Here is a 144,179-nt window from a genome sequence, read left to right on the forward strand (position 1 = left end):
TAGCAATAGTGACGGTGGCTAAGCGCATACAAGAAGTAGAACATATAACAAACGAAGCTATAAAACAGGTGAAAGAATGGTTGGAGCAAGTGGGGCTGAAATTTGTAGCGCACAAAACGAAGAGTAACAAGATACCGCAAAAAAGTTGAAGATATGAGAATCAGAGTGAGAGAGTAAACTATATGTTCTCAATCCGCACTGAAATAGCTAGGCGTCATGAACGACGGCAGACTAAATTTTAGAGCCCATATTGACTACGAGATAGAGAAAACGGCGAGCATCCAAGCGGCACTCTTAGGGATGCTACCTAACATAGGTGGCCCAAAGCCAACTAGGCGACAATTGCTGGCGAACGTAGCTACTTCAGTCCTCGTGTATGCAGCGCCAGTCTGGGAAAATGCGGCGAAACTGAAGGGAAACACAAGAAAGTTATTCTTTGTATATAGGCTAAGTGCCCTAAGAGCATGTTGCGGCTACAGAATCATATCGAATGATGCGGCGTTTGTCATAGCTGGCATGATACCAGCGGACATACACGAGAGCGAGATGAAAGGAGTCTATGACAGATGTGCAGCTGATGCCGAAATAAATAACAAAACGGTGAGAGAAGAGGGAAGACTTGTTTCACTAACAAAGAGGCATGATCGATGGAACACCTCCAGTAAAGGATGATCGACCTTTAAACTGGTTCGTGATTTAGGACCATGGCTCAATCGTAGTTTTGGGTGATACAACCTATCATGTGACACATTTCCTTTCTGGACACAGAAACTATAGAAAATACCTGTATAGGTTTGGGCACGGCGTTAACTCTTACGGCCCTGTGTACACCAACGTTGAAGAAGATGCGGAACTTCTCAGTGTCCACTGTCCACAGTTTACGCCAGAAAGTAAACTTCCAAATGCAACCGACTTAGTTGGCTATGGGATGGAATCGGAAGAAAAGTGGGAGGAAGCAGCTATAATCGTTACAAGAACTCAAAGAGAGCTAAGATACATTGAGCAGGCGAGAGGCCACAGCGGATAGATATTGACGAAGTTATGTAGCTAACCAGCCCTGCGAAGTACTACCAGAGAATGTTAATGCAATGAGAAGGTGCAAATGTTACTGTGAGCTTTTTTTAGTACAATTGAGATTTGAAAGATTTGTAGTAAGGAAATTTAGCACACCGAGTTTATGGACACCTCACTGACTTTTCCTCACACAAAAATTAGAAACACCACAAATCTTTCACCTCAACACACAACACACTTCTCACCTCGACATTAAACCAATTAAATTTTTACTATTTTCGTATTTTTCGAATACGTAAAATTTATTACATAATTTTTTTCAATTACATAAAAAAACGAATTAAAAAAAAACAAATTAATAAAAAAAGTTTGCGCCGGGAATTGAAATCGAGTCTAACATGTGGCGAGGAAAAATAGGCGGTGCGTTTATTTCTTCGACTGCTTATTTTTTTACCATTTTGTTACTTTTGAAATGATAAGCGGATACATAAAATTTATTACAAATTTTTTTACGATTACATTAAAAAAAAAAAATTTAAAAACGAAAAAAAAAAAAAATTGCGCCGAGAATTGATGGCGAGTCACGTGGGGAGGATAAATACGCAGAGCGTTTATTTCTGAGCCTGCGTTGTGAACAAAAGGTTTGTGATGTCTACGTACATACATAGATATGTATGCGCGCGACGCGATTAAGTTTTAATAAATTCTGAAAGTAATTCATGAAGTTTTTCATTACATACATTCATACTCTATATGTACATAAATGATGGTATATGACAATATACATAATATGTATGTACATATGTATGTACATGTCAATAGAAGATATGTCAAGACAGATATGTTTATTATTTTTAATTTTTTGTTTTTTAATTTTTTTTAATTAATCATTTTTTTATATATTATTTTTTTAATGTTTTTTTAATTTTTCAATTTTTTTTTTATTTAAAAATAAAAATTTTTTTAATTTTTATTAAATTTTGTTTTAAAGTTTTTTTTATTATATTTTATCTTTTTTTAATTTTGTTTTTAACTTTTTTATTTTTTTATTACTTTTTCAATTTTTTTTCTAAATTATATTTTTTGTTTTTGCTGTTTGTCGAGACAACTGGCCACACTTATACTGGTACATAACACATGCACTGAAAAGTCTCGAGCCTAACACATAGACGCCACTAGTTTTATTGCGTCCACCCCTTTTTTAAGTTATTAAGTAAGCTTAGAACGACAGCTGTTAAAATTTCCTTTTCAATTTCTATTCATTATTTCGTGAGTTATCGTGCTAAGAGGGACGATACTTTTGTTATTTTCAAAACAATGGATCAAACAGAATTTCGTGTTTTAATTCTAAACTGTTTCTTGATGAAGAAAAATACCGTTCAAGCGAAGCAATGGCTTGAAAAGTGTTATGGGAACGTCGTTCCATCAGAAACATCAATAAAACGATGGTTTGGTGACTTCAAACGTGGTCGTAGGGACACCGATGATGCATAACACAGTAGACGTCCACATGAGGTGTTAACACCAGAGAATATCCAAAAATCCACAAAATCGTTTTGAATGATCGGAAAGTGAAGTTGCGTGAGTTGGCGCTGACATCGTAAAGATATCAAAAGAAAGTATTGGCTCTATATTGCATGAGCATTTGACTATGAGCGAGCTTTGTTCAAAGTGGGTGCCACGTTTTTGCTGACTGTTGACCAAAAACAAGAACGTGTTGATGATTTTGAGCAGTGTTTGGCCATGTATAAACGTAATAAACCGCAATTTTTGCGTCGGTATACGACAATGGATGGAACATGTACCCATCACTTTACTGGTGCACCTCGTCCAAAGCGCCGAAAGCACAACAATCGGCTGGAAAGGTTATGACCTCGATATTTTGGAATGTGCGTGTTGTAGTATTCATCGACTATCTTGAGAAGGGAAATACCATCAAAAGTGAGCAAATTTAGTTTCATCAAGACGAGGCACCGTGTCACAAGTCAATAAAAACAAGGCACAACTATATGAATTGAACCTCGAATTGCCCCCACATCCACCGTATTCGCCAGATTTGGCGCTCCCAGCGACTACTGGCTGTTCACAGACCAGTTCTCGCCGGTAAGTAATTTCACTCGAATGAAGAGGTTATCGCTGAAACTAAGGCCTATTTTGAGGCAAAATCGTTCCACAAAAGTGTTAAAGTGGTATTGAAATGTTAGAGCCGCGCTGGATAGATGGCGTTGTTCTTGATGGAAATCATTTTTTTATTAATATTCCACTTAAAGCTAAAAAAAGGAACAAGCAGCGGCTTACGTTAATGAGTAAATCTAATTTTTAACAACAAAAAAAGACGTGTATTCTTTGTTAGGCCCGGGACTTTTCAGCCCATGTGTTATGTATTGTAGTTTTTAAGTGGTTTTTTCTCAGGTAGTTTCCTTGCTGCTTAGTAGACAATCTTTGTTCATGTATAATAGTTTTTTTTTTTTGTTTGTTTGTCATGTGAGCGAATTTCCTGTTCTTTGCGAATTTACCAGGAGCTAAGCGCATAATTTCAGTTGTCTATTTGTACCGCTTTGCAGTTTTTGCAAAGAAATCCCATTTAAGGGGTTAGGGGTAGTCAGAATTTTAAAAAAATTGGATTTTTTCGCATTTTCTTAAAGTATATTAAATTCAAATTAAAAAAAAATTTAGGAAAATTTGAAGTGAATCCGACAAATACTTTCCGACGAGTTATTCACAAATTAACAAAGGGCGCTCGGGCTCTAGCAAAACTCTAAATGCGTTTTTTTTTCAAAAGTATGTAGCTTAAAACCGCTTGGAGATTTCAATAAAATTTATACTGCTTTTGAAAAATATAAAGAACTCGTGCCTGATCGAACAATTTTTTTTTCAAAAATTTCAATTTTTTTTTAACAATTAATTGTCGGTTTTTTTCTCGAAAATCTGAGAAATATTGAAATATTTGAAAAAAAGCGTCGATCAGGCACAAGATTATCTATTAATAAAACTAATTTCTCTTGTCCGATGGACTTCCGGAGAAACGGGGTCCACACAAACAGCGATAACTTTTACAATTATTAATAGCGTTCAATTGTTCATAATGATTTGTTAAATCCTATGAACAGAAATGTCAAGACCGTTTGTCATTCTCAGCTGTCAAACCATAGTTAACCGATATCAATAGTTCTCATGCAGCTAAAAAAAACACCCGATGAAATAAAAGAAAAGTGTTGCTGTTTTGTTACTACTTAAATTTAAAAAATACTTTTGCAAGCAATATTTCTTTTGATTAGTTGTAAAAGAATAGTAAACGCATACTACTTAATACTGAGCGCTCGATTGCAATATTCGCGCCCGTTATCGGATTGTAACGCCTTTTCTTTTTTGCCTGTAAATGTCTCTGCCGCATTTTTGAAATTTTTAAAAGCTTCTAGAACATCGGATTTTTGTTTAATAAAGTAAATTTCACACCAGCGCGATTTATCGTCAATAAATGTTACAAAATAGTTTTTACCAACTTTCGAGGTACACCGCATTGGACCACACACGTCACTGTGCACTATTTCAAGTAATTGTTCAGTACGATTGCCGGTACTTTTCGGAAAAGTCGTACGTGTTTGCTTTTCACTCGTACATACTTCACAAGCCAATAACTTATATTTCGTATTTATTTTCAGTCCATGCACATCACTGTTTTTTGCCATTTCCTTTAAGTCACGTTCATTCAGATGGCCCAATCGACAGTGCCATAGATCTATTTCACTTTTGGTTTGAGATATAAATGCACTATTCTTAAGATTTTTCATAAAGTATAAATTGCCACTTCGTTCTGCAGTGAATATCACGTTTTCGTTTTCATCAATAACAATTGCATTGTTTTTGCGAAAATGTACTTCATACCCCTTATTTGTCATTTTCGATACCGATAGCAAATTAGTGCGCAAATCTTATACATAGAGTACGTCTTTTAAGGTTATATTCCTTTCGCCACCTTGTTAGCTAAATTTAACACTTGATTTAGTTCTACCATCTCAACAAAATTGTTTTTGTCAGCACTCATATGGGAAGTACGCCCACTGTCCAAACACCAGCTGTCATTTCCATTTGGACACAAAAAAACAGTTTCTTTTGCTCTTAAGGAGGAATTTGTCTCTTCGATTTTGTTGGCTCTTTGATTGTTTTGATTTTTTGAACGACACTCTTTTGCATAATGTCCGCTTTTGCCACACTTGTAACAACAAAAATTTCGTTTAGTTTCTGCGTCTTTTGCGCCGTTACACCGATCGTTATTATTTCTGTTCTTGTCATACACATTTGTTCTTTGCTTATTTTTTACGTGTAAAGCATCATGCTGAAAACAGTGAAGCCCGTAAACGCAATTCCGACTCAGCTGTTTCGATCAAACTAATGAGAACCCCATGTAAACGAAAAGTTCCTTCCTTCCGTATCGTAGTACCGCAGATTTTATTTCACGATTATTAAAAAAATTCCGTAATTCCGACTCAGCTGATTGCTCTCTCACCACATAGTGTTGCCAAGCAGTACATTTCGAAATCATTTACAAAATAAACTTAGAAAAATGATAATTTTTGTTAAAATAGCTTAAAAATACTGTTGAATAATGTTAATTAAGAAACTCAAATAACTTTTTTTAGTGTATGGAATTCATTTATTTTTTTTTCAAGTTGAAGGTCAATAAATTTTATTAAATGTAGCTTAACCAGTTTTAAAAATAATTGAATTTAAATGCCCCCCATGATCGTTGACACAAGTGCGGCATCTTAGTAAAAAGTTGTTCATTGCTGCTTTGAGAGTTGCGACAGGAATAGCCGCAATTGTTGCCCGAATGGATTGTTTTAGTTCATCCAAATTTGTTGGCTTTGTTTTATAAACTTCTTGTTTACATAAACCCCACAAGAAAAAGTCAGGTGCAGTAAGGTAAGGCGACCTGGGGGGCCAACGAAATTCGGAGTTTCTTGAAATCAGTTTATTGGGAAATTTTCGTCGCAACTCTGTCATAACAGTCTGGGCTATGTGAGACGTTGCCCCATCTTGTTGAAACCACACAGAGTTGAAAGGAATTCTCTTTCGGCGTAGTTCTGGATAGAAAAATTCTTTCAGCATTTTCAAATAACGGTCTCCAGTAACCGTAACGGTGTGACCATTTTTTTCAAAAAAATAAGGCCCGACAATACAGCGTGAAGAAACCGCACACCACACTGTCACGCGAAGAGGATGCAATTCCGTCTCGTGGAGTATCTGTGGGTTAGAAGTACTCCATATTCGACAATTTTGTTTGTCCACATTGCCGTTTAAATCGAAATGGGCCTCATCAGACATGAAAAGGCAGTTTAACATGTTTTGGTCTTCTTCCACCATTTGCAGGATCTTCTGGCAAAATTCCAAGCGAATCGGCAAGTCTGCTGCATTCAGTTTGTTAACCATTTGAATTTTGTAGGGAAATAAGTCTAAATCTTTGTGCATTATTGTTTGCAAAGACTATCGGCTGACACCAAGTTGAGCAGATAAGCTTCTTGTTGAAACCCTTGGATTGCTTTGTATAGCTGCAGCTACAGCAGCGATCGTTTCCTCCATCCGAACTGGTGGGTTTCGATGATAAGGCCTTCTTGCGACTGTTCCTTGCTCAGCAAAACTATTCACCAGTCTCATTATGGTCCATCTGCTCGGGGGATCGCCGCCAAACATCCGCCTGTACTCTCTCTTCACCAAAACTACGGACTCCAGTGCGTGATAGCGGCGGACTATCCAAATTCTTGTTTGCGTGTCCCAGTTATCCATTTTAATAAATTTTAAAGATCAATCTGCAAATTAAAGCAAAAATGGAACAGATAACTTGAAAAGAAAAAAAGTTATTCAATTTTTTTTTGGTAGCGGCTTTCATCAGCCACCCTGTATTTGCATTTGTTGGTTTTTGGCTTTGGTTTATTGAACAATGAAAAATTGTAACTGATAACGCGGATGTGTGAAAAAGTGTGTAAGCAAAAACATCAATGGCAACATTGTGTAGATACAACCAAACACTTACACACACAAACCGATGTATTGTGTAAATATGCAATTACCCTACAAGACAGCTGACTATCATATTAGCACTCATATTATCATCATCACTATCATCATCCAACTACACATTTTTGTTCTAGCCGTGGGAAAGTTCTTACAGTTTCCCCTTGTCGGTGTGATATTCTATCTCTCTTTTATCAATAGCAATTTCTTATAACTGAAAAATATATCTGCCCTGCTCTAAAGGCATACTAAACTCCTCATTGTTGTCATAAGAAACTGATCAGCACAAATGGCCTAAACTCCTCATTGTTGTCATCATAAACTCATCAGCACAAATGGCCTAAACTCCTCATTGTTGTCATCACAAACTCATCAGCACAAATGGCCTAAACTCCTCATTCGAAATTACACGACGAAAACGAAATTACATTCATATTATTATATTCATTTATTGTTTACAAACTAATTATTATAAAATTGTATATTATATATTTAGCATTTCAACAGCGAGTTTCACATTTAGTTATCTCTTTTGCTCATTCGACAATTTTCAATTTGTCAATGCGCATGTATTAGAGACTAATAAAATATTTGTCAATGTGTTGGAATTTTTGCCGAAAGTACTCAGCACTGTCTTGTAGGGTAAAAGAACGCAGTTGTTCTCGGGGGGAGTTTTTGTGCACGGTAAGGGCATGCGATAAGGGATTCCGTGCGGTCTTCACTGTTTTCAGCATCACTCTCGCTTCGCTCATTTTTTGCTTTTCGTGATTCCCACTCTTCTAATATTTTTACACGCAACACTTCGGGCTTTGGCAAGTCATCCCGAGTTTCAAGTGCACAACGGAATGTTTCAAATTGCAAGTAATTCATCACCGATTTCAACGCCAACCTCTTTCAGTCTCGCGACGGCATCAAAAAAGTCATTTAGATGGTTTCTTACCAATTCACCCTCTTTCATACGTGAGAGCGCAACTCTTTTCAACAATGTCGCCTTTCGAGCGGGGCCTTTCGACTCGAACGTCGTTTCTGATTTTTGCCACATTTTCTGTGAACTTGTACATTCAGAAATTAGATTTAATTCTGTTGAACCTATTGCTAGCATGATGTCGGCGCATGCTTTTTCGTCATGTGTTTTCCACAAAGCTGCGGCTGCTCTGTCAGCCTGACACTCATTATTCCCGTTCACATATGTATGCCCATAAATCGTTTTTAATTAAAACCGCACGTATATGCAGCTTCCAAGTGTCGTAATTATCCGCATTCAGCGGCTCGATACGAACGACTCCCGCCATGCTCGCAATTTTTACTACGCGTGTTGCCGGAAAACTTTTCGTTTTCTTTTTATTTCACGCCGCGGAAAATCTAGCTTATTTTAGTTTGAACTGTTTATACTTTTTTCTTTACGATGGGTCTGGGCCCATAACCTTTTAAAGCAGAGTTCGAGTTTTTGTAGTTTATTCTTTGAATGCTTACAAGTAACTGACAATGAGTTCAAAAATGGAATGTAATATAATAAGTGGAATGTGGAATGTAGAACAATTCAAGGATGTATCAAACAGTATTAGTATGCAAAAATATATATATAATACTAAAGACTACGTTGGTAGTGAAAACTACTTCGTTGCGCCAACACTCACTGCGATCAGAGCTGATCTATTGGGAAAGACCTATTTTTGTAACCCTCGAGTTTTAGGCTCTTTAAAAATTTTAGCACAATTTTAGGTTTGTTGTTCCAAAGCTTGCATGGAGATACTACGATACCACCAAGGTGATGAAGTCTCTGTCTGCCCAACGCAGGACATTCACAAAGCACATATTTTGAACTTTCTATGTCCATTTCGCAAAAGCGGCAGACATTGGTCTCGGATAGACCAATATTATTTAGATGATACCTCAGGCTGCAGTGACCTGTAAGATACCCTGTTAAAGACGCAGATCTACTTTGCTTAGTGAGAGTAGCTTGTCTGTTCTACTATTTTCCAATTTTTACCCATCAGTAAACCATAGCTGAGAGCCAAGTTTGAAAGTGATAGAATTAGTTCTCCAGTCTGTGCGTTTATTAATTATAACTTGGAAGTTCCTGAATACTATTGGTTTGGGTGATAGTATATCATCCCTATGAAGAATGGGACTATGTAGGAACTCTTCTTAGATCTTTAAATGTCCTTTCATATCCCCACTTTTAAGTTCAGATATACCTTTTAATCTTAAGGCACTCGCGCGAGCTTCCCTTTCAATCAAGATTGGAAGCGGTGGTATATGGCACACCCAATGCATCAGTAGGACATGTTTTAGTAGCCCCTGTAATACCAACACATATCAAGCGATGCAGTTGGTTTAATTCGTTTACTGCTTTTCTTTGCTTGACCTTTGGCCACCATGCTAAGGATGCATAAGTGACTATGGGTTTCACAACTGTGGTGAATGTCCAGAAGGTCATTCTAGGGTTTAGTACCCATGCCTTACCAAAAAGCCTTGTGCAGGCAAAGAATGCCCTTGTGGCTTTTGAAGTAACTCTCTCAATATGGCAATTCCACGTAAGCGTTTTGTCAAGACTGACGCCAAGATAGCTCGCTTCTGTCGAGAGTTGAAGTGTTGTATCATTCAGGATCGCACATTTGAGATTTATTTTCCTTGTCCTAGCAAACGGTACAAGTGCTGTTTTGGATGGGTGAATAGAAAGCCCTTTTTCCGTGCACCATTTGTTTATTATTGTAAGGGCTTGCTGCATGCGATCCGAAATGGTTTCCTCATGCCAGCCTAATACATAAACTATTACGTCATCAGGGCAACCCTGAGGGTGAAACCCTAGGTTGTTCAACTTGTGGAGAAGTTCATCTATGAATAGAGTCCACAAAAGAGGAGAGATTACGCCTCCTTGGGGGCAACCTCTGTTGGCTTTGATAGATTTGATTGTTCCTTCTAGTTCGGCGCTAATCGTCCTAGATTTCAACATGAATATTATCCATCTAGTGATGGGTTCAGGTACCTCCTTTAGTTATAGGGCATTATAGATTGCCTTATAGGAAGTGTTATCAAAAGCTCCTCATATGTCAATAAATGCACATAGAGCTATCTGTTTGGACTCAATAGCCTTTTCAATAACTGTTACCAGGCTGTGTATTGCAGTCTCAGTGGATTTTCCCTGTTGATAGGCAAATTGAAGTCGATGCAGTGGGAAGTTAGCTAGATTGTTTTCTCTTATATACTGATTCCATTGTTTTAAGGAAAATGAGCTGAGACTAATTGGTCTGTATGATTTAGGCAATTGTTCGGGTTCCTCCCATTAGTCAAAATGCTATAGAATTTAAGTAATATATTAATGAAGGTTTCACCTTTCTGTACCCCACTAGTAAATACTTTCTTTGGTTTCTCTTATTTTCTTCTAATGTACCTCGTATACGATGGAATTGAATATGGCGAAACCAAAAGGTCCTAGACAGATATTTAATTCATAAGTAAACATAAAACGTTAAAAAAATTTTATTTCTGTAATCAATTTAAACGAAAAAATAGTACAAATCACTCATACATAGTCCATATGTTTGTAGATAAATACAAATTTCAAATTACAATACACTCATTTGAATTTATATTAAACACTGTTGTTGAGTTTCAAACCTCAACAAAAAAAAAAAAAAAAAAAAAAAAAGAGAAACACCTCAATGTTGAAATACCTGATCTGCATTTACAGGTCTAAATCCATATTCACTCCTAAAAGCTTGTTATTTTATAATTTGACGAATCCAAACATTTCCTCTTGTTTAGTCTCCTCTTCTGCCTTATCATCCCACAAAAAAAGTTCATAGAAACGTTCAAGACCATATTTTAGCAACTTTGTTGCTTCTTCATTTTTGAATAATGCGTCATAATCTTCTTCGAATCCATATTTAATAGCGGAATCTTGAACCACAACCCATTTTTTTAAATAATTCACAAAACAAGTAGGCATCTTACATAGCAGGGCATACAATCCAATATGTTCAAATTCTCGCACTTCATCTACAATTGTTTGCCAATCGGGAGCGCGGAGTTCCTTTGAACTTAATACCGCTTTTAAATTGTGATAATAGTAACGAAGTAGTTCGGAACGATGAAGTGCGAATTCTTTCAAACCCAAACTGGTGTTGAAGAAGATATTCAAGTCGTATCCGACACTGCCAACAAAGCAAGCGTTAAAGTTTATCTGCCGAAAGAGACAATTAAAAAAAGTAAGTTAATATATATATATACTAATATATGTATGTATAAGTGTATTAAATTGACATACAAACACAACATCGGACACATCACATTCGTTAAATTTATGAAGCATATTTTTTAAGGAAGCATCTCCAAGTGCGATGACTTTGTATGGCAAATTTTGTTTAAGCAGTAGATCGGTAAGGCGTTTTTGAAATGTTTCCAAATAACTGCGAAGTTTTGTAGTGATTTCTTCAAACTCCGGCAAATGTTTCTCAATCATTTCAATGGCTATGTCCATGCGAGTTTCAACGTCCTCATTACTAATTAATGCCGAAACACTTGGTATGAAATCTGTAGAATTCTCTCCTTTTAAATACACCATAGAGGCAGCATGAAAGTGAGCCATTTTCCTCAAAGCAGCCTGCGCTAGGTTTAATCCCATTCCTGTATGTCCATTGATGCTCCGATAATCCCGAACGGTCAAGTCCTCCAGCAATACGAAGGTTTCGTTCATATGAATGAACCTGGAAAGATGTTAAATGTTATGTAAAAATCTATTAATAAACAAATAGAAACAAAAATAAAAAAACTAAAAGAATAAAAAAATACTAAAAAAACTAAAAATAAACCCTAAAAAAATTTAAAAAATATAAAAAAATATAAAAAGACGCTAAAAAAATAAAAACAACTAAAAAACAAATAAAAAAAATAAATAAAATTAAAAAAACTAAAACAAAAATAAAAAAAAACTATAAAAAAAATAAAAGAAAACTAAAAAAGAAAACTAAAAAAAAACTAAATAAAAAATATTACCACGGCATAGGGCTCTGGCGTGGCGAACCCCATTATTTCCCTACCTAAATCGACTGCTGACACGTCAGTTGAGTGACCGCATCGCAAAAAATGTATAAATCAACAAACACGAAACAAACAACAAATCAAAAACAATAAATTCCTTCACGACGCGGAAGACCTCTTGGCTCCACCAAACTCATGGCGGGGTAAAAAACCACCCCTTCGGTGGCGAAAGTGCTCACTAAGAGCTCGCTAAACCGACTCAGCTGCGGAGAACCAATTGATCACTAAATCTGTTTTGCCAGAAACTGGGGAAAACAAGTCGGACAGAAGTCTCCAGAAAACCCATCCCTCCTCATCTCCGTCGATACAGAGATCGAAGACGCGCCAATTTCCTTATGGAAAAGCTCGGCAAAACCCCTAAGGAGGAGCTGTCCGTCCAACAAAAGTCAACTCTCGATTGGGCCCGGGAGTTCCTTCGGAAGTATGAGGCGTCCAGAGAAAGACCGAGTGCAGCTAAGCGGCAGCGGTCTTCAGAGCATCCTCCTAGTTCCAACGAACCCAAGAAGCATAAAACTGCCTCTGAGGTCAAATTACGCAAGTTCTGTGAAGTTGCCAGAGATAGTCTGGTCATGGCGGTGGTGGACAAGAGCCACCCTGACGGTTTCATCTCTCCATCAAACTGGAAGATTGTGGAGACAAAACTTCAGTTGGGCTACCTTTACGTTCTGAAGCAGAACCCAGGACCCCTCCTTTCTGCTGTGACGCGGGTTGGTTCCAAGCAAGGGTCAAGTTGATCGCGTGCTCAGATCAACGCTTTGTCAGCCTGTACGGTAAGGCCCTCGACCGACTCGGCGAGCTATGGCCCGGGGCGAATCTCCAACTCATCAAAAAGAGCGAAATTCCCAACAAACCTCGCGGCAGAGCAAGAATACCTGTAGAGCCATCCGATCCGGAAACCATCCTGGAGTTACTGATGATCGGAAACCCGAACCTACCCCCCGAAAACTGGAGGGTAGTTAAGGTGGAAGAGCCTTCAGGAAACTCCAGACATGTCACGCTGCTCCTGGACCAGAAAAGCGTTCAAGCACTGGACGACCGCAAGGGGATTGTGGCATTCGGGTTCATCACCACTACCATCTGGACCTATCAGCCGAAAAATCTCCTCGCACCCAACGAAGAGAGTACAGCGGCCCCCGAGATGGATGTCGATAAGCCTCTCTCAAGCTTCGACGATTGAGTCCGACTCGGAATCAAACAGCGAACTTGTGGGAAACTTATTCAATATTCAACTCGAGGACGAAGATAGACTTTTAGATAGCGGTGATGACGCGACCGCCACAGTCATTGAATGCTTATCTAACGGTGTTGAATGCTCACCTCAGCAGCCCTCATTCTTCGTCTCTCTGACCTCAGAGAAGACATCATTCTCATCCAAGAATCTTGGATATCAAACAACAAGATATGCGGCCTGAAAGATAGGCACTACACCTTGTTTCAAGGTGAGGCTAACGTCAGATCGCGCTCTTGTATTCTCATTCGAAAACATATTAATGCTTTTCTTCTTCCCTTTAGCAATGCTGACACCACTGCCATAGAGGTTGAAGCTGTCCACGGCCCGATTTGGAATGTGTCGGCTTACATGCCTTACGACGCAGCGGAGGCGCCTCCTCCTGAAGCAGTGAGAGGGCTCGTCAATACGGCGCATCTGAACCAGAAACGCATCATTATTGGAGCAGACGCTAATGCACATCATATTGTTTGGGGTAGTACAAACAACAACACACGAGGTGAGCAACTCTTTGATCACATTCTAGCGAATAAGCTTGATATATGTAATAGAGGTGATGCCCCTACGTTTCTTAACTCGTCTAGAAGAGAGGTATTACTCTTGCTAGCGAATCATGTACACAACTGGTGCAGGACTGGAGCGTTGATAAACAGCGCAGCTCGTCAATCTTGTCCCCTGACAAAAACAGGAGGTAAGCATAAACCATTTTGGTGGACTCCTGAAATCTCAGAACTTCGCAATCGAACTCGGAAACTCTTTAACCAATCTAAAATAACAGACGAATGGGATAACAGATTACTTCTATCTGATTCAGCTACCATAAATATCTAGGAGTTATTCTAGATAGGAAGTTGAGTTGGAAATTGAGCATCGAAAACAGATGTAAAAAAGCTTTCATAGCTCTTTATACTTGTAAGAAAGCTATCGGCAAAACCTGGGGTTTTTCACCTCGGATCATTTGTTGGATATATACCTCGATCATCAAACCGATACTCTTCTACGGTGTGGTTGTATGGTGCACCAGCAGCACTCGAAAAACGGTGTAGAGTAGCCACAATTGATCGAGTTCAAAGAACAGCCTGCCTCCTGATAACAGGATGCTTAGGTACAACACCTACTAAGGCTCTAAATACGTTGCTTCACTTGTTCCCTATCGATCTGGCTGGCAAAGCGATTGCAGTGAAAGCAGCGACACGCATGAAGGCTATATCGAAATGGAATAAGTATCTTGGCCATTCGGCCATAATGAACAGGAACACTGTTATCTCTTCCGACATAGACTATCATGTAAGTTTTCCATCACCACCCTTGCAATTCTCCTGTTCACTTCCAACTAGGGAAGAATGGAAGACAAATCTTACCGAAATCGATGGCCCTCTGATTATATATACAGATGGTTCAAAACAAGACGGTAAAGTGGGATTTGGAATCTTTTCCAATTCCCCTCACAACAATCTGTCATTTAGATTACCCGACTACTGTAGTGTATTCCAAGCGGAAGTATGCGCTATCTGGTATGCTGCGAAAACTATCTTAGAAAAGAGAATATCACTAGGGGATATCCGCTTTTTCACTGACAGTCAAGCGGCCGTTCGAGCACTCAGCTCCTCTTATACCCACTCAGATGTGGTTCGATCCTGTCTCTTATCTCTTAACGAAATAAGTGTTCAGAATGCTGTCCAAGTTATTTGGATACCGAGTCACAGTGGATTCGAAGGTAACTGCAAAGCTGATGAGCTCGCAAGAGCTGGAGCTGCGCAATCAATTGTTAGTAACTTACCCACAATCCACATTCCGCTCTCAACATGTAAAATGATCATTGATCGAGAATTTCACAGCATTGCTGATCGGAGATGGCGAGTGGAAACTACTTGCGTTACGACCAGACAAATCTGGCCATCCTACAATCTGAAACAGACAAAAACCCTTATAAGTCTTGCGAAACACGAACTAAGGCATATAATATCTCTTATCACCGGCCACTGCCTTTTGGGCACTCATGCACGTCGGCTCGGGGTTTCTCAAAACGACCAGATACGAGTACGAAGATGAGGAAGTATCGAGCAGGCATTTGCTGTGCAGTTGTCCCGGTCTAGCCAGAAAAAAAACAAAAAGAATATATAAAAAAAATATATAAAAAAAAAATATATAAAAAAAAAATATATAAAAAAAAATATATATAAAAAAAAATATATATAAAAAAAAATATATATAAAAAAAAATATATAAAAAAAAAATATATATAAAATAAAATATATAAAAAAAAAATATATAAAAAAAAAAAATATATAAAAAAAAAAATATATAAAAAAAAAATATATAAAAAAAAAATATATAAAAAATACATAAAAAATATATAAACAAAATATAAAAAAATATTAAAAAAATATTAAAAAAAATATTAAAAAAAAATATAAAAAAATATTAAAAAAAAAAAAAAAATATTAAAAAAAAAATATAAAAAAAAATACAAAGAACAAAAATACAAAAAAATAAAAATAAAAAATGGGTAACAACACCCACCCGCCCATTAGAAAGTGCAAGGTCACACCATTATACAGAACTATGAAAGTCTCAACCCCCTAAGGTTCCTATAGAACCCCCAGAAAAAGTTTAAAAATAAGTTGTTTTACCAGTGGTTGCAGCTTGTACTGAAATACAGTTGAAAAGAAGTGTATACAGCGATTGTTGACCCAGCAAGGATTTAAAGTAAGGTTTTATAGTTCATACCACTTATGAAAATGTTGTTTTATCTTAAAATTTATAAGTGGCGAAAATTTGGGCTAAAAAATTGTCCGATTTTGTACTATTTCACTATTTATAAATTTTTTCTTTTTTGTAACTGTAAGCAAAAATTTAGAATATTCCAAATTTTCAGTATTTGTAAAAACATTTCTTTTTTTAATATTGTTTCTTGCGAAACGGTACGTTTTCTTTACTTACATCTGAAAATATTCATTTTTTATATTTTCTAAAATAAATAATATAAGAATCAGTGTGCTAATTAAGTTATGGTTACATTGTAAAACTAATAATTTAAGAATTGCTCCCTTTTGGTTGACTGGGTCACTTTTATTCTGCATGGTATTACAAATAGGGGTGGGACTATTCGAATAATAAAATCTTTTATTCGAGAGGTATTCGTAATTCGAATAATATTTATTCGAATTTTTTATTCGTTTATTCGAATAATGCTATTCGAATACCTTACTATTCAAATACATCACTATTCGAATAGTTCACTATTCGAATATTTTTGGTAAATATTTATTTAGATTAGCGGACTACTAATCGGTTTATGTACAAGTGCATGCACCATGAGAAGGGCCAATGTAATCTTTATATTTTTAAAAGCATTTTCTCCCTGATGTAAATGAATATATAGTGAGGTATTCGAATAGTAAGGTATTCGAATAGTAAACTATTAATAGTAATAGTAAACTATTCGAATAGTGAGGTATTCGAATAGTAAGGTATTCGAATAATGAACTATTCGAATTATTTGAAACGAATAGTATTATTCGTTTTATTCGAATAATGTTTATTCGAATATTATTCGAAAATAATCCCACCCCTAATTACAAACGTAATTTTTAACACTAGAACTACGAAGATTTACCATATACCTATTTCAATTAACTACACAAAACAGTAAAAATTTAGAAATAAAACTAAAAATTCATAAGATAATTAAATTTTCAAGCAAAAGAAACATATTTTATTCATTTATTGTAATTACATAACATAAAAAACAAAATTACATAACATAGAGATTCTATGTACTACAATTTTTACATATTAAAAGTTTTTTAAAAGTACATTTGCCACAAACATACTTTTGGCAACGAGCACAGATATTTGCGGATTTATTCTCATTGCATAAACCTATTTGACAAGTTTTTTGTATGTTCAAATTTTCAGGACTCTTCAAGGGGTTGTTCAAGTATTCCAGTTCCGATGAGTCTTCATGCTTTCCTGAAAGTTCTTCTACTAATTGAAACAAAAAATTGTTTCTTGATATATTTTCTCCAGTTGTTTCGTTGTACAGAATCCATGCATTTATTGCAGCTAAGTCGAGAATATTGAAGAATATTTGCAGAGGCCATCTTCGTGATCCTGACTTCACACTATACTTCCTGGCCATTTGATCGGCAACATCTACTCCGTATTTAGTATTTTTATAAAATTTTATAGTTTCAGGCATCTTTTTTTATCTTCTTCAATGCTAACTGAATTATGTTTCGTACTCAGCAAAAGAACTTTTTTTGATGGCTTACTTTTATATATTGTCAAAGTGGCATTGTTTGTTCTATAAATTACAGATGAAAATCGAGGTAAACTATCTTTTTTTTGTTTCGCAAGTTTTGGCAATTCTTTTTTGTTTGCGCGAATAGTTCCAACTAAAGAAGTATCTTTCTCCAATAATTTTGAAGCTAGTGATAGGCTAGTGAAAAAATTGTTTGTCGTTACATTTCTTCCAGAATTGGTATATGGCTCCATTAATTTTAGAACTACAAATTCAGCCAAGGGAACTGACGATTCCTTTGTTGCATCCTTTCCCAAATACGGGAAACCATTTATAATAAATTTACTTTTGACATCAGATGCCAACCAAAATTTTATGCCGAACTTATCAGGTTTGTTCGGCATATATTGCGTGAATTGGCATCTCGCTTTAGTTGGAATTAATTGCTCGTCGATGGTAATATTTTGTCCCGGTATGTAGCAGTTTTGACTATTTTGAATGAACGATTCCAAACATATGACAAAAAGAATATTTCAAGAATATACAAAAAGTATTCATGATATTTTTATGACCGATCAAAATGACCGGTTCGTATATTTAGATATAACACATAGTTAACTCTGAAAATTGGAAGCGTAAGAACAAAATAATCTATAATATTATTCTATACACAAATTTAATAAAAATCATGACATTATCGAAAAAAATGTAATTGGAATATTTAAGAGGAAATGGGAAATAAATGTTCCAACCGGTCATTTTGACCGGTTCGTAGTTCTAGTGTTAATAATATTAGAATTTGTAGTATTATTTAGTAAAAATAGCTTTAAATCGAATTTTCAATTAATAAAGAGTGTTTATAAGTGAATATTGTTTCTTTTCTGTTTGTATTTAACCCTAACGGGCATTCTTCGTCGTTTCGACGACGCTCGATTGAATTTCACTGCTTATCATAATTTTTGTTCATTGTTTTTCTTTATTTTTTCTTACAGCTTTTAGTCGTTGCTGAGCTTTAGTTGGGAGCGTACGCTCTTGGAAGTACCGTTTTAAAAAATGTGCGTCGTCGAAACGACTAGGAATGCCTTTTGTGTGACTTTTACAATAAAATAATATATCGTTTTTATGACTTTTTTTGTCTTAAAAACTTTTATATAATTCAACTCGACATGACAAAACAAGCCTTTTTAAATGACGAGGAAATTGAAACGTTTCTTGCTGAAGACAATGACTTAATAGATTCGGATGAAGATGTTTATGCCATTGGCGAGCTTGAGACACACCTGGGAGAGCTAAGGGACGAAGAAAATTCTTCTGAAGAGGTTCCTGCAGACAAGGACGATATTCCGTTGAATGTGTTGCTTGAAAAGTCTGATATAATCACTTTCTCAAAACCCATATTACGTGGAAAAAAGCGTCATAAGTGGTCAAGGCAAAAAGCTACGTCTCATAGATATGGGCAAAATATTGTACATCAAGTACGTGGTCCTACTCACTTGTACAAAAATATTGTGGATCCACTATAAGTTTTCAGACTTTTTACAATAGACGCCATAATTGAAGAAATTGTTGAGTGGACCAAAGTCGAAATCAGCACACGATCGTATATTAATTGGGATAACCACCTCTCAATTGGAGAGTTATTTGATCAGTCCTACTCTGGATCAAAATACCTATCCCCAATGACTCACAACCGATTCAAATTTCTAATGTCCTTACAAAAAGCATCTACGGCTCAAATCGAAATGCAACCATGAATAATTGGTTCACTCCAGTCTCCTTGGCTAAATCTGTGTTAAAAGAACCATATAAATTAACATTGGTTTGAACATTGCAATCGAACAAAAGAGAGATACCTCCAGAGATGAAAGTCAGCAAAAGGTCGAAAAGGTGGCACGTCAATGTTCGTCTTTGACAACGAACTGACGCTCTTGTCATATGAGCCAAAATAATTTATTTGTTGTCCTGATGCAATGAAAATGAAACTATGAATAGCATGACAAAGAAGCCACATATGATCGAGTTCTACACTTCAACAAAAAATGGTGTCTACACCTTCGACCAAATGTACAGTGCGCTCCAAAAACCAACCGCTGGCCAATGGCAGTATTTTTTGGTATACTCAATATGGCTTATATAAATAGATATGTTATATACACCCATGATATGTTCCAATTAGAATAGAAACCACTTAGTAGCAGAAAATTTATAACAGGTTTACACTCTGCTCTCATTCAAAAACACTTAATGTGGTAACTTTAAAAACGGCAGTAAATATACAAAGCGGACTAGTTCAACATAATGAGAATGCAGAAAACAGTCGATAGGTATCAGTAAGCACAAAAAGAAAGATTTTCGCGATTTGGCCATAATCCAAACGTCGAATCACCAAATCTTCATGCGCTAATTGTCAAAAAAGCTTGTGTAGGGAGCATAAAATCGATCTCTGTGCCTCATGTGCAAAATAAAGTTAAAGACTTATAAAACAGAGTTTTATTTTCAGTTTTAAGCACAAAATGCACCTTTTTAAAGTATTAATGAATTTTAATTTGATTAATATTACTTTTTTGGGCTAGAATTTAGTATAATGTCTATCGCTTTGGAAAAAACGGTAAAAAGCGGGTGATAGAGGGGTGTATCCCCATCTTAAAACTGAAAACAGAACCTGCCGGAGGCTTATAGTTTTTAAGTAATTTAATGTTAAAGTTCTATAATTTAGCGAAAAGTTGGTGTTGCCATACACCTGAAATGAAAACGAAGTTCGCACGCAGGGATGTTCAGTGGAAGGTTCATTGTAAAACTGCAGTATTTTTTGCTGTAATTTAAAGTTGGGAAATAATTTTGAATATAAAAACATACAACTCATTTAAACTTAAAAACAATGATATTAAGCGTATCACAAAAAATAATAAAGTAATTAAAATTAAATTAAATTAATTAACACAGTATTTTTGCGTGGAACTTCCTATCGCGTAGGCGGCCTTCGGCCGCGCTTCAAAAAAATAACCCTCATCAGTCCAACTCCGGCTACGCAATCCACAGTATTTTTGCGTAGAACTCCTTTTCGCGTGGGCGGCATTCGGCCGCGCTTCAAAAAAATAACCCTCATCAGTCCAACTCCGGCTACGCAATCCACAGTATTTTTGCGTAAAACTCCTTTCCGTGTTAAAACCATTGAACCCAAAATTAAAACGTCATATGCGTGTATGTAGTAAGCAGGCACAATAACACCCATTCCCATCATTAACACTAAACTCAAGTACTTAATTTTTGTTTTCATTTGCAGGCATCCGGCAACACCATACTGTTGTAACTCCAATCTTCTTCTTATTCGCGCTTAAAATTGGAATGTGATTGCATAGGCAAATGTATTTGCATTTAATTTTAATAGATATAATTAGAATATTAGCATAAAAATCGGTAAAAACACGCGTGTGAGTGTATATTTGGTGATTTATAGTGAAATGTTAAAAAATATAGAGTGTAATGTGGCAAATTATAGTGATGTTCCCGAGGGCATTTTGAATGTAAATAATTAAAAAATTATTATTTCCCGAATAATTTAAAGTTATAAAGAGTGTTCCTTAACACCTCACTAACATCTCCACCAAGTTTCATTAAAAAAACATTATAGTTTGCCAGAAATTCCAAAATATACATTGTTCTAAATTCCAGCCAAAATTTTTTATTGAAAATGAATACTTTAAATTTTAAGTTTTATATTATATTAAAAAAATAAACTATTAAACAAATATTCAGAGTAAAATACTGCATTTATATTTTATTCTTTTTGAGCGTAGGTGCAATCTGAAGAAAGCTTAAAGAGTTGTCGTTTCGACGAAGAATGTCTTTAGTGTACTAAAAATATGAATGCCCTTCTAGGGTTAAGTAAAATAAGCGTGTGTAATAGGGCATTTTTCAAGCTTATGCAAAAAAAAAAAAAACAAAAACAAGTATTTTTAACGTTAAATATTTCTATTAATTCTTAATTGTAATTTATAAAAACTAATATATGTAAATCAAAAGGCTACATTTGCGTGTTATAATTTTTAAATTCGGTTCACGCATTTAGACATTATAAACAACTTTATCGTGGCAGCAATGGAAAGCCAACACAAAAAAAAAATAAATAAATAAATAATTAAAAACTATACTCACCTTGGGCCGAATCTTATATTATTTTCCCCGTGTTGCATTTCAGGTATTACCTTCAAATACATGGAGGACTCCCGTGAATTGCTCCCATTTGAGCTTTTGTTTCTTACAATTGGTAAAGTACAGGTTCTATGCTCGCTTAAATCTCCATCTGTTTGGTTCGCCTCGTAGATTACATGAATTTCTTGAGTATCCTCTAGTGATGATGCCCAACTATAACTAAATTTCAACCAGTCGGGGTTTTCATCCAAAACGTCGTCATTCAAGTAACGTCCTATAGCTTTTATTAATTGGTTTTTACACATTTTTAAAATAGTGGACTGTATTATATTTAAGTAGAACGTTATTGAAAGTAAAATTACTGATCTTTATCACGCTCGTTGAACAATTGAACCAAACTTGCGAAAATATTTCCGTTTGGCCGTTTCAAGGCGAATTTCCACCTTTGGCCGTTCGTTTCATTTGAATCAATACAAGGCGAATTGAGTAGCATAGGTGCTGCCTTGCCAAACCAGTTACGTTATTTTTCGCGGTTTTGACAAGTCTGACGTCAGATCCCTTTCCAATACAAAACAAACAAAAATACTTGACTTGGTAATATTTTCATTTGTGACATTAAAAAAAAACGTAATAAAACGAAGTACGGCGTGTTAAATTGTGAAAGCACAAATTAATATAAAGCCACCAAATGCAGTTTGTTTACGTTTTTATAGGGAAGACGTCGCTTGCAGACGTGTGTGGGGCAATAGCCTTAAGTTGGGGAAAATCCGAGAAATTTCTTTACGTACGGGAAATGTCTTGTGTTTGGTGGTTTCTATTTCTATACTTTCCCCTACTCTTCACCTTCGCAAACAGGTAATTTCCCTTCTTTTTGTTTATATATTCTCGGAGCATGACGCCACAGCGAAATCGAACAACGCAATCACTTACTTTTAAGTCGACTAATTATTTAGTGCCGATTTACACACAAAGACATCTGGAAGGGAGACACGAAAAAGTTTCATTCGCGGTCGCACAGGCAAAAGTGTTTTGAGCAACATACGTTGCTTTTTACGTTTACTTTTTTGGCATCTTCCGGTTTGGATATATTCTATAATTCGTGAACATGTAAGGCGGAGAAGGTTTGTCAACTGGATTGGTTAAATAATAAATACTTTCTTTTTTATTTACATATATGTATATAATATAAATTTTTGTACTTGAATAAAAAAAAATAAAAAAACTAGGGTCTGTCAGACTCACGCACGGTAGAAGTGAAACTTCTAAGTTGGTTGTTCCATGCATCGGAGCCCCAGTTTAGATCTCTCCCCCCTCTCTCGTGTTAAATTCAGGTTTTCATAGTGTTGCACTTGACGCTGACATTTCTTTGCACTTCCAATGGTATTTTTTGCCTACTTTTGGCGCGTTAATCAATTTGCTTTGATCACCGAAACGGTTGAAATTTCATTTTACAACCTTCTACTTCAACTATCGTCACTCGTTTGGCAAACGCACTCATTGTATCGCTTCGTCTCCTCCATACCTACCATCTATTTACTTCACAGCAGTTTCTTATTGCTTTCCCGCTTACACACATTCAATCGGCGCTTTATCTGATACTCACACACAGCACTCATTTGCACGGGCTATGGCTATCTATAATACCCGTTGTCAGTTGTCGATTGTCGGTTGCCTGCATGTCGCCAGTCTACTTCAATGCTTACTTGTGTGCTATATACATTTCAGTTCATATTATTTCGAAATTATTCGCTACAGGGTGTGCTAGAGACGTTTGCATTTTTGCACTGGTTTATCTTCTAGAAGAGAGAGCGACAGAGAGAGCGAATAGGCGAGAGTGGGAAGGAGCAGCTGCTCCTTGGCCCCGCCCATTTGACGGATTTCGGTAACGCTCCGAACTTACCGTTTCACTCGCCTATTTTCAATCTGCCTTGGGGCCCCCGACGCGCCTAAAGAAGTTTCACTTCAAAAATTTAGTTAAAAATACTTCATATATAAATACTTAAAATTAATTTGTGCATCTTGAATTGGAAAAAAATGTAGAATTCAACATGAACATTTCCCATAAGTAAATTAAATGTACTTTACTTGCAAATATCATCTTGCATTTCACAAGCACCGTTCTAATGCTTTTCATCTTAGATCCTGCCAGATCCAGAACTTACTCCCACAAAGAAGAAAACGATTCAAGCAACTGCCGAAAATTGTTTTACAGTCAACTTTAAGATTGACAATACGTATAAGAAGCGCAAAGCCTGTCGCCAGTACGGGCGAAAAAATCTCCGTATCTTCCCCGACCATCCTTTTGCTACGAGTAAAATATTTCTAAATGTTTCCCTGGGTAAATGGACACTTACTTTAATTACTTTTAAGGCGATTTACCTGTGAAGAGAAATTTAGAAACGCAATTACCTATAACTCTGTATTCTTTATAAAAACAAAGATACATATCACTTCATTAAAACGCTTTGAAATGGGCTTCAATTAGTTTTAGTTACACCCTCTTATATGAATTCGCCTTGTTTCTTGCATTTCCCTATGAATGTATTCAATTCGCCTTCCAGTATTGTATTCTGTGATCAAGAATGATATAATACAAGATTGCGCTTTCCGAATTCGCCGTGTCGTAAGAGCCCATGAATAAACGAACAAAAAAAAGGAGATTTACTTGTTTGTGAAGAAGAAGAGTAGGCGAAAGCAATGGAAACAACCAAACACAAGACATTTCCATAACAGCCGGTTGTACGTAAAGAAATGACCCGGAGTTTTCCCAACTTTAGGCTGCTGCCACACACACACACACTCTATTGCAAGTGTCCCCCCCATAAAACGCAAGGAAACTGCATTTCGTGGCTTTATATTAATTTGTGCTTTAACAATTTAACACACCGCCCTTCGTTTCTATTTTATTTTTTTTAATGTCACAAATCAAAATATTACCAGGTCATTCACTGAATTTTCCCAAATATGTAATTCGTCCTCCATTTGATTGTTTTGTATTGCGAAGGGAGCTGACGTCAGACTTGTTAAAAGTGCGAAAAATAAAGCAACTGCTTTTTGAATGGCGCCCCTTCAATACTCAATTCGCCTTGTTCTGTGCCGTGTTATTGCTTCAAATTAGAGATTCCCGGAAAGACATGTTATTTTCAAATCCACTTTCTCGGAATGCCGAATTATATGCATTTGGTTTCTCTTGGCGATTTCCTATGAATCACAACGATTACTCTGCTAGTACGCCAGCTCTTCAATGCCATAAACGCCCGTTATCGTATTTCAATTGACATCTTTTCAGAATAAATATAATACATTGACCTACCACATACATACATACGTACGTGTTATGAGGAATGCTTATATACTTACGCATACATACATACACATGTATGTATGTAAGTATATGCATACATACATGTGCACACAGTGAGCCAAAAGGTATTGGCACACTCGAAAAATCAAAGTTCTCAGTGCTACATATAACTTTTCTTCTAATGAAAGTATAAAATAATAGAAAACGGTATTTTCTACATGTATTTATTTATTACGTATCTGAACAAAAAAATCAATATCGACATACATACATATACAAATAGAAGTTATTAGCGGAAATTGCGTTGTCTAATATTAAAACAAGAAATTATTTCACTTAATCCAAGATTTTATTTTGTGAATTAATTTTTAAATTTAAAACCGATCACGAAGTTGCGAAATATCGCCAATATGAAACTTTTTTGCTCAAAATAAATAAATAATTGGCACGTACAATTCTGCTAGGTGTTTGGCCGAGATCCTCCTTCTATTCGTAGCGGCGTCTTTAGCGAGTTGTTGCTCGTAAGCAGACCATATTGAAAATGAAATGTTTTTTTCTACAAATATTACTTTTCCTCCACTTTTACTCTAAATTTCTAGAGTTTTCTTTTATCATTGAATCATGCTCGTGAACTAATAGGACAAAAATGAGAGTTCTGAGAGTGAATGAGGCAAAAATATACTACAATACTTGTATCTCACATTCAGTCTTTTGAGAAACTCTAATAATAATTATTTTTTCTTTGGAAGGACCCATTTGTAAATATGTACATACATACATACATACATACATATGTAGATATTCATATCATAATCATGTTACACACAGGTAATCATATGTATGGCAGCTGAGTATAGTTAAAATGAATGCATGCAATATTTATGTATGTATATGGATTTTTTTGTTACATTTTTTTCAAGTAAGTTTAACCCATATGTAGGTGCCCAATGGCTTTGACAACTCCTAGTAAAATTTTCTAAGGAATCTTTTTGTCGAACATATTAACCCTTTAATACCTAGTTTAAGAGGGCTTTGGAACAATTTTTGAAAGAATGGGTTAAATAGTCACATAACGGTGGGGTTCAGCGGGTTAAAATGTTCTACAAAAAAAATGTTTCATTGAATTTTACTAAAAGTCTACTGCGACGATATTTAGAAAAATCAATATTTGTACTAGATTTGCCATATCATTTAATATGGCATTTCATCAATATTGCGAAACTTTAATAAATTGTAAAAAAATTGTAACTCGCTGGACCAACACCAAGTTGGGGTTTTACTATTCCACATGGGTACTTTAATTTGCAATTGGTTTGGTTTAGGCCCAAGCCGATTACCTGAAAATTGTCGCACTGTGTAATCAATAATCTGCCAAACTGGTGATGCTAATTGGCCACCGAGAAGCTGCAGTTTGACTCCATTGAATTTTTATGACGCTCGTTGTGTATAAACATTATGCCATCCATGTGGAGACGATCCAGGAGTTGAAATATGTAGGTGGTGTGTGGCATTTAATGACAAGACTTACACTTTGCAATCAGAAAAAAATTCATTGAAAAATATTAATCTGTCTTTCTTTACAGTTGAACTAAATTCCAGAAACTAGATAGATCCTGTTTTTAGGCGTAGATCGGCGTATGTGTAAAACGAACAATGTCAAATTTTTTCGGTAATCAGTTATTTATTTAAATAATAATTTCCTAATAAATTTACATAGAATTACATGTGAAATAATATTTAAGTATTCAAGAGTAAAACAAGAGCTTAACGACAAAAAAGGAAAACAAAAATAAAATAAAATTTCTCTGTATATGCTTTTAAAATAAAACGAAAATGTTTTGAAGACTAGAATGGACGCAGACGTACTAGCTGCCTTCCTATCTGCTGCTCTTTGATTTCTTGTTTCCGTTCAGCGATGAGCTGCAGTTGCTTTAAGCACCACCAGTCGACTTGCTCCCGCCTGTCACACCAGTTTTACTCTCCAATTGCGCTTGCAGTTGACGCACATTTTCGCCGGTGTTGTTGTGCCGCTGGAAGAACGCATTGATGGAGCTCATGGAACGATACTCCAGATTGTCGCTAACATTCCAATCGACGCTAATGCTTTGATGGCGCGTCATGGGATTGCGACAATGGTTCGTCTCATTGTACTTTTCGAGCAGATGCAGTAGACAATCTTTCGTCGTGTTAGCGGCCTCTTCGAGATTGACCGCCTGATGGATGTTCGGCACCCCGATTGGCACATCGCGTGACATTTGATTGATGCGAAATTTAGCACGTCGTATGCTAGCCGATTCGTGTGATTGTCGGTGTTCTTGTTTTTCCTCTGCTTCTGTGCTGCTTTCATCGTGCGTTACTATGGATACTTTTTTAAACTTTTTGGTTGTGGTAGTGGAAGTAGACTTCCAAGGTACACCAAAACTCGGACCGCCATTGGTTAGCTTCGGTGTCTCTTCGATAGATTGGTGTAGACGCATTGAGACCGTGCTGAATTTCGATTTAACTCCATTAGTTGATGACTTGCTGCTGATGTCATTTGTTGTGGTGCTAGAGGATGTCGTTGTTGTTGTACTACTGGTTACTTTAGTGCGCTCACTGCTCGCGGACGTTGCCAATTTGTGTTTGGTGGTCGTCGCTTCCTTCTTCGCTGATGTCGTCTTAGCAGCAGTACTCGTTTTGACTTTAGACGTCTCGCCACTGGCTTTCGATTTCTTCTGCTTATTATTGTTTGAGTCCGCGTCGAGCTTCGTCTCGCTGCCGAGTTTCGTATTGATTTCCGCCAGCATTAGCAAATGATCGGACAATTTGCGTATTTCGTCGGCCAAATTGACGCGCTCACCTGAAGCGCGACGTCCGAGCATATAACTCGTATCCGAGTTGCGTCGATCGAAAGTGTGCAAATAGCTCTTCATGCTGCGCTCTTGCTGATTGAGATTTGTGCCGCTGCCGCTGAGTTCATCGCAGTAGCCATGACGTCCGAGCAGGTGCTGCGGTCCATACTGTATGGCCGGTTGCGGTGTTGGCGTTGTGCTCTTCGGTGTGGAGGCCGCACCGCCTGCTGTTGCGGCTAGAGAGGCGTTGCTGAGGAAGAGCTTCTCACGCGATTCATTTATTGGCGTGGCTAGCGTACTCGGGCTGTCATTGTCTGGATCGGCGTTGCTGAAAACATCATCATCGATTATCGTGGCAATGGATTCGCACGGTGAAGGAGAGCAAACTGCAGAAGTCGAGAAGAGAGATGAACAGATTCAGAATTGCAATTAATCACATGAAAGAGGGAATCATTGTGTACGTAGAAGCAAAGGGTTATATGTATATAAATTATAGTCTATTTTTTAAACCAAAGGCTTTAAATATTTTCATGCACAAGCAAAACAATAATCAGTTGCGGATTTAGAAGCATAGAACATAGGAACAAAAAACCATGCATCCTAAACTATATAGCTAAGATAAAATGAGGAAAGAGGTGAGCTCTATTCACGAGGTGAGAATATTCATCTGATGGATGAAGAAATGTATTAACTATAGCATCAGCTGAATATCGAATTGTTTTAATGGAACTGAAATGAATCTTTGAATGAATTCATTAATGCCAAAGAGCATAAGTCGAATAAATTAAATTTAAACACTTTTAAGCAGTTTGTATTAAAACAAAAAATCTTTCGTTCTTCTAATTGATGTTTCATAAAAATCATGTTGATTTGAAGAAATATCATTTGAAAAACTCAATTACGAAAGCGGATAAAGTAAATATTTGGTTTTATTATTAACTTACCAAATTTGGTTCAAGAAAACTTAAAAAAAAATCTCTACATAATCATCCATTTGATGAAAAAACATGAATAAGAAAAATAGGGTATTCCTTCAAATAAATGTGCATATGTATGTACCTACAATTGAACGAATTCATCCAATGGATGCTGAAATGCGATAGTAACAGATTCAAAAAAATTATGTGTCCATGTTAGTTTAGCAAGCAATGTATCGTTTTTTTTGGGCAGGTAAAATGTTCCCTCTTCATCTATTGGATGAACTTATGTACGTTCTATACTACATATTCGTATGTAATATTTTGAATAATCAATCCATTGGATGAGTTATAATACCACGTTATTCCTGAAAGTGGTTCGTTCTTTTTATGCAGGAAAATTGTTATAAATGTACTCTTAACATTGTATTTATTCAATAAATGTTGAAAAGAGAGCATTGAAAATTCTCAAATATAATTAGTTCTTGTTTTTTCTGAAAGCATGGCATAATTTTTTTGTGCGTGAAAAATGTGCTCACCATCTGCTCCGACTGAGTTCATCTAAGCGATGAATTTATATGTCATGCTGCTAATGCTTACGATGTGATGTACATAATTTGATAAGTGTGATGTTAAATTTATATACTTTATGCACATATTTTGATAGCTCGACTTGGATTTTGCGTTTTCATCTATTGGATGAAACTAGGTTTAAAAGTGTTTGAGAGAAGTGAATGTTAGTAAAATTTTTTCAAAATGGCATTAGAAGTTCATGAAGTGATCGAAAGCATGTTGACTCATAAATTCTATGCTGCGAACATCTGACATTTTAACTAAAAGTTGGGACTATTTATTGTGGTTTAGAAAAAGTATTTAATCATTATTTTATTTATGTAAATTATGTGTACATGTAATTAGTTATAACAATTTTTTGCGCCATTTGTATTAAAAAATCAAAATTTTAAATTTTCATCTATTGGATGTATTCATTAATTGCAACGAATTTCGTTTAACTATTATACGTTTTTTGTGAAACTTTAGCATAATATTTCACGAATTACATGAAAACATGTGAAAATTTTAAATGCGGATGAAACGTACATAATTATTACCACTACATACATACAAGTTTTGAATTTTTTCACAACAAAATATTTTTAATGGAAATGTAGTAAAAGAATTTCATGTGAGTAGTAAAATATCTGTAAAAAATACTGATACTAAGTGCTTATGAAATATTCATCGAATGGATGTAATAACCTGAATTTGAACTCATCAGGTTTTAGCAACAATACAGATAAAGCGTGCATAGTTTACAAATTGCATACATCCAATAGATGAATGTACAGTGGCATTCACAGCAGTAATAATAATAACAACAACAACACATACACATTTTCTTCCATATAACTAATGCTTTAAATTTTTTTTCCATATAGAAGAAAATGCGCAAAAACCACTACAAAAAAGTATCAAAAATGTAAGCGAATTTTGACTTTTAGCTGGCGCAAAACTACAGCTTCAAAACTGCATACCAAGAATTTTTCTAAGAAATCCGATTAAAAAGTTGAAGATTTTGATGAAAATTGTTTTTTTTTAACACGTTGACTGCCAAGGCCATTTTGAGAAAACTGGCCAAAAATGACATTTTGATTTTTTCACATTATATTACTAAAAACTCTATTTCTAGATCATTGGTATCATCAAAAATCAAAAATGATGTTTTTTAAAAGAGAAAAAGGACCTACGAGTTATCTCGTAGTTGGCGTCTGGGAAAGAACTCACTACGAATTATCTCGTGGTAGGTAGGTCCTTTTTTTCCCTAAAAAAACATCATTTTTGCTTTCTATAGTATTTTGTTTTATAGTTATTATTATTTATTATAATTATCATAATTTTATTATTATTTTCTTTCTTTTTAGATTTATAAACATTCTCTAAAATTACTGTTATAATTATCAAGAACCCAATATGGATAAGAAAAGGTCACTGAATCAAAGTGAAATTGAGTACAACGCAAATCTAAGTGATTCAGAAGATGGTTTCAGCGATGGTAGTAATGACATTTATGAGCCTTCTGAGAATACAAGTGATAGTGAAGATGAAGTCATCTCCGAACTTGAAGACGTCTCCGAATCTGATAATAATGACGATGATTTTCAAGCAACAACGTCAAATGAGAATGATGATTTGTGGACAGAAGTTCAACACAATCCTGAATTATTTCTTTTCGAAGATACATCAAATTTTACAGTACAAACGCTGGTGGATTTATTTTTTTCGGATGAGTTTCTTGCATTACTGGTAGAACAAACTAACTTATATGCTGCGCAAGAAATTGCAACATTGGAAAATGAGAATCAAAATGCTATAAAAAAATCTAAAAGGATATCAAATTGGCAAGACGTAAGTGCTACAGAGATGAAAGTTTTTATTGCACTTTTATTGCGAATGGGACCTTGTACTTTTCCAACAATAGAACATTACTGGAACACAAACAAGCTATATAATGTAAACTTTTGTCGCACACATATGAGCCGCAATCGATTCCAGTTGATACTTCGTTATTTTCATTTGGTTGATAACTCACAACCATCTACCGACAGATTATACAAGGTGAGACCGATCCTAAATCATTTCAACGATGTTATGCGTGAAAACTATGTACCAAGTAAAAATAATTGTATTGACGGATCCATGATGCTATGGCGGGGAAGATTGCTTTTCCGCCAAAACATAAAGAATAAAAAACACAAATATGGTGTCAAACTATATGAACTATGTGAGTCCGACGGTCTTGTAATAAAAATAAAAATTTACAGCGGGAAATCTGAGGAAACTTACCATAATGTAGGTCACACTGCTGACGTTGTTTTACATTTACTTGAGGACTATCTCGATAAAGGCTACGCGCTTTACATGGATAATTTTTATAATTCAGTTAGTCTTACAAAACTGTTATATACACGAAAAACTTATGTGTGTGGAACCCTACGAAGTAACAGAAAAGGAAACCCCAAAGATGTGGTAAACTAAAAAGAGGGGAGTGTTTTTGGCAGACAAATGGTCCTGTTACTGTATGCAAATGGAAAGGCAAACGAGAAGTCCTTTCCATTTCAAACATGCACGCTATTGAAATGGTAGAGGTGCCCAATCGCAATGGAAGAATTTCTATGAAACCGAATATAATTCGAGATTACAATAATGGAATGTCTGGCATTGACCGATCAGATCAAATGATTTCGTACTACTCATCTCTAAGAAAGACTATTAGATGGCAGAAAAAGGTTTCACTTCATATTATAGAGATATATATACAAAATGCTCACAGAATTTACCAAAAAGTAGCTTCATCTAAAATAAAACTGATAAAGTTCAGAGAAGAATTCGTCTTGGCGTTGATTGGAGATTTTCAACCAGTTCTTAAAAAAAATAGATCTAAAGAGCTCCATTATTTAGAGTGTTTATTACCAACGGGGGAAAAAACAGCGTCCGACAAAGCCATGTCGTGTATGTACCCAAGAAAAAAAACGCCGAGAAACGCGTTACTTCTGTCCAGCCTGTCCAGAGAAGCCAGCCTTTTGTGTGGAAAATTGTTTTAAAAACTTCCACAAACAATAATATATTACTTTATTTCTTGTATTTGAGTTAATTTTTCCATTATATTGAATACATTTTTTTTTAATAAAAAAATAAGCTCACGGAAGCCAAACCCAAAATTTGTTTCTTTTCCCAGAAGCCATGTACCGATACTAACACTATTATAATACGGTTTTACTCGTAGCTACACAAAAAGTGGTAGTTTTAGGTAGTACGAGATAACTCTAGTTGGCTTCCTGGAAGGGAAATCATACTACGAGTTATCTCGTAGTTGGCAGTCAACGTGTTAAACTTCGGTGTAATGTGTACTATATTTTTGTAAAAAATTTCAAAAAAAAGATTAATTAATAAAACTTTGCACTAAGTTGCGCTGCTATTATTGTGAACGCCACTCATGTCTAGATATATTTACTCATTTCACCACGTAAAAGTATGCGATGTGCTGCTATGAAAATGAGTTCAGGGAACTCAACCATGCTTGATGTATGTATGAATAAGTATTTATGTACATTGATTGGCAAGTGTTCGCTAATTTTTTGTGAGCACTAACGAATTGCAGCTAAGAGGAAAACATTTTTCAATGCCGTTTTCTTTCACTAAATAGTAATGCATAAATTGCAAATGCAGTTTATGAAAAGTATCGGAAAAATTGGATCAACAGCGCTTACCTCTGTTCAGGTTCAATTGATCCATTTCAGTAGTGCTGTGCGTGTGGGTGTGTGTGTGTGTGCACTGTACATCATATACAAATCGGTATGTACAAAGTTACTGCCGGCGTAGCGCAGGAATCGGCTCTAAGTCCTGTTTTATGGAGCACCATGTACGACAAGGTCCTTCGCTTACCAGTGCCCAGAGAAGTAAAAATAATAGGCTTTGTGGATGACATAGCAATAGTGACGGTGGCTAAGCGCATACAAGAAGTAGAACATATAACAAACGAAGCGATAAAACAGGTGAAAGAATGGTTGGAGCAAGTGGGGCTGAAACTTGCAGCGCACAAAACGAAGACTAACAAGCTGCTGCAAAAAGTTGAAGATATGAGAATCTGAGTGGGAGAGCAAACTATATGTTCTTAATCCGCACTGAAATACCTAGGCTTCATGAACGACGGCAGTCTAAATTTTAGAGCCCATATTGACTACGCGATAGAGAAAACGGCGAACATCCAAGCGGCACTCTCAGGGATCCTACCTAACATAGGTGGCCCAAAGCCAACTAGGCGACAATTGCTGGCGAACGTAGCTACTTCAGTCCTCGTGTATGCAGCGCCAGTCTGGGAAAATGCGGCGAAACTGAAGGGAAACACAAGAAAGTTATTCTTTGTATATAGGCTAAGTGCCCTAAGAGCATGTTGCGGCTACAGAATCATATCGAATGATGCGGCGTTTGTCATAGCTGGCATGATACCAGCGGACATACACGAGAGCGAGATGAAAGGAGTCTATGACAGATGTGCAGCTGATGCCGAAATAAATAACAAAACGGTGAGAGAAGACTTGTTTCACTAACAAAGTGGCATGATCGATGGAACACCTCCAGTAAAGGATGATAGACCTATAAACTGGTTCGTGATTTAGGGCCGTGGCTCAATCGTAGTTTTGGGTGATACAGCCGATCATGTGACACAGTTCCTTTTTGGACACAGAGACTATAGAAAATACCTGTATAGGTTTGGGTACGATGTTAGCTCTTATTGCCCTGTGTACACCAACGCAAAAGAGTATGCGGAACTTCTCAGTTTCCACTGTCCACAGTTTACGGCAGAAAGTAGACTTCCAATTGCAACCGACTTAGTTGGCTATGGGATGGAATCGGAAGAAAAGTGGGAGGAAGCAGCTACATTCTTTGTAAGAACTTAAAGAGTGCTAAGATACATTGAGCAGGCGAGAGGCCATAGCGGATAGATATTGACGAGGCTAAGTAGCTAACCAGTCCTGCGAAGTACTACGTTGAAGCTGTGCAGCAGGAAGAGTGGTGTAGAAAACGGAGTTCATGGTTTAGTGCGTGCATGTCTAGCACAGTTGTCTTAACTATTTACAGGGCGTGGTCCCAGATGAGGTGTACCGTTAGCAAGCTGTATGAATCGTGCATGTCGACGGTATCTATGAAAGATTCCCCCTTCGATAAAAAAAGAAAAAAACAAAAACTACATCGGTATGTTTTTGTGGAATGCACATATATACATATATAGTAAATGGAAATGTGCCCTACAAGACAGCTGATTATCATATAAGCACTCATATTATCATATTACGGCGGCCGCCGTAGCCGAATGGGTTGGTGCGTGATTACCATTCGGAATTCACAGAGAGGTGGTTGGTTCGAATCTCGGTGAAAGCAAAAATTAATAAAAGCATTTTTCTAATAGCAGTCGCCCCTCGGCAGGCAATGGCGAAACCTCCGAGTGTATTTCTGCCATGAAAAAGCTCCTTATAAAAAAAAATATCTGCCGTTCCGAATCGGCTTGAAACTGTAGGTCCCTCCATTTGTGGAACAACATCAAGACGCACACCACAAATAGGAGGAGGAGCTCGGCCAAACACCTAACAGAAGTGTACGCGCCAATTATTTATTTATTTATAATATTATCATCATCACTATCCTCATCCAACTACACATTTTCGTTCTAGCCATGGGAAAGTTCTTACAGTTTCCCCTTGTCGGTGTGATATTCTATCTCTCTTTTACCAATCGCGATTTCTTATAATTGAAAAATATATCTACTATGCTCTAAGGGCAAGGCAACTAATCATTTTTATTCTTACAATGTAATAACTGCTGACAACTAAACGCCTCATTGTCGTCATCACAAATTTCTTAGCAATAATAATTATACTTCTCATTTTTGTTATCAAAAAGTAATCAGCACTGATGGACAAACTACTCATTTTCGTTATCAAAAAGTAATTAGCATTGATGGACAAACTACTCATTTTCGTAAAAAGTAATCAGACTGATGACAAAAACTTCTCATTTTCGTTATCATAAATACGCAAAATTAATATTTTTTTTTGGTATTCATTAGAAAACTCTTACATATCAATTCGATGTTTCGTCCACGGAGAAGCATCAAGCATCTACTCATTCGGCTATGGCGACCATACAACAAGCACAGCAAAATGTCGCACTAGAAAGTTTTTCAGAGCAGCCAAATTATAAGCGTGCCGTTTAAAGTACAGTAGATATATTTTTCACTTGCATGAAATTGCTATTGGTAAAAGAGGGATAGAATTCATACCGAAAAGGGGAAAAGAATATCAAATGAAATATTTGATTTCCCCATTAAAAAATGTTGTATATGCAATTCTGATAATGCGCATGTATTAGAGACTTATAAAATGCTTGTAAATGTGTTGGAATTTTTATCGAAAGTGCTCAGCACTGTCTTATAGGGTGTTGTTGTGCGTTGAGGTATTTGTTTGTTTGTCTTTCATATGAATAAAATAATATTCGATGTTTTTCCAACAGACGTTACTTTCAGTCAAAATGAAACTATTTTTTTTCTTTGTATTTATTGTAGCTGATTTCATGGTGCCTGTAAACAGTTTACTGATACATGCAGTACAAGGTGGCGTAAAATTAATCATTCTATTCGGTTTTTGAATAAATTTTTACTAAAAAAAAAATTTGTTTTTGAGTGAGGGAAATGCCTATTTTGTCTCTTCATTCTTCATTGCTTGTCTGTTTGTATGCTGCAGCTGGTCACAAGTGCCAAATTTGGTTGACATATGGCGCCATTTGCAAGAATTATGAATCTTTCGATGGGTGATTAATTTTGCGCCACCTTGAATATGCGTTATTCACCAAATCGATGAAACTCTTTTGGTTAATTAAAACATGATAATTTAATTGTTTTTGTTTTTTATATTACTTAATTTTATGCATTACTCTTTCTCACTTTGGTTGCTTATCACAGTAGGAGAAATTATATTTAATTTTAATTTTAATTTATGTATAAGTTGTCGCTTCTTTGTAAATAAATGTAGATAATAGTTGATTAGTCACACTTAAAAACCTAAACATAATTACAGAAAAAGTTATTACATTTAGCATAGAAGTTAAGAGTAAACGAAAAATAGGGTTAAAAATTAGCATTCAAAGGCAAAAATTGTAAAAATAACAAAGTGTAGAAAAATATATTAAGTAGTTTAAATTCATGGCCAATAGTGGCTTAAAGAGCTGATTGAATATTCTGACAAAACTAAAAAAACAAAAAAAAGTAGATTACTTGACTTTTGCTTAAAAAATTATTATAACACATTTATATAAAAATTTACAAACGCTGGAAAATTAACAACAATATATTGAAAAAAATTATTTTAATAGTTAGCTAATAAACTTTAAAATATCTCTTTTCGTAAATATTTTGCGGTTTTTGTGTGGTTTGTTTCTTTCATTTGCCAAGTATGAGCTGTCGCTGGCGTACTTTCCCACGGCAGTACTCACCTCGTGATGATGAAAAGCTCTCGGGTCCGTGTGTCTTTTTAAATGATGTTTCACTGAGCGGCGCAATCACATTACTTTCGACATCGAAAACATAGGGGCTATTCGGATGCTCCTCCCAACGTTCGATGAAATTCTTCAAATTATCCTTGGTAGTATCGAGTTCCTTATTCTGGAAGAGTAGGCAACAGAAGGTTGTGTGTAAATGTAAGTTAATGCTAATAAAAGTAAAGAGAAGGCTGGGTTGCTTAAGCAAAGAGCAGAGAGCAGGGAGAAAGAGAGAGAGAGCCGCGTGCTCCTCAGGAAATAATTTAATTGAGCTTAATAGCTGCAACGGCTTTTTTTACGCCTCCTCAGGATTAATTGAGTCTTGTGACTTTGGAGGCGTCGACTGCAAGAGATTTGCGCTTATAGGAGAGGGCGTGAAACAATAGAAATGAAAAAAATAACTGCAGCGCACGGGCGGTGTACGCTTTCAAATTCCTTCATCATAAGACAGTTGAGAGGTGCAGGCAAACGCTGAGCGAATTAAATAATAAGTCAGTTACATAACTTCCTGTTACTTATTATTATTGTTGTTCACTGCACTGCACTGCGACCTTTGATGTAGCCCGCGTGTCTATAATTGTAGACTTGTGAAGAATTTGGGCAATGAATGTAAAGTTGCATCATCTAGATGTGTGAGTCGACGTCTTGCGGGTACTACATTTTCTCAGCAGAGATGCTCTGATGCTTGTTTGTACTAATTCTAGTTTCCTGAAATTATAACAAAGTCTATAATGTCCCGTGTAGTATCTTGTGGGAGTTCGTGAGCCCTCTCTATACAGGTATAGAAGCCTTCTTGATGCTTCTCTAGGGGGTAGGAAAAACAGCTTAGGTATAGAAGCCTACTTGATGCTTCTCTAGCAGGTAGGAAAAACTGGTTAGCCTGCATTTGTTCTTTGCTATGCATTCAGTGTCGTCCGAGTCGTTTCAGTCATTATTAATTTTCTGTATTTGAGTTTTTGTAAGCCCACAAAAGGGTTCTGCTTCTTGGCACTTTGATGTAGTATCTAAATTCACTAGCCAACATGACCTGTATATTTTAAAAGTACAGGGTGGGCCATATAGCGTTTGCTTTTTGAACCACCTATTTTTTGAAAATGGTAACTGGAAAATGACATGTCAAATGTGTTCATAATTTACTTAAAGGTTTGACATTTACGAAATGGGACGCTATACGCTTGAACAAAATTGGGAAATATTGAAAACCTATTTCCAAAGTGGTGAGTCTTCTTCTTCTTCCGCGGTTACAGTAAATGGCGAGCGTTACCGTGACATGCTCAACGAGTTGTTTCCAAAAATTGAAGAGGATGACATGGACGACATTTGGTTTCAACAGGACGGTGCAACTTGTCACACTGCCAAAGTTACACTCGAACTTTTGGCTACCGTTTTTGAAAACCGAATAATCAGCCGAAATTCCGATATCAATTGACCGCCTCGGAGCTGTGATTAAGCCCGTTAGACTATTTTTTGTGAGGAGCCGTTAAAGACAAATGCTATGTGAACCATCCACAGACGATTGATGCTTTAAAACACAAAATTGAAGTTGCCATTCATGAAATTGGAGCCCAAACAATCGAAAATGTGCTTAAAAATTGGGTTGATCGAATGGCCTACTGTAAAGCCAGTCGTGGCAGTCATTTGAACGAATTTATTTTCCATTCAATCTTCAAAATAGAAAAAAGAGTTTGAAAATATATTGATTAGTTCTTTTTTTATAGCCGATTCAAAAAGCAAATTTTACATGGCCCACCCATTTAGGCTTTGTTTCACCCACGCAGCTTTTTGAGGATTGTGAATTGTTTGTTAACAGTAATAGAAGCCCCGCCAGTGTAGGGCATATCCCCGGTCGTCTTCGTCTAGCTCATATCAAGTTAGGTCCAGGAAACATGCTGTTTCGACGGGTTGGGTCCAGAGGGAAAGGGGTGCTAGATGAGTCGGTTTTAGAGGGCATGTGAAAAGGTGGTGCCGGACATATGTTTGGTGTGCTGGGGTTGATTCTGAATAAGTAGGAGTTTAACCTGCTACAATATCTAGAACGCAATTGTGCCAGTGTTACACGTGTCCCACGAGGAAGCTGGAGTTCTTCATCTGCTATAGGTGGTGGTTGGTCTCCGATTGCGGCATTCACAGGACGGGGGCTTAAGAAGGTGGTGACGGTCTCCCGGGTCGTTTATTGACTGTCTAAACACTGTCAGGTCCAGTAGATTACGGCCAGTTTTGTCCTGGATTTCGTCGGCGTGTATCCTGACGTGCCTGGGAGGTGGCTCAGGCTCAAGCAGGCGTCTGCAGGGGTGAAACCTGCGGTAACATCCTAGCAGGAACTGCTTGCTAAGCAGTTTGTTATGCTCCATTACTGGGATCATTTGTGCCTCGTTGTGATGGTGTTGAACAGGGGACATCAGGAGGCAACCGGTCGCTGTCCGAATGGCAGTATTTTGGCATGTCTGTAGCTTTATCCACTGCGTGTTACTAGTTCCAGGCGACCAGACAGACGCAGCATAGTTCAGAACCGGCCGACCAATTGCCTTAAATGTCGATAGCAACACTTTTTTGTCTTTGGAACAAGTGCTGCCGGCAAGCGATTTGAGGACCTTGTTGCGACTTTGGACTTTAGTGGCAATTGCGGTTGTGTGCGCTGAGAAGGAGAGCAAACTGTCGAAGGTTACCCCCAAAATTTTGGGGTTGTTTACCGTCGGAATTGGTGTGTCGTAGACTTTTACCTTAAGGGACAGCTTAACGTCCTTTGCCAAGGTGGTAAAGAGGGTCGCCGTGGACTTAGTGGGGGAAAGTTGGAGATTCCTCGCAGTGAAAAAGCGAGAAAGGTCGGTGAGGTAGTTGTTCACTTTGGAACACCGGCCATCGAAGTCATTGCCCGACGCCATTTTCGTGCAGTCGTCAGCGTATGAGACCAGGGAGACTCCCGCTGGTGGTTGGGATTGTGAATCATATGACATACTGTAGAGCACATAGACGCACAGTCGCCTATAAGGGACCGAACATTCTTTTTTTCCTTGATTGGTGCGTTGATCACTTAAGCGATTTTGGCCGAGTTTAAGAAATCGCGTCAGTTGTTTCATTCTCGCGCTAACCGGCGCCACACTAAGTGCAGACAAGTCTTTCTCTCCACGTGATCTTTCCAACTCAGAATAGGCCTTCCTCTTCCGCATGGAATACTTTCAGAACCGGAGCGTTTGTATCCATTCGGACGACATGACTTAGCCAATGTAGTCGCTGGATCTTTATTCGCTGTACTATGCCTATGGCGTCGTAAAGCTCACGCAACTCATCGTTTCATCGCCTGCGACATTCACCTTCCACAGAATCTTTCTCTCAAACACTCCAATAACGCCTCATCGGATATTGTCATCGTTCAAGCTTCTACGCTGTACGATAGGACGGACATGTTGAGAGCCTTGTAGTGTGTTAGTTTTGTTCGTCGAGAGAGGACTTTACTACTCAATTGTCTACTTAGTTCAAAATTGTACTTGTTGGCAAGAGAGATTCTCCATTGGAGACGCCGACGTCTTGATGTGTTCCACAAGTTTCGAGACCGCAGATGGTTTTTTATGAAGTGCTTTTTTCATGGTAGAAATACACTCGAGGGTTTGCTCTTGCCTGCCGAGGAGCCATCGCTATTGGAAACAGCTTTCCATTAATTGGTCCCGTGTTTCGAATCTGTGTACCTCCGAATGGTAGTCACGCAGCAACCCATTCGGGTGCTCAGATCATTGTCCTTAAAATATTTGCCTCGATTGCCCGCAATATCAAACGGGGGTGCCTTATTCGAGAGTTTGTTTTGTTGTTCAGTGGAAGTTGCGTTTACTAAGCACCTCTCAACCTCAGCGCTTAATTAGATTCTGTTTTAGTTGCAACCACCTAATTCAGTTGCTGAGTTAGTTCAATCTCAGCGTGTAATAAAATCATTTTCATCTTTCGTTGCCAAGCGTGAAAATAATGTTCTACTCCATCAACTTTATTATTTCAACTTACTGCCTCCTTGGTTGAAATTCATTCAATTAATTCCAGCAACAAAAATATTGTCTTTAACTTGCTCATTTTTAATTAGAAAATACATCCCTAATTTAATCAAAATGTGGAGAATTTCATGTGTACGCATAAGTGTGATTGGATTTTTATTATATTTCATTTCCTAATTTACCTGTGCGCTACATACAGAAGTTTCATGCAAAAGAGAGCTAAGAAGGAAGGAAGAAATGCCACAAATGTACGTCGAACTTTAGGTAAGACGCTTGAGAAAGTACGCTACGCATAGCAACTGAATCATTAGAAATTAGCCGTCACATTTGAAGAGAGTAGAGAAAGGCATAATTCATTTAACATCTCGTTTGCGGGTGCCTTATACTTTAACTCATATGAAACCAACTTTGATTGAGAGAAATTTCGAATGTTTATAGGCCTAGCAGCAGCCTTACCTGCATACCTATGACATGAGACTTTTTTTTCAATTTCAAACGTATATTAACAAAAAATGTTTACAAATTTAATCTTCAAAATAATAGCCATCGCTAGCGACACATTTTTCCCATCCCTCAGGCAATTTGTGGATGCCGCGCCAAAAAAATTGGCCGTCTTTTTCCGCAAAGCAATCGTCGAGCCATTTTTTGGCTTCTTCGTGAGAATTGAAGCGCTGCTCGGAAGGCGCCAAGTCTGGTGAGTAAGCCGCATGTCCAGCGGTTCCCAATCGTACGTCTCCACCAATTCCCGGGTCCCTCTTGTTCGATGTGGCGGTGCATTGTCATCAAGAAAAATTACTTTGTGACGCCGATCGGCATATTCTGGGCGTTTTCGGTGTATAGCGCTGTTCAAATCGGCCAATTGCCGTTGGTAGCGTGCACCGTCAACTGTTTCACCTGGTTTTAATAGCTCGTACCAAATCATACCACGCTGATCCCCTTGCGACCGAAGCGATTTGGTTTGGCCGTTGTTTTTGGCTTGTGGCCGGGCGGACCATACGATCGTTTACGCTTGGGATTGGAGAAATACACCCATTTTTCATCACCCGTAACGATTCGGTTCCTTTTGATTTCACCAGTGTTTTCACGATGTCCGCAAATCGTAGTTTGAAGGCACGAAATTCGATATTTTTAAGAGCGACAAAAATGCATTGTTTGCATTGAAACGTAACAAACAATGAACTGAATATTGTTGACAGATGACAGACGACAAAATCAAGACATTTGGGAAGGTTTGAAAATACTCCAGTAACATCTATGGACTAATAGCTCAAAGTTTCATTTCATAGGTATCTACCGTAGCACACAAAGAAGGGGTGGGTTTTTAGTGGGCAGTCGAAAACAAGACTCACACTTTTCGGCTTTCAACACTTTTTCTACCTCCATAAAAAAAAAACAACACTCAAACAGACGGGGATGGCGACTTGAAACTTTGCATACATATTTTTAGAATTTTTATAATACGATTGAAGATGAAAAAAATTTAAGTCGAGGGGGGAAAATAACGAGATATTTTTAGTAAGCGTAGAACTAATATGGGAGCAATCTATTTTGGACACTCGCAATGGGCCTCTGTGACCACGGAACAAACACTTTAGGAGCAGCCCTTCATACCTAACTTAACCTACCAAATATCAGCATACCGATTTACAACTTGGTGCTTACTTCAAAGTCTGGTGCCTTCTCGGAAGCGGACCTAATGATTTGAATTAAATTTTATATCATATCATTTCTCAAGTGTACCTAAATATGCTTTATTTCTAAGATTATTAGTAAAATATTTTATATAATATATTATTCCAATTTTTCCAAGTTATTTAATGTATAAAGATTTTGAGCTAAGTGCTCAACAAAGGTATCGATTGCGTGTATTTTATTCCTGAGGCGGAAAGTTCAACTAATTTTTTAAGTTTTTACAAAACTTCAAGAAGAGCGAAGTTGAGGTATGTGTTACTATGATACATACTCTAGCAACAAAAAAAAGAAAGAAAAAAAAATTATACATATCTCTCTTTTACTTTATTATTGTCATAATTCAATGTCGAGAAAAACGTCTTCACAGTTTTCAATTTACTATGCCTCCCTGTGTAGTAGTAAAAACTTATTTTCATCTAATCAGGTATCGTCACAACATAAAAGAAGTGATTGTGGCCATTTATGCATATTTAACAAATGTTAGCAAGTGCGGAGAGGCAATGATGTTCACTTTTCGCTTTTAAAGCATGAAGTGCTGGCCTTATAACTACAATACTTTCATCGCCCTTCAAGTAGAGAGCGAGGTAACAGTTGCAATTCGAGAAAATGCCATAGATAACGAGATTCATTCGATTGGATCATTGCTGAGTGTGTTCTACTTTTTGTTGTTTTGAACTTAACATTACATATACGAGTATGTATTTACTCAACAAGAAATGTTAGCAAGAGTAGAGAGGCAATGATGTTCATTTTTCTCTTTTAAAGCTTGAACTGCTGGTCTTACAACTAACACGTTACATGCCTTACAATACGAGAAAATGCCATAGCCAAACAGATTGATTGGATTGTACCATTGCTTGTGTTCTACTTTTTGTTGTTTTGAACTTAACATTACATATATGCAGGTAATTTTGAACATAAAAGTACTTTTATTATATAGAATAAAAAAAAATCTGTAAAAATGGACTTGGAGGTATGGTTAGATTGCTAGTTAGCGATACCGCGTTTATGTATCTGTTGAATGAAATTTACGTGGAGAAGTTTAGCCTTGCTTACTTATTAAACGAAGCGACGTAAACCTATCGAAGGCGAGGCAGACATACATACATACATATGAAGATATGCTCAGAGCAAACAAGTGAGAGCCCTCGTTTTCAGGTAGGTGTATAACCCATGATGGAAAGAATAATGAGATGGCGCCTATCGTGGTACCGTTACTTTACGCTCAGCAAATTTGACAATGAGTTACGTCGTTTTAGCACCAGTATGGCCAGATTACCATTTTCGTAACTTGATTTAGCATTTTTGGTTTTTGGTTTTTAGTCTCGGAGTTTTAGTTCTTTTCCCTGACATTTTTCTAGCGTGTTCTAATTAAAAGTAATGTTTATAATTTTGTAAAATATACACTTTTTAAAGATTAGTTCAATAATTGCAGTTGTTGTTGGTGCTCTTCTGCTTTCAGCAGTCAAATCTCTCTCTCGCTACTGCAGTGTTGCCTAGCTTTAGATATAAAAACGCACTAAAATACCCTTTTAAAGGAAATAAAACACCAAATTTTTATTTAATTACTTAACGAACTTTGTATCCATGACAAACTAACTTTAAAATGTGCGCTTAATAAAAATGTGTTATGGTTATGTACAATTTAATTTATGAGTTTTTTTGTTAAGAGAAACTCTTTTGTTAAGGGAACGACTTTTTTAATATATTTGAGGTTATGTAGTAAGACAAGCTACTATTTTTGTAAAAATGTCGTCATAGTTTCTTCAGTAGTATTTTGTTGCTTATTTTTACTATGAATACAACTCTTGTTGCCCTATGTCCCACTAAGGATTGATGACCGGAATAAACGATTACACCTCTATGGTTTTAATTCGCATTCAGTAAACTCAAACTCTTTTTAAAATGTGTAAAAAGGTTTTCAATCTTAAGAAGAGTTGAGAGAAAAAGATTTAATATTCTTGCATAATGTTAAAAGGAGCAAACAATTAAATTCACACTTTCAAAATATCAAATTTTATAAGAACCAACTAATTTTCATTAGCACTAAAATCTTCTCATAGTGGCCTTTTTTAACCTTCTTTTGTTTAATAATATGATTTTTTTTAACTTTAGGTTTCGGTAGCTTTAAATTAAAAAAAAGAAACAAACACAAAACTTTGCGCATTTTGGGTATAAAAAAGCACTAAATTTATTGTGAAGAGCAAATGGCAATACTGCACAACTCGGAAAAACGTGACGTCACGTACGCTCTGATGGGCGCAATCTTATTTCTATCATTCTTGGGTATAACCATCTTTTATATTTCTCCCATCAAGTCCTTACCTAAATTTGGCCGTTGGATTGCTTGTAATGAAGTTTATCAAAAAAAATGTAGAATTATGCTAATAAAGCTAGAAAAATTATTAAATAGTAAGACGAGAATCCGGGTGGCGTTGATGAAATTGTGAAGGCGCTATGAAAAATGTTGCCGTTTCATTACATGACGGCCATTTATTAGACGTAGATGTGTTCCATATTTGTCTTCATATTGCTTCTATGCATATCTAAAATTTTAGTACAAAGAAGCTTTAAGAAATTTTCAAATAAGCATAACTTTTTTGAAAAATTTCAAAATCTCGATCGACTTTGAGGCGCTGGAAAAGCTGATCAATGTCTTTAGAGCCATCAGCAAATATTTCTCAATGTGTAAGCTGAAAGTGAATCTTAGGCAAAGTAAGTTCGAAACCCACCCTTTGTTCAACCTTTAATTATCAGCTAATTTGTGGCACTTCAGTAAAAAGAAAAATTAGGTAATTACTCTGCACTTCTTACCGCTTCTTAATGATACGATTTAACAATATTTTCCATCTGCTCACAAAAATCGCTTAGAGACAAATTTGAAATCCAAGTTGCGTGAAGAAAATTAAAATTGCTACACAACATCAAAGTAGCTGCCAGCAAATTTTCACTTTGCGGATAACGAAATTAAGTAATTGAAAGCTGGAGCAAATCAAATTAGTTTCAAAACGAGGCGAGCAAAGAGGTAAGTAGAAGAATAAAACAATAAAGGGTGGCGAGTGCTAGAAGGTAAGTAGCGCTTGAGCGGGTGTTTGCGCATAAATGCTGCACGTTTGCTCACAAAATTCTCCGCCCAGCCAAAATTAATAATATTTCTCTGCCAGCAAACGCCTCACAATGTTGGATTAATTAATTTTGTAAATATGTTGGTTAGCTTTGGAAGCCAACCTGCGTCGAAGGTGTTTTGGTGTAGCTTATTTTCAGGCATTTTTCACTTACCTCTGCCGTGTTCGTGTCTGGCACTGGGTCAGCTTGTTTCACAATTGTTTCATTTTTTAACTTTTCTTTTGCCTCTTCTATCACTTTCACGTCTGGCACTTGCTCCTCCGCTTCCTCTTCTTGTGGTGGCACTGGTGATGGTGTGGCTGCTTTTAATTTCAATGGCGGTACATTTGACGGCTTTGGCGCAAGTATTTTCGGTTGTTTGGGTCGACGTAGCAGCCACTTGTGCTCCAGACATTGTGCAGCTGTCATGCGAGTGCTGGAGGGTGGTGAAGTGGAAAAGGTGTTGGAATTTATTTGGTTATAGTAAAAAGTAAATAAATTAAATATCAAATATATTTTTATGATAGTTATGAGGTATGTTTTGCAGTGGTTTTTCAAGAATTCAAGAGTAAATAAGTTTTTTATAATTTTTTCAATGAAATTTTGCAGAACATTTATAGGGTTTGCTCAGAAACTAAAAAAATAAATACATTTTTTACATATTTTTTTCCAGCGAAAGTTTTAGCATAAATTACAATATTTTTTTTCAGAAATTGAAATAAAGGAAATACATTAAATAAAGAAAAAAAAAACAATAAATTAATTTACTAAATTAAATTAACAAAAAAAAAGAGTAAATAATTTATTAAATTAGTTTATGAAACAAAACTTTTATGTTATTTCTTCAATAATTTTTTTAAAAAAATTGAAAAAGTTATTTCTTTAATTTTTTTATGATTTATAATTTTTGCTCAAAAAATTTAAATTTTTCCTTTAAAAAGTTATTAAATTATTTGATATTTTATAATTTTTATTGATGATTTTTAATTTCTTTATATTTTTTCATTAGTAATTTTTAAAATTTTTAAAAACTTTTTTAAATTTTTTCTTTAGTAGTTTTTTTTTTAATTTTTATTTATAAGCTTTAAACTTTTCCATAAAAAATGTAGTAAATTATTTTTTAAATAATATTTAAAGCATATTATTTCTAAATTTCTAATGAATTTATTTAAAATAAAATCAATTATGTTATTAATCAATAATTTTTAGAAAAAAATGTAAATAATTATTTCTTTAATTATTTTGTTTAATTTTTGTTCAAAAAATTTTAATTTATCCACAAAAAATTATTACATTATGTAATATTTTTAAATTTTTATGGATTTTTTTTAATTTCGTTGTATTTTTTCTTTAGTAATTTTTAAAACTTTTGTAAAGTTTTTTTTAAACTTTTCTTTAGTAGTTTCTTTTTAATTTTTATTCAGAAAGTTTAAATAAAAAAAATTATTAAATTATTTCTTAAATAATATTCAAAGTATAATATTTCTAAATTTCTATTGAATTTATTTAAAAAAAATGTATTACGTTATTTATTCATAAATTTTTATAAAAAAATTAAAAAATTGTTTTTTAATTGTTTTGTTTAATTTTTGTTCAAAAAATTTAAAATTTTCTATAAATTTCCATAGATTTATTTAATTTTTTCTGATTTTTTAATTGAATAGTTTTTTTAATAGTTAAAAAAAGTTATTAAACTATTTCCAACAAAAATTTAATATATTAAATTTAATATTTTAAAATTTCTATTGAATTAATAAAAAAAAAATCAATTATGTTGTTTATTCAATAATTTTTATAAAAAGTTGTTAATTCAATAATTTTTCTTTAATTGCTTTTTTTTGATTTTTGTTCAAAAAGTTTAAATTTTTCCACAAAAAATTTATTAAATTATTTAATTTTTTTTATTTCTATTGAATTTGTTTTGAAGTACTTTTAAAATTTTTTGTAAAATTGTTTTTTAATTGTTTGTTCAGTAGTTTCTTAATTTTTATTTCAAAAATGAAAATTTGTCCATAAAAAATTTTTTTTAATTATTTTCAAACTAATATATTAAATTTAATAGTTTTAAAGTTTTAATGAATTTATTAAAAAAAAATCAATTATGTTATTTCTTCAATAATTTTTATAAAAAATTGAAAATAATTATCCTCTAATTGATTTTTTTTTATTTTTGTTCAAAAAGTTTAATTTTTTCCACAAAAAAATTATTTAAATTTTACTAAATAGTATTTTAAATATAATATAATAAACGATTACGTTATATCTTTAATAATTAAGCAAAGTTTTTATTATTATTGTATTATAAATTCTTTAAATTTCTAATTTCTAGTTCTATCAAATATAATAATTTAATCAAATATATAATTTTAATTTTCCATTATTATTTTTTTTTATTTTTATTCCAAAACTCTAAATTTTTCCAAAAAAAAAAATGTATTTCCCAAATTATGTTTAGAATTGAATATTTTTAAATTTCTAATGAATTAAAAAAAAATCTATTACATTATTTTCTTAAGAAATTTTTAATATAAAATGTTATTATATTAAAAAAATTATTAAATTTCTTAATAGTATTTTTTTTTTAATCTAATTCAAAGTCGTCTACACATTATTATTTAAACTTCATTTACACAACTTTTTATTTTAAAAACATTTTTTTTTTTATTTCTTTTAAGTTATTTCTTGAAGATATTTGAAATTTTATAGTTCTCCTTGCTTTATTTCTGCATTTATTTATTTATTTTATTACACAAATTTCTATTAATTTATTTATTGGTTAACTTTTAAAGTTTTTATTCAAAATAATTAAATTATTTCCAATTTTGTTGAATTTTTTTCAAATTATTTTTCCAAATTTTTTTAAACTTTTATAAAATTATATTTTTAATAGATTTTTTCAAATTATTTAAAAATGTTTATTAAACTATTTATTAAATAATTTTTTCGAGCTTTTATTCAATTTTTTTGTGTTAAATTATTCATTTCTTTAAAAAAATAATATTCTTTCTCTTTCCAAAATGTTTTTGCATTTATGATATAGAAAACAATTTTTTATTTAAAAATGTCTTATGCTGTTGCGTAATATTTTAAGTGTAATATTTCTTATTTTAAATATCTATCATTGCATTTCATCCAAAATTTTCATTAAAATTTTATTGAATAATTTTTTGAATTTTGTTTATTTTCCATTAAAAAAAATATTTTAATATTTCTTATTGTATTAAATCCAAAATTTCCGCAAAAATTTTCTTGAATTATTTCCGTAAATTTTTTTTCATTTACCATTAAAAAAATTTCATTCAACTATTTTTTAATAATTTTTCGAAGTATTTCTAAATTTTACTTGTATAGATTCCATGCAGTTTATATACATTTTTTATCTGCCCTTTATTTTCGAAAATGTCTGAATTAATTGTTTGGTATTTTCTGAAATATATTTCTTAAAGATTTTCATAATTGCCTTCGTACTTACTTCAAGTCTTTTACCAGCAGCTTTGCTATAAAATCCAAGCACTCCGGCGACACATTGCTGAAGGATTCATCCTCGAAATCATATTTTGCAATGGTGACATTGGCCATAGTTTCGATATCTGTTTCACCCATAAACGGTGAGAGACCTGAGATACTGTTCAATGATAAAAAGCAAAAGTTTAAAGAATTACATTCAGTTCATAAGTTGTTTAAAAACTTAGTAATATACAGATATTTAATGCAAGTGGGTTGCCTATTTTTATGCGTCTATTTTTGTTCTTGCAAACACTTTCTTAAGAAAACAGTTAGTTCTCTTTTCCTTTGATTTGGTCTTCATTAGTGCGCAATTTCAAGCCCAAAGTAATTGTGAAATAATTTCGCTAAGCAAAACTACTTTTCCAGCATGAAGAAATACATTTTGTTGAGCAAAAAAGTGTCTTACAAATTACTTCCGCTTATAAAATCCAAACCAACTCTGCCTACAAGCCCTACGAAAAGCAGCACATTTTCTACTACACCTACGAAACTTTGCCCACAAATACAATACTTATGTAAATACTTGTAAACATTTTCTTACTAAAGTTTATTCTTTCCAAGTATTTGTTTCACTTACAGAACATAACAAATCACACCAACACTCCACATATCCGTCGCATACGAAATGCAATCGAAATTCACAACCTCGGGCGCAACAAATTCGGGTGTACCAAAGAGGATCTGTGAAGGAAGAAAGAGACAAAGAAAGAGAGACAATAAGAAATGTAAAGATAACTGAAAAAGAAGTAATTACAAAATAACTAATTATAGAAAAAAAACTTTGACACCGAATTGGGAGTAGCGCGCGAGTAAATGCAGGCAAAAATAAATAACCAGCGAAAAATTGTGTTTAGGGCTGTGCGAATAGAAGGGAGCAAATTAATAGTGACTAAAAGAAAACATTGAAATGACGGCATAGAGCAATCAAGGACAGAGAAATTGTGCCAGCATGGAGGTGGCAAATCTAATTAAAATCGAAGATTGTATGTGCAAAAGTGGGTATACGCTGCGTATGAGCAATACATTTGTTAAGAATTAAAGGCGGTTCGAGATGAGAGGAAGTGCGAGTATGAGTAGATTGCATTGTGGTAAGAATTTAGTATAGAGAAAGTTAGCAAATGAGTGCTTTTGATGGAATTGCTTAAGATTAAGTTGATACACACATACATATAAGTGAAGCCAGCGAAGATGTGCGAGCGGTATGTATTTGATGTGGGAGTAGTTGAATAAATGCGTGGAAATTTAGTAGCGACGATGCATAATGGCACCGCAGGGAAAGCTTGAATTAGTGAAATAAATTTCTGGTACATAGCTTGTGTTATTTCGTCAATTGTGAGCTACTTCGCCTATAATTTCGTGAGTAGCGACATTTGGCTTCAGCATGCGACAGCGGCAAAACTGACAAATAGAGACAAGAAATCTTTCTTGCACTTTATGGTTGTGAAAAATTTTATATATTTAAGTGGAATCATGCTTGAAATGTAACATTGCCCAACAGTTTTCCTCTCTCATGAGAAAAGCGATATGTGTGCGATACTATTAAGCAATGGTTTTAAATCTGGCTTTCAGTATTTTATTATCACATCAGAGTTGCTTGAAAGAATCTTAAAGTTTCGAATAGAATCCAGCAAAAAAAAATTATTTTGTTTGAATAAAATTTCATGAAAAATATAAAGAGAGAGAAATATTTTTTTCCCTAAGAATTTTTGCCAAAGAGTGTGAAAAATGTTTTTTGAAATTCTTTTCGAACCGCGAAAGTGACGTCTAGCCTTGCAAAGCAATGAAGCAAGAGTTAAACATGCGGGGGCAGCGTTACACTGCATAATTTGTGTGATGTAACATTTATGGTAACGAAATGGCAGATGAGTTGTTTCAGAAGAGCTCGGTCCTTTATATCTCAGAGTCAACAGAAATTCTTATGCCTCTGAATTTCCCCAAGGATCTGATCTCTCTGAAAAATCTGCAATGTTGTAGGAACTGCAGGGCGCTTCAAATGTCTTTCACACCGAGTTAAGTGATTTTCAGTCATAATGTCATAATTAAAATGAAAAGGATAAAAATATATCCCGATCAACCCTCTGTGCATTGAGTCCTCCCGCAGCCGTAACTTCTCTAAGGACTGAAGAAACAGCAAACATCCTTGTTTTAGCCCCTCAATGCTATGTAGACTAGATTATGCAGGTTTTCAAGTAAACTTTTCCTTAGTTTGATACCTTCAGGGATCATTTGCTTACGACTTTAAACTATACTTCTAGAAAATAGGAGGTTTTCAACATGGAGCGCTTTCATATAACTTTTTTTACAGTTTTTGTTTCTAGGTTCTATTGCGTATTGTGGACCTTAAGCGCTAATCGTCCGCATATTTACTCGCATCGTCAGTCAACTAAATAATCACGAATTTTTCGTGCACATCACTGCCCTTCTGGTATGGGAATATCTGAGCTGATGGTTAGTGAAGCGATGTGTGGCATAATAAACTGTCTGCTGATTTTAGCACATTTCATAACTATAGCATAGAAGAGATAGATCCATGCATAATCTATACAAACAAAATCCACAAAATATTTGTTCTTCATCATCTCAATTACCTGCAGTCGCTTATTCGGATCATATTTGCGCGCCAAACCGAAATCTATGACCTTAACGCGATTTCCCTCCTGCGTAAGACACAAAATATTCTCTGGCTTCAAGTCGAGATGTAAAATATTATTACGATGTATAAATTCCATGGCTTCGCAGACCTGACGTATGAATACAACGCACACACGCTCGGTCAGCACAAATTCATCGTCGACCACACGATCGAAAAGCTCACCGCCTTCGACTCTGAAAGGTGAAAAGAAGATGAGAAAAAATCATTAAGGGGGAAAATAGTTGATGCAATACTATTAAATAGCAAATTTTTGTAAACTTTTTAGGCATTGGTAAAACTATTTAACAAATATTGGGAGTAGAGTGTTGGAAGTAATAATGTGTGGTGTGGCTCCACCTACTTAATTTCTTACTTTACATAAATTTCAAAGAGATACAAAATTACCCAGCACAAATACGAATGATGGGTTCGTACAAAGTATGGGTATGACGTTTTAAACTTTAAAGTTAAAGTTAAAGTTAAAGTTAAAGTTAAAGTTAAAGTTAAAGTTAAAGTTAAAGTTAAAGTTAAAGTTAAAGTTAAAGTTAAAGTTAAAGTTAAAGTTAAAGTTAAAGTTAAAGTTAAAGTTAAAGTTAAAGTTAAAGTTAAAGTTAAAGTTAAAGTTAAAGTTAAAGTTAAAGTTAAAGTTAAAGTTAAAGTTAAAGTTAAAGTTAAAGTTAAAGTTAAAGTTAAAGTTAAAGTTAAAGTTAAAGTTAAAGTTAAAGTTAAAGTTAAAGTTAAAGTTAAAGTTAAAGTTAAAGTTAAAGTTAAAGTTAAAGTTAAAGTTAAAGTTAAAGTTAAAGTTAAAGTTAAAGTTAAAGTTAAAGTTAAAGTTAAAGTTAAAGTTAAAGTTAAAGTTAAAGTTAAAGTTAAAGTTAAAGTTAAAGTTAAAGTTAAAGTTAAAGTTAAAGTTAAAGTTAAAGTTAAAGTTAAAGTTAAAGTTAAAGTTAAAGTTAAAGTTAAAGTTAAAGTTAAAGTTAAAGTTAAAGTTAAAGTTAAAGTTAAAGTTAAAGTTAAAGTTAAAGTTAAAGTTAAAGTTAAAGTTAAAGTTAAAGTTAAAGTTAAAGTTAAAGTTAAAGTTAAAGTTAAAGTTAAAGTTAAAGTTAAAGTTAAAGTTAAAGTTAAAGTTAAAGTTAAAGTTAAAGTTAAAGTTAAAGTTAAAGTTAAAGTTAAAGTTAAAGTTAAGGAAAAGGAAAAGGAAAAGATCTCAAAGTATAGAGATTAAGATGAAAAGACACAGATAAAGATTCAACTAAAATTGAGTAAAAACAACTCGCTATAAAGGGAATTCCGATTGGCCGAATTTTCGGCCCCGAGTGACTCTTGTAGTTCTCATTATCATTAACTTAATGGTCTTAACCCGAGTTGTCTGGGGCGTGACTACCATTCGTAAGTGATTAGGTTCGAATCTTCCTGCACGAAATACCAAAATGATGGAAAAAGTTTTTTCTAATAGCGGTCGCCCCTCCGCAGGCAATAGCAAACCTCCGTGTGTATTTCTGCCCTGAAAAATCTCGTCATAAAAAATATTTGCCGTTCGGAGTCGGCTTAAAACTGCTATCGGCCTATCCAGATCACATGACACTGTAACTCGACCATGCCTCTGATTTTTTTTGTTTTTTTTTTTCGACGATGGAACATCTTTGACGTTCATATGACCAGAACGATATTATTGGAATCACTGCTTTGCTGCTTGCTGCTTACTGTATTCTATAATGTACTATGTAATAAGTTCGTGCGGTTTTACAACAGATGGCGTAACTTGATTATTATTCCATCGATCCACATTTCCAAACATTCATTGGAGAGCTACTGTCGTAAGGCACAAACGTCAGTATAAGTTTTTTATTTGAAGCGTAAACAACAATATTTTTACCACACTTGAAAATGTCGAATTTCGTGCCAAATAATGTGTTTTTGCGGGGAATTCTTCTTCATTATTTTAATATGAGAAAAAAGCAGCCGAAAGTCATCGTATCTTGGTGGAAGTTTATGGTGAGCATGCTCTAGCTGAGCGAACGTGCCAGAAGTGGTTTGCACGCTTTAAAAGTGGTGATTTTGGCTTGGAAGACGAAGAACGCGAGGGTGCGCCGCCAAAGTTCATGGATACCGAATTGGAGGAATTGCTCGATCAAGATCCGGCTCAAACGCAAGAAGAGGTTGCAAAAACTTTGGGAGTTGATCAATCAACCATTTCCAAACGTTTAAAAGCCATGGGAATGATCCGAAAGGTAGGCCATTGGGTGCCGTATGAATTGAAGCCAAGAGACGTTGAACGCCGTTTTATGGCATGCGAACAACTGCTTCAACGGCACAAAAGAAAGGGTTTTTTGCATCGAATTGTGACTGGCGATGAAAAGTGGGTCCATTACGACAATCCAAAACGTCGGGCAACGTATAGATACCCTGGGCATGCTTCAACATCGACGTCGGCGCAGAATATTCATGGCCTGAAGGTTATGCTGTGTATCTGGTGGGACCAGCTGGGTGTTGTGTATTATGAGCTACTGAAACCGAATGAAACGATTACGGGGGATGTCTACCGACGACAATTGATGCGTTTGAGCCGAGCACTGCGAGAAAAACGGCCGCAATACGCCGATAGACACGACAAAGTTATTTTGCAACATGACAATGCTCGGCCACATGTTGCACAAGTGGTCAAAACATACTTAGAAACGCTCAAATGGGATGTCCTACCCCACCCGCCGTATAGTCCAGACCTTGCGCCATCCGATTACTATCTCTTCCGATCGATGCAACATGGCCTGGCTGACCAGCACTTCCATAATTACGATGAAGTCAAAAAATGGATCGATTCGTGGATTGCGGCAAAACCGACCGAATTTTTCACAAAGGGAATCCGTGAATTGCCAGAAAGATGGGAAAAAGTAGTAGTAAGCGATGGACAATACTTTGAATATTAAATTTGTAACCATTTTACGTCAATAAAGTTTCAAATTTCGAAAAAAAACCGCACGAACCTGCCGAGCAGGTTACAATTTTTGGCTGTCTGCTTCGAATTTCCCTCCAATTTACCTTCATTCAACGCACAACTGGTTTCACAAAACCCCAACTGGCATTGAAATGTTTTTGGAGTAAAATTTAATCTTTAAATCGCTGGATAGTGTGACTCGATGCAGCGTGTGCATACTTTCTGGGATATGCCACCTTATAGCCGCCTAGCTGGACAAATTTAGAAATTTTTATTGCAGCTAATATTTTCATGTGCAAAAACTCTTGCAGCGTACGCTCAACTCATTTCACATATTTATGCAACTCATTAAATTAGCTTCACTGACCGCTGCTCCATTAAACTTTCTTTATATATGTATATATAATTGGCGCATACACCCGTTTCTGGGTATTTGCGCGACCTCCTCCTCTTATTTGTGGTGTGCGTCTTGATGTTGTTCCACAAATGGAGGGACCTACAGTTTCAAGCCGACTCCGAACGGCAGAGATTTTTATGAGCAGCTTTTTCATGGCAGAAATACACTCGGAGGTTTGCCATTGCCTGCCGAGGGGCGACCGCTATTAGGAAAATGTTTTTCTTTTTGGTGTTTCACCGAGATTCGAACCTAGGTTCTCTCTGTTAATTCCAAATGGTAGTCACGCACTAACCCATTCGGCTACGGCGGCCGTGAAACTTTCGTTGGTTTATCAAAAACTTAAATGCCTGAAATTTTATTAGCGCTTCCAATTTTAGCTTTGCTGATAAGTATTAAAGCAGCTTGAAGTGGGCCAATGTGCTGCTCAAACATGTGTGCGTTCATAAGTAAATATGAGTACTCGTTTATGCATATTTACCAACAAAAACTTGAGGAGAGCCTAGAAGCAAATTACACAATTCCATTGCTGAAGGCTGAGTGCTCTAATTACTTCATGGCAATGCAGTTTTATGGTCTAGACGCTTCGTAAAATTCGTTTAACACTTCGTACTCAATGTTTGTTTGTATGGAAAATTTGTTGCTATTGTTTGGAGCTCTTTTGCCGTTGCAGTTTTTTGTTGTAGTTGCGGCGGCTGAAAAGTTGCGTGCAATTTGTCTGCCTAACTACCTGTCAGCCCATCTGGTGTTTTATGGTCTATACTAATAATTTGCGGTAACTAAAAATGATAACAAATTTTCAAGCACTCGACATGCTCGAGACAACAACAGCAACAACGCCGATGACGAGGTGTAAAACGCAAATATATTTTGACAACAAAAGTGCAACATGGCACGACTAAGTATTGGAACTTGGGCAAGTGCCTTTTGGAGTTTTCAGCGACTGTCTGCAAGTCTGCATAAATCTTTCGAGTAGTGAAATTTTCATAAGCAAAATAAAGTGTTTACATTTGGAAAATGTTGAAAGGCAACTACGGGTTTCAGTTGAAGTAGAGTAGAACAAGAAAAGCCTATGCCGTGATAAAAAGTAGTTCAAAAACTTCAAGAGTAAATATTTAGCTTAACCAAACGCAGACCTTGACAAGCAGCAGTGGGCTAACCATGTAACAAGTACGACTTGAAACTATGTGCATATCTAACAGGCACACATTGTTTATTGCTTGCGGCGCCTAAATGTATGCACTCGCACTCGCAGCTCTCAGAGCAACAATTTCGGCATCTCAAATAAACTGGTATGCAACTTTTCTGTGTTTTTTGCGCTGCTGCTGCACTTTGGGTGCTGCTTGGCAACGCAACTTTAATGAGCTCTTGCCTGGCATGTGGACTGATGCACACAAGCGTTGTTTGCATATTTATGTGCAAGTGCATTTATGTATGTGAACATTCCTACACATACGTCTTGTTGACTCTTAAATGTAACTCAGCTGCAACAAGTTCATTGAAAGTTTTTTCAATAGACTGTTGCTGAGTTTTTGCTAAGTATGTGTGTGTGTACGTAGCCACTAGTGTCAGAATAGTCTTTACTTCGAAATGTGCATGCTTTTAGGCGCAAGAGCTTGCTATACCGAATTTGACGTTTAAATAACTTTTGAAGGCATTGCAAGGCTGCAGCAAATATTAACTTTGGTTGCTTTTCAGGTAAACAGTGCGTATGAGTAACGGATTTTGGTGTGGTGGTTGCATTAGGGTGAGTTCACACTTAAATTACAACCATCAGTTCATAGGTTGGAATTTAAGTAGATGAGTCGTATTAGAGTGAGTTCCTACTTGAAGGAAAATGTGAAGAGGTGGTTGAGTTGGAGAAGAAAAAATATTATTATAAAATTTTTATGTATAAAAAATTTTTTTGTGCTATATGTTTCTTCAAAACATTTTGGAACAGTGCCGTAATATTATTGTATTTTTGAGGTACTGACCAAGAAAAGCTATACATTAGTTGAGTCGATTAACTACCATGGAGCAACAGCCAAGCATATTTTTGCTTGTCTTCAAATACTTATTTCCATATTCGGGTACAGGTAAAGCCCCGTCTAAGTACTTAGAGAATAAACAGATACCTTCTTATGATTATTAAACATTCCGTTAGGCGTAAGGCAAGGTTGCCCACTGTCAACCCTTCTTTTCGCCATTGTCCTAGACGACGTTATGAGCCAATTGATCCTGCACAAAGGGGCATCGTATGGAGTTTCACCAGACATCTTGAGAACTTGACATATGCTTCCTCTCTCGCAAGCTCTCACTGACATGCAACCGAAGATGGAAAGACAAGTCACGTTGGCGCACACCGAAGGTAAATATCGCCAAGACCAGGGCTATGAAAGTCGACGAAAATAAAGTAAGACCCATAATGGTTAATGGGTGTCCGGTGGAATTTGTCGAAAGCTTCTGCTACCTCGGCTGCACTAACACTAAAGACGGCGGAGCTGATGAAGATGTCAACTGCAGGCTAAACAAAGCAAGTGCGGCGTCCGGGCGAATGCATACAGTATGGGGAAGTTTGCAAATCTCCAGCAGCACAAAACTGCGAATATTTAGCTTAGATGTGAAGTCTGTATTGCTATACGGACGTGAAATATAGCTGACCTCCAACACCATCAGACAGAGGCTACAATCTTTCGTCAACAAATATCTAGAATATTTTGGCCGAACACCATCAGCAACGGCGCGCCGTGGAGATCAATGAATGATGAGCCCCTCCTATCGCAAATCAAACGAAGAAAGTGGCGATGGATAGGTCAGACGCTGAGAAAACCACCAGATAGCATCACTAGAATGGCACTGGGCTGGAACCCGCAAAGGAGTAGGGATCGCGGTCGGTCAAAGATCACTTGGGGAAGGTCGATGTTTCGCGAACTAGCAGATGCCGATATCACATGGGATGGCGTAAAAACAACAGCCCAGAACCGCGTACTATGAAAGAGTCTTTTTCTGCAGGATTCGCAGAGCTTCTGCAATGGGAGTTGTATGGAAGTCGAAGCTTTTCCGCATGAGTTCCGATCACCCAGTGACCGGTGAACACCGCTGTGAGCTTGAAAATGGAATGGTGGGAGATTCTCAGCACTTTCAGCGTCCTGCTTTTGATGTACTAAGGCCAAAGTGTTTTGAAATGGCACACGATAAGCTAGAATTCCATCAGTCTTGGGGTTTATTTAAAAAAAAATGTGAAGTTTCTCTTTACAAACTGCCAAGGGGGCACCGATGTCTAGGAGGGACGCAACTTCCTGGCGAGCTCATCGGAAATTTCATTTTCCTCTATGTTCCTATGCCCTGAAACCCAGATAACAGAAATGTATTCTGCCCGATCGATTTGTTTCATCTCTTCCTTGCAGGAGTTGATCAGTCGAGAGCTGCAATATGGTGACGACACGGTATTGATCGCAGCTTGACTATCGGAGAAGATATTTATATCTCCATAACAGCGATCCCTAAGTATGCAGGGCATGCCTGAAGGACCGCAAAGACCGCTGTTGAAAGAAATTACTAGTTTTCGGCATTTTAAAGGAGACTGAAATATTGGCTGATTTAGAGAAAACCTTCACTCCAACTCCAGATTCCCTCTTAGATCCGACGGTAAAAATATAGGTACCTATGTCCATGCCAGAGAGGAAAGAAGAAATTTGCCTCAAAATGCTATCATGTCTTACAGGAGAATGTCCTCACAGGCCTACATCCTTCAAACTAATAGCGCTCTGAGCTCTGGGCGCTCTTGACCTTGAAGATTAACCGGAAGTAAGTACAGAAGGACGGCAAGGGCGGCAGTAAAGGTCCAGATTCCCTCTTAGATCCGACGGTAAAAATATGGGTACCTATGTATGTGCCAGGGAAGGAAGGAGAAATCTGAGTAAAAATGCTACTATGTCCTACATGAGATTGCTTCCAAAAGCCAAATTTTTGAAGTGCGAAGATATCGCCTAAGAAAGAGTGCAAGTAATTTACCTCTTCCTCATCACTACCACTGCTACAAAAATTGCTTTGAACTTGACGCCCATACCTGTACCGAAGAAGCTGCAGTGATGTTCAACATTTCTAACACTTTTCCGACACTTTACCGACCCAACAGACTTGATCTCAACCTGCCTATGTACAAGGAATATTTTATATTATAAGCCCAGCATAATTTTGAGTTCACTCATATTCGTTTGGTGACATTCTATGCATTTGTTTGAACTGGCTCCAATGCTAGACTTTCCACATAAAAATTATGTCTTTAATAAGAAAATAAACGAAATCAAAATAGTGTCGAATTTTCTTCCCTTCACGTGCGCAGTTGCATATGCAAATGCCAAAAGATTCCTTCAGAAAACTTTTTTTAAATGGCGCCTTCGAAATCGCATTCACCTGTCAGACAGCGATTGAAGAGGAAAAGGGAAAAGTTAAAAATGTGAGAATTTGTGAATTTGTTACGACAACTTTTTCAGTTTAATACTTATGTATGTACGTGTACTTTAGGCCGGCTCGGTCATCATTCAAGAAAAAAAAATATATATAAAAAAACCTGCTCCTATTTGAATACTTGCTTTTGTGGAGAGTATAGCAAAATAAAACGAAAACCAATCATTTTTTGGACCACCCTAAAACTGTCAAAATCGTTTTTTGTCATAACTTTGCCATGCGTTTGCTTATAAACTTAATGGAACATTTATTGGATAAGAATTAACTGACTTAGTGAGTGTTTTAATAATTGAGTGCTGCATTTAGGAAGCTGAATTTTGAGTTAAAGATTTAATCACTTAAATATGACTTCGAAAATGAATAAAAGTTTGGCAGAAACTTATTCGAAAACGAAATTAGATGATTAATTTTGTGCCAATTTCTATAAGAATGGCTGAAAAAAAAAATTTGTTTCCTAAGGTTATGCGCTAAATTTGCTCTATAACTAAAAAAATAGTCATCCAAAACCATTTTTTTTAATTTCTTTAATATTTACCAGCTTAAGCGATTTGAAAATTACAATTGAATTTAATCCTCTCTTTTTATTTCTCTTTACATATATGAAAAAAATATACTCATTGCTTCAAAGTTTATGTTTTTTATGCTGACCTTGAAAACCTCGAAAAATGAAAAAAAAAATTTATAAATTAAGAAAAATTAAAAAAAATATAAATATTAATATCTATCACATCGATCTATAAACTCGCTTTACCAAATTTATGGAAAAGTGCAATGTGGATTCAATGGTAATTTTCAAAGCGTCGGACTAGAGGTCAACAACGCTAAGGCAAGGGCTATGAGAGTCGACGAAAATAAAGTAAGACCCATAATGGTTGGCGGGTGTCCGGTGGAATGTGTCGGACTAGATATCTGCATATGTGCAAAAAACTAAAAAAATTATGCGCATACATAAAAATCTCAATTTTCACATTTTTTACTTTTCGACATTTTCCGATCCACCCTAATATGAAAATTGAGCAGGTGGTGAAAGTTGGACTATAAAAGTAAAAAAATCAACTAAATTCAAAAGGATTTTGAGTGGGAAAGTACTGCGGAAGTGACAATAAAAATATGCTTATGTGATAGAAAAATAGAAATTGAATAACTGCAGAAAAAGTTTGGTAAACGGATAAGAAGCAAAACTTTTTCTCAGAGACGTACAGGATTTCAGCGAAAAAGGTAACAAAGAAAAAATAACTAAAAATAAAATTTCGCTTGAATTTTTATAATTCAAAAGAAATACAAAATGAAAAGTAAACTCAACTTGCACAATAATTGTTAGCACTTGCCATAATAGAGCGAAGAGGTGCATGGAAAAAGAGGAGGAAGAGTTACATGATATAAAATTATATCTGCATGACAAGGGAGTATAGATTGAACTTTTTACAACTTTCAACTTTAACTTTTGGAAAAAAACACAAGAAATTTGTGCACGTTGACAATGTCAATAGAAAAAAGAGGTTCTGGGAAAAAAATCTTACTTAGGTCATTAAAGAGTTTGTGGCAAAAGTTTCGACAGGAACAAATATGAGCAAGCACGAAGATTGATTGCAAGAATGGAAATAAAAGAAGAATCTATAGTAAAAAATATCATAGGGATTGTAGTAGTTCGTGCAAATTGATTCTTATATTAAGGAAGCAAATGAGAATTTTGGAAGTGGTATGAGGAGTTGTTGCAGAAAAAGTCCGGCAGCAAAATACTGGGTGGACTGAAGGGAAAAAATTTGGAAAAATTATGAAAAAAATTCCACATTTTAGCCACATAGCCTAAATGTAGACATGCCATTTTGTGTAGTGAACGTTCGCAATTTCTTAGTTGGATAGAGTTATTATCTCATTATTGCCGAATCCCTAAAGTTTCTCGATGAAAAACTGATTCGTGTGCATTTTGCCGTATAATAAAGGGTGGTTAAATTTCAAGGGTCGATGTTGAATGTGAACCACTCATAAACGTCAACGACACCGTTGGACTTCTTTCTTTAGGGTTATTTGACAGAAAAAGTGTACGTCGATAAGCCAGCAACAATTCAAGAGCTAAAGGATGAGGTAATTCAGCACATTAACGGCATGGAACCTCAATTATGCCTCAGCGTCATCGAAAATTTGGACATCGGATGGAGGTGTGCCGCCGAAGTCCCGGCGGCCACTTGGCCAATATTTTGTTTTATGTGTAATTGAGCCATATTAATATTATCACAGTAAAGAGAAATGACAACAATTTCCTAAAAAATTGCATTTTATTTAAAATCAACAGTGGCCATTAAAACTTAACCATCCTTTACAATTTTTTCTCTCCAACTTTTACAATACATGTTTGACTATGGTAGGTAGGTAGGTAGGTAGGTAGGTAAGATGGCAAGAGTACCACAGATACACTTACGTGCCGTTTTGATATCATAATACGGACCACTACCTGCGAAAAATTTAGGGAAGAGAAACCATCTACAGCCATCCAGTGCTGATGATATGGCGGAGGAGAGAAAAGGGATCTAGGCTGGAGAATTTGCTCAGGCCATCCCAAAAGGGCACGCTAAGGAAAAGCCGCCAGAGCTGAACATTTGCAGAGACAGTGCTCAACGGTCTCTTTCTCTGCAGAATCCACACAGCTTCTGCAATAGGGAAGTCCAAGCTTATTCGCATGAGTTCCAATCGACCAGTGACTATGTAATTAAATAAAGATTACTTTGTGCCCCGGTTAAATATTTCTACGAGCTGCTCTTAAAATGAGTTCACTCGGTGGCCTCAGAGGCTCAAAAGTTTCCCGCTTACTTTTATTATCTCCTTATTTTAGTCGGAAGAAAAGGTTAGTTGGTCCCTTTTTCATATCTACTTTCTACAAAAATCCACTACAAAATAGTCCAGTGCTTCATCATTAGTGCTCATGCGAGAAGATATGCGCCTTTCTTCGAGTTTTCAGATTAGTCCATATGTTAGTAGCAGATTAGGCTTTGATAACTAAGGTTTTTTTCACTACTTGGGGTTTAAATGATCAGCACTAATTGGTGAATGTGTCAAAGCTGCCCAGACCAGTTCTTTCCTCGTTTTTGCTGCTCACTGCTCTTTTTGTAGCTTTTAGTTGCCACATTTAAATTTTTGGCTTAAAATATCATCAATTGCTGAAAGTAAAATTCAGCGCCGCAGGTCTGACCAGCCGTAGCTCGCATTCTCTTTCAATGCCCACCAAGCTCCACAGCGTTACCTTTCTTTGTGTTGTGGCTTAGCTACCATTTTTCATACATTAGACTGCCGACAAAAAAAATATTTTTGGAATATACTTTTTTCCAGGTTTGCAAAGCTGGTAGGCTCGGTCAAGTAGAAAACAACTGCATACTCAAAATTTCGAGTGACCCTCAAAATTGGCATAGAAAATTAAGGCGGTTAAACCAATTTCCTATAGAATCATAGATTTATATAATATCTGTACTTAACAGCAGCTTAATATTTTATTTATTTGCTCGCCTTTTTCTCATACGAAAGATCGTATGAACTAATCTCGAAGTTTGTCGGGATTGACATACCTAATTGCCATAGCTTAAGTTTGGAACTCGTATAACGGCCAACAAAGATGTGTTGCAGTGTATTTTGAAAAATATCATATACAGTAGTACCTCGATTCTTGTACATACTCGGTACTTGCACACCTCGGTTCTTGCAACATAAAAAAATTTTCCATTACGTACTCAATACTTGCGACATTAAAAATTTGAACTCGATACTTGCGACATTGCCTTGTTGCTTTTGGTAACGGTTCCTTTGATTCAATAAAATTCGGGGAAGTCCCGATTTATTTCGGAAATGAATTGCTGTGATTGGCTAATTCTCTTCCGCACGTGTATTTTGGGACATTTGAATCAGTTTTAAAGGACGTTTCATTGAGTGCGGTCTCACAATGGCAGGGAAAAAATTTACGTTGCTTACAATTAAGCAAAAAGCTCAAATTTTAAGGAAGCTGAGTGAATGATTTTCTGTCGATGCCTTAGCCAAAAGTTTTCACGTGCACAGGTCAACAATAAACCGCATTAAGAATAAGAAGAACACCATAAGGAAGCTCGTAGTCTCGAATAAGACTCATTCAGTTAATCCATTTTTACAAAAACTGAACAAAAAAATTGCTGATTTAGGTTTGACCAAGGACCAGATATATAATGCCGATGAATCTGGTCTCTTTTGGAAACTTTTGCCTGATAGAACTCTTGTGCGGTCAAAAGTAACTTCCACTCCAGGACATAAAATCAGTAAGAAAAGAATAACTTTTCTGGCTTGCACGAATGCATCTGGAAATCACAGAGTAAAACTAATGGTTATTGGGAAATCATTAAACCCACGATCACTTTACAATTTTACGGATATTCCAGTTGTCTACAAAGGAAATAAAAGTACTTGGATGACCTTGGCTTTGTTTGAGGAATGGTTTCACAAATCATTTGTTCCAGAGGTACATCTGGTCATCTTTGTTTGTAAAAAATTTAGTTTATTACGCTTGTTGAAGATACATCCAATATTCAAGCAATTTCAAATTTGCTTCAAGAAATAGAACCATTGCAGCAAATATCCGATTCTGAAATTGAGCAATGGATTGCTGAACCTATTTTGGAGTCTTTTGAACAAAATGAAGATCCCTGTATCAATTGTGACCTTACTGATGGTGAAGAAACAAACAACGTGGTAGTAAATACGAAGAAAGTTACACAGAAGGAGACTATATCAGCATACAATATTTGCTTAGAATGGGCTGATCAAAATACTGCCTCTTTAGACGATATTATGACGCTCCAGAGACTTAGAAGCAGCGTAGTACTGAACAACCGAGCTTGCACAAAACAAACAAAAATTTCAAATTTTTTTAGTTCACCATAAAGTATGTGAGTCTTTCTATATTTATGTACTAGCAAACCCGGCCCCCTTCGCTGGGCACACTAAAATAGAATAGATATGGTTTAGAACAGAAAATATATGCTTTTCATATTATTTATTTCTTTATTCTTTATTCAAGCGCTTTGGCATTAACAATATTTTTTGTTTTTCTATTTGTTTTTGAGTAAATATAAAATATAAATTGAAAATCAGGAAAAAAGAAGATTGTTTTTAAATTTCAAATCAACGCATATGATCATCCATGAATTTTTCGTTTCAATTTATATGTTTTATTAAGCATTGGAGCTTTTTTAACCATTATCCATTTATATTTTTCAAAAAAAAAAAAACGAAAAAAATTTTTTTTCCACGAACACATAATTTCATTCGGATTTCACATTAAATTCTCAAATTTCGTAAGAAATTATTCACTGTTCCAAAATCCACTCCAAAAAAATTCACAAACAATTTTTACATGTTGCACTTACTTTTTCCTTATGGCATCCAAATCAGAAAGAAATATTGACACATTGTAACTCACACTGTCAATTTGACAGTTCAGTTCCGCCCCAAGCGTTAAAAAAGTAAGCGACATTATGGCTGGTTCAAAAGAACGATGTACCCGTTGCCAGTGCTCCGAATTACAACCACATTTTACGAAACCCATTTTCAATACTTACTTAACAATGTGCGTAAGTTTGGTTTAATTCGGTGCAAAGACACGGCGGGTCCACGTTTTGGCATATATTTCGAGACCCTAGTCATCAATAGGTATGAAAATTACCCCGTATTAAAGCACTTATCAACAGCTTTCATTTGATACCCATATTGTACATACACAACCAAAGGTTACCCGGGTCCACGTTTTGACCTATATCCCGAGACCCCAGTCACGTAGCGGCATGAAAAATACTTTGTACTAAAGTAGTCACCAACAGCTTTCATTTGATACCCATATTGTACATACACGTCCGAAGGTTACCCGGGTCCACGTTTTGACCTATATCTCGGGACCCTATCTACCAATAGGTATTCAAACTATACGGAAATCATCTTCAATACCTACTTAACAATGTGTGTAAGTTTGGTTTAATTCGGTTCAAAGACACGGCGAGTCCACGTTTTGGCATATATTTCGAGACCCTAGTCATCAATAGGTATGAAAATTACCCCGTATTAAAGCACTTATCAACAGCTTTCATTTGATACCCATATTGTACATACACAACCAAAGGTTACCCGGGTCCACGTTTTGACCTATATCTCGGGACCCTATCTACCAATAGGTATTCAAACTATACGGAAATCATCTTCAATACCTACTTAACAATGTGTGTAAGTTTGGTTTAATTCGGTTCAAAGACACGGCGAGTCCACGTTTTGGCATATATTTCGAGACCCTAGTCATCAATAGGTATGAAAATTACCCCGTATTAAAGCACTTATCAACAGCTTTCATTTGATACCCATATTGTACATACACAACCAAAGGTTACCCGGGTCCACGTTTTGACCTATATCTCGAGACCCCAGTCACGTAGCGGCATGAAAAATACTTTGTACTAAAGTAGTCACCAACAGCTTTCATTTGATACCCATATTGTACATACACGTCCGAAGGTTACCCGGGTCCACGTTTTGACCTATATCTCGGGACCCTATCTACCAATAGGTATTCAAACTACACGGAAATCATCTTCAATACCTACTTAACAATGTGTGTAAGTTTGGTTTAATTCGGTTCAAAGACACGGCGAGTCCACGTTTTGGCATATATTTCGAGACCCTAGTCATCAATAGGTATGAAAATTACCCCGTATTAAAGCACTTATCAACAGCTTTCATTTGATACCCATATTGTACATATACAACCAAAGGTTACCCGGGTCCACGTTTTGACCTATATCTCGAGACCCCAGTCACAGAGCGGCATGAAAAATACTCTGGACTAAAGCATTCACCAACAGCTTCCATTTGATACCCATATTGTACATACACAACCAAAGGTTACTCGGGTCCACGTTTTGACCTATATCTCGAGACCCCAGTCACCGAGCGGCATGAAAAATACTCTGTACTAAAGCATTCACCAACAGCTTCCATTTGATACCCATATTGTACATACACATCCGAAGGTTACCCGGGTCCACGTTTTGACCTATATCTCGAGCCCTATTTCCAAAATAAAATATAATCCATGTTACTCGTGGATGATGTAGCTTTCGAATGGTGAAAGAATTTTTAAAATCGGTCCAGTAGTTTTTGAGCCTATTCGTAACAAACAAACAAACAAAGTTTTCCTCTTTATAATATTAGTATAGATATGAACGAATTAAACTTAAGCGTATTGAATTAAAATACATATTAAAAATAATAAACTTATTTTCCAACCAAATTCTTTCATAAAATTGCCTTTTATTTCATACAAAAAAAAAATACTCGCTAATTGCGACAACCTCAATTCTTGCACCGAGCCCTGTTTTCTTTATGTGCAAGAATCGAGCGGGACTGACATCACTAATTGCTATAACTGAAAGTTTTTTAACTCGTATTACGGCCAACAACGATGAGTTCAAGCCTGTTTTGATAAATATCAGATAAACTCATCCCGAAATTTATCGGGACTGAAAGCTTGGCCAACAAACATGGGTTGAAGTCTGCACTGTGTAAACGCCCCCTTTGAAGATTATCAAATCAACTAATCTCGAATTTTTTTTTGGTGCTGACATCCCTTCCTGCTACAACTGATTTGTTTTAATCTCGCAGTACGGCGATAAAGAAGCGTTGAAGTAAGAGGTGTGTTTTGATGAATATCACATCAATTAATCCCGAAATTTATCAGGACTGGCAGACCGAGCTGTTGTAACTGAATTTTCTCAAACTCATTTAAAAGCTAGAAGAACGACTTAAAGTTTAAGGCAAGCAAGGCCTTGGCTTGCCCTAACTGAAGTTTTTTAAATTCATTTAACGGCTAAAAGAATGAGTTGCAGTCAAAGGCAAACAGTTGTTATGGAGAATATCGAAGAGGTACTCCAGAGGCTCAAGAAAAGAGGAGAATACAAATATTGAAATTTACAATATTTTTTTATTTCTTCTCATGCAAGAAAGTATCTCTTTACCATACAAACAAAAATACTTCCAATATTATCGAAGTTAATTTTTTAAAGCGAAGTGCTAGTTTTGACTGCTGGAGTCTGGAGTCAAGATGTTTGATCGACTTATAAATATTTATTACTTACAGAAGCATTACCAATGCAGATTTGTAATCAGCCAACAACTGTATCTTAAGCAGTACTCCTAAAAATTTTGAGCAATATTCTGCGCTGTTGTAACAACAATTCAGTTGTGTTATTTCAAGTGATGTATCAAAAAAATTTCATTCAATAAGAAAGGGAACAACAAATTGCTTAGGGCAGTTCACAATTAAGCGCAAATAGCTGACATCTCGGCATTTATAATTTATAATGCGCTCACACGTATACATTTTGTTGTTAGTTGTTGTATTGCCAAGTAACTTTCAACGCTGGGCTACTTGAATTCAATTGCGAACTTCCCTATATTAAAAATGTACAATAGTAAAAATTAAGGTATTTTTAAGCAAGAAACATCGACTTATATAAAGTAAAGCAAGTAACTATCTGCATTTTTTTATTCTAATTTCATAAGCCATAACTCAATAGGACAATAATGCTATGCACTACTTACAATTCCAGCACGACGCACATCATTTTTTGATGCTCATACGCCGCGTACAACTGTATGATGAGGTGATGCTGCAGAGAATTCATAATTTCCACTTCTCGTTCGACATTGCGTCGATCCTCACGCTTGGGGATGGGCACAAATTTAGCAGCCAATTTCAGGCCAGTTGCCTTGTCCTGGCATTTGTAGACGGTGCCGAATTTGCCCCTAAAGGGAGTGATTATATTTATATATAAAGTATGCGGATATAAAAATTAAATTCGTAGTGGTCATACAAAATAAAATACGAAAAAATTCTACATTTAACGCGTAATAAATTATGCGACAAGTGCAAAATTTTCATGCGCAATTAAATACGTAAAATTGGTGACAATTTTTATCGTTTATGTTTGCCTAAAATATTTATGTTCTCGAAAGTGTTTTTTTATTGTCCCGCTGGCGCTTTTTTATCACGAAATTTCTATTTTTTTTTTAACTTCTAGAAACATCTTAACGGTATTTATTTAGCATGTTGTAAAGTTTAAGTAATCGTAAATGTGCGCGATGAAAATTTTATAACTTTTTTCTAGTATTTCTACAAAAATTGTAGTTCATGCAATCGACTCACCTGCCCACTTCACTCAGCACTTCGTATAATTCGTGCGCATCGACGCCACGCTTAATGGTCACATCACGATAAGGAAATGCTGGTTCAAGTTCTGTAAAAAAATGGAAAAATTAAATTTGTAATTGAGAAAAAGTACTTCGAAATTTTTGGGGAAAGGCGTGAGTGGCACTTTATTGTGAACTTAGAAATGGTACAGAAAATAATTAATTAAATTATTAATACAAAAATATTATTTTCGTTAATTCTATTAGGAATTAATTGAAGTAAAACCTGAACACCTCTGTAGATGGCGCTGAGGACGAAAAAAGCTTACATCATTCGAAGCAGCTTTCAGCGAATAATTACCCAGATTAGAGTCGACGAATTGCTAAACTTGCAGCTTTTGTTAAAAGTTCTCAAATAGCTTATTTTTATTTTTAACTTTTTTCTTAATAAGTAAAGGCTTACATATAGATTCTAATAAAAATTTTGCGGAACGAGTTATGAATTTATTTATGGAATATTAAAAATCATACAGAGATAGTAAAATTTCATTTTTCATTAGCTTAATAAAATAGCTAAATACAGGGTTGCCTATATTCGATGTACCCATATGTTCAATGCGGATAATTCGTTGTAAAGTGGTCCGAGCAGTGCCCAACTGCTGAGAACGGCGATTTTGGGATGTCGTTGGCGACGTCTCAACACTGGCCCGTACAAGAGACATTTGGCCTCTTTGGATTAGAAAGAGCATCACCAGTCGAAAACCTTTCGTACAAACGTTTAATGGTGTTATTAAAAGGCGCACTTTTAACATTATTTAATTTTTTATACGCACGTTGAGTTTTCAAAATTTACTTCTCTTGTTGAAAACCTGCTTGGACTGACGCTTCCAACGCGGTATGTCATTAAGCGACCTGACGTCTCTATCAAAGATACAGGGTTGCCAGATGGGTCCGTCGTTTATTGGCAACCTTGTAAAATTTTCTGATTATTGAAAAAAAAAAACAATAATAAAAAAATAGTATCCAGTTTCTTATATAAAAGTTGAGTTCATAATTCAATTATATAAAAAATAAGAATTCACCTAAAAGTTTAGCTTAAGATCCTATTAGGCATAAACAATTTTATTTTTATTGAGAAGAAGGCTCAAGTATGTTTCCGTCTTATATACAAAAGAAATTTTGTGTTTATTGAAAAAATGATTAAAAAATGAGTGAGAAATGATTTTGATTTATTGAAATGTTTTATATAAAAGTTGAGTTCAAAGTTAGCTATTTAAAAGTTGCTTTTTATGTGAGATTAACTGGATTTTCGGTCTCATAAATAAAAGTTAAGCTTAAGCTCAGTCCGACTATTAGCTTCGAAACCAATCTAAGAAGAAGAAGAAGAAGCTCAAGCTCGATTTGGTGTGTATGATATTATTTGAGCTAACGCTCATAAGTTTTTTTTCAAAAGCTTCATCTCAATATTTGAGTTAAAGCTTTCAATAGAAGCTGCATCAAAACGAGCTTTGATCTGATTTTCTGGAATTTAAGCTCAGAGTTTGTGGCAGCATTTCGAAACGAAAAATAATATTATTGTACAAAATCTTCAATAAAATTAGTAGAGAAAGAGTATAAAACTTGAATACTGATTCAATAAATAAAATAAATGTATAAAAAAACATAGAAAATTAAACTATTAAATGTTTGCGAGATTTTTTTGTGCTTCAACTCTTTTCACCAGAAACTCCACCAAGAAACAGTTAACCATCTCCTTTGTACAGTAAGTGCGAGCAGGTGAGAGAGAGAGAGAGAACGTGAAAAAGCTTTTTTAATGACTTCTGTAAGTCGTGGAAGTAAGTAAGAATGAGCAAGATAAAGAAAGTGAAAGGGAGTTTGAGTGGTAAAGTTTTAAGTGCAAAACTACTTTTTGAAGTGAAACTTCTTAGGCGTCGATAAACGAGCGAGAATGGAGAGTAAAATTTCAAGGCCATGCAACGTTTTGGGTATTTTCGTTCCGCGAGAGAGAAAAAAGATGTAATGTAGAGGAAAAGGAGAGAGAGAGAGAGCTATACTTTATATGTATCTTAGATACACTTTAACCTATTTTTCCTGAGTTTTTCCTTGTGGTTGCTAATTTCTACTGAGAAATAACATTGCCTTCTTCTTGGCGGTTGTTTGTTGGTGCAAACTTATAGGAAATATAATTTTGGTGCCTACTGTTTGGGACGTTTTTTGGTCCCAAGTTTTTCTGGCGTTTTTTTTTTTTGGTGCCTACTTTTTGGCGCTTATTTCCGTTTCCTGGCTAGTACTTGTGCGTACTATAAAGAGCTATCCATTCCGGCGTCGGATTTATTGGTATTGCCTTGCTGTAATTTGTGCTGTTGCTGCGGTCCTGGCGTTTGTGCGGGTGATAAATGCTCCGTCGTTGCCATGGTTTGTGCCCGGCGTTTACCTACACCGGTCGACCCTTTTCCGAGGGAAAAAAGATTTTAACATAAAAACCATTTGCCGTTCAGAGTCGACATAAAACTGTAGACCCCTCCGTTTGTGGAGCAACATGAAGACGAACACCACAAATAGGAGAAAAAGCTCGGCCAAACACCTACCAAAAGTGTACGCGTCAAATATTTATTTTTTATTTTAATAAAGTTCTAAAAATATATTTTATTAACACATTTAAAAACTTATTTATCGAGATTTGTTTATTTTTGCAAAATAAATTTTAAAAATATCTTTATGTACAGAAAAATATTGGCATTCTGCCCGCTTCGTCTATTTTAAATTGCAACTCACTGAAATAAATATTATTTTCAACTTCATATTCTAGCCGAAAATAGCATATCCCATATGGCTTATCTTCAGCATAGATCTTCACAGCGCGCAAAACAAGCCCTTTCCCGCTCTTTTTCTCTACCCCTCTTTATCTCTCTCTCTCTCTCTGTTTTGCCGCTGAAGCCTGTTTCCGAATAGAAAAAAATTGATAATTCGTAAAAAAAAATCTTTCGAATTCGAGCTAATAATTTGGCATAAATATTTTGGCTAGAACACACTAAAATTTTTAAAATTTCTTTCTCCATAAAAGTACCATTTTTTTGTTGGCACAGCAGCTAATAACCTAATTATTTTACGCGTAATAAAATTAATTACGTTTCACATAATTTACGATGCGTGCCACTCTACTGAGAGCGCCACTTTTGGCCTTTTAGTTGGCAATTGAGCTATAATAGTTTTGGCCAATATCTCTATTTCTATAAATTAAGCCAATTAATTGGCACTGCCATGCTGCTTGCCCGCCGCATACCCTCAAAAGTATATATATATCACACACACACACATACATACATATGTGTGGAGGTATTCACACAAAACATCAACACTCGCACATCACTTTGACATCAAACGACGACACAATCATTGTGGTTCGAGATAGCGAAGCTCATTTGTGGTTGCTGCTGTTGAACCGTCCAACTGACACTATGGGTAAATTTACAACGGCAAATGGTTTGTGGCGAAATTTTGCTAAACCAATTACAAGCAAATTAGCAACATTTGAGTGGAATTTCACTCAGATCGCAATTCAAAGTTTCGGCGGATATTTATTATTTGACATTTAATTGGCGGTTTGAAGGTTTCAAGGAACGAAAAGCGGAGAAACACAAAGAGAAAGAGAGGTAGCAAGAGAGAGAGAGAGTGGGGAAGAGAGAGGGAGAGAGAGAGAGTGAAAGGGGGATAGAGAGAGAAAAAGAGTGGAAAAGGGCTTGTTTTGCGCGCTGTGAAAATCTGTGCTGAAGATAAGCCATATGGGATATGCTATTTTCGGTTAGAATATGAAGTTGAAAATAATATTTATTTCAGTGAGTTGCAATTTAAAATAGACGAAGCGGGCAGAATGCCAATATTTTTCTGCACATAAAGATATTTTAAAATTTTATTTTGCAAAAATAAACAAATCTTGATAAACAAGTTTTTAAATGTGTTAATAAAATATATTTTTAGAACTTTATTAAAAATCAAAAATAAATATTTGGCGCGTACACTTTTGTAAGGTGTGCGTCTTGGTGTTGCTCCACAAACGGAAGGATCTACAGTTTTATGTCGACTCAGAACGGCAAATGGTTTTTATGTGGAACTTTTTCATGGCAGAAATACATTCGGAGGCTTGCCATTGCCTGCCGAGAGGCGACCACTATTAGAAAAAATATTTCTTTCATTTTGGTGTTTCACAGAGACTCGAGCGTACGTACTCCGCATTTCGAATGGTAGTCACGCGCCAACCCATTCGACTACGCTTAATTGAAAAATTAAAACATATATTTTTTATTAAGTTTTAATTTTTTTCTTCTAAATTTTCATTGTTAAAAAGATGTGGTCGAACTTTTGTTATACAATTTTTTATACACAAGTACCTTCATTGGGTATCTCGAGCATGAGTTTCGCATAGTGTAAAGTTTTTTTTTGAAAATTTTGCATACATTCAGGCGTTGGAGTAGAAAGGCTAGTATGCTAAGTTAAACTAAGTTTAGATGCTCAATTTGGCAGGGTTAAACTTAGTTTACAAATTCATCTCAGTTTTGCAGTATTAGTTTGACTGCGATGCATTTTTTAACAAAATTTTGAGCTGAGTGTTGAAACTTAGTTTAACTGGAAAGCAGAGTTTAATTTGCAGCGAAATACTGCGCCTTAGACTACCATTGAAATACTGGCCACAAAACGAAATTTTTTGGCAAAAGATTAAGAACACCGCTTTTGTGTCCTACAAAAATAATAATATTATGAAGCATGCAATTTTAAGCTAAACAGGTAATAATTTATTTCTGTATTTATTTGCTTGATATATAATTACAAATAATTACATTACAAAATCATGGCAACAGTAGCGGAAGCTATCAGCTGGAATAAGTAATTACGCAGCCTTATGTGAAAATGTAATGGCAGGGATAAGCAGCAGCAGATGCATAGCTGGTATGTGATTTGGCTTTAGTGCACTATTTTCGGAATAAAGCGTCTTATTGTGTCTTCTATTGCCTACACTTCTTTGCATGAGTTATGAACGGTGACGCTTTTGCCGTCATGACCTGCGGTGGTACTTCCACACAACCACTTGATTTGCTTTGGCATTCCCAAAGATTGTCATTCGACTCCCTTCGCAACTTTTGGGGAGTACTGCATAATGACAGCTGGTTGAATAAAATCGCAAAAAAAGTCACAACGATCCGCAAGTAGGCCGTTAGGCAATTTAAGATCCAGTTCATTGAAGGCATCTAAAAAATTGAGATATTTTACATAAAAGAGCAACTTAAGTTGTACTAATTGATTCATGAAAATATATATTTATAGTAAAAATAGGCGAAATATTAGTTTTCTGTAGAAAAATTCCACCGCACAGAATGAAATTCATGATTCACCGTTTGTTCGTATATTTACAGTTGCGGCAGTTCCTAAAAGCAGAGAATGTTAATGGAATGGGAAGGTGCAAATGTTACTGTTAACTTTTTTTAGTACAATTGAGATTTGAAAGGTTTGTAACAAGGGATTTTAGAACATTGACTTTATAGGCACCACACTGAGTTTTGCCCACACAAAAATTGAAAAAACCACACATCTTTCACCTCGACATTAGATCAATTAAATTTTTACTATTTTCGTATTTTTGAATAATAAGCGAATACGTAAAATTTATTACAGAAAACTTTTTTTCAATTACATTAAAAAAAAACTAACTAAAAAAAAATTAATAAAAAAAAAGTTGTCGCCGGGAATTGATATCGAGTCTAACATGTGGCGAGGAAAAATAGGCGATGCGTTTATTTCTTCGACTGCTTATTTTTTTACCATTTTGTTACTTTTAAAATGATAAGCGGATACATAAAATTTATTACAAACTTTTTTACGATTACATTAAAAACAAAAAACAAAGTGTCTTGAAAATATGCTTACATTGGGGAAACGGCTATCACTGTTAAAATAACATTCCCTTTTAAGCTGTGAAAACTGTATTTACTTCGTACCGAAAGTGAGTTAACAGCAATTTTGAGAGTATTTGTGTTTTAAAAATGCGATGTTAAATTTGTAGTTACGGCAGTTAAAGCGCGGTGGCAATATCTATACTGAATGCTGGCATTTCATGCTTTTAACATTACTATGTAAAACCGTAGAAGGAAAATACCATATAGGCTGCTAGCAATTCTCTCTCGAAATACTTAGACTACGCTTGTATGTAGTGCAATTAAAGTTCTCGAACCAGCGGAGTAGCATTGAATTTTGTGTTTCATTTTGAAAAAAGTATGACTGTACCAATTTTTACAAGTCGTATTCAATTTTAAAATTTTTATTAATTATATTTTTAGGTAATCTTAAAAAGTGTTGCCAGTTCATACGATTTTTTTTCTGAACAATATATCCCCAGAATAAAATCAGAGTAACAGTTTTTTGAAAATATTTTCATTAATTCATTTTATTTATTGAAATACTAATCAGAGAAATATTTCCGCATTTGCAAGAGGCTTTTTACTTTCAATTTGCTAGAGTGCTATTACTCGTATTTAAGTTAAGCAAAAATGCTAATATTTGCCGGAATAAATTGAAGCAATAAATAGCACATAAACACATTTACATACACATATGCAATGACCAAATCTAAAATATGGCATTAGTAAAATTTTGCTAATTTATGGTATAGCTTCCCTCTCATTTTTCCTTTTCACTTTTAAGAGATTCATTTGAAAAGAAGCATACTCGTCTAGCCATTATTTTATATTCTATTATTAGTATTATTTTATTTGAACATCCAGAGCTAATAAATACACTTTTGCGCACAAAATATTTCTCAATTAGGAAACTTTACCAACATTTAACTAGGAAGTTTTTAAATCAATTTCGTGGTCAAGAATACGTTTTTTACGTCATTTATTGTCGAAGTAAACTAACAGCTCTGTAAAGTCATCGATTTGCATAAAACAAAAAAATACCAGTCTAACGGTTAGACGGGATAGAAGTGAAACCTTCCGTAAGACAAACTGAGAGAGAATGAGACGAAAGCAGCATTAGGGGCGGGATAATTATAGGTTCATTATAATATTGCTATAAAGTTCATATTTTATTTTCTTCATTTTATTATTATTCATCCTCAATGTTCTCAATTTCAACAAATGATACGAGTGGCTTATGATAGATAAAATATGATACAAATGCTTTTGTTTCGATGTTGTCAACATATCTTTGAAATACCGCGTCAATTGTTGTTTTTGATCGTGTTGTCGGTTCAGTGCGATTGTTACACATTTTTAAATTGAATGTTGTATTGAGAAAGTCAATTGAAGGAACCGCTGTGTCTAATGCAAAATTTACGTTAAAATCGCCACTTAAAATCATTGGAACTTTATCGTAATCTTTTCTAAGTATCCGCGATACTTCTGGTGTATACTTTATTAAATTTTCGTGAATGAATTCCGTGATGCTATTTATTGATTTTTTTTTCTGTCGATATTCACGACACTTTTCTGCATTGTTTTTCGGCATAATTGCGGTAAATATTTAAAAATGAAAATATTTACGAATATAAAAATACACACGCGGTTGCTATTATGAGCGTCCCCAGCAAAACCTGCGTGACCGAAACTCTAACACAATTACATTTTTTTGAATGTTACAAACACATATGCACGCAGGTTTTGCTGGGGCGTGACCGAAACTCTAACACAATTACACATATGCACTCGTATTTGTTTGAAAATCGACTTTGTTTTTGGTTCTCCGTCACCTTTGGAAAATGTGTAAACAGTAAGCAAACTTTATTCAAATATTTTCCCTCATTTTTTAATCAGTAAAATTAAACAAACGCCGTAGCCGAATGGGTTGGTGCGTGACTACTATTCAGAATTCACAGAGAGAACGTCAGTTCGAATCTCGGTGAAAACACCAAAATTAAGGAAAACTATTTTTCTAATAGCGCTCACCCCTCAGCAGGCAATGGCAAAACACCGAGTGTATTTCTGCCATGAAAAAAAGCTCCTCATAAACATATCATAAAATAAAATAAAATAACTGTATAAAAAAATTTTTCTTCTTGTGATTCGAACCAAGGATTTTGGATCGGAAGTTCACATTGCTAGTCGCTCGGCTACCGCGCCATGCTGTCGGCGCTGGCCTAAAAGTTATTTAGTTCGTCGCTACGTTTATATCAACATATAATATAACGCTTCGTAACTAAATAACTTTTAGGCCAGCACCTACAGCATGACGCGGTAGCCGAGCGACTAGCAATGTGAGCTTCCGATTCAAAATCCTTGGTTCAAATCACAAGAAAAAATAAAAGTTATTTTTATTTAGTTCGTCGCTACGTTTATATCAACATATAATATAACGCTTCGTAGCCAAGTTGGTCGCTTTTTTCGTTTCACTTTTTCCCAAATCACTCCCAACGATTCTAAAGAAGTTTTCACTTCAAAAAAAAAAACAAGTAAGTTAAAAAAAAAATGTGTGATCAAGTAAGCTCTGTAAAGTCATCGAATTGCTGACTTTTCGTTTATAAACGATAAATAAGAGTCTTAGTAAAATTTTCACAAAAAACAAAAAAAAAAAAATGGAAAACACTTACACCTCGCGACAAAACGAAAGCGCATCCATATTTTCACCACTTTTGACTAGGTTTGCTTGTTTCTTTTTAAATGTTCTTGACCTTTCCACAAAAAAAAAATCTGTTGAACTGCAACCATAAAAGTCCAATTTTCAAATTTTATACAAAAATTAGAAAACTTTCACGAACTTTCTACCCCTATTCCACTGTTTTTAATTAGAATTTCTTGAGAGATGCTTGGTATGCTGTTTTATGGCTTATTAAATTTTAATGTAAAAAAATGCAAGTTTGAAGTTACTAAAAATGCCATTGATTTCTAAAAATTTTGTTCTTTGACAGTTTAGCACATTTTCTCCCAAAAAAGCAATGACGCGTAAGTTATTGTATTCTCTATCTCGAATTCGCTTGCTTTGAATTGTTGAAAATTTATTGCATACTTTCAGGCAGCTATTGACAACAATTCTACTAAAGACTTAGTCATTTCATTTCGCTTTTATTGAAAATAAAAATACTTGCGTTAGAAATACAAATTACCCCTTTCTCCAGAAGATGGTAAGGCCGAACAGACTCCTTCTAACCAGGGTCCGGATCATTGATAGGAGTATTGCAGGTAATTGAATGGCAAGGCAGGCATTGAGAACTCTGGAAATCAAGTTCGCCTATAACCTGTAGTTCTGGTTTGGAACCATCAGTATAGTTAGCTGCTGAATTGAGGCCATAGCTGGGATGGCAAGCGACAAAGCAACTTGCGGAATTTCTTTCTCGAACCGTCTCCTTTTTGGAAACTTTGTGCTTCAAAATATCTGTGCTAATGCTCTCCAGCCTACCTCCCCCATCTCATTAATGCAGTAAGTTTTTCACTGGATAGTATTTTTTATTAAAGTATAAAATTTCGACTTTAATGAAAGTCTAACCAGATTACGGAAAATTGCATATAAACCGAAATCGGTTGTGCTGCCCTTGACAATAAATATTTTTACCACACGCAATCAATAATGAAAAAAGTTATTATTGGCATACAAGTAATTGGATTACAAGAAAAGAGAAATCGAGAAGCAAATCACATAAAATGTCAGCTCGCACTTGAACTATAATTCTTCACAATTTCCGTCTACTTTAAAATCCTTGAAGCCGTTCCACCTTTCATTCACACTATTCACCGTCCACTGGCACAACTCTTCAGCTGCACCGAAATGTATGCAACAGGAATGTCTCCAGCACAATTACAGCTGTATAAAGTTTGTTCAGTCAAGCAGTACAAAAAAAAATAGGTACACTCACTAACTTACTCTCACATATACGCAAGTACATACACACGCATTCGTTTGCAGCTTTGTATGTACATATATGGCCGCTTATCCTTTTCTCTGACAATTGCTAAGCCACTTAGTCTCTGCGCTTTTGTTATGAATGTGATGCATCCTTTCGGCTGACAGTCACTGCACTTCAAGCGCTTTATTTCTGTGCTTTCCATTGTTCACACACTTGTGTGCATAGACTACTAACACAATTACTGCATTATGCAAATACATACATACAAACGTATGCGTATTCGTGGGATAAGGTACTCAAGTGCATGAATGTCCATGGAGGACACACAACAAAGTTATAAAATATAATAAAGTTGTTATTTAACTTGGTTGAGAGGGGAAAATATAAAAAAACGATGGTTTGGAAGGGAGAAAAATATTTTTTTTTATTTAAAAAAAAAAAAAAAAACAATGGAGTTAAAATAAATTTTCTCAAATAGTACTGCTTTATTTTCCTATATTAATTCTCATTTCAATTCAAATTCCACATCGTGAACTGTATGGCGCTATGTCTGAATTTGGTATCCCCACAAAACTAATACGGCTATGTAAGATGACGTTGCTCAACACCAGTAGCGCCGTCAGAATTGGGAAGGACCTCTCCGAGCCGTGTGATACCAAACGAGGTTTCAGACAGGGTGACTCGCTGTCGTGTGACTTCTTTAACCTGATGTTGGAGAGCATCGTACGAGCCGCAGAACTTAATCGCTCAGGCACAATTTTTTATAACAGCGTACAATTGCTGGCGTATGCCGATGATATTGACATCATCGGCCTTAACAACCGCGCTGTTAGTTCTGCCTTCTTCAAACTGGATAAAGAGGCAAAGCGAATGGGTCTGGTGGTGAACGAGGACAAAACGAAGTACCTCCTGTCTTCAAACAAACAGTCGACGCACTCGCGTATCGGCACCCACGTCACTGTTGACAGTTATAATTTTGAGGTTGTAAAAGACTTCGTGTATTTAGGAACCAGCATTAACACCGATAACAATGTCAGCCTTGAAATCCAACGTAGAATCTCTCTTGCCAACAAGTGCTACTTTGGACTAAGTAGGCAATTGAGCAGTAAAGTCCTCTCTCGACGAACAAAATTAACACTCTACAAGACTCTCATCATGCCCGTCCTAACGTATGGCGCAGAAGCTTGGACGATGACAACATCCGATGAAGCGACGCTTGGAGTGTTCGAGAGAAAGATTCTGCGTAAGATTTTTGGACCTTTGCACGTTGGCAACGGCGAATATCGCAGACGATGGAACGATAAGCTGTATGAGCTTTACGACGACATAGACATAGCGCAGCGAATAAAGATCCAGCGGCTTCGTTGGCTGGGTCATGTCGTCCGAATGGATACAAACGCTCCGGCTTTGAAAGTATTTGATGCGGTACCAGCTGGTGGTAGCAGAGGAAGAGGAAGACCTCCTCTGCGTTGGAAAGATCAGGTGGAGAAGGACTTGGCTTCACTTGGTGTGTCCAATTGGCGCCGGTTAGCACGAGAAAGAAACGACTGGCGCGCTTTGTTAATCTCGGCCAAAATCGCGTAAGCGGTTATCGCGCCAATTAAGAAGAAGAAGAAGAACTTAAGGCCCTCTACTCTTCAGCAGGGTAGTTAATATCAAAAATAAAGACCAAAACGAGTTTTGAGCTACGTAGTAGACTACACTTTTCCGAGTCTTTGCGACGTGCATAATCCGCGCATGAGCTCAGAATAGCCCTAGCCCTGGGTTTTGAAGATATTTCCGTATAAAAGTCTAAAAAAAAAAAAAATTGGACTATATTTGAGTTAACGTAGCTTCGTTTTTTGTTTATATTCCGGCTATGTTGGTCTAGCGCAAGAGCCGCACGAGGACAAAACGAAGTACCTCCTGTCATCAAACAAACAGTCGGCGCACTCGCGTATCGGCACCCACGCCACTGTTGACAGTTATGATTTCGAGGATGTAAAGGACTTCGTATGCTTAGGAACCAGCATTAACACCGATAACAATGTCAGCCTTGAAATCCAACGTAGAATCTGTCTTGCCAACAAGTGCTACTTTGGACTAAGTAGGCAACTGAGCAGTAAAGTCCTCTTTCGACGAACAAAACTAACACTCTACAAGGCTCTCATCATGCCCGTCCTAACGTATGGCGCAGAAGCGTGGACGATGACAACATCCGATGAAGCGACGGTTGGAATATTTGAAAGAAAGATTCTGCGTAAGATTTTTGGACCTTTGCACGTTGGCAACGGCGAATATCACAGGCAATGGAACGATGAGCTGTATGAGCTGTACGACGACATAGACATAGCGCAGCGAATAAAGATCCCGCGGCTACGTTGGCTGGGTCGTGCCGTCCGAATGGATACAAACGCTCCGGCTCTGAAAGTATTCGATGCGGTACCAGCTGGTGGTAGCAGAGGAAGAGGGCGGCCTCCTCTGCGTTGGAAAGATCAGGTGGAGAAGGACTTGGCTTCAGTTGGTGTGTCCAATTGGCGCCGGTTAGCACGAGAAAGAAACGACTGGCGCGCTTTGTTAAATTCGGCTAATATCGCGTAAGCGGCAATCGCGCCAATTAAGAAGAAGAGAAGGGTCTAGCGCAACGGTGGATAGGCGGCAACTGAGTAGTATTGGAAGCTGGGGCTACTCTTGATGCTGCCTATGAAAATATCAGAAACTTGGATATCAGAAGAATCGCTTGAACTTTTATGAATGCTCCGATTGCTTTTTGAATGCCCAAAGATTTTGTTCAATGATCCAAAATACTACTTCACGTTCTCTTTAACTTCTTAAAAAAACTCAATTATTTAAAAACAAATGTGGCTGCAAGACATAACCAACGAAAATGTGTCAGTTGAAATAAATTACTTTCACGCTCATTTTCGGCGACCTTTAAATTTCACACATACTTCACAATAAAAGCCTATAAAGGTACGCACCTGAGAGAGCTTTACACGCAATTGCGCCCAAAAGCATGCCACCGCAACATTTCATAACGTCAACAAGCATGCAACTATACTTGTACAAAAGTGAGGCGCCAAATAAATGTGTGTTGCAACAGTGTAGCTTATCTCGGGGCGTTTTACTTTGGCGTCAATTGCAAAAGTTCGAAATGAATAAACGCACATCTGCGCCACCAAAAACAAGCGGCAATCAGAACGAAAGCTGAGGTGCGGTGAAAAGCGTGGCAAAAATAGAAACGGCAAAGTTCAAAAAAGCCTGGAAGTAACGAACTGGAAGTGAGGAGGCAAAGCGGCTTGTGAGAGAGCGCCAAAAGTGTGTGCGACTTGATTGCGCCGCAGTTGCTCGTAGCTGTACGCGTGCATGCACACTCAAATGCATGCCGACAAGTTTACAAGGCATGCAAATAATTGCATATTCATGCACTCACACATGCGTGTGCCTGGAAGGGCTGCCTTCAAGTGCACTTTGGCAATAAACTAAGAGTGGGAGTATCCATACATAACAGACTGGCATAAATTCACAGAGATATGTTTGAGTAAAATTGGAGTGTCTGCTTGTGGTCTTCGATTTGGTATACATTTTTTTTTTTTGATTTTAGACACTGAAGATGATTTGGAAAAATTATTCTTTCAGCTGCGATAGATTTCTCAACAACTTACGAATTGAATTGAAAATGGCAGCTATGGGGATCGTCTAATCTAATCCGAATATATATTTTTATAATCAAGTTCGTTACGCAGGAACCTTATATACTGTACAATGGCCTTATAACCAGCTGGGTGGTCTAAAGAGTACCTGCTCTAGCCATACTTTAACAGGGTTGCCGCATCCATTATAATATATTAAACAACCACAAACAAACCACTAGTCTCACAGCAGTATAAAATGGGGTTGCCAAATAAATGCTAATAAACTAAATAAATTAAAAAAATTCGAAAAAAGAATTTTAATTCAAAGAATATTTAGCAGGGTTGCCACATACATTCTAATAAACTTAATATTATAAAAAAATCGAGGAAAACTTCCTTAAAAATATTTATAATTCCAGAAATATTTAATAGGGTTGCCACACGCACTCTAATATAATAAAAAATAAAAATAAATGAATTGCGAAGAAAATGTTTCTTCATTAAAAAAATATTGTTCCAAAAATATTTAGCAGAGTTGCCACATCCATTCTAATAAGTTAATTATTATAAAAAAAATTCGAAGAAAAATTCTTTCAAATAAAACTATTAATCCCAACAATATCGAGCAGGGTTACCACACTCGCTCTAATATATTAAAAAATTAAAATAAATAAATTGCGAAGAAAAATTTTCTTCGTTAAAAAAATATAATCCCAAAAATATTTAGCAGAGTTGCCACAACCATTTTATGAAACCAAACAACTAAAAACTATTTCGCACAAAAATTGTTTTAATTAAAAAATATATTAACCCCAAAAGCAGGGTTGCACAATGAAGTCTAATACAATAAAAAATAAAAATAAATGAATTGCGAAGAAAAATTTTCTTCATTAAAAATATATATAACCCCAAAAATATGCAGCAGGTTTGCCACATCCGTTCCAATGAACACAAAATGAAAAACTATTTTGGAGAAAAATTATTTTAAGTAAAAAAAATATTAGTCCTAAATATATTGAACAAGGTTACGACATTCACTTTAATAAATTAAACAACTAAAAAATTTGAGCGCTATTATTTAAATTAAAGAAAAAAATTTAGTCTCAAAAAAATTTTTCAGCAGAGTTGCCACATCCGTATTAAATTTAATGTAATACGTAAGGCAATAAAATTTAATTTTACAAAAAAATTGCGAGTAAGATTTTCGGAAACTAATATAAAGTCAAAATGATTTGGAAATATGTAGTTAAACTTAAATTATGCCAAGGTTGCCACAGGAGTTTCCAACATGAAACTACTCTTGAAAATAAGAACTTTTGCGCAAACGTGAAAGGGACATGTAAATTTCGTGCTATGCTTCTTTGATTCGCAAAATTAGTTACTGTGAAAAATATTTTACAATAGTCGCTAAGAGGATTGCCATAATTCGTGTTAAATGTAAATATTATAAAAAAATAGAGGCAATTTTTATTTGCATATATTTGCCATAATAATATTGGAATACAAATTTTGAACCGGTTTCTTTTAAAATGACTCGTAATGTTAATAATTTTGAACAAGATTGCCATATAGTTTTTCAATAGATAATTATTTTTAAAATGAATGATTTTTTTAAATAATTTACTAATAGTAGAAGGTGACCAAAAAATAAGTGTAACACCTCTAATGCATAATATTTCAAGTTTTAATATGAGAAAAAAAATTTAAAGTTTGCCAAATTTTTGCAGTTAAGGTTGCCATATTTAATATTATACAATGGGAGTATTAGAAAAATCTACTTTACATAAAATATGTTTATGTGTATACAAGAATGTAGTACATTGAACTTATAAGTGAATTGAAACATTTTGGTAAATAGGGTTGTCAAATCTTAAAAATAGGATGACAAAAATCATATACACGAATATACGAATATATACGAATACATATATAACTGTAAGCTTAGTTTAAAGAGAATTAATTGGAAAATATCTGTGTGGATAAGGTTGCCACATTTTATAAAAATGTAAATTACATAATAAGTCTTTTATGTAAGCATAAAGGTGCATGCGCTTAAAAATCTTTAACAACTATTGAATTTTTTTCTGACCATGGTTGCCACATGTAATTAAAATGTAATATGTAGTAGCAGTGAAATGCTTATAAACTGTGTTTGAGTATACATACGTTCATGTGCGTGAGTATATGCACACATAAGTTGCACAATTGTATTGTTTCTAGCTAGGGTTGCCACATTTTAAAGAATTCACCTACACACCATCGAGGTGAATAGCACATGTATAGTGTGTATTTAAGAACTAAAGGATGAAATAATTCGGCACATTAACGGCATAGAACCTCAATTTGAACTATCGGATGGAGGTGTGCTGCCTTGGCCGATATTTTGTTCCATACGTAATTGAGTCAGACCATTATTATCATAGTAAATGACAATAATTTGCTAAAAAAATTGTATTTTATTCAAAATCAACACCAGCCCTTAAAACCTAACCACCCTTTATATATAAATGTGTTACCTGCGATGAAGATTTCTTTTTTGAAATGGGTTGCCATATTCAAAAAAAAAAATACAAATAGTACAAAAATATATATAAAATTTTCAGATGACTATGGGCATATACATATAGGTATACATAGATGTTCAACAGGGAATGTCTAAAAATCCTGTGTCTATCATAACATAGTTTATTCCACCAACAAACAAAAAAAAACAATTTGTTACCAATTCCCTGTTCTTTGTAATCAATACTTCGAGTTGAGATGCACTATTTTTTCGTACACGGCGAAGTCTCGGAACAACCACACCGTTTATATATACGTACTATAACATATTTAAATATATATTTATTAGTATTGATGCGTGCGTGCATTTCTTCGTGTGTGCGTGATTGCAAGTAAATAAACTTGGAAATTTTGCGCACCATGGCCAGGCGCGTCGTCAATCCAAGGATTTCGTAGGAGCCACTACAAGTGAATATTTACATATTTGTTGATGCTCGAAGCTTACTCAAATAAATTGCATTAAATGTGAAATGTCAAAGAGGATTAAAATGCGCCATTTCTCGATCTCCGTCTGCTTTTCCTCAACGTCCTCAACTGTGCCGCGTCGTCTGAGTTGCAAGCACTAGAATTCCCTGTTTTTCAAACTCCAACTTTGCCTTCAACCTCTGTGCGCCCACTCTATTCCTTGCGCCCCGTTTGCCATTCGCGATTTCTATTTCTGCATTCAAAGCGGTGCTCACATGCGAACGCGCTGATTCATTCGCACTCTATGCGGTTTAGCAAATAACTTTCATTTAAGTTGCGCTGCTACTGCTTTGAATTTTCTAATTCTATATTTGCTTATAAATATGCGCGCAAACAATTAAATATACGCATTTGGGTGTATACGCAGAATGTTCAAGTGTTTACTTATGCGACTACAGCAGTGTCTAATGAATCGTATGTGTTAGCCACAGCGCCTTGAGGTATGCAATGCATTCAATTGGATTTTATGTTTCCGAATGCAATTTAATTTAGATTTATTTTAAAGTTTAGAGCTGAAGTTGATGGGAAATAATTTTATTTATTTTCTGTTTATATAATTTTAATTAAATCATTTCTTTTTTTAACTATTTTTATTTCTTATTTAAATGCTATTTTTATTGAAAATGTGCAGAATGGTAAACACAAAATTATAAAAGCATCACATATTAATAAGTTGTGACTATATATTTTCCAATGTATTTGTTTTTATGAAAAAATACCTTATTCTTTAACATAGCCACATAAATCCACATTTAAACTCTAAAAATTTAAAAGTCTTTGAATTAGAATTTTTAGAAGATTTTTTGGTATGCAGTTTTATAGCACATTGAATTTTTGATACCACCAAGTGCTGGTTTGAAGTTGCTAAAAAATCTCGTCGATTTTTGATAATTTTTTTCCTGATGCTTTTGTTCCTTGCTTGATATGAAGAAAATGCGCAATTCCTTAGAGAATAAAAATTTTCAAAAATCAACGCAAATGTTTAGCCACTTGAAACTTGCACTTTGGTAGACTAGAATTAAGCGATCTGCAAAATTGCGTATAGGTACATTTTTTTAAATTCTGATTGGATATTTCAAAATGTGGTTCATGCATAAAAAGAATGAAATTTTGGTGAAATATTATTGAATTTTTATAATTTTTGTTCAAAGCTTAAAATGTGGTTTGTTTTTCTGGAAAATTAATTGAATGAATTAACAAAAAAAATTGGCCAAAATTGTGTTTAAGAGAAACATTTGTCTCCCACTTTAGTTTCCAGCGCCTACCTACCACTAGGAGGTTGCAGCACTAATTCATTACGCTTTTTTATTTCAGTTTATTTTCATATTTATTTATATTTTTCATTATTATACATGGTTTTTTATAAACTTTTTAATTATAATTTTTTTATTCTATAATTTTTTTTTTATTTTTTATAAATTTTTAAAATTTTTTTTATTTTTTTGTATATATTTTTTTTTATATAAAAAAAATAATATAAAATAAATTAAAAGGAAACAAGAAAATTAATTAATTTGTAAATAAAAACAAACAGAAAAATTAGTTTTTTTAATATAATTTAATTTTTTTTATGAAACAAAGAAAAAAATTAATAAAATTTTATTTAATTTAATGTATTTTTATAAAACAACAATATACCAAAAAAATTATTGTAAAAAAAAAATTAGGAAAGGTTATAAAAAATAAAAAAGAATTATAAAAATAAAAAAAATAAAAAATTTAATTATTTTTTCGTTTTTTTTATTTAATTTTTTTTATAAAACAAAAATATACACAAAAAATTAAAAAAAAAAATTTTAAAATTTAAACAGTGTTATAAAAAGTCTTAAAAAAGTTAAGTTAATTCATTCTTTTTTAATTTTGTTATAATCAGACTGTTGTAAACTATATTTTTAGTTTCTTTATACATTTTTTTTATTTTTGTTTTGATTTTTATCATATTTGTTACAGTTTTTTACGTTTTTTTAGATATTTTGTTTTTCTAAAAAACAATAATTAAAATTAATTTGAAAAAAAATTGTTTTTTCATAAAAATATTTTTTTTTTAATTTTTACAACATTGTAATTTTTTAAAGTTCTTTTGTAGATATTTTGTTTTTATAAAAACCAGCCCACCCACATAATTTTCAGGGCCTACTTTTCAGTAGGAGGTGCCAGTACTATTTCTGATTTTTATTTTTTGTATATTGGAATTGATTTTTAATTTTGATTGAAGATGATTAATTTTTTATACAAAATTGTATTATTATTTTTATAAGGTTACTTAATTTTTAGAAATTATATAATAATAATAATTTTTATGTAATTTGAAATGTATGTTTAGTTGTTTATTTATATAAATGACTTTTATAAAAAGTTTCTATAGTTTCTTATAGAACTTTTTGTTATAATTTTTTTGTTTCGATTTTTTGTAATTTATGTTTTCTTTGTTTTTGTTTTTTTACAGGTAGATACCTATGAAAGGAGACTTTTTTTTAATTTCAAACGTTCATAAATAAAATAATAGCCATCGCTAACGACACATTTTTTTCATCTCTCTTTGGCCACAAGCCAATCATCGAGCCAGTGTTTGGCTTCTTCGTGAGAATTGAAGCGCTGCTCGGAAAGTGCGTGGCCCATCGACGCAAACAAATGATAATCGGGAGGCGCCAAGTCTGTTAAGTAGGCCGCATGCGCCAGCGGTTCCCAATCGTACGTCTCCACCAATTCCCGGGTCGCTCTTGTTCGATGTGGTGGTGCATGTGGCGGTGCATTGTCATCAAGAAAAATTACTTTGTGACGTCGATCGGCATATTCTGGGCGTTTCCGGTGCATAGCGCTGTTCAAATCGGCCAATTGTCGTTGGTAGCGTGCGTCGTCAACTGTTTCACCTGGTTTTAATAGCTCGTACCAAATCATACCACGCTGATCCCAGAAAACATACAGCATTGCCTTGCGGCCGGAGCGATTTGGTTTGGCCGTTGTTTTTGGCTTGTGGCCGGGCGGACATTCGATCGTTTACGCTTGGGATTGGAGGAATACACCAATTTTTCATCACCCGTAACGATTCGATGCAAAAAAGACTTCCTTTTGAACCGGGAGAGCAGCATTTCACAAGTGGTTTTTCGGTTCTCTTGCTGCTTTTCAGTCAGTTCATGCGGCACCCATCTTCCAACCTTTAAAATCATTCTCATGTCTTTCAAACGTTTGGAAATGTTTTTTTCGGTCACTCCCAACTGCTCTGCTATCATTTCTTGCGTTTGACCACCATCTTTCTCCAACAATGCGTGCAATTCGGCGCCCTCAAACTTTTTCGGTGGGCAGCCAAGGTCTTCGTTCTCCACACTAAAGTCACCACTTTGGAATTTTTGAAACCATATGAGGCACTGGGCTCTACTTAGAGCATGTCCACCATAAGCTTCTATAAGCATTTGATGAGCCTGAGAAGCGTTTTTCTTCAATTGATAACAGAAAATCAACGATGTCCGCAAATCGTAATTTGAAGGCACGAAATTCGACATTTTTAAGAGCGACAAAAATGCATTGTTGTATGAAACGTAACAAACAATGAACTGAATATTGTTGACAGCTGACGGACGAAAAAAACCAGATATTTGGGAAGGCTTAAAAATACTCCTAGCGACATCTATGGACTGATAGCTGAAAGTCTCATTTCATAGGTATCTACCGAGCGACATCGCTTAATTTATTTTCGGATTAGTCGAAACATCTTTCTAAGTTTCGGGCCTTGGAATGTCCGGTTAAAATAAGCTCTCTAGAGACAGTTCGAGGTCTGCCGATGCATCTTTTTTTCCCACCGAGCTTCTTTTTTAAATTTAGCTTCTTCAAAAATTTTACTTTGACAGCAAGCGCTACTCCCACGAGCCGAGGTAAGATCTAGGCTCACATGGCCCTCTATGGAGTCAATTGTATCCACCCGGCAACGATGCAAGAGTTGAGCAACGAAATTCAAGTTGTCATTGCTGTCAACAAAAATGTACTGAAAAATTCGGTTCGCATAGATTGGACTAAATGAAATAAAGCCGGAGGTGGAATTCAGTGGAATGCAATTGGCTTTCACATTCAATGGCAAGGTTTTCTTTTTCGCCTAGAGAAAATTAATTGGAAAATATTTTTGTGCTTTTATTTATGCATATTTTCAAACGCTCAATAAACTACCCTGTAAATTTGACAGTTTCTGGAGTAATTTTCTTTTTCTATCGAAAGTTTTCTCCGCGTACCGAACTTTATTGCAAATTATATGCACAGTTTATTTTAAATGAAACCATGCAAAATTAAAGGCAGCGATGTCAAAACTTTCGCACTGAAAATTAACAAAAAACGAGCCCGCTTACGCTTACGCAGAAAATACCTGTAACACAAATAATATTTGCTCTTGTATTAGGGTGCTGCACCAAAAAAGGAGCAATTTTCCTCGAGAAATCGTTGAACGTGATTATATAAGGTTGTCAAAAAAGTCTTGCGGTATTTCCGCAAGCTTGTCTTTGCAAGCGCCTAGTTCTAGTTGTATTCGTCGCATCGGTTCACGCTAGAGCTTTTTGGAAAGCTCTTTTCACGTGCTAACACGTGTTTGATTAATTGTTGTTTGCTTCTAGTCGTTCGTGAGTTATAGCGTCGCAAACATGGAGCAAAATAAAGAGAAAATACGGCATATTTTACAGTACTACTACTATAAAGGCAAAAATGCATCTCATGCTGCCAATAAAATTTGTGCAGTTTATGGACCCGATACAGTTTCCATTTTCACCGCACAACGATGGTTTCAACGTTTTCGTTCTGGTGCAGAGGTGATCGAAGATGCGCCACGGTCAGGAAGGCCTGTCGTCAAAAATTGCGATAAAATCGCTGAATTGATCGAAAGAGACCGGCATAGTAGCAGCCGTAGCATCGGCCAAGAGCTGGGCATGAGTCATCAAACCGTTATAAACCATTTGAAGAAGCTTGGATTCAAAAAGAAGCTCGATGTATGGGTGCCACACGACTTGACGCAAAAAAACATTTTTGAACATATGGATGCATGCGAATCGCTTCTGAATCGCAACAAAATCGACCCGTTTTTGAAGCGGATGGTGACTGGCGATGAAAAGTGGGTCACTTACGACAACGTGAAGTGCAAACGGTCGTGGTCGAAAAGCGGTGAAGCTGCCCAGACGGTGGCCAAGCCTGGATTGACGGCCAGGAAGATTCTTCTGTGTGTTTGGTGGGATTGGCAGGGAATCATCCACTATGAGCTGCTCCCCTATGGCCAAACGCTCAATTCGGACCTGTACTGCCAACAACTGGACCGCTTGAATGCAGCACTCATGCAGAAGAGGCCATCTTTGATCAACAGAGGCCGAATCGTCTTCCATCAGGACAACGCCAGGCCACACACATCTTTGGTGACGCGCCAGAAGCTCCGGGAGCTCGGATGGGAGGTTCTTTTGCATCCACCGTATAGTCCGGATCTCGCACCAAGTGATTACCACCTATTTCTGTCCATGGCGAACGAGCTCGGTAGTCGGAAGTTGTCCACAAGAGAGTCCTGTGAAAATTGGCTCTCCGAGTTTTTTGACAATAGGGAAGCGAGCTTTTATAAGAGGGGCATTATGAAGTTGGCATCTCGTTGGGAACTCGTCATCGAACAAAACGACGCATATTTGACTTAAATCGCATTACTATAACCAATTTTATGAACAATTGAAAATTCAATAAAAATACCGCAAGACTTTTTTGACAACCTTATATATTAAAATTTATGTGAAGATTTATTTGAACTGGACCGACTCGAAAATACTTCAAAAATCGAGTGTTTTGAAAGTGAAGTTATTTTTAAAAATATTGAAAAAACATTTCAGATAAGGGAAGAATAGAATCAGCTTAAAAGGTCTATGTGAAAATGTTGCAAAAACTAGTTTTTTGAAAATGAAATTGAAAAAAAAAAAATGCACAGATATTAGAAGAATTGAAGAAGCTTAAAAAGACAGCGTGAAAATGTTACAAAAATGTATCAAAGGAATCTACATATATGTAAAGGGTTTTCCAATAACAGGTGTTATTTCGAGTACCCCGCTATTTCGGTAGATGTCACTTTTGAATCTGTCATTTTTTGATATTTGCCCAGTAGAAACTACGCCATTAATAAAAATAGAACGAGGCGCGCCTAAACAACGCATTGAAATTATTAAAATTCACTATAAAAATGGTGAAAATTTGGCAAAGACGGTTCGTAAAACTCGAACATTTCTGGGTCATCGTGAAGCACCTTGTCGGACCGCAGTACAGAAATTGGTGCTGTTGGGAAAAGTTAGTGATGTGAAGAATAAAACCCGTGCACGTCACTCAAGAACAGCCGAAACTATTTCTGTTGTAGCCCAAAGTGTTGACGAAAACCCAGGTTTGTCCATTTGTCCATTCCTCGTCGTTCTTTAAAATTAGGCATTCCACAAACGTCAGTACACCGTGTTTTGCATAAAGATTTGGGTCTTAAAGCTTATAAAATCCAGTTAACACAAGAACTCAAGCCGGCCGATTATCAACCACGTCGTGTCTTTGCTGATTGGGTCATTGAAATGCATGAAAATGATCCGGAATTCCATCGAAAAATCATCTGGAGTGATGAGACCCATTTCCACCTCAGTGGCTTTGTCAACAAGCAAAATTGTTGGATCTGGGGCTCTGAAAATTGTTATTGTTATTGTTGAGAAGCCTCTCTATCCTCAACATGTGACTGTGTGGTGCGGTTTATGGTCTGGCGGAGTTATTGGACCTTACTTTTTCGAAACTTAAGCTGGAGCAACAGTTTCGGTGAATGGATTGCGCTATCGAGCGATGATTAACGATTTTTTATGGCCGGAATTGGAGGGTATTGATCTGGAAAATGTTTATTTGCAACAAGACGGCCACACAAGCAACGAAACCATTCATTGATCTTTTACGGGATTAACATCTCTTATTGGAAAACCCTTTATATTTATATATTTGGCGCTTACACGCTTTGTTTGGGCATAGTGGGCATTTTTGGGCATTTAGCCGACCTTCTCCTCGTATTTGTAGTGTGCGTCTCGATGTTTTCTGCAAATGGAGAGACCTACAGTTTTAAGCCGACTCCGAGCGGCACCTGATTTTTTCTTTTTTTTTTTTGTTATTTGTGATCTTTTTCTGTAAGATAGCTTTAAAGAAAACTTGAATAATCTATCCCAAATCTTGGCTTATTTAGACCCATAAAGCATCATTGGAAAGGCGTTTTCACCGTTTTTCATTAGTGCAAAGTTAACCTCCTAACATTCTCGTGTTTTCTTGAAAATATCACTTTTTTTAAACATTTTGCTGCAGAATTTTTGAATTTTGGCTTTTTCTATCATCTGAGGTGATTATTATTCTTAATATTTTTAAAAACTAATTTTATTTATAAAAAAGAAAATTTATGGAAGTGCTTTTAAATCAGTTCAGCTCACGGGATTTTAAATATTTTTCTATATTTTTCTGACAGATTTTGGCGGTAGTATTAAAGTAAAGAGTGGTTAAGTTTTAAGGGCCGGTGTTGATTTTGAATAAAATGCAATTTTTTAAGAAATTATTGTAGTTTTTCTTTATTATGATAATACTGGTATAGTCTAATTACGTAACAAAATATCAGCCAAATGGCCGCCGCCATCGCCTCGGCGGTACACCTCCAAAGACCACCAAATACAAATAGTTCCTTATCAAAAAAGTGGTTAAGTTTTAGGGGCCAGTGTTGATTTTAAATCAAATACATTTTTTTTTAAATTACAGTCGTTTTTCTTTATTATGATAATATTGATATAGCTCAATTATGCATAAAATAAAATATTGAGCGAAGGGCCACCGCGGCCTTGGCGGCACACTTCCATCCGATGGTCCAAATTTTCGATGACGCTGAGGCATAATTGAGGTTCTATGCCGTTAATGTGCCGAATTATCTCATCCTTTAGCTCTTGAATTGTTGCTGGCTTATCGACGTACACCTTTTCTTTCAAATAACCCCAAAGAAAGAAGTCCAACGGGGTCAAACCACATGATCTTGGCGGCCAATTGACATCGCCGCGACGTGAGATTATTCGGTCATCAAATTTTTCGAGCAAAAGAGCCATTGTTGTATCGTTCACATCCATATCTTCCAATTCGGGCCATAAAAAGTTCGTTATCTTCTCACGATAGCGAAAACTATTTACAGTAACTGCCTGACCGGCCTCATTTTGGAAAAAATACGGTGCAATGATGGCGCCGGCCCATAAACCGCACCAAACAGTCACTCTTTGTGGGTGTATTGGTTTTTCGGCAATCACTGTTGGATTATCATTCACCCAAATGCGGCAATTCTACGGTGAAAATGTGACTCATCACTGAAGATGATTTTCTTCGAAAATTGGTCATTCACTGTTGCCCGTTTTCATAATGAGTTTGAATAACTTTAGCGCATTGTTTGATTATGTATGTTTCCATGGTTCAAATTGAATTAGTCTGAGATTAAAAAATTTCAAATGAAATGCTGAAAAGAACTTCATGTTTAGGTGTGGTTTACGTTGAACATCGGCCCTTAAAATTTAACCACTCTTTATAATAAATTTTATGATGCAGCTGGAAAAGCAGATCATTTTTATTTTCGTGTGGAAAGTGAGGCCCCCTAATGTGTACGAAAGCTTATCAACACACCACTTATCGCGTATAATTTAAAGCAATTCATTCCAAAAAAGATGCACATATTTTCCCTACACCGAACAACGGTAAATTAAAGCGGGAATTGAGAGGAAGAAACATTTAAGCGAAGCGTAACGTGGAATAGTGAGCAGTAAAAAATATATTTAACGACTTAAGTTAATAAAAACAGAGTGGAAAATATGCTAACACATTTAGAGTGTTGTTGTTGTTTTGTTGGTAGATGGGTAGCTACGTATATGTATGTGAAAGTGTGTATGTAGTTGCTCGCTACTGTAGTTGTCACTTGCTCAATGCAGTTGTTGTCACCGGCAGTTAACTGCTATTTTCAGTTGTTGTTGCTGGTATTGTAATTGTCTTGCTCTTAACAAGCAGCAAACAAGCAACTCACAGCCACTACATAGCACAAGTAACTGCACACACACACACACACGCACATATGTCCCTGCCTGTATAAGCAAAGGTGTGAAGGATGGTGGCATAGAAGTTTGCAGAAAAAAAAATAGCAACGAGGAAGTAAACTAAAAATACTTCACGTGTAAAATATGCGCAGCGAAAAACTATTATGACAACAAAAAACCAAAAAAAAAAATACTTTTAAAATATGCGCGCACAGTTTAAATTGCAGAACCAACACAATTTTCGAGCGCTGGTTGCATGGCGCAGCAGTGCAGGGGAAGGGCAGGCAGAGTGCGCACCTCGTCGAAGTGGAATATTGGAGTGTGCAGTGAAGTGGTTTAGCAAAAAGTCGAGTAGTGTTTGTGGTGTGTGCAGTGTCATGCAGGAGTAAATATTCGAGTGCACTGTACGTGCATGTTGCGTATACGCCACGTTGAGCGCGACTAAATGAAATTCATTGATGTTGTAAGCTAGCTTGGTTGTTAACCATGCACACACACACACACACGCATGCATTTCAACATATTCATGCAGTTGAGTAAAGATTCTGATGATAAATACGCGAAAAGTAAGAACAGTTAGTGACAAAGACTAGCAGCAGCGAAGTCATTACATTTTAAAGCTGGCGGTAGGTTAGAGCGCAGCAGCAGGTAGTTGACAACAGAAGATAGTTGACAACACATGAAAGTGGTGGCACACATGAACGACAGTTCGAACAAACCAGTCATTGATTGTGGCTACTGATAGTAGGGGTAGCGCTGGTGAAGTCGGGGCAACCACAATAAGCCACAGCCGCTGCAAAATTAAATAAGTGCCACACTCAGGTTTACCGCGATGGCTGCAACTCAAGTGTAGCCCAGCAACTAACTTGAAGCTGCCATAACTGGAATACATGCGCGCACACTCGCATGCTAACTCCTTCAAATACGAAGGTATGCATGCAGGTCTCCGTGAGAAAAAAAAAATGAGTGCAGTGCAGTCATGGTATGGTACGAGTAAATGACTAGAGCAGTAGTAGTGCAGTCAACTGCTGCGTGACTTAGTAACGTAAAACTCAAAAAAAAAAAAAAACACTGCAATAAATGCTTGGCTACCTTGCGCTTCAAAGGGGCAAAACTGAAAAGTTCTGAAAACGTCATCGATGCAATTTGTTCTTCATGAACGCTGACGCTGCGCTGGACTGCCAAAATGCCGGTGTATATGTAAGTTAAGTGTTGATTCATTTGCGCTTATTTGCTTTTGTATTGAGTTAAATCAAATAGTGCTAGTCATTCAACACTTTTGTGCAGACAGCGAGTGAACTGCAATAACATTTAACTCGCGCGCTCGCTGAATAAGACAATGCGATGGCAGCAAACAAATGAAGGCGATGCAGAAATTAATCACCGGAAAGCAGTCGATGGGGAAACGGCCAACTGACGTTCGTTGCCAATTAGTAATAAAGCGAAAGTGGCAGTAATCAGCTAAAATAGTTGGGATTTGGTGCACAAAAGGCGGCTGGGAGTAAATGCATCTTTTATACGCAGGAGGAATTGGTGTATATGGTCTCAAGGAATTGAGTTTTCAGATAATGAAAAATGTGACACCGTGCAAAAACCGAGGCCTATTGTTAGACACAGATTACTTGGATGGTGGCCACCGCAGCCAAATAGGTTGGTGTGTGGCTGCTATTCGGTAGACCGTGGCATCGAAAATCCCGAGGACGCATCAAAATCCCGGGTGGGAAATCTTTTTTTTTTGTTTCCTTGTTCACTTCTCTCGGGAGCTTAGGGCCTCGACAAGACCCAGTCTTGCGTTGGTCTCTTTAATCTATTTTGATTTTTGACGGGGTAGGTGATTAGCCTGCCGCTAGGAAACCTTTAATTAAAGGCAACGTTTTTTCGCTGCCAGGCAACGCCAAAACGCCTAGTGTACTTCTGCAATGAAAAAACCAACTCGCGTGCGCATTCGGTATACAACTAAAGGTGCCGCTAGGCAACAGAATCGCTCACCTTGAACCGATATTAATTTTTTCTTATGTCTTGTAGTTCACCATTCCAACCGTGTAAAGTGTGATCAGATTGGAGGTACTTTTTTCAGCCGATCACGCATGAAACTATTGGAAACAACTTTTTCTTCATTTTGATATTTCACAAAGATTTGAACCTGCATCTTTCAAATGGTAGTTGCGCACCAACCCATTCGGCCGCCGTTCTGGGTACGTTCTGCATATTATGCCAGGGTAAACTCCTGCTTATCCAGAATTTACCTAGTATATCCAACAAGTATCCGGCTTAAGAAGGTATCCCATAGGACACTAACCACTTCTTCACATGTCCACTCTGCTTACACATCTCCCTGTTTGGCCTCATTCTATCGAGACCGCCTATCTTTTGAGCCTTTCGCAAGATGAGGTAGACGATGATAACCGATTATTTTACTGCACTTCGCAGGTTGCGCTAATTACTACAGCAACAACAGCAACAAGAATCTCTACGCTTTGCAAAGATGTACGAATAATATTCTGGTCTACTTATATAGAGCGGTCGTTAGGCCAATCATCTATAGGACCATAGATGGTGGAGCGCCCTTGCGAAGGGTATAAACGTCAAGAGTGTTGATAAGATCCAGAGGCCTGAACCTGTTCTTATAACCAGTGCAATGTCAACCACGCCATCGAAGACGTTATGTGCGTCACTGTATTTCCTTCCAGTAAAACTGCAGGCGAAACACGTCAATACGACTCAACACTTTAAAAAAGTGATCGAAGTGATAGTTACGGTCGCGGAAAATACTGCCCGATATTTCAATATTGCGAAAAAAAATCAGTGAAATGAGCCAAAGCCACACAAGTTCCATGTTGCCCTTACTAAACTCTTAGGTGTTAAAGTTCTGTATCTCCGTAAGTTTTCCTCTGATTTACTTGAAATTTTGAAGCATAATTAAGGAAACATTAAATTTTCGAATAATCAAAATGAAAAAGAAATTGGGCGTGAAGTCTCACTAGTTCCAATTTGCCCTGACTTAATTCTTTTAATGAAAGTTCTGTATCTCCATAAGTCTTCCCCTGATTTACTTGAAATTTTGACTCAAACTTGGAACTTGGTAAGGTAACGCAACAAAAATTAAATCTTGAACGTATAGAGCCAATTAATTATAAAATTGTTACATGAGGAAGATGAAGGCATGATTTCGCACCTTCTGAGCCACTGTCCTCACCAATGGTCAATTTTTTAATAAGCTAATCAATCATCACTTGCGCCTCTGTGGTCTGATGGCGACGGAGCATAGTTAAGTCCACAATCCGGGAACTATACAGGCTGCATTGCGGGTGCCACGAGTACAACCTCTGGCGATGCCCTAAATGCTATGCTTGATTTGCTCCCCTTGGATCTTAAGATACAACAGGAAGCAATAGAAGCAATGTGTAGACTTCATAAATATGGTTTCAGAGAAATTTTTAAGATGCTATCTGAGCGGTATCCTCTGTTTTTGCCACCTAAAGACGACCTGATACCCACAGTTTCATTTGGAAGGAAATTTGATGTCAATCCAGAATGCGTTCAGGGAGGTTTGACGGATATTTTCCTTACCGATGGGTCCAAGAATGAAATAGGGTCTGGAGCCGGATGGTACTTAAACGATAGTAATAAATATCACTATATTGTGGGGCAAATGGCACCAGTTTTCCAAACGGAAGTTTTTGCCATCCTGAAAGTAGCCGAATGGATAATCGAGAGGACACTGACAGTCAGGCTGCACTGAAGGCCCTGGAGAACGCGGAGCGAACCACAAAGATTGTTCAAGAATGTAAGAAAAAGCTTAATTCGGTCGCAAGACAAAACAGGCGTGTACTTATATGGGTTCCGGGAGACTCCAGTGTTCAAGGAAACGAAATTGCCGATAAATTGGCCAACCGTGGATCAGCGGTTCCCCCACAAGGGTAAGAGCCAATAATCGGAATTACTACCGCAGGAATCATGAATTGGATCAGCGATTATGTATGCAATTTATATAAAGAGCGATAGTTCGGTGTGGAACACTGTAGAACTGCAAAGTGTTTTGTGACAAGTCCTAGCAGAAAACTGTCAAACTTTCTACTAAAACTTGGAACGAAAGACGTTCGGTTGATGGTCGGTATCATTACAGGACACAACCTATGGGGTCAGCATGTGACCACCATTGGAATCATCGAGGACCCGGTATGCCTGTCATGCTTGGAGGAGGCGGATAGCACTGAGCACTTTCTCTGTGAGTGTCCTGCCTTTGCTAGAGCACGGCTACGAGTTTTGGGTTCTGATGTCACGAGAATGAGTAATATTCGTTCTCTAAAACTGGAAGATATTTACAGATTTGCCAAAGAATCTGCAAAATTCTTACAGGACTAACTACCTCTGTCTCTGTCTCTATTCTTTTCTATCTCTTGCCCTGATACTCTTCTCTTTTCCCCCTTGACTATCCACCCCCTTTCCAGAGCTTTAAATACAATGGGATTTTCAGCCTGAGTGTTTTAGCAGCCACCAAATTTCCTGGTGCTCCTTGTCCCGACTTATTCAAATTTCATTTCAATAAGCTGAACAGCGCAGTTCTGTGCATATTCTAAAACTTTTGAAAGGGTCACCTTGGTTGTAGCGAGATCAGGATAAGTTCCCCATACGGTAGCACAATGGGCCATAAGCCTGTGTGTGCCGCATAGTGAACAACGGCTTCACTCTAACCTAACCTAATGAAGTGTTAAAATCAGAACAGTAGTTTTTGAGTGATGCTCTTTCGTGGGAAATTTCACAAGTAGCGGAGCATATAAAACGCCCTTTAATAGGGATTGTTCAAGTATGAAAAAATAAAATAAAATAATAATAAAAATATTAAAGAGAAATACAGAGAGAGTGTGAGATTAAAAATTTATCGCAAAATACCAGATTCCTGTTTTTATATACCATAAACATAAGTAAGGCTGGGCTTAACTTGATATCAGGATTGCATAACAGACTAAATCGTAGGGAAACTTTCCCAGTCACACGAACATACAAACACTAAATTATACGGCTATTGAAGCAATGAACAGTTCACCCGTTGGAGGGGTGAGCGACAAAAGAAAGACGTAACCATCACTTGCTTTAAAACTGAAGTGGCTGGAATAATAAATGACTTAGTGTTGCCAAATATAGCAGCAACAGTTAGTTAGGGTGAGAAAAAAACTGCAATTCGGAATAAGTAAAAGTCGCTTAGGCGATTGGCGCAACATTTTAGAAGAAACGAGCAATTTGGCACTAAAACTTTATAATGCATTTAATTTTTTTTAAGAATTGCAACAACAACAAAGAATAAGGCAAACTGCTAGCGGTTACACGAAGGGGAGCGAATTTGTGTGAAATAGGCATGGGTCCCTCGCTGCTAATAAGGGAAACATTTTACTCATTAACCAGTTGTGTTCATTAACTTGGCACTCAAAGGAAAAGCAAATAGCGAAAGAGGGAGAAAAAAGACACAACAGCAAACAAAAAAGAAAAACAGCTGTAAATGCAGAGAATTGAAGAGAATGAAAGCGTTAAAGCAAAAGTGGTGTAATATCACTTTAATTGACATTTAATGCAAATTGTTGGTGTTGGCGAGGGCGAGGGCTGAAATTAAAATGAGCTCTTCGAGTGCTTGTTGTCATCGGTACTCTGGGCACAGGGAATGCCATTATAATTGTTGTTGCGCTGTTACTTGCGCGCTTGTTTTCGTCTACTAGTTGTTGTTGTTGTTAAATTGTTGCTGCTGTCATCGCCGTTTTTGCCATGTACGTCTCCTGCCATTATCGTTAGAGGTAAGAAGTAATTAGACTAATTTCTTGGCTACTATAAAATCTCAATTATTTGTAAATTGGCTGTAACAAGAAAACCAGAAGAAAATGAAGAAACAAAAAAAAAAAAAAGAAGAGCGTCAACAGCAGGGGGCTACACCCATACAATATGGAAATTCTGTTAAAAAAGTACCGAATATTCGTAATATAGCATAAAACGCGCGTACAAAGGGATTGTCAAAGTATAAAAAAATAATAATAATAAAAATATTACGAAGAAATACAGAGAGAGAGTGAAACTTCTCGCAAAATATCAGATTCGTGGCAAAATAAATTTATGATGCTACAAAACGATAATATAGTATCCCAAAATGCTATCAACGTGAACCAATTGCTGGTCGAGAACTCCCCGATTTTCAGCGAAGAGCCATCGCATCCACCGGATATGGCTTCAGGTGACTGTTTGACCCTTTCAGAACTCAAATAACCATTTCGGGCAAACAATGTTCAACCGAGGGAAGATAAAAAAAATAAATTTGTTTCTGGAAAACGCATTCAAAATTTTCTTTGATGATTGAATAATTCATTAACATAAGTGAATGTGGGTTCCAAAAGCACAGCAATGGCGGCTAAACCAGAAACCTAGTGACATTGAATACCCTGACGACATCTGCTTCACGACTCACACATCAGTCGACGCCACTGCAAAACTTCGCAAACTGGAAAATAATGCACGCACGGTCCCAAAATAAGCTTCACATAAACTGAGCTTATGAGAGTATAAACGACAAACACATCTCCTCTTGAACTTACTACCAACGAAAACGCCATCATTAACGAAGATGTGGATGAGTTCTCCTATGAGAGTCCTTTCACCGCCATCTGGAACCAAATCGGACATATAGTGACTGACAGAAATCGTTGAAGAACATTTGTTTCCACCCTATGTGTCGACGAGGAGCGATATAATATGCTTTGACTTTTTTCTTAAATAGGTTTTTATATTAAATTTATCAAAGAATTAAAAAGAAAAAATAAGTGAAGGTGCAATAATATTTATTATTTATTTATTTATTATTAATATTTTTAAGTTTTTTTTTTAATCAGGGAGCTTGAGTTAATTTGTTGTACGCCAATATCTTTAAGCAAAGGTCGTCACAATGCGCCGGGAAATTGTTTGAGAAACTCATACAGCGTAGACTTGCAGAGTCTGTTGAGAGAGCAGGAGGATTGTCAGCAAGGCAATACGGTTTCCGACGCGGAAAAGCAACCCTTAGCGCAATAGGGGAGGTAGTAAGCTGTGCTCAACGCAGATGGCACAACCCGAATCGCATCACGGTCCTGGCTACGCTTGATGAACAAAATGCCTTTAACAGCCTACGATGGACAGACATTATAAAGGCACTACGAGAATGGTTTCGAATACCTGCATACCTGCTAAGAATTCTCCAGTGCTACTTGAGCGAGCGCGAACTGCTGTACGACACACCAGATGGTCAGAAACAAAACCAATAACGTCTGGCGCAGCTCAAGGATCTATTCTCGGCCCCAATATCTGGAATCTGAGCTACGATGAGATATTGAGCATAGAAATGCCAGAAGATACATACCTAGTGGGATACGCGGACGATATAGCGGCGCCCATACCAGCTCGGGACACTGAGGACGCTAGAAGGAAGCTGAACCAAGTCATGATAAGGACGCAAATATGGCTTGAGGAGCACGGCCTGGAACTCGCCAAACATAAAACCGAAGTCATCCTTATGGCACGAGGTCACATGCCACTCGAAGCAAGCATGCAAATAGGTGACACATCCTTAGTGACCCAAAAAGTAGTAAAATACTTAGGTATTCAACTTGACTGCAGGCTTACTTTCTGGGCCCAGATACGGCATGCAACTACCAAAGCAGCAAAGGTCACGGGTATGCTAAGTATATTAATGGCAAACATCGGTGGGCCAACACAGAGTAAAAGAAAGCTAATTATGGCGCTCACAAGCTCAATTCTCATGTACGGCAGCGAAGTATGGGGAATTGTGCTAAACTGAAAAGCCAAGCGCAATGCACTGGAGGCAGTGCAACGAACAGCGGCACTAAGAGTTGCCTCAGTCTACCGCACTGTCTCAGGCGCTGCAATTTTTGTGATCAGCGGTCAGATAGCCATCGACCTCATGATCCGGGAACGAATGGATGCGTGGGACTACAAGAAGAAACATGTCATCACTAGCTTCCCAGAAGACGCCAAACCATGCTGCGGTGGCAAAGCCGATGGGACACTGAATCGAGTGGCAGATGGACAGCGAAACTTATTCCATCAATTGACAAATGGGTCCAAAGGAACTTCGGAGAAGTGAACTACTTCTTAACTCAGTTCCTCTCGGGCCACGTATACTTCCGGAGTTACCTATACCGAATGGGCAAGGTAACCGATTCCAAGTGCATAAACTGCGAAGCACCGAGCGATGACGCTGAACACACGTTTTTTAGTTGTGACAGATGGCTCGCAGAAAGAAATGCTCTGGGGGAGGAGATTGGCGACATCGCACCGAGCAACATAATCAGCAAAATGCTCGAACGCGGGGGCAACTGGGACGTGGTAAAGAAATACATCGAGAACGTACTACGAAAAAAAAAGATTGACCTCGACACAGTGCAACAAAGCGAAGGCGCACAGATGGAGACTCAAGAAGACGAGCCTATAGCATGAAAGCTGGCTACAAATATGGTGGACCCAGACGTGGGTGAATAGAATTGGTTCTTTATGGATGCCGTTCTGGGCCCTCCCGAAGTAATATAGAAAGTAGTTTCCCAGAAGGAGAGGAGGGATCGTTTTAGTGGCCACACCACACGACGCAGTAGACGACGGTCGCTGTAAGTGCGAAGGCATTTTGAACCCTACCTCAGCCACAAAAAAAAAAAAACAAAATGGGAACTGTTAGAGTACTCATTTCAAAATTTAAATGACTTGAAATTTATGATTATTGAGCCCAAAAACCATATTAGTACTACTTTTGATAAGCTTTTATTAATTTTACTGTAAGTGACAGTTGATTTGACAGCTGTTAATTATCAAAATTTTAATTTGATGTACAATTCATATTTAGCAAATCCTAAAACAAAGCTGATGAGCATTTTTTTTTATTTCTAGACAAAATTACGCTTGATTTAATAGCAGCCAACTGTCAAACCTTTTATTTTATCTGGAACTCGTAATCAGCGGGTCCTAAAATTTATTTATTGTTACTCTTGGAATATTTCTTTTTATATATAGGGAAAACAACTTTATATTTTTTGAGAAAGTGGCAGTTGATTTGAAAGATGCCAACTGTCAAAACTTAAATTTGACTTAAGATTCGTATTTAGCGAGTCCTAAAATCAAATTGGTGTTATTTTTGAGAAATTAAATTTTAAAGAAGTGAGTTTTTACTTAAATGGAAGTTGTAAATCCAAGTATTTTTTCCACGGGGAGTGCAAGTATTTCTCCCTCGTGGTTAGTGCAAGTATTTTGGGCATCATTGTAGACATTTTGACCTCCATGTGACCTCTGCATAGAATAGAGCCGCTGGACTAGTTTAACTTTTGGTGTAAAAGCGCAGCGTTTAATGATTTTTTCCTTTGAAAGGGATAATTTAAAGTGTATGTTTTATGCAAATGAAAAAATTTAATACACTTCCAAAGAAAATAAGAAAATAATGGACCATGAATTTTTAGACGAAAATCCCTTAAAATCCTCTTTCTGTCGATAAATATCTAGAAGTATGTGGGTTCATTGCCATTATTTTTCGAATTATCTACTAAGCACCGACATTTTGGCTATTACATTTTGCACAAGAATTTCACTGTAGCACAAAACAAAAACAAAAAATAAATAAATCGAGAAATAAAGCAGCCAAAAAATTCTCAAACCCAAAACAAAAAAAAAAGAAACAACAAAGAACACTACATTTCATGTGCCAATGTCGCGGCGTTTACTTTTAAAAATAAATCAGGGCGATGTACACACCCCCTCAGCCAAGTAACAACAACAAGCAGCAGTGGCCAGTACTTATATACGGGGCAAGTGTGAGAAAAAGAGCAAAAAGAAAATGGTGGTAACATTGAATTTTGTGCGGCAAAAAACTGGCGATGCTGCCAATTGTTGAAGAGGCAAAGAAATGAAAATTTCAAAAATTTAAGAAAGGTGTAGAGAAAAAAAGGTGAAGTAAAAGCGAGCACGACGAAGTGATAAAAAGTAAATCATGCAGAGAAGATGTGCCGAGGCCACACACCACAACAGATTCATTCTCAAGAGCAGACATACATATTTGCAAGTAAACGCCGACGGATTGTAATGAGGTAAACGGTTGAGGCAGAGAGCGCCTGAGGGCGGGTGTGCACGTTAAAACAATGCTAGTGAATTTATTGAGCTGCTGTACGTGACAATGCCAGTGGCCAACTAGACGCCGACATCCCTATATTAATTCATATGAATGTGGACACAAGTGCATATATATGCGTATATACATAAATATTTTCTTAGCGCATATACGTATGTATGTATGTATGTATGAATGTATATATGCAAATACATGTATAAGTTATTTGTTTGAACGTTTGCTTATATTTTGGTTTGTTTCCTTTTTCTTATATTTCGTAGGTTTTTTTAACTTAAAAATCTATTTTAGGCTAGCGCATAAAGAGTGTCACTGCTGAAAAATTGTGGTGGTAAAATTAAGAATTTCAAACAAAAGTTTGAAGTTAATTTTAAAGAAATATTAAATAGAAAATATTACAATCAGACAATTTTAAAAAAGTTATACTGAATTACTAAGAAGCTTCTGAATGACTTATAGGTTGAATGACTATGACTATGCAAATAAAATTTTTGCAAGGCACCAATACTACTTGACTTGTTTACAGCAGCAGCAGCAAACGATCGAGAGTTGAGATCGGCAAAAATATGAGAGGAGTTAGCTTTAACTCCCACAGCAGAGGATGCAGCAACTTTAGCAGTTACAGAAGTAATAACGGCAGCGGCGAAAGAGAGAGAGAGGAAGCGTCAGGTAATCGAAGAGAGTAATTGGCGCTTACTGCTACAGCAGAAGAAGGTGCGAGAAGTACAGATATAAGCAGAGAGCAAAGTTTTTTGCTGCGCCTAATTTGTTTTTTTTTTTGCTAAGATTCCTATTATGCACATAAGAGCGTTTTTGCGTAGTGCTCTAATTTCGGCAGCGAGCGCACATAAGTCTGAAGCCATTTCGTCGCAGCGAAAGTTAGACTGCAACAATTGAATCTCAGCCTGCTTTGCTTTCGTATTGGTTAAGAGTTGAATATTATCATCTCGCAACTCATTAACCGTAGCAGCATTGTGACTATTTATTCTCAGCTCTGCGTTCAACAATTTCAGCTAATGCAGAGCGGAATGTTAATTGGTCGCACATATTAACATTATCCATTTTTAATTAAAAATTCTTGAGATGGAGAACCAGAATTAGATATTGTTGTTGGATGCCGAGACGAATTGCTCACACTACTACTTTGGACTTTTGCTCTGCTATTCAGAGTAGTCAAGCTATAAGGCAGGTGGTAGTAATATTGTTGTCTGAAATATCCAGAGCAACAGATAGTGGTGGCGAATGTGGAGAAATTCGACGAGCAGTAGAGCACTTTTTGCACAGAACTCTTTATCCTAGGAGAGCAAAAACTCCACATCAGATGGCAAAATGTTTACACACACACATTTTCACATTGAAACATAGGCGACGATCGTTAAACTTCATGACCACACAGGCACGGCATTTCGAGAAATTATGTTATTGTATTAAACTTATTTTAGCGTCACTATCTCATTGATTTTATTTAGAAAATTAATTGCAAATCAGCGCTGGAATATTTACGAGACTGCGTCTCAATTATGCGTTAATTGCATTAATTAGAGTGAAATATTAGGAAACTCCAGAGCACCAATCTAAGCACAACCGTACACAGCAAAAGTTGAAAAGTTGCACGCCGAGGGGCGACCGTTATTTGAAAAAATAAACTTCTATCATTTTGGCTACCAGGCAAATATAAAAGGTGGTTAAGTTTTAGGGGCCGGTGTTGATTTTGAATAAAATAAATTTTTTTTAGAAAATTATTGTCGTTTCTCTTTATTATGATAATATTGATATGGCTCAATTATGTATGAAACAAAATATTGGCCAAATAGCCGCCGCGGCATCGGCGGCACAGCTCTATCCGATGGTCCAAATTTTCGATGACGCTGAGGCATGATTGAGGTTCTATGCCGTTAATGTGCCGAAATATCTCATCCTTTAGCTCTTGAATTGTTGCTGGCTTATCGACGTACATATTTTATTTTAAATAACCCCAAAGAAAGAAGTCCAATGGTGTCGTTGCCGTTTAGGCGTGGCCCTTGAAATTTAACCACCCTTTATTATACGCCCTTTATACTCCTAATCGAACAAGCTAATTGATAAATCTGATTGAAAACAAATCTTACTCAAATTACTTCAAATTAATTTTTGTATCAACCTATCCGTTACAATAAATAAAAAAAATGCTTTTCCTAAAAATCGGTCCTCCCTAATGCTTATAGTATGTGTTTTTAATATATCTACACAAAATGGTCAAGCATTAGCTGAGAAAAAGCTTTGCTGCGCACTCACTTAAGCCCTCAAAAAAAAAAAATCAAAAATTTAATAATATAAAAATTTTATTCAAAAAAGGTAGGTAGGTAGGTGAAATGGTGGAAGTGCCGGTCTGGCACTCCTCAAGTAGCACTAAAACCCCATTTTGATACCATTATGAGACCTCCAACAGGCAGATATCTACAGCCAGCCAGAGCTTTTGATATAATGGAGAAGATTAATGGGATTTAGGTTGGTGCACTGCCCCAGGTTGTCGAAGAAAGGAGGTCCCAGTGACCTTAGTCGTCTAGCTGCCAAATCCGGACATTTACAAAGAAAGTGCTCTACAGTCTCCTTCTCTGAAAGGTCCCCACGGCTTCTGCAATGGGGGTTAAATGGTAACTCTAGCTTTTCCGCGTGTGTGCCGATCGTCCCATGACCGGTAAACACAGCTACGAGTTTGGAAAATGAATGGCGAGGAGTCCTCAGGACTTTCTGAGTCCTTCGTATATTGCATTGCAATGGAGCTCCATCTTTTCTGCGCTTTCCTGAGAAATAATTTGTAGCAGCCCTTTTACAACTGTCATGGGGATACCGATGACCGGATAGGAGGTCTCTGAGGCCAATTCAGTCCGCTTCCTGGCAAGCTCATCAGCAATTTCATTTCCCTCTATGTTCCTATGTCCTGGAACGCAGATGAGAGAAATGTTACCTGCACACCCAAGAAATTTGATCTTCTCCTTACAGGAGTTTACTAATTTCGTTCTTGACTATCGGAGAAAATGTAAATATCTCCCTCGCTCCCACATTCCCTAGTGCCTGCAGGATGGCAAAGACTTCTGCTTGAAAAGCTCTAGCAGTGTTCGGCAGTTTAAAATAGATAGATAAATTGGCTGATTTAGAGAAAACCCCTGCTCCGACTGCCGATTCCGAGCTTCGGTGCTGATTTTCTTCTCGATCCAATCCTGCCTATTGACAAATATTGCTCTACCACGACCCTTTAACTCTAGTTTGCGGATAGAGAAAACTGTTCGAAGTTCGAAGAAATACGGTGTTAACTGCCCGAAAATGCTACCATGTCCCTTGAGAGATTTCTCAAGGCAGCATTGGGGCAGTTTTATATGCTCCGGTGATGCCAATCCATGCAGCCCTCTGCACCCTCCCCAGTTTACTGTTATTATAGCGCTTATGAAGAGCTTCACACCAAACCAGGCATCCATACGTTAAAATTGGCAAAACCACTGCTTTGTACATCCACAGCACGACCAGTGGTTTGAGTCCCCATTTTTTACCGAACATAGATTTGCAGGAATAGAAGGCTATACTGGCCTCCTTAGCCGATTTTCAATGTGTAGCTTCCAATGGAGTTTAGAGTCAAGTATCACTCCAAGATACCCAACTTCCGATGAGAGCGGGAGAACGTGGTTGCTTAATTTGGGAAGTCGAAAGGGTGGAAGTTTATACTTTTTTGAAAATAGCACCAGCGCCGTTTTGTCAGAGTTGACGTGGAGGCCACAAGTGGCAGCCCAGCGACTAAGTACAGCCAGTGACCTGACTGCCATGACTGAGGGAAACGGTCCCGATCATCGGCGTATGCTACTACCTTAACGCTACCCTTATTTAGCATTATCAGAACTTCGTCAATTGCAATTCGCCAAAGTAGGGGCGAAAGAACCCCTCCCTGCGGCGTCACCCTGTCATAAAATAAAACAAAAAAAAACTAAAAAAAAATAAAAATAAAATTAAAATAAATACTATTTTCTAGAATAAAAATCTTTATCTTCACCTTTACGTGCTTCATTGCTTGTTTGCTTGTATACTAAAGGTTTCTAGTACACAAATGTCAAATATGATTGACGCACGACGCCAAATCTTCCGATAAGGTGATTAAATTTGCGCCATTTTGTACATCAAAAGCCTTTGAGTATTTACTTCTTCAGATTCAGATTTGAGTATTTACTTCTTCTTCAGATTCTGAAACAAAAATAATTCTAACCCACGTTCGCTTCGAGAATGCGCAATACCTGCACGATTTTATCTAACCGAAGTACTTGAAATTAAATTCCTAATCGTTTACTATACTATCCAGCCTGCACACATTCTACCTCAGCACATTCCGTTAAGTAAGACTTTAGAGAAAAAAGAAAAGGCTACACATACGGCTGTCGACGATGCAGTTGCTGTTAATCGTCTCCGCTGCTGCCTCAAGCCTTAAAGCAAAGATTAGTAGCCACCCAGCCTAGTTATTGCTCCACTTTTTTCCACACACACTTGCGCACACTAACTCACCTACTTGTGTGTATGTATGTGGTATCTGTCCTTCTACATTTAACGTTTTTCCAAATTTAGCCACAACTTAACCGACTAATTTAGCCACTCAAAGTGTGTTACACACATGCATCTATGTATGTGTGCATATTTCTTACCTATACATAAACACCAAAATCACAAGAAATAAAAGCAAAGCACAACGAAGCATCAAAGACAGGGCTTAGTCAACGCTAAAGTAACCGAGAAAATTGTGTATGAAAAAGTTGAAGAAAAAAAAGAAACGAGAATAAAAGAAAAAAGTAAAATCAAAATGTGAGACAAGGCAGGCGCACATAAAAATTTGTAATTAAAAATCGTCAACCTGTCTAATTCCTAGCTGACCTACACCGCATAATAAGCGCATACGAGCGGAGGCAGAGAAACCCGGTAGTACAATTTACTGGCACTGAGTGTGCATTGCAGCTGAGGAGAGTTTCAATAATAACTGTATATATTTTTTTACAAATAAATGTAAACTTTTTTTAATAAATATATATTTTATCCTACAACAAAGGTCACATAAGTCAAATTTTCAAATATTAGTTCAATCCCCATCAAAATTTTTAAGCGAGTCAGAATCTTTAGAAAATTTTTGGGCATGCAGTGGGCTATATTATTTAATTCTAGTAAAGTTGGAAGTTGCTCAATTTTCTCATTAAATTTTCGTACAACAAAGTGCAAGTCTCAAGTAGCTGAAAATTCTCGCTGATTTTGAATAACTTCTTCCCTTTACAGTGCTTGGCATTTTCTCCAGATAATGAATGGAGGGGAAAAATATTAAAATTTAGCGAAAATTTTAGCCGCTTGCAACTTGCACTTTTTTGTACTAAAATTTAATGAGCTAGAAAACAGCGTAATCAGAATGTTTTTTTAAAAGTTTTATTAAAAGATTTGAAGCTTTGAAGGGAATTTCTCGAATTTTTATAGATCTTATACAAGGTTTGAAACTTAGATTAATATGAACTTAGCTATAGAATGAACTATGTTTTTATAAATATAAAAAAATAAAAAAAGTGAAATTAAAATATTTATAAACAAATAAAAAAATAAATAAATAGTCAAAACATGTCAATATATGGGGCTTTTATGATTTTGTAACGCATAATGTTTTACTAAAAACGAAAATCTTACACAATTTCCCCACATATATTTCTTTATTCAAATTTGGTGTTTGACTAGATATGATTTTGATTTTGAAATTTCCATTTATTAAATAATATTTATTTTCTGAAACTAAATATAAGCAACTTCACACAAAATCTATAAAACAATGCTATTTAAAAATATAACAATAAAATAATTACAAATAAAAATTTTATTCAATACTTTTTTCTTGCACACTACCCTAATTGGGCATTTTGCGACTAGTTGCCTTCTAGTTACTAACGGACCAGTTTGATTTCTGCCTCCAGATACCAGTTTATAAACTACAATGTTCGGTGAGTAGTTTAGCCTGTTCACTGCAAGTATTCGTGGAGGAGCTTGTGAGTGTATGTGCGTATTTGTAAGCTGAACACTTGCGCTACCAAATAAAAGCAATAAAATAAATAAAAGCAACTTCTTACAAAAACTATAAAAAGTGCTGTTTAAAAATATAACAACAAAACAATTAAAAAACTAAATTTTATTGAATTTTTTTTTCTTGCATACTACTCTAATTGTTCAATTTACGACTAGTTGTCTTCTAGTTACCAACGGACTAGTTTGATTTGTGCCTCCAAATGCCAGTTCATAGGCTACAATGCCTGGTGAGTAGTTTTGCCTGTTCACTGCAAATTCGTGGAGGAGCTTGTGAGTGTGTGTGTGTGTATTTGTAAGCTGAGCGCTTGCGCTACTCGATTAAAACACTCGTCATTAAGTATTCACCCCACAGCGTAATGGGGACTGTGGCTTTGGACAACGACAACGACAACGGCGACGATGCCGACCAGCGCGAGAAGTGCAGTTCATTAATGTTGCATACATTTGAGCGTCGTTGTACATAGCGTGAAATGTACAAAGAAACGGCATTCGTGGGGTTAGAGAGTGTAACAAGAGACAGTTATGCTGTTTGTTGAATAGAATAGAAGAAAAAATTAAGTAGTGCTTGGATGTTTGCGCATTTATGATTTATGTAAACTTATTTGTATGAGTATGGGTGCATGCCTGCGTGTATATGTGTGCGCGTTCCTTTGCATAAATGCACGACGCGTGAAGTAATTGAAATCCAACCAACCGCTGGTATCTTTGCTCGTTACACTTTCATGCGGATTTTCATGCACTTTTTTACTTGCACATTTTCTTTTGTAAATTGTCAACTTTTTTATGTTCAGTTTTCGCTTGCAAGTTGAGCGTGATTAAGCACGTTGGAAATTAAAGTGGAAACTAAAAAACCGGCACACTCACATACACATAGTAGATGAAGAAGAAAGCACATTTATGAGCCAACGGAATTTTTTTTAGATTTAGTTGCACATGTGAAATTTATATGCATATACTCGTATGTATGTATGTATGCATGTGCTCAGTTTTGTTAGTTTTTCAGTAAAGATTTATGTGCGCAGAAATCATTTATTAACAGAAACGTGACTTAAGATGACGCTTTTGGTAGAAAGTACGTTTTTTGCACAACACCTTTGAATGCCAGTTTATTGCTGATTCGGTTCATCATTTCTCCTCGCATTAAGTGAGCAGATTAGAGGATGAGCAGTTTACGAAAGTTTGTGAAACAGGGCGTATTGAGTCGGATCTGAAAGCTACCGCACGATACACTCTCACTCGCACTCTCACTCTCACTCTTACTTTCAGCAGCACTAGTGACCAGGTCTGGTCCATTTGAGATCATAGCTAATTAGCCAAGTCAATCGAACCTAAGCTATAATTTTTTATCAGCACTAGCCTTCATATTTCCAAATTTTTTCTTCAGAGCTGATCAGCCAAATCAAGCGAACTTAACCTATAACTTTTTATCAGCACTAGCCTTCATATTTTAGACTACATAACTTCAATTCAAAACTTAATCTTCCAGTAAGGTAAACTAGAAATACTAGCATAAAATAATTAAGAAAAACTGTACGAATACATAGAAATAAAAATAATATTTGTTTCCAAAAAACAACAAAAAAATACAATCGGGCATCCGTTGTAAGGAGAAAATGCGCCAAACCTCAGCGGAAAAAATTGTAAAAAATCAGTGCGAATTTTAATCCTTTTCAAACTTGCACTTCGTTCCACTAAAATTTCATGGGCTATAAAATTGCATAATCAGATTTTTTCTAAACTAAGAAATTTATTTTGCTAAGAACAAATTTGACCAAAAGCTCGAGATTTTGCTGAAAATTAAGCGAATTTTTATTAATTTTGTGGAAATTTTGAAACTTTGAATTAAGAAAAAATTTATTTTTATTTAAGAATTTTATTTTATTTTTATACTACTTTTAAATTTAATTAAATCTTTTCACAAATTAAAATAAAATGAAATAAAATAAAATAAAATTAAATTAAATAAAATGTATTAGAAAAATAGAAGTACAAAAATAGAATTTATGCAAAAATTTAAATAAAATAAAATAGAAAAACATAGAAAGTTGAAATTACTCAATAGTACACTTTATTTTGACGCTGGCGGTTTGATATTTCCAGCAGTGTTATTTAAAAAAAAATAGCGGGGAGCATTTTTATCGAACATTTTAATCTTCTAACTCATCAATAGATGGGTCTTTTTGTTCACCCAAAAAATGCTCATAAAAGGGGGACATAACGGTTAAAGATGTACCACAAAAATATTTGCCATAAAATTCTGCTATAAGACTCTTAATACATCAAAGTTGAAAATTCAACGCAAACACCAGAAATAAGTCAAAAAGGAAAATGTGTCAGAAGTGATGAAAGAGCTTAAACTACGAAAGGCCTGTACTTTTCGAAATGCTGAAAGCACACAAGTATTGATTTGGTGGTGGTGATTTGGCCCCTTTCGGTCTTCATTTCTGTAGCTGGCGAAAACTTTCTTTTCTTTTTCTTTTTATCCGAATTTGCAAAGGTACGTGGCAATAAATGGCCAATACTTCCGCAAAAATTAGAAATTATTGTCAGTTCTCTTTATTATGATAATATTGGTTTGACTCAGTTACTTATGGAACAAAATATTGGCCAATTGGCCGCCACGGTCTCGGCGGCACACTTCCACCCGATGGTCCAAATTTTCGATTACGCTGAGGCATAATTGAGGCTCTATGCCGTTAATGTGCCGAATCATCTCATCCTTTAGCTCTTGAATTGTTGCTGGCTTATCGATGTACACCTTTTCTTTCAAATAACCCCAAAGAAAGAAGTCCAATGGTGTCGTTGACGTTTAGGTGTGGTTCACATTCAACATCGGCCCTTGAAATTTAACCATAATTTTAGTTACAGGTAGACACAGCTAACAGCAACGTAAGTGCCTATAAAGGTGAAATGGTTAAAGTGCCGATCTGGCCCTCCTCAAGTAGCACTAAAGCGCCGTTTTAATAAAGTGCTATGAAACAAAGGGTAAAAAGTGTTGCATATCTTAAGGCAACTGAGGAATTACAGATTTGCTTTTTTAGTTTCTGTAGGCAGTTACGTTCCCACTATGCAGATTTTGTGTGAGAAGACCTTTAGTGAAAAGTTGAACCCTCGAACGCCTTTATTTCTAAAACTTCCACAAAAAAAGGTCGAAACGGCTTTATTTTGAGGGAGTTAGTGGATTAAAATATTCCATAAGCATAATTCTCGTGAAATTCTACTATATAAAGTTTGCCGAAACAAGGTATTTCGCTGAAATATGATTTTAGCCGCCGCTTCCATTTATTTGAAAACCCCACAGGTAGATATGAGTGCAAAAAGGATCATATAGTATATGTAGTGAACCCCTCAATACTCAATGACCCTTGGGGATTCACCTTGAATTGGTTTCATTTTGCCTTAAGATAATGACCATAATTATTGCACAGTGCAATAATCAGAAAACTGCAAGAAATTCTAAGCGCAATCAAGGTTTTTTTAAACGTTTTTGCTGTCTGCAAGTCTTTGCTGTTTGACTATTTTACCAGAAGCAATTTTAAGTTCTATAAGGATTTGACAGGGCTTCGTCAGATTTTTTCTGTTCCTACGCTTAAGTCTTTAAGTTCGAGGAAATTCTTTTGGCGCAGTTAAGGACATAAAGGAAAATTTGTAGAGGGAACTAAAATCGACTTCAAAATCAGCTTAAGACAAGTATTTTCTTTCAGCATTTCTTTTGATAATTTCTTTAGATAACTGGAGAAAGCAGCAAAGGTTTTGTGCAGTTTTTGTGTTATTGACGAATTCTAGGTGCTTTTTGAACAGATGTTATGTAATGCGGCTGGAAAATAGTGAAAGCGAAGGCTACGCTGTTGATGTTTTTTTGGAAGAAAAATTCGAAATGCACTGATAGGCTAGTTGTTTGCAGTTGGTGAGCGACGGCCAAAAAAAAAAAATTTTTTCCAAAATTTTTTTATTTTCGGCCAGGCCGATAGATGACTATAGTATATAAGATACTCTAACTTTTGGGGCGTCAACAGCCCCTCTTCAATATCGAATAGGGTGTTTCACAAGGGCCCTAAGTTCTACTTCGTCTTTCTAAGTGGCTCGATAACCGCTTACGCGATTTTGGCGGAGTTTAACAAAGCGCGCCAGTCGTTTCTTTCTCGTGCTAACCGGCGCCAGAAGTGAAGCTAAGTTCTTCTTCCCCTGATCTTTCCAACGCAAAGGGGGCCTTTCTCTTCCTCAGCTACCATCAGTTGGTACCACATCGAATATTAACGCGCTCTAAGTTCATTCCAACTCTTATTCAAAGCCCTCATTTCCGCCTCCGTTCAACGCTACCAGGTAGTTCGTGGTCTGCCCACATTTCGTCACGTCGTTGTTGGAAGGGGTCCGTCGCAGTGCCTGTTTGGCGTTGTTGTCAACACTCTTACTTAGGTGGTGGTCCCCATCTATTGCCGTTGTCTGCTGCGGATTTTAGTCGCCACATCGGATTGATTAGACTTCCTGAGTAATTCGGTGTTAGACACAGTTTGTCAGCAGAATGAAGAGTCTCATTTGGATATTCCTGAAATGGTGGTAATACTAATATAAGAAAGTACGAACATTTTTTGGTAATGCATCACACTTTTTTTTTTGCATGTACAAATGTACAATTGTGCGGGAAACTATGTTTTCTAAAGGATGGTTAAATTTCAAGGGCCGATGTTGAATGTGAACCACACCTTAACGTCAACGACACCGTTGTACTTCTTTCTTTGGGGTTATTTGAAAGAAAAGGTATACGTCGATAAGCCAGTAACAATTCAAGAGCTAAAGGATGAGATAATTCGACACATTAACGGCATAGAACCTCAATTATGCCTCGGCGCCATCGAAAATTAGGACCATCGGATGGAGGTGGGCCTCCGAGGCCGCGACGGCCATTTGGCCAATATTTTGTTCCATACGTAATTGAAGTATAGAAATATTATCATAATAAAGAGAAATGACAATAATCTGCTAAGAAAATTCTAGTTAATTGAAAATCAACACCGGGCCTTGAAACTTAACCACACTTTATTTCACAAACAATGAGTGCTTAAATTTCGGTTTCTGATTATTTTCAATATAAAGAAGTAAGTCGAATTCGTTGCCACATAACCTAATTAAATTCGGCACGATTTTGTCGAGCTAAAGTTATTTAATTTATTTTTACTTTTCTTTAAATAAAATTATTAAAAAAAAAAGAAATCACGCATCACGCATTGACGATAGCCACAACCCACTTTTCGGTTGGTTGCACATAGAAAATAGCAGATTTGTGACTTTACTGATGTCAGACCAGCCAAGCAAATACTTCGTGTGTGTGATTAAATATTTGATGACGGCCTTGCCTACAAGCAGCTCAACTGGCAACGCCACATCATTTTTCTGACCCTTAGCTGCCATTTCAGACTTTAGCTTGTGTAAATCACCAAAGTAACCCTCGCTTATAGTCGTAGACTACAAATAGAGAACTGAAGTCTATGTGGCAGTCTAAGTATGTGGGGTTGGCTATGTTACATTCATCATAGCACGGCGCTGCATAATTTTAAAACCATCAATGTGTGGGACAATAGACAGGCGAGTGGTAGTAATTTGTAGGGTAGCGATAGCGAAATGTATGCAAAGTTCTATTTGTATTTAATTTAGACTAACATTTTTCAACATTATCAAAGCAACTATGAATGTTTTATCTTTATCCCTTTTTCTACACACCCCGTTTAACCCATCTTATGGCTATGTTTTTTCAGATGTTTTTTATTATTAAGGCTCAGGAGCTGCCCACCATCATTGCAATCAACTATTCAGCACCAAATCTCTTTTTTGCTAGTAGTTGCTCTACTTTAAAAATGCTCCACTACTATTTTAGCAGCATCATGGCTTGTTGTTTTTGTAAGTACATGTGGCGTATTCACGTTTGCACATTTGTTAGTTACTTTTTTGCCATTGCACTTATCATGATTAAAGTTTTCATATTTGAATGAGATTGGGAGAGAGAGAGAGAGAGAGGGAGAGAGAGACAGAAAGGAAGCGAGTCGAGTTGGAGGGTCGAGAAGGTGGGCTGCTAAAAGGGTGCTGTGTTGAATAGCTGCATGTGAGCGTTACGTGTGTGTGTGTGCGTTGTGTTCATGGCTATGTGTGCTTCTGTGGCTGCTGCTGCTTTTGGTTTTGGTGGTTTATGCAATTTCTGCAGTTATGTCACATATTATGGCAATGCATTCACATATCCACGTTTGGTTTGGTTGTGCATAAGTGAAATGTTATTAACATTGGTTTGTGCAGGTCTATTATCTAATTTTATTACCAGCAAATTTTATTACCGAATATTGGTAACGTTTCTGAAGTTAGTGATGCTCTGCCGCACCTTAAACGCTGTCGGCAAGGTGAAACAAACCATAGGATATGGTGAAACATTTTATGACTGAACGAGTATAAGTACCTGTTTAAAGTGGGTGTGTTATATGTGACTTTAGTAGCTTTTAGAGTGTAAATTATGCGCAGGAAGCTGTGCATGATTTTTTAACTTAGTATTTATTTAATTTTTTTTTTCAAGCGAATGAATATAGTGGATTTTTAACGGGTAAGTGAATATACCTCACAGAAATAAGTAAAGGGTGGTTAAGTTTTAAGGGCCAGTGTTAATTTTGAAGAAAATATAATGTTTTTAAAAAATTATTGTCATTTTTCTTTATTATAATAATACTGGTACGACTCAATTACGTATGTAACAAAATATCGGCCAAATGGCCGCCGCGGCCTCGGCGGCACACCTCCATCCGATGGTCCAAATTTTCGATGACGCTGAGGCATAATTGAGGTTCTATGCCGTTAATGTGCCGAATTATCTCATCCTTTAGCTCTTGAATTGTTGCTGGCTTATCGACGTACACCTTTTCTTTCAAATAGCCCCAAAGAAAGAAGTCCAGCGGCCAATTGACATCGCCGCGACGTGAGATAATTCGGCCATCAAATTTTTCGAGAAAAAGAGCCATTGTTTTATCGTCCACATCTATATCTTCGAATTCGGCCCATAAAAAGTTCATTGTCATCTCACGATAGCGAACACTATTCACAGTAACTGCCTGACTGGCCTCAGTTTGGAAAAAATACGGCCCAATGAGGCCGCCGGCCAATAAACCGCACCAGACAGTCACTCTTTGTGGGTGCATTGGTTTTTCGGCAATCACTCTTGGATTATCATTCGCCCAAATGTTGCAATTCTGCTTATTGACGAATCCCCTGAGGTGAAAATGTGCCTCATCACTGAAGATGATTTTCTTTGAAAATTGGTCATTCACTATTGCCAGTTTCTGCCACCATTCTGACCATTGACGACGCTTGAAATGGTCAAGAGGCTTCAGTTCTTGAGTTAATTGCACCTTGTAATGCAACTCTTTATGCATAATGTTCATCAACGACGAGCGTGAGAGGTGCAATTGTTGGGCACGACGACGAGTTGAGGTGGTCGGCTCTTCGACCCCACTATCGCGAACAGCAGCAATATTTTCTGCAGTACGAGCTGTTTGAGCATGCACTGGTGTTTTCACATCTCCTACAGACCCGGTTTCCTTAAACTTTTGCACAATTTTTCCGATTGTATGCACATTTGGACGATTAAATTGACCGAGAAAATTACGAAGTGCGCGATATGCATTTTGATTTGAACGTCCGTTTTCATAATAAGCCTGAATAACTTTAGCGCGTTGTTCGATTATGTGTCTTTCCATGGTTCTAATTGAATTAAACTGAAATTGAAAAATCTTAAATAAAATGTAGAAAAGAACTTGAAGTTTAGGTGTGATTTACACTTAACATCGGCCCTTAAAGTTTAACCAGCCTTTATATGTGAACAGTTTTTTATACCGCTATCTTTCTTGATAATAACGGTACATTTTTCTTTGGTATGCCAAAGTCTGTATTTGCAGTCCAACTTAGCTACTCGCTTGCAAAATTCTGCTTTAGTCATTATTCTTAGTACCGTTATTACAAATTTGTGTTGCGAGATTTGGTTTTTATATGAAATAAGTATTTGTGCAATTAGAGACCAGTTATCAAAAAAATGTGTGCTTCTTGCATTGATACCAAAAGAAAAATGTAAGTAAAATAGATTAATTCTTTTGAACAAAGAATAAATGAATTATTGATGGGTTAATCTGTAGAATGCCACGTGGAAGACATTTATCCGAAGAAGAGTGTGGTCTTGCCACGTTTAGACGCCCTTGCGTCTAAAGTGCTAAGCGAAGATGGCAAAAGTATTCAGGAAACTGCTGCTAGAGAAAATTGGCATGGGAATACCATCAGCAACTTTCTTAAAAATCCAGAAACATGTGGTCCACTCAAACGAAGCGACAGGCCAACTAACATCGACAGCAGATGCAAACGAGAAATTCATCGTCTGGCTGCTCAAAAGGAATTGTCTTGTAAGGAAATCAAACACCATTTAAGTCTTAAGGTCACCGATAGACGAATACATCAAAGTTTGGTCGAGGACGGAACACTTAAATATTGTTTGCGGGAGCCAGTACCAAGACTATTAGCACGCCACATTAAGGCTCCTTTAGTATTTGCCGGAAGATATTAATTTTGGACTAACGAATTTCGAAACGTTGTTTTTTCGAACGAAAAAAAGTTCATCTTAGATGGGCCAGATGGTTGTCAGAAATATTGGCGGGACCTTAGGCAACCACGGCAAACGCGCCATAAGCGGAACTACGGTGGCGGGTTTTTGAGGATTTGGACCACTTTCGGACAGAGTGGAAAGACTCCAATTTGTTTTATTCCGACAAGAACCAATACCGAATTTTATGTTGGAATATTAGAGGATGTTCTCATTGAGTTTGCGGGAAACATATACGGAGACGACTGGATTAGGTCGTTAGGTTGGTATGGTTGCCCAAGGAATGAGCACACTTGGACGAGGAAAAACGGATTCGTTCTTTGTGATACCATTATGAAGGAATTGAGGTGAGAGAGGAAGACCGATTTTCCAGCAAGACAACGCCCCAATCCAAACGGCTCGTTTAACTAAGGCCTTCCTGTTGTCAAGACAAATTTCAGTACCTGGTTTGGCCAGCACTAAGTCCCGATTTAAACGCGATTGAGGACCTCTGGGGAATATTGTCGCCTCGTATTTATAAAAATGGTCCGCAATTCGAGACAATCAAAGACCTGAAAGGTGCTATAGTGGAAGAGTGGGATAAGGTAGATAATTTCAATTTTCAAAACTTGGCATAGAGTCTGCCTAAACGTATAAATGCTGTCCTTTCTCAAAATGAAAAACATATAAATTATTAGAAAATCGAAAGTTATAGAAACGTTGAAAATAAGTGTAAAGAAAGGCCAATGCACATTTACTTATTTCATAGGAAGTTATTTTAATTTCTTTTTTAATTTAATAAGTTTAGTCAAGTTGAATTTTTTTTCTATAATTTTTTGTTCCTATTTTTCCTAAATATCAGGTCAGTCCATAAGTTCGTGCGTATTTTACACATAATTCCACTTTAGTACGATTTTTGCATACAAACAAAAAAAAAAATTATGCGCGGAATATAACGAAACTATTTATATTTTTTTTGACATATTGTGCATTCAACAACTGATTTTAATCGCCGATAGAAGCACGTGTTGTTAAAAAAATGGAATCTTCGAACGCGTATAAGAGGGATATTTTGGAATTTTTTTATAAAAGTGATAAAAATGCAACAACTGCTGCTGCAGAAATAAACACTGTTCACGGTGGGGATACCGTGAGTGTAAGGTTTGCGCAAAAGTGGTTTTCAAAATTCCGAAGTGGTAACTGCGACGTGGAGGATACCCTGCGCGCTGGTCGTCTTGAAGTCTTTAACTCCAACGCCTTGCTCGAACTCGTGAAAGCTGAGCCAAATTCGACAGTCGATATGAAAGCTCAGAGATTAAATTCATCGCATGGAACAGTTCACAGGCACCTGGTTCAGTTGGGAAGGGTTTCAAAGCTGGAAGAATGGGTTCCGCATAGAATTTCCGTCGCCAACCTTCAGCAGAGAGTGAATGTGTGTTCTCAGCTGCTGCAACGGCTTGAAAATGAAAGTTTTTTGTACCCTATCGTTACTGGTGATGAAAAATGGGTGCTTTACAATAATCCTGTTCTCAAACGCCAATGGATAGATAAAGATGAAACACCAGAATCGACCACTAGACATGGCCTTCGCCCCAAAAAGATTTTCCTGCCTATTTGGTGGGATATGACCGGTATTGTTTATTATGAACTTCTGGAACCTAACCACACGATAACTGCTGATTATTATTCCCATCAGCTATCAAACCTGAATGAGGCACTTAACAAAAATCGGATGTCTTTAGTGAATAGACGCAAAGTTTCGTTTCACAACGACAACGCAAGACCTCATACCGCAAGGCAAACATTAGGCAAGCTGAACGAGCTCGGATGGGAGCTAATGCTGCATCCACCATACACTCCGGATATTGCACCTTGTGATTATCACCTTTTCCGTGGACTTCAATCCCATATGAGTAACAAGAACTGCTCCTCAAAAGAAGCTACAAAAAGAGATATCAAAGCGTATTTTGGCTCCAAGGACAAACAATTTGTTGAGCAGGGAATTAAAAATTTGCCTAAACGTTGGGAAAACATTTTAAAAAATGAAGGAAAATATATTATTAAATATCTTTTACATCTTACGCACGAACTTATGGACTGACCTGATATATATTAAAATTATTGGTTGAACCTTTCTTCTGCTTCTTTATAGTTTTTCATTTGAAAATACCTTTGCACATATTCTTATTTCTGTGAGGTATTTGAAGTAAAATTAAACTAAAGGGGTTTTCAGTAAGAGCGCTTCAACTTTTGAACTTTTTTGAATAAAACACAAACGGTTTGACTTTTTTAACTATTTTTTTTTTTATTATCGAGTTTGAACATATACATTTAAGTATGAAATTCGATTTCTTTTGCATGACCACCGCGTGCACGTTTTACGAAGTCCAATCGTTGAACCCAATTTTCGACCACTCTTTTGCATAAATCGGCCGAAATTCCAGCAATTTCGCGTTCAATATTGGCTCTGAGCTCACAAATCGTCGCTGGCTTGTTACTGTAGACCAATAACTTCATAATATATAACCTCAAAACGGGACGGCTTGTTAAATGGACCGAAAAATGGCCGTAATTCTCTTAAAGTAGCAGCAACAGAACGATTATTTTCATAAAAAATTTGCACGATTTGCAATCGTTGCTCAAGTGTGTAGCGTTCTATGATGAAATGTATACTAATGAAGTTTACAAATGACAAGCGAAAAATAAAAAATATTGCGTCGTTCACCCTCCCTATCGGAAAAAAGTTGAAGCGCACCTACTGAATAACCCTATATATACTCGTATGATAAATATTCAGAGTTTTGAGAGGGTTTTTGTTGAAAATGAAAAATCTATCTCAACAAATTTAGTGATTTTATTAAACTCAATTAACGCGCTAGTAATATGAGCATTTCGAGCATAAAGATATTTTGAGGGACCAACATATAAGACCTCCGAACTACGTAGAGCTCTGGCTGGAATATAAAAAAAAAATCGTCGGAAGAAACCCTCGACAGTTTATAGCCCCACGAATCAAGTCAAAAATCAAAGAAAAAGAAGAGATTATTCTGCTGTTCTGCAATGATTTTGGACAAAAAAATGTTCTAATAACACATGCACAGCACACAAAGAGAGTGCAGAAAGTGTTTGAATAGGGCTTTGAAGGAGATTAGATTAGGGGTTATATACAGTTAGAAGACCGAAAAAAAGCGAATTTTCCAGAATTTTTTTAGAAAATTTTTAAATATATTGATCTATGTATATGCTATCGCCGTAGCCGAATGGGTTGGTGCGTGATTACCATTCGGAATTCACTGAGAGGTCGTTGGTTCGAATCTCGATGAAAGCAAAATTAATAAAAACATTTTTCTAATAGCGATCGCCCCTCGGCAGGCAATGGCAAACCTCCGAGTGTATTTCTGCCATGAAAAAGCTCCTCATAAAAATATCTGCCGTTCGGAGTCGGCTTGAAACTGTAGGTCCCTCCATTTGTGGAACAACATCAAGACGCACACCCCAAATAGGAGGAGGAGCTCAGCCAAACACCTAACAGAAGTGTACGCGCCAATTATTTATTTTATTTTTTATGTATATGCTATCTTTGAACTGTATTTAAAACTTACCATTGTAAAAATATTTATTTGGAAAGAAGCTACAGTTGATCTTCGGGAGCTTCTCTCAAAAACGACGTTTTGGGGTGACCACTATATCTCTGAAGTGGATCCTCGGAAATTAAAAAAACAAAAAGATTTCGTTGAAGTGGTGTTAAATCTAGTAATTAATCGAAGAAATAAGCAAAATACATTTTTTTGACAAAATGGCGGTTTCTCAAAAAAAAAAAACAAAAAAAAAAAATCGATTTTTGATCAAAATTTCGGCCTTAAATTTGTGAGAAAAAATTTTCGATTAATTAATAAAAAATGTAACTCAATTAGTCTTATTTTCCTGCTTATGTTCTTTGACTGCACGATTTATATTTTGTTTAGTTAAATACAATAATAATTTTTATTGCAGTGATTTCATTCATCTGGTTTTGATATTCTTACATACAAAATACCATTGAAAAATTCATAAAATTACCAAAACTGTTGGTGGTTTAGTATAACTGACCCTGTGGATAGGCAATGCTTTCTGATAGTTTTGCATTCTTTCTGAAAGGTAACCCAATAGGCACAAAGTTGCAATTTATTTGCTTGGCAGGTGGGAAATTTGAGCGGATTCACAAAGAAAAATTGTTTTTTTGTAGAAAATCATATAAAAAACTGAAATTTTTGAAAATATTTTTCAGTCAATAAAAATCGTATAATTTCGTCTCATAATTTCGGGTCCATTCACTATTTAAAAAAAAAAAATAATAATTAGTGCGCGAATAAGCATTTTTTTATGCATTGTTTTGAAAGTAGACCAATGAAATTTTTTGTTCTGAAATTTTTGCTTTTGCTTTTTAATCTGGATTTGAGCTTACAAAATAAAAATACGAAAACTTAATATTTGGAGGTCACTAAAATAGCTTTAGTTATTTTAAAGAGATTTTGTTGCATTCAAATCTGAAGAAACCATCTATTTGTCTTATATCATTGGCCATATGGCCACGAAAAACTTAAATTAGGAATTTGACGCCTTAGGATAGGCTATACTCTTCTCTTTCCTTGAGTTCAGGGGACGTGCATTTAAATAAATATATTTTTCCAAATAGTTTGGCTTTTGTGAATATTTTATAAGTTGTTGTTGTTGTTGTTGAAGTGGTTGAGTATTTCCACTGAAATAATCCTAATTAGTGACCAGCACCGTTTTACTACCACCGTCCTCGTAGAATGATGTTTGTTTTTTTTTCTAAGTCAAATCCATTTAGTGAGGTCCAAGTAAAGCAGCAAATTCTTTATCTTGATGTCTGAGATCTCATTAATTTGCTGCAAGAAAGGCTTACCCATTTTAATTTGTAGTCAATATCAATTTTTTTGGGAGGCGACTTAAATTCTGTTAAAAAAATGGGAAACAAATTCTAAACAGTCTGAATAACTTCGGACCATAGTTTTGTATATTCAGAATTCGGTAAAGAAAAATTAATGTAGAACTTGTACTCTAAGTAGGTACTGAAATTCTGTAGACAAATTTATTCCCGCATTTCCGGATTTTCAAAGTAGTTTAAAGAAAAAAAAAATTTAAGTTTTCTTTCAGAGACACATTTTTTTTATAAATAAATAAAAATTTAATAAAATAATATTTTTTTTTCACTTATTTTTAAGATGAACTATTAATATTTACAGGGTGGCGCAAAATTAATGGGCCCATCGGTCGATTTATAATTTTTGCAAATGTCATCGTACGCCAATAATATTTGAAACCTGTGAAAAAGACAGCTGCAGCATACAAACATACAAGCAGTTGAGTGAGTAAAGGTCAAAATAGAGATTTCCATCACTCAAAATTTTTATTTTTTATTTGGTCAAAAAGTTATTCAAACCAATATTGGATGATTAATTTTGCGCCATCATCAAGCACACTGAAAAAGGGTGTGGCGCCAATTACATATAAATATATATATATATGCAATCTCTAGTATATACATATATACATACATCGCACCATGCGCTCCCCACATAAAATACCGGGTGTAAAAAAACACTTCTTCTTTGTCCTCTTCTTCGCAGTAAATTTCTTCGGCAAGTGAGTAATCATTCTGCTTTGATAGCTCTTTCGGACTCTCAAATATGTGCTAATAAAAACTTCACTGAAAAAGCACATAAAATGTACTTTCGCTGAGCGCAGCAGTTGAAATTATTTTACTCATGAGCACAAAATAAAAGCAGCTCAAGCAAAAACCTATCAAATTGATTGGAAGTCCTTGGCGCAGTGAAAGTAAAGTAAAATAATGGAGTAGCTCTTCATATTCATTGCTGGCTACTTAGATATGCTCTTTCATGACAGCAGTTAAATCAAAAATAACAAAAACAAAAATAAAATGAAATTTTCAACACTTACTTCGCATCGCAATTCTGCTTAAACTCGAAATTTCTTTACCTGCACGAGATTTTGGTCCGCATTAATGGCAGATGGTTTTTATGGCAAAGTTGCAATCTCAAGTGGTTCGATTGTGGTGTGATGTCCTTTTTATGCTGCAGTTTAGACTTTTTCTCTTTGAAGATGCAGTTTTGGAGGGGTTCTTATCTTTAAATTTCGAAGTGTTTTTGTTTGGAGTTAAATTATTTATAGCCAGTGTCATTTTTCGACAAGAACTGGAACAAATTTATTTATTAAATATTAGAATGTAGAGCAGCTAAAGAGGCAGTGCTGAGATGATTCTTCTTCATACTTTAGGAAGCTGAAGCTACTATACTTTGCCAGAAAATACTAGTCGACCACCACCTATTAAAGGGGTTGCACTTTGAGTATCTCTCATCTCCTTGAAAATAAGACGAACTGCTTTTGATACGTCTTTTTGGGAGGAACTCTGTAACGTGGCATAACTACGTCGGTGGATGGAAATATGTAAAAGGGGAAACAGCAGCCATTGGAAACAGCAACTCACACAATGAAGAGTTGGTCTCAAACATTAGGCAAAAGGAAATAAGTAAACTCAATTTACTTCTTGAAAAAATTAACCTAAAATAGAGCCTTTTAAGCAAAGGCAAAAGTGTGGACAACCGACTCTAACAAAGTTTTGCTTGAATGCTGGAAGGACACTTTCTGTGTGACTCTTAGAAATTTGTGATATTGCGGTGTTTCCTCCAAAATCAATCGATAGCCAAAGTAGTCATTGAGTGGGTATACGCGTGACTACAATTCGATTGTTTCGAGCTTGATGCCCTTTGAAAACATGAAGCTTTTTCACCAATGATAGAAAAAAATTGTCTTCTAACTTTAGCAGGCAATGGTAAATCTCTGAGAAACTCTATAATACAAAACAAAAAAGCAATGGCAGGTAAAGAGGGCAAAGAAGATGCTGAGCGGTATTACTTTTAGAAAAGCTGATTGAAGCAGCGCTTCTTGGGTTAAAAACATGCCAATGATAGGGATCTTCAACAAGCAGTGATCGAAAGGAACTCATGCGGTGGGACCCGATACTACTTTAAGGTGAAGTGAGGTGAGCTGGGCCCTATGTTCTTCTAGGAGATCAACAAGTAAGATGAGATAAGATGAGATGAGGGAAGATGAGATGAGATGAGATGAGATGAGATGAGATGAGATGAGATGAGATGACATGAGATAAGATGCGATGCGATGCGATGCGATGAGATGCAATGCGATGAGATGCAATGCGATGAGATGAGATGAGAGGCGGTGAGATGCGATGAGATGAGATGACATGATATGAGAAGAGATGCGATGAGATGAGATGAGATGAGGTGAGATGAGATGATATGATATGAGATGAGATGAGATGAGATGAGATGAGATGAGATGAGATGAGATGAGATGAGATGAGATGAGATGAGATGAGATGAGATGAGATGAGATGAGATGAGATGAGATGAGATGAGATGAGATGAGATGAGATGAGATGAGATGAGATGAGATGAGATGAGATGAGATGAGATGAGATGAGATGAGATGAGATGAGATGAGATGAGATGACATGAGATGCTATGAGATGCAATGCGATGAGATGAGATGAGATGAGATGAGATGAGATGAGATGAGATGAGATGAGATGAGATGAGATGAGATGAGATGAGAGGCGGTGAGATGCGATGAGATGAGATGACATGATATGAGACGAGATGCGATGAGGTGAGATGAGATGATATGAGATAGGATGAGATGAGATGCGATGAAATGAGATGAGATAAGATGAGATGAGAGGAGCTGAGATGAGATGAGATGAGATGAGATGAGATGAGATGAGATGAGATGAGATGAGATGAGATGAGATGAGATGAGATGAGATGACATGAGAGGAGATGCGATACGATGAGATGCAATGCGATGAGATGAGATGAGGTGAGATGAGATGAGATGAGATGAGATGAGATGAGATGAGATGAGATGAGATGAGATGAGGTGAGGTGAGATGAGATGAGATTCAGCTGAAGTTACGTAGAGTCATCTAAAAATATATTTTTCTAAACTGTTCTGCAATCATGAAGCTAAGACACCTCGACTCTAAATTTTTTGCGCGATAGAGCCGCCAGCGAAACTTGCCTTACTTGAACTTGGCGCGCAGGTTTTCTGCTGTTGAGGTTTGAGCCGACGTTCAAAGATTTCTCTAACTGACAAACTTTCATTCTTCTTTTCGCACTATAGGGATAGCTCAATGGACAGTGTGTTAATGCCTAAAAGGAACTATTTGGATGAGGTCACCTCAAACTAATCTAAGCTAATTTATTATTTCATGATACATACACCCAGCGTGCATCAGAGGCTCGCAAATGACTCCCATAAATGGCTCCCGTGCCACCAACTGTTTTTATTCAATATTTTATTCGCATCTCCAAGTCCAATCACCAAACATTTTTGAAATTTTGATAGACAGATCCAATTTTTATATCAATTTTCCGCCAACCACTTGACAGTCAAATTAAATTGGCGAATTACATGAATTTGAATAGTTGAATATTTGTGTTTGTATGTGTGTGAGTGCGAGGTAAACTTGTTGACAAAAGAAATAAATAAACAATCATTTAGGAAAAATCTGAAGAATAAGGGTGATGGCTAGCATGAAAGAAAATACGGAAAAAATTAGTGACAGGGAATACTGCAATAAAAAACAAATTTTTAACAAATACCAGAGCTTGCAGTGCAAAATGTAAAATGAAATAAAAGAGAAAGCGGGAATATGAAAAAATAAACAGAGCTGAATAATTAATGAAAAATGCAGCAAACAAAATAGTGAACACAAATAAGAAGTGAAGGCACACAAATGAATGTCAATGTTAATGGGGGAAAAGGGCAAATATGCCATAAAAAGGCATTGAGAGAGAGAGAGAGAGAAAAGAGGGTTTGGCGTATCGTTTTTTTGTTGTCAAAGTGACCGCAGCATGAAACAATTTTTCGCGAATTTTTCATTTGCTACCATAGAAATTGTTTATATGCAGCTGTCACACTGTCGACAAGCTTTCGAATTAGTCACACATACCAATGCATATCGAGGTATGCATGCACTTACATAAATAAAATCTCATGAATTTGCTGGCAGAAAATTGATTTTGTAAAGATATTTTCATAGGTTCTTGTTGTTGTGCGATAGTTGGATAAAAATGGCTTGTCATGTTTGTGTTATTATTGGCAATCAACAAAGGCTGACATGGTGTGATAGATTTATACACAATTTCCTAGTTTATGTGCATATCTGTATGTGTGTACACTACAGGACCCTAGTAGTTCGATTGCTCATCATCATAAACGCTTGGTGCTATAGCACTTGTTGGGCAAGACAACTTTTCGTCAATCGTTTTTATTAGTGGCTCATTTTAGATTTTCAGCGTACATTTTTTTTTGTCCAAATGAATTTAATGAAAATTTAAAAAATTTAAGTGGCCAAATATAGTTCTGGAAATCAAATGTATTTAATGGATTTTATATATATTTCTATATACTCGAATCGCTAAATAACGTGACTTGCAAAATAATTTTCCTTTGTCAAAAATTTTAAAAATGTCTAAATAAGGGTGGTTAAATTTCAAGGGCCGATGTTGAATTTGAACCACACCTAAGCGTCAACGACACCGTTGGACTTCTTTCCTTGGAGTTATTTGAAAGAAAAAGTGTACATCAATAAACCGACAACAATTCAAGAGCTAAAAGATGAGATAATTCGGCACATTAACGGCATAGAACCTCAATTATACCTCGGCGTCATCGAAAATTTGGACTATCGGATGGAGTTGTGTCGCCGAGACCGTGGCAGTTATTTGGCCAATATGTTGTTTTATAAGTAATTGAGTCATACGAATATTATCATAATAAGGAGAAATTATAATAATTTTCAAAAAAATTTTATTTTATTCAAAATCAACACCGGCCCTTCAAACTTAACCTTCCTTTAGATAAGGAACTATTTGCATTTGGTGGTCTTTGAAGGTGTGCCGCCGAAGGTGTGGCGGTAATTTGGCCAATATTTTGTTCTATGTGTAATTGAGCTATACCAGTATTATCATAATAAAGAGAAATGCCAATAATTTAAAAAAAAAATTGTATTTTATTCAAAATCAACACCGGCCCTTGAAACTTAACCACCATTTACTTTCACAAAGGACAATGTTTTTGCAAGTTATGGTATTTAGAGATTCAAGTATTTAGGCGGCTAGGAGAGTAGAATTTTCCCATTTTATATTTTGGCGAGTTCAATCAACTTTTTCAACTAGACAGAAGTCGCTATTCAAAAAATTTTGTTTACTTATCTAGTTTTTATAATTTTTTTTTTTATTTTATATATACTTATATACATATATCATTTGATGTGCACAACGCAGCCGAAGTCACCTGAGTGCAAGTAACGCATAAGCTCACGAAATAATCAGACCTCTTCCGCTCTTATCTTTTCCTTTTTTATTGCTTAAATTTGATTTTTTGATGATGAGCCAAATTGACATTTTTTGCTAAGCGCTAAAGCAAAGCATGTGAAACACATTCCCATGTTGTGCAGATAACATTTCTGTAATAAATAAAGGCAACCCCGAAAGGACCATAAAGAACTTAATGCAGGATGCCTTAAATATAACCTGGGAGTGGTGTAGAAAAGAGAGAGAAGAGAGGGAGAGAAACCACTACTATCCTATTTAGCAGGAAAAGGACTTTAATTATACCCACCCTGGGAAAAATGGAATAGAGGTACCTCTAAATGAAGAGGTTAAATATCTAGAAAACTCGTTTGGGAGGTCCACCTCAACTCAGTAATAAAAAAGGCAAAGAAAAACCTTTGCACAACAAAACAACTCCTGGGTAAATTCTGTGGTCTGAACTCTAAAATGACCTTCTGGATCTACACCCAAATGATAAGACCTATTGTACTATTTATATGGGGCTTTGGTATGGTGGGTTAAAACAAATCAAACTACTGCTATATCGAAACTGTGTAAACTACAAAGGCTGGCGTGCCTAAGCATAACAGAGGCAATGAGAACTACCCCAACTGCTGCCATGGAAGCACTTTTAAATGTACCACCGCTACATTTAGCAATACAAGAGGAAGCTACTATGCAAGCACTCTCTTTTGTTATGAAAGAAAAACTTAACCCTTTCGATCCGAAAAGCTGCTGAGGTAAAGGGAACTTATTTTACGTTTTCAATCGTTACAATTCGAAAAACTTTAAATGCGTGTTTCTCAAAACTATGTTTTTTGAACTGTTGATAACCATGACTTAAAAACCGCTTGGTAGATTTCAATAAAATTTATACTCTTTTTGAAAAACATAAAAAACTCGTGCCGAGAAGGATTTTTTTTAATTTCGATTTTTTTTTTACAAAAAAACAAAGAAAATTTGCGTTTGGCCGTCTTCATTGATTTCACTTCATGCAGCATCTTCTACGTTTATATCTGTATGAATTTATTTATGTTGATCAAATACACAGATATTCAGACCGCAATTCTAAAAGTGACAAAGTATGGAAACATTTTCTACAATACGTGCAAAATACGCAAATTAAAAAAAAAAAAAATGAACAGACAAAATAATTCTAAATATATACAAATACATAGATATATACATATATATACACATATACATATGTATGTATAGACCTTACAGCGTCTTTGCTCTATTATTGTTCCGAGCTAAACAGGAAGTGGTAATTGTAAAAAAAATATATAAAATCAAAATATTTCATTGTTGCTCGAATTAAATTCAATAATATGGGCATCATACAAAGAATCATTTTGTGGCACATTTCAAGTGGCAATAGAAAATACAAACTAGTAAACAAATTTACTAATTGGTTCTTGACTGGCATTGTAGCAAAACAAAAGAGATACAAATTGATGTGCAGTTGCAGAGCATCGAACATCCATACACAGGAGGGATGTCAGTCCCGAAAACACAGGTTTCATAGATTGCGGGATCACGAAATTATGTTGAGTCTAAATTTTTTAAATCAGAAGTAATTAGTAAAATTTACATCACCGAAATTTTTAGTATACATTTTTTAACCCTTTCGGTACGGAACACTATGCGCAGTAGTAGATTTCGCTTAATGCAAAAAAGGAGTTGTTTGGGCACCAAATAAAATTTCTTTGGTGTCGAAAGGGACGTGGGATAAAAGGCTGACTGGGGGGGTGATGGTAAACCATTGTACCATTCGGGATGATATGTGGTACACATGTGTACCAACCGTCCTACAAAACGTACTAGACCAAATTTTTTCTTACAATAATAAAACCAAATAATTCATTTATTTTGCATGTAAAGAATAGACAAAATTAGTAATTTTATAAAGAATCAAACAATAATTAATCAAATACATAGATGGTAATTCAAAGCAATGTTATAATTTTAAATAAAATTATGTATGAAATGATGCAAAGCAAAACTTGCACAAGGGAACTTGGTACTCCTTACATATTGTTTTTGTAACTGTCTGTTTTTTTTGTTTCCTGCAACTAATACAACGCCGTCGAGTATCGCATTCAATAGGTAGATGTTTCTGTTCTGTAACCCGACGTACTGGTCCTGGTCCTACCGACCTAGGAACAGCTGTGACTTTGTAGCCTTCATCTATGAGTGTCTCTGCCAAGGTCATCACAAACGATTTGAAAGACATTTTTTCCCTTCTAAGTTCATTATAAAAGATCCAAGCGTTTACGGCTGCCATCATAAGAAAGCGGTAAAAAACCTTCTTCCGCCATTTATCCGACTTCCGATCATATTCGTAAAGTTCACTTATTTGATCGGCTAAATCGACACCTCCCATAATTTGACGATAAAATTAAAATGCGTTTGGACATGGCACTTGGATTTTTTCCCCTGTTTTTAAAGTTTTTTTAACAAACGTCATGCCTGGTTCGTGCCAATTACTTATTACCAAAACCTCCTTCGTGCTCTGCCATTTAACGCATAAAATACCAGATGATGTACTTTTGAATTCTGCTTCTCCTCGCTCAAGTTTCTTACTTGGAAACTCGGGAACGTTTTTTCTGTTACACATTGTAGTACCAACGGCTGGATAAGGTTAAGTATTTAACAGATTAACTGATGTGAAAAAACGATCGAAACACAATGTAACATCATTTTCTGCGACTGAGCTGATGAGTTTAGTTACTACTCTTTCTCCAAGGGTTCCCCAGTGTTCTTCAAGGTCTTTTCTGCAATAAATATTGAAATCGTACGTGTAACCTGTTACAGCGTCATACCTAAGCCACATTTTTATACCTCTTTTCAGCGGTTTTAGGGGCATGTATTGCTTCAGTGAGCTGCGGCCCTTGAATTTTGTCATCGACTCGTCTATACTTTGGAAGCTGCTGTCTTGGCTACACTTTTGGAAAGTTTTTTTTAGACATTCTACCAAATCGTGTAGGTAATAAGTCTACTACAGTCTAATGGTTTTAGTGAGCATGTGAAATACATCTTAGATGTGATAAATAGGAATCGATCCCTACCAATTGCTTCTTGAATAGATTTATTACCCAGAGATTTATGAAGGGACCAATAATCTTTCACGCAAGGAAGTCGATTATAGCACATAATGAACATGCATCCAACAATTACTTTTATTTCGCCAGCATTAGTTCTAGTCAGTTTTTGTTTTTTTCTTGCTGAGTGCTCACTTTCTAGTATCTGTATACGCTCATTCGTGCACTGAGCTATACATATAAACGGATTTCCGTATACGTTTTTGAAAAATGTCACCAATACTTGCTGTGCGAGGTATATCTCATGACATTTTGCAATTACGGGAAGTGCTTGCAGTTCGCTTAGGAACAAAATCTTCCGGAGACTTCCAGTCGAAATTTTCATCGTGTGGTTGGTCACAGTCTAAGGTGTTTGTATCGAATTAATTTATATCCCCTATATCCTCATTTATGTTGTCATTATCTAAGTCTTCCGCACTGGAAGAGCTTGACTTATAGTTTTCGCTTGGAACAAAGTTATCAGAGCTTCCGGATGAAAAGTCTTCCAAATCGCTGCAACTTTTATCTTCCTCCTCCAACAACTTACGTATATCGCCCTGGTTCATATTACTGACTAAATCCTGTGTGGAATCTATTGAAAAATAAGTTGTATTCATCGGACTACTGGTACTAATATGTACCACTTAAGAAGACTACTGGTACACATACGTACCACCTGTAGAATTTGCACTAAAAATATACTTTTATTTACATTTGCTTACCGGATTTACTTCAAATATGTGGTACATACTTTAGTTCTCTAAAATATGTTATTATCTGCCAATAACTCTCTATGAACGCACAGATATCTTTCACAAAACGTCCACGTTCTGGACTTTTCTACTACTCTCAATAGAAAAAACACGAATCTGAGCATAACGGGAATGTATTCTGTATTCTAAAGGCACGTGCGGATTGCGAAAATCTCAACAGACGGCACGGTACATTTCTAAACTCTATTGAATGTAAATTAAACATTTTAGGGACGTTTAAACTTTGGTGGTATACATAGGTACCAGACGTACCGAATGGGTTAAGTCAGAAGTAATTAATAAAATTTGCATTACAAAAATTTCCCAATTTTCGGGATCCCGAAAGCAGTTTATTTAAATCCCGAGTGAAATAAGTATTGAATGCATTTTTTTCCATTCATTTCCATTTCACAAAAAACCCACATTTTTCGGGATCCCAGCACTAATCTACTCAAACCCCTATTAGTCTATTTCAATCCCGAAATTTTGAATATAAATTTTTTACATCAGAGGAAATTAATAGAATTTTCATCACAAAAATTCCACCATTTTCGAGATCCCGGGATTAATCTATTCAAATTCCGAAACTGTGAAATATAATTTTTTTTGCATCAGATACATTTAGTAAAACTTTCATCATAAAAATCCTTCATAATTCACCACATTGCATTGAGTAACAAAACTCACAGTGCACTGTGCCAAGCTTGTGGCGAGGAGGATGAGACGGTGTACCACTTTCTATGCGTCTAGGCGGTCTTCGCTCGAATCGGGCTTGAAGTCTCTGGCACTGATGTGTTAAGAAGCGATCACCTTGGCTCCTTGATCTGAGATCTACTCAGCTTTCTTCGGAGGTCGGGTAGATTTAAAGACCATTGAAAAGGAAACACCCGAGTACAATAGAATGTACGTTTAATTTGTCTGAATGCTGTAGTTCCAAGTTGTCCTTGTCCCGACAAAAACAAAAGTCTTCATTTTGGATCTTAGAATTACAAAATAACATCCTAAAATTCTCGGCATCAGTAAAATCCCAAAAATTTACATCCTTGTTACATACAAAAGTAACTGCATGAGTTGAATTTGCAAAAAGCGCATCATGTAAAAAAAAAAAAACTAAAAATTTCAACAGCTCCAAGGAAGCCATTGCCGGTTTGATAAAATACGTGCGTATTAACTTTTTTGTTGTAATCGACAATTGAACTATGTGTTATTTTGTGGTAAACATGAAAGCAGTTTTCAATTAAAACAATCGCCTGTATTTGGTTTTTATGTATACAATGCTTTTCTTACCTAGAAACTCTATGCAAATTTCAACTAAGTTGTTACGATTTGTATTTGCATGTTTTCACTTAACAGGAGCTAACATTTTTCGCACAGAGCCATTTTTCACACATACAAGGCACTTTTCACCCAAAAAATAAAAAAACAAAAAAAGAACAGGCAACACATTTTACTCAATTATATTTTATTGCATTATTTTGAGACTCTGTAGTTAATTAAGGTAGAGCACTTTGAGCCCTATTGTATTATTGTATCGTGCAATGCCTTGTTGATTTTCTCGTGGTATTATTTTCGATAATTCAATTGTACTTGTTTTACCCAGATTGAAGCAATTGAAATTAGATTAATCTAAGGTAAATAAGCGTAATTGAATTTTTGTATTATTTTTGCCACCAAAATTTGGTATGCATATTAACACAAAAAAAGATTTCAGCTGAATATGTCTCTGAATATATGGAGAGAGTCGAATATATTTGCATAAGAATCCAATAACACTACAGTGCAAAAGTTAAGCCACTCAACAAGTGTTCTAGTTCGTGAACTGGTATTTGATAGCAGAAGTTATACTAGGCCGAGAGTGGCTAGAGTAGTGCTAGTTGAAAAATGTACAATTAGAGGTGAGTACAAAGCAGGTGTGTTTCGTTAGCAACAAATGAAAATGCGCTTTAAACGTTACGGATGCACAAAATTAGGAGAAAATTAGTATGAATGTTAAAGTAAAGGGTGGTTAAGTTTCAGGGGCCGGTATTGATTTTGAATAAAATAAAATTTTTTTAGGAAATTATTGTCATTTTTCCCTACTATGATAATATTAGTATAGCTCAATTATGTATTGAATAAAATATTGGCCAAATGGCCGCCGCGGCCTCGTTGGCACACCTCCAAAGACCACCAAATGCAAATAGTTCCTTATCTAAAGGGTGGTTACGTTCAAAGAGCCGGTGTTAATTTTGAATAAAATGCAATTTTTTTAGGAAATTATTATCATTTCTCTTTATTATGATAATATTGGTATAGCTCAATTATGTATTGAACAAAATATCAGCAAAATGACCGCCGTGGCCTCGGCGGCACACCTCCATCCGATGGTCCAAATTTTCGATGACGCTGAGGTATAATTGACGTTCTATGCCGTTAATGTACGGAATTATCTCATCCTTAAGCTCTTAAATTGTTGCTGGCTTATCGACGTACTCCTTTTCTTTCAAATAACCCCGAAGAAAGAAGTCACGGTGTCGTTGACGTTTAGGCCTGTTTCACATTCAACATCGGCCCTTGAAATTTAACCACCTTTAGTTAACTAACTCCTCTTTTGTCTATTATGAACCAGTTCAGTAATTAGTATCACATCAATGCGTGGAGTAAGAAGTTCGCTAAAAGCTATGATGCATACCCATAGGCTGATAATTGTCGTAATTCCCACAGCATCCTCTTGCTGAAATACCTGTTGCTGGCATTGAAAGAAGGTACAAACTGTACACCTTCAGCTGCTCAGCAAACTAGCAGTGAGGTAGGTGTGACTACAGGGTATACCTACTTGTAGCTGTACTTTTATATGGGTATAGATGTTTGAGTGCGCTGATACACTAAAATGGGATGAGGCATTTCTGGTGAGGTATTTTATAAATATTTGCTACCACACGCCATTTCATAAGTTTGCAGGCGTGCGCTTATATTGCAGATAAAATTGTAAGCAGCTATCTCGCATATGTGTTTCTGTTAGAGCAGAACAGTGATAAAAGACTAAAAACGTGATCAGTATGGATACTGCATCCTTTCGAAGTGCATCGTTTTTTTCAGAATTTAAAATATTTTACAGAATTTTCAAAAAATTTCTCGTTTAATTTTAGCTGAATAAGTTTTAAATTGTATTCATAGATTTCTTTTGCACAAAAGTGGCATCGTATGGAGTTTCACAAGATATTTTGAGGACCTACAATTCGCCGATGGATAAGTCACACGCGTAGAAAACCATAATTTTAAATCATGTCCAAATTGTTAAACAACGTACTTAATGTCAATGGACAGATGTATAAAATAAAGGGGGAAAAAACAAAAAAAAAAAAGAAAACCACCAGATAGCAATACGAGAATGGCACTGGACTGGAATCCGCAAGGGAGCAGAGGTCGCGGTCGGCCACGGACCAATTGGCGAAAGTCGATTCTATGCGACAATCTGCAAGGTTTGAAATACTCCAGATGACTTTTGGGCTCTTACAACCGAAAACGATTTGAGGATTGTTTAAACTTATCTAAGACCAACTTAAGACTTTTCGCCAGAACTTAGGCTAACTCATCACCTGACTAAACTGGAAATTTATATGCGTGAAATCGGCAGATTCTCCAGAGTAGGCTGAGAAATTACAAAGCAAATACTCGATCAAGTAATGCCATGCGAAATAATGTTAAATTTCAAAGACTTAGCACAAAAATACAGGGTGGGCCATATAGCGTTTACTTTTTGAACCACATATTTTTTTGAGAATGGTAACACAAATGACATCTTAAATGAGTTCATAATTTACTTAAAGGTTTGACATTTACGAAATGGGACGCTATACGCTTGAACAAAATTGGGAAATGTTGAAAACCTATTTCCAAAGTGGTGAGTCTTCTTCCGCAGTTACAGTAAATGGCGAGCGTTGCCGTGACATGCTCAACGAGTTGTTTCCAAAAATTGAAGAGGATGACATGGACGACATTTGGTTTCAACAGGATGGTGCAACTTGTCACACTGCCAAAGTTACACTCGAACTTATGGCTACCGTTTTTGAAAATCGAATAATCAGCCGAAATGCCGATATCAATTGGTCACCTCTGAGCTGTGATTTAAGCCCGTTGGACTATTTTTTGTGGGAAGCCGTTAAGGACAAATGCTATGCGAACCATGCAGAGACGATTGATGCTTTAAAACACGAAATCAAAGTTGCCATTCATGAAATTGGAGCCCAAACAATCGAAAATGTGCTTAAAAATTGGGTTGATCGAATGGCCTACTGTAAAGCCAGTCGTGGCAGTCATTTGAACGATATTATTTTTCATTCATAAATAACAACGTTCAATCTTCAAAATAAAAAAAAAGTTTGAAAAAATATTGATTAGTTTTCTTTTTATAGCCGATTCAAAAAGCTGTATATACTAAGTGATTCCTAATTCCTGTAAAGCTCAGCTAATCAACTGATTTGCCTTCTTTTGAATGGAAACTGCAATATTTTCTTTAAACTTTGAATCACTGTTTGATATTCTATTCAGATTCTAAAAATATGTAAGAGCAACTTGACCCTTAAGGAGTTACGTTATGCTGTAGCAGAAAGTCATGCTTCAAAAAACAAATTCAGATCAAGGATAGGAAAAGAACTGGCAGACCAAAAACTGGACGTTGCGTTGAGAATATTGCTGCTGTAGCGCAAGGTGTTGCAGACATTTAAAAAATTTCGTTTTTCACTTATAATTCTTAAAAGCCGTATTTTGAATAAAAATAGTGTAACCCGAAAGAATTTAAATTTTAAAAGTTTTATTTTAAAGCAAAATTTAGAGGTGTCTTTTGAAAGACTGTTTACATAGAAAAAAATGCGGGGTTTGAAAGCTTAAACTAGAATATTTACGAAAACTAACTATTTTACATATCACTTTTAGGCTCAAAGCGCCTTCGAGTATATTTTCCATCAATTTTTCCAACTAATTTCGTAGAAGTATTGTAGTTTTCTGCTCAAATTACACGTCAATTGTTGAGATAAAAATTATTCAAAACAATTTTTGTATTTTGCATGGGGATAAAAATTCAACACTTTTATGTCAACTCTGATGCAACATCCCAATTATAGCGGTAAATTAGTTGTTGTTATTCCCGCAACATTTCCAGAAATGTATCGACATTTTGTTTTACACGTGTACCACTTATTTATGTGAGCGGCACTATTTTTTTTATTTAATTCGACTGCCACAAAAACTGGAATTTCAACAGCTGTACAAATTCAAAAGCCAAGTGGTTGAAGGCAACAAGGGGCTGTCTTTTATAAAAGTAATGGCAAAAAATAATAAACCAGCTCACTCCGTAGTTCATTTTCCCTGTTATAGTCTTTAGTGGCTTCAGACCCATTGCCATTGGGTCATTGCTCAAATAAATTCTTCATACCAAAAAGTTCAGTTCGCGCCAAATAAATGTTCAGGTTTGCTATTACTAATGAAGCTGCACCCTGTAAATTTCACTCTCACACATTTTTTCAATATTTTTGCGAATCAATCACATGCCTTGCTGTTTTTTGTTTCAGGTGCATCAGCCATCAAATTCACTAAAGTTTTGCCATTACATTTGTTAGCTAAAAAATTCAATCACTACCAGCAAATTTCGGCACATTTTACATGTCAACAAATTACCACTACTTGTTTTTTGCGCTGCCTCTGCCTGGGTAACAAGCACCAGACGTCAACATCAATAACAATAACAACAATAGCAAGAATTGTGAGCATTGCAAAAGCATCATCAACCTTATCATTGTCATCATTGTCAAATGTCACTCATACGCCACGTCGGCAATAAATCAAAATTCTGTTTATTTGACATGAAAGACGGTGGAGTAACAAATTTTCATAAACTCACACGCACGCACACACACACACACACACACAAATATTTGCATAATATTAGCAAAGTGCAAATTGGAAATACGCGACTGTAGATTTGCGAGCGAGGACGAGGGCGTGTCAGGGCATTTACATATGGGAAACAACAAATTAATGCCGGACACTATAGCAAATTTGCATAAAGCAAATGCAAGTCCATACAATGAACGCTGAAGAATTTCCAAATTGCGATTTAGAATAACAAATTATGTTTTTGTTTATGTTGCTGCTTCGAGTTTATGTTGTTTGTGGCGTTCAACGTCAATGATGTGACACAATTTGGCATTTTGTTTATTTGCTGCAAATGATGAATTGCCCACAGGCTAAAAGTGCACTAAATGCATTTGCTGCGGGAGGCTAGCGAATATATGTGTATGCAAATGTGTGTAAGTGTACAAATGTATGCACATTGTCATTCTACTGGGTAACTGGGTACATACATACAAGAGCGGTTCTACTGTGGGCAGCCTTTGGGGAATTGAAATTTTCGATTCGAATAAAAATTTCGCAAGTTCTAGTAGACTTTCTTTCCATCATTTGCGAATTGGGTAGGCTTTTTTAGTTTCTAAGGGATACAAGATGGCTTGCAAGGGGATATACTTCATTGCGATATGCCCCAGCCTGTATATGAGTAACCATAGCGGTGCCGTTGAGGCAGAACTGACGTCAGTGAAGAAAGCCGTTTTTTCGGCTCACAGATTCCAACATAGAAAAATAGATTTTTTTCCATTTATTTCGATCCTCAGGCTACCATCAAACATCTACAATCTAATACAGTGCGTTTCATAATTATAGTACAGGGAATTATTGACAAGTTCTGCATTTTGCGTGTTTCTTATTTAATTTAAATACTTTTTCAATGCAAATATTTTTAATTATTTTTTCCATTTAAAAAAAACGAAAATATATTCTAGCTTACTTTATAGGGAGAAAATGCAAAAGATTGCCAATTTAAATTTAAACAAGCTACGCATAGACCTTTTGGGCCCTAGCGATACCAGATGGAGACCGACCTCTATGAATCCCTAAAGTAGACATCATGTAGGATGTCAGCGCTTTTCGCGAATCTAAGTAGGGCTGGGAGCTCCGCTTTTGAGACGTCTTCCAGGCCCTCAAACAGTGGGGCTCCCAGGCATTTTAAACGCGTTTTTGATAATGCCGGACAAACGCAAAGGGAGGTGTTCTAAAGTTTCCTCAACATCCTCTCTGCATTTCCAGCATTTGTCTGTCTTAGCAATGCCTATCTTGTACGCATGTGCAGCCAATAGATTATGACCTGTTAGCATACCTATGATAGTTCTGCAGTCCTTTCGCGAGAGCGTAAGTACGAATTGAGTCAGTTTTTTGTCGTAAGTTCTACACATAACTTTTGCTGTTTTGCATGTGGTTAGATTAGTCCACCTATCTTCCACTTACCTTTTCATGTAGTCATCCATTTCATTGTATATTGTATTTAGCGGTTTTTGTATGTCGTTCTCTTGTTCAAATGGTAGTCTCACAGCACTTTTTGCGAACTCATCTACTATTTCGTTCCCCATAATGTCTTTGTGACCAGGCACCCAATAGATATGCAGCCTACTGTCTGCGGCTAGCCTTTCTATGGGCTCCCTGCTCCGTTGAACATTTTTGGACTTAATACAATATGAGCTTACTGCTGTGGTCTGGCAACTTGATAGGCTGCCTTATCCCAAGTTTTGAGCAGTAAATGTCCGCTCCCACTCCGGATAATGTTTTAGAGCCGTCTGTATGGATGTGAAAAGTTCTATGGCCAGGCTTCATACCTCTGTGCCATCCTTTCTCTTCAATTGTAGTGCGAAACCTTCTCGCCCAACTAAAGTACGGAGTCATGTAGTCTGTGCAAAGTCTGAGCTCCACTTTCCTACTGAGTTTTTTCAAGTTATTTTTTGTATACGCGCAAAGTTTCAGACCTGAATTTCTACTCGGATAGTTACGAGAATTCCATTAAAGAGTTTGAAGGATTACATAGCAAAAATCTGAGCTATTAATAGAAAATTAAGAGCAAAATCTATTGAGGACTGTTTTCTAAGTATAACAAAGAAACTTTTCGCCGAAAAATAATGTACAACAAATATAAAAAAATGAACAAATTAACATAATTCTTATTCTAAAAAACGCTCCTTCAAATGGTATATTTGAATTTAAAAATTATAAAAAAAATTTAAGGAAATGTTTGTAAGAGCCGAAGCTACTTCACTTTAAAAAACACTATGCCAAAATTTTTAACATTGAATAAATCTGAAAATTTAAAAAAAAATATTTCTAAAATGTTTTCAGTTGACTTCTTATAAGCTCTAGAGCTCGCAAATAAACAAAATCTGAGAAAAATTGGCAAAATATCTGAATGGCTTCTCATGGCATCGCTCCAATGATAAATTGAAAACGCAATAGGTGCTAGACTATGTTCTTTCCTCTTTAGTGAGTTGCTGGATCCACCACTGTCTGTTCGCTATATTTGTCTAAGCACTAGTCAGTGTTTGCTCTTCGTTTTTCAATGCGCTTCATTTTGTTTTTGTAATGCACATAGTGAAAATTAGATTGATGCGTATTTAATGAGTTTTATGGTAATTTTCACAATGCGAATGCCAATCATAGATATGAATGGGGAGCAAATTCGAATTAGACTTCAAATTCGTAGAAAGTTTAAAAATGTAGAAATTAATTTTCAAAAGCGGTCTCAGTAAAAAACTTTCACAGCGCACTCTGCCCATGGATGGTTTTATTCTGTGATGAGAAAAGACTTTTTGGAAAGTAGAAAAATTGGTATCAGGTAAATGTTGGGAAAAAATGGTATTTTGTATCTCAGGTAATGAGTGCGATTTTTTTCCTTATAGGCTGAATGAAAAATTGTTATATTTGCGCGTTTGACGTTGTAAAGTTCAAACCAAAAATTAAGATAAAATGTAATACAAATAAATTCAATAATAAAAATAAAAAAACTGATTTTTACATTACGTGCGCAACTAAGTTCCCGCTGTTTGTCAATAGATGCCTGTGTGCTGGTCGATTCTAACATAAACTAAATGTCACAAACCAAGCTTAGACATATTGTAAACAAATTGCTTCGACACATTATCGATTTTGTTTTGGTATCATAAACTTTTGGGTTTGTGAAAATGTCTGATTTTGTACCGAATACTCGCCATTTGCGGGAAGTGTTGATTTTCCTCTTTCATTCGAAAAAAACGGCGGCTGAAGCGCATCGAGAGCCAGAAAAAGTTTATGGAGATACTGCTTTAAGTGAAACAACGTGCCGAGATTGGTTCCGTCGCTTCAAAGACGGTGATTTTAAAGTTGAGGACCGACCGCGTGAAGGAAGCCCAAAAACCTTCGAAGACGCTGAATTGGAGGCATTGCTCGTGTCACACGCAAGAAGAGTTTGCTTCAGTATTAGGAGTTACCCGCCAATCCATTTCCAAGCGATTGCATGCTTTGGGAATGATTCAGAAACAGGGGACATGGGTTCCTTATGAGTTAAAACCAAAGGATGTTGAACGTCGTTTTTTTGCCTGTGAACAACTGCTCCAGCGGCAAAAATGGAAGGGGTTTCTTCATCGGATCGTGACGTTTGATGAAAAATGGATTCACTACAGCAAACCAAAGAAAAGAAAGTCATGGCCATTGCCTCGGCCGAATATTCACGCTGCGAAGGTTATGCTATGTATTTGGTGGGACTAAGTTGGTGTTGTTTATTATGAATTGTTAAAACCAAGCGAAGCCACCACTGGAGATCGATATCGACTTCAATTGATGCGATTGAGCCGAGCACTGCGCGAGAAGTGGCCGCAATACGCGGAGAGGCATGACAAAGTGATTCTACAGCATGAAAACGCTCGGTTTCACGTTGCCAAACCCGTTAAAACCTACCTGGAAACACTGAAATGGGAAATCCTACCCCACCTGCCATATTCTCCAGATATTGCGCCATCCGATTCGATCGATGGCACATGGTCTAGCCCAGAGCTTCTTAAACTGTGGGTCTACTGAAAGGGGGTCGCAAAGATCTGATACTTTTCAATCATTATAAATAAAATTTTAAAATTAGTATACACACTAAGTACAAATATAAATACAAATAAAAATCATACTAAATACTATTGTAGTTTTATTATAACTATTTTTTGAAAAAAGTGGCAATGCAAAACTGTTATGTAGGGCCATAAATGAAAATATGGAAGTAGCATTTAAAATAATAAATACAACGCGCTCCTCGATTTTCAACTGAACGTTAGACATTGATGTCTGGCCGCCGGCGTCAGTGTTTGCAAGATACACTGAGGTGTAAAAATGGAACATAAATAACATAAGTTACGTTTAGTACCATATCTACGCAAACAAGCTTGTTTATTTGAATCCAATTGTACATGTATTATATAATTAGTGTGTAAGCTTTCAAATGAGCCCATAACGATTAAATTCTAACAACAACAACTACTCATTGGAAGAGCTGAAAATAAAAACACAAAAGTTCCAATTATGCACCGCTTATTTATTTATAAAAAAAAAACAAATTATTTTAATATTTCGTCCAAAGCCCCTTCGATTTTTTTAATGTCTTTATACGGTTTGGCATACTTTCTGTATATTTAGCCGCAGTTTGTGGCGAAATGGAGTACCACACATCCTGGACTCGCTCCCAGACCTCATTCATCCCTTCTGGCGGGTTTTTATAGTGTACGAGCTTTTATTTTACGAGAATCCACAAATTCTCAATCGGGTTCATGTGAGGGCTTTGTGCTGGCCACTGCAGAACTGAAAATTGTTGGGACTTCAGCCAGTTTATTTTTTCTATTGAATAAATATATATATAGTTTTATGTCATTCTATTTATTGTGTTTTATTACGACCGATATCCCGTCAAAATTTCCAATTATATATATGTGAAATGAATGGGTACGTATTCTTTAATCCTTATTTACATTGTAAAATAGTGCGATAT

The 144,179-nt window shown here is 36.2% G+C and overlaps 2 protein-coding genes across 2 annotated transcripts; both read right to left on the minus strand.

Moving 5' to 3' along the window:
• Window positions 1-10,756: 10,756 nt before the first annotated feature.
• Window positions 10,757-22,000, minus strand: LOC129244360 (uncharacterized). The gene is made up of 4 exons (XM_054881980.1): window positions 21,699-22,000; window positions 11,297-11,735; window positions 10,984-11,212; window positions 10,757-10,929 (listed from the first exon to the last, which is right to left on the minus strand). Exons 1-4 carry the CDS (start codon window positions 21,998-22,000, stop codon window positions 10,757-10,759), a joined length of 1,143 nt encoding a protein of 380 aa, XP_054737955.1.
• Window positions 22,001-26,735: 4,735 nt separating this feature from the next.
• LOC129244361 (death-associated protein kinase related) lies at window positions 26,736-71,132 on the minus strand. The gene is made up of 9 exons (XM_054881981.1): window positions 71,063-71,132; window positions 68,735-68,825; window positions 68,131-68,334; window positions 51,708-51,945; window positions 49,697-49,800; window positions 49,085-49,237; window positions 45,787-46,048; window positions 36,794-36,962; window positions 26,736-28,216 (listed from the first exon to the last, which is right to left on the minus strand). The coding sequence occupies exons 1-9, from the start codon at window positions 71,130-71,132 to the stop codon at window positions 26,931-26,933; spliced, it is 2,577 nt and encodes an 858-aa protein (XP_054737956.1). The 3' UTR covers window positions 26,736-26,930.
• Window positions 71,133-144,179: the final 73,047 nt, after the last annotated feature.

This window comes from Anastrepha obliqua, chromosome 4 (genome assembly GCF_027943255.1).
Source record: "Anastrepha obliqua isolate idAnaObli1 chromosome 4, idAnaObli1_1.0, whole genome shotgun sequence".
Taxonomy (NCBI): domain Eukaryota; kingdom Metazoa; phylum Arthropoda; class Insecta; order Diptera; family Tephritidae; genus Anastrepha; species Anastrepha obliqua.

Bases quoted from the DNA above. Each gene is read 5' to 3' on its own strand.
- LOC129244361 (XM_054881981.1), bottom strand. From the start codon at position 71,132: ATGGCAACGACGGAGCATTTATCACCCGCACAAACGCCAGGACCGCAG. The intron at 68,826-71,062 runs GCAATACCAATA...ATTTTTTTACAG, and splicing joins ACAGCACAAATTACAGCAAG to AACTTGAACCAGCATTTCCT. The intron at 46,049-49,084 runs GTAAGTACGAAG...ACCACCCTCCAG, and splicing joins CTGCTGGTAAAAGACTTGAA to CACTCGCATGACAGCTGCAC.
- LOC129244360 (XM_054881980.1), bottom strand. From the start codon at position 22,000: ATGTGTAAAAACCAATTAATAAAAGCTATAGGACGTTACTTGAATGAC. The intron at 11,736-21,698 runs GTGAGTATAGTT...ACATCTTTCCAG, and splicing joins AATATAAGATTCGGCCCAAG to GTTCATTCATATGAACGAAA. The intron at 11,213-11,296 runs GTATGTCAATTT...CTCTTTCGGCAG, and splicing joins ATGTGTCCGATGTTGTGTTT to ATAAACTTTAACGCTTGCTT.